The following is a 144,179-nucleotide window of genomic DNA, read 5'->3' as shown; positions in this document are numbered from 1 at the left end:
CTCTCCCTCTCTCTCTCATTTATTACTTGCAAAATCGAAGATTTTTCAAGTGTAATGGTTGGTCTTGTGTGTTATTCTGTCTGTCTGGTTGTCTGTCAATCGCCTACAGGTCACAATTTTGAACCGATCTTTACGAAACTTCACCAGATGGTAGAGTTAGTCATAAGGAAGAAGCCTATTGATTTTGAGGTCAAAGGTCATCTTCAGGTCAAATTGAAGACCCGAGTAGAATAAGTACTTGTCACAAAATAACACTCTTCAAAATTATCACAGATATGGATTGTTACCATACTGTAAATGGAGTTGCTGTTCTAACTCACTTTGCCCAAAAATGTGACAAGTATTTCTTCCACTCATGGCTTCAATTTCTAAAATTGCCATATTTCATCAGATTGACTTGAAAATTGAACAGCATTTGCATATTGAGTCACTAAATAGGGAAACAAACTTTTTTAGGTCAAACGTTCAAAGGTCAACTCATGGTCAAACAACTTCCAAAATCATCAATTTTCATATATATATATATATATATGTCTCTCTCTCTCTCTCTCTCTCTCTCTGTCTCTATCTCTGTCTCTGTCTCTCTCTCTCACATATATCACTGTTATCAAGGGTGATCCGTTTAATAATTTTACATTTTCATGCCTTATGTACACATGATAAGTACCTGCACTCCATATCAAGGGTGCTGTAGTAACCCCCCAACTTTTCGGGAAATATACTTAATGTCCAGCAGCTGATGCAAGCAGACGGGATGCTCGGCTTGATGTTCATCTGAGCAACGGCATATTTTGTGATGCAACACCCCACCTGAGAAACTCCAATCCAACGTATTGCCTGTCTTTGATCCGTTCCTTATTTTCTCCATGTTGGCAGGCAGGGATACAGCTAGGGCCTGATAGTACACCATCCCAATGAAAATCTGGCATAAGGTAGACTAGTTTCTGAAGAGTTGGAGGGGATTTTCCAAATAACTAGAGATATAAATATACGTGAACAAATATTTATGCTTGGGAGACAATTGTACGATGAAGCAAATGTCTGTCTTCAATGGGTATTCTAATGTGACACCATTATATAGTCTCATGGTTGTTGTTGCATAGGCCCAGACAGTTCTTTCGAACAGGCCCACACCCCCCCCCCCCCCCCCCCCCAGCATAAATATGGCTGATTGATCACCGAGGAGCGATTCGGAGACCCCCCACATCTAAGATGGTGTACCATCTAAGATTATCTTGCACACTGGTTGTAATACTTTGTGGCTTAATTTTATTGCTTCCCTTTTGCAAATGGGGCATCATTTCTGTGTCATTGATTGATTGAAAATTTATTTATTTATTTATTTTCAGGGATAAGAATCCTGGTCCAACTTCAGAGAAGGGAAATGGTGAGTGTTACTTTGCTTGCATTAAATTCATGAATTGCCAAAGCTTTTCTCAAGGATAGGATTGTTCTAAAAGTTACAAGATTTCATTAGGTTGCTGCTTGCAAACACTGGGGGGCATTGATGATTATTAAAAGATCCCATGGTGTCTTTCACTAAGAGTCGGTGAGTTATCGCCAGCACCCTGAACAAACTCAAAATCCCTGCCAGTCGGACGTGGCCAGCCAGTTCCAGAAATACTTGGGCCAGAAACGTTCCTCCTGCCGATGCCGCAAGGTGTGAATAATCATGGCCGTCAAGGAAGAAGAAGAAGAAGAAGAAGAAAGTTGGCCACTTCTGAAAGAGAGGTGGAACATAGTCAATGCATTAGCTCTGACACCATTGACCTGAATGTTTTGGCAAGAACTGTGGGTCCTTACTTTAGTTTATTTCAAACACTTCAAAACTCCAAAATTAAAAAAATTCGACCCCAGTCAGAAAAAGGCTCCACATTTTCGGGAACAATTCGTCACAGACATAACTAGAATGGCACTCGGAAGAGCGCATAGCTTCTCCAGGCTGAACAGTTTACGTTTTATATCCCACTGATAGGTCGGATCTGGATCCGGACCAGAAACAAAATAGAATCGGTCTGTTTTTGTCACCGACCCAACTCATCCACAACTTTTTGAGATTTCATGCCATATATAGTTTTTGGCTCCATCTCTCATATCAATTGGTGAAGTCACTAAATTAATTTTTCAAACACGGATCCAGATTCGGACCTTCAGCAAAATCGAATTGATTTGTCCTTGTCACACACCCAACCTGTCTGTCCACCAAGTTTTGTCCGAATCCGTCCATAACATTTTGATACATCATGCTATACAGTATATCATCATGCTATACAGTATACCATAACATATATACATCATGCTATTTTTTTTTATTTTTTTTAATGCTATACAGTATATCTGTTTTAGCCCCATCACTCAACGGTGAAGAATGAATGAATGAATGATCGTTTTAAGGCCATTTTCCCCGCTGGAGCGGGGGTTAGCCTTGCGGGCCCCATGACAATCATGACAATCGGTTAAAAATTCATGGATCCGGATCTTCACCAAAATCAAATCATTTCATACTTGTCCCACACAGAACCTGTCCACCAAATTTCGTCCAAATTCGTCGACGACTTTTTGAGATATCCTCTTCACAGACAGAGAAGCAGACAAACAGACAGGGGTGAAAACATAACCTCTGTCCACCTTCGGTGGAGGAGGTAATAACAGTAAACGAGTTAGTACTGTCCATCCAATGAGTTGTTCTTTTTCTGTTGTGCTCTTCCAGTCACCACCATTTTTTTTCCTACCACATCAAAGATTCGCTGATGATCTTTATCGACAGGAATCCAATAAATGTTATATTGACTCATATTTGACCATCTGTATATATGTTAAAAAATGGATTCTAAATTATTTTTTGAAAAATAGTTGAGAATTGTGACTTGCATTATTGACGAAATTTTAACAACTAGGGCATGCCCGTACTATATCTATATCTAAAATTATATCCCCCCCCCTCTATTTACATGAAATGGTTTGGTCCAAAGCGAACGGCTTGCGAGTACGGTGACAATCCCCCCCCTCTATTTACATGAAATGGTTTGGTCCAAAGCGAACGGCTTGCGGAGTTTGGTAAAGAAATCGCCATAGCGTGCACAAACGCGCAGGAAAGCGAAAGAATCGCAAATTAGTTTTAATTAGTTTTAAAACATAGTTTAACGCCAACATAGCGGCAACATAGTTTGCCAACGTGAAATAAATGAATACGCTCTCAAATGTGCCGTCCGAGGCAGAGTCTGTTCGCCACGTTCGGCACACGTGATAACTCGCTGCTCTCTGATTGGTTGAATCGTTTTTTGGACATAGCTCGGTAACTACTTGTCCGATTAATATGAAACCTTGAAAAGGCACATCCTCGGGTCCCCAGCAATATACCTGGCAAGTTTCAAGTATATCGGACCGGTAGTTGTCGAGAAACAGCGGTCGCATACACACACACACACAGAGATTACTGGAATTATAGATAGATGAGTTACATGTGCATTGACTACTTACGGATGACGTCATGGATGGCTTATCTTGGATTTGAGTTTGTGGAAATGTATTGGCCTTTTAGTGCGTGGAGACCTGTGAGCATGGGTGATGGCCTGCTATAGCTACCTAATGCAATGGTGGCACAGTTTGGTTTCTGAAATATTTGTTGTTTTTTGACCAAATTGCAGGTGGACCACAAGGAAATCCCTAAAGCCAACTCTGAGGGGCAAGATAAAAATGAACTGAAAAAGGCCCAGCAGTCTTCAAACAAGACGACTGCTGCGTCAAAAAGAGGTAAGTGGATATTCTGGATGATTGTGAAAGGTTAACACTTTACTGAATGAGATATTCTCACGTTCCACTGCAGATGGCAGTAATTTGAAATTTGTTCAACATGCTGGTGACGACTCGAGTCCTGTTTGGGAAAGATACCATGGAGTCTTTAATGTCCGACAGCTCATGCTAAACATACAGGAGATTGTGCACTCTGGGTCTAACATCCTCTCCCCCTATCCTCCCTCAAACCAACGCTGACCTCCACATATTGCACGACAATGGTTTAAACCGATTTTTTAAATTTACTTATTTAAAGTTCATAATGCAAATCTGCATTAGTTCTCACGTTTCATTCACATTATTTTGGCTGCATGGATAAAGCCTTGGCCATTCATGTTTTACCCTTTACCCTCCCATAACCTCCATGGCATGCGACTTTCTTGCAGAGATATCAATCAGTTATTCGCATTTAAAACCGAACACGTTTCTGGGAGATGTTTGGTGTTCAAGGGGAGATAAAGGAGAGATGCAAGAATGTTATTGTTGTGCGAAATGCATGGACAAACTAGAACGACACCCGCGAGAAAGCATACCTCTGCCAGGCTGAACACGAACAGTTTACGCTTTGTATCCCACTGATAATAGGCCAGATCTGGATCCAGACCTGAACCAAAATCGAATTGCTTGAACTTGTCACCAAACCAACTCATCCACCAAGTTTTGTCATAATCCATCCACAGCTTTTTGAAATATCATGCTGTATATGGTTTTTGGCCCTATCATTCAATGGTGCAGAATCACTTGAAAATTAAATAATTCTCTCATCCGAATCCGGATTCGGATCTTCACCAAAATCGAATCGATTTGTCCTTTGTCACACACCTAACCTCTCCACCAAATGACGTCCCAATCTGTCCATAACCTTTTGAGATATCGTGCTATGTATTGGTTTTAGCCCGATCACACAATGGTGAAGAATCGCTTAAAAAAATTATAGTATCCAGATGCGGATTCGAATCTTCACCAAAATTGAATTACTTCTTTCTTATCACATACCCAACATGTCCACCAAGTTTCATCCGAATCCATATACAACTTTTTGAGATAGTGTGTTGTATATCTTTTTTGTCCTATTTCTCAATGGTGAAGTCTTTAAAAATTCCTAGATCCAGAGCCGAATGCTATGCTTTGGTGGGGGAGCAAGGGGAGATTGGTGGAGGGTGGTAGGGAAAGTTGGTTGCGGGAGGCATGGGGGTGGGATGGTGGAGAGTGGCAGGCGGGTTTATGGGGGAGCGAAGGGTGGTGGGTTCGAGCAAGTGGTGAAATGTAGGCGGGGGGTGGGGGGGGGAGATCGTGGTGGAGGAGGGAGGTTATGGTGGAGGCAGGATGGTGGTGAGGATGGACAAGGCAGGTTATGGTGGAGGTGAGATGGTGGTGAGAGAATGGTGGAGGCAGGTTATAGTGGAGGTGGGATGGTGGATTGGTGGTGAGAGGATGGAGGAGGCAGGTTATAGTGGAGGAGGGATGGTGGTGAGAGGATGGTGGAGGCAGGTTATGGTGGAGGCGGGATGGTGGTGAGGATGGAGGAGGCAGGTTATGGTGGAGGCGGGATGGTGGTGAGAGGATGGTGGAGGCAGGTTATAGTGGAGGCGGGATGGTGGTGAGAGGATGGAGGCAGGTTATAGTGGTGAGAGGATGGTGGAGGCAGGATGGTGGTGAGAGGATGGTGGAGGCAGGTTATAGTGGAGGCGGGATGGTGGTGAGAGGATGGTGGAGGCGGGATGGTTGTGAGAGGATGGTGGAGGCAGATTATGGTGGAGGCGGGATGTTGGTGAGGATGGAGGAAGCAGGTTATGGTCGAAGCGGGATGGTGGTGAGAGGATGGTGGAGGCAGGTTATAGTGGAGGTTGGGATGGTGGTGAGAGGATGGTGGAGGCAGGTTAGAGTGGATGCTGTGTGGTGGAGGGGGGATGGTGGAGGGGGGGGGGTGGTAGTGAGAGGATCGAGGTGAGAGGATGGAGGAGGCAGGTTATGATGGAGGCGGGAGGTTATTATGGAGGAGGCAGGTTATTGTGGAGGTGGGATGGTGGTGAGAGGATGGTGGATGGGGGATGGTGGTATAATGGAGCACGTGTGGCTGTGGATGTATTTTCTTTTTCTTCTTCATGTATTTACTAACTATCTTTATTGGGGTGTGTTTGTTCCATTACTAATCAGCTTGCTATCGCTTGCCAAGCCAGCTGTTCCTTGTCAACTGTTTCGTTGTCTGAGTGCCTGATTGAGTGCTTAAGCCACTCGACGAGGCTCCACAAGCTGATTGGTAATCACAAACCCGGGTTTCTTGGCTAAGTATATTATTTGGTCAACTTATCTCGATTCTTGAAGAGATGAACATATAAAATGGGTCGTGATGTCCAGATGTCTGTCCGTCCATCCATCCGTTAAATGTTTGCTATTTGTGCCACTCCTGCCTTATCACCCAGCTGATTGTTCTGAAACTTGACACATGAATACAGGCAGTAGACCACACAACCGCTCAGGCTTCAATTTTTGGATTCCAGTTCATAGGGGGGCCCCGGGTGGAGGGGGGGGGGGGTGGGGGGGAATGGAAATACGTCCCAAACTTTGGATCCTTACTCGTCCCTTATTTACCAAGCGATTGCTCTGAAACCCGATACAACCCTTCTACTCGATGGTCCGCAGCATCATCTGGCCTTGGATTGTTTCCATTTCGTTTCAGTTCACCTGCCAAGGAAATAACCCCCGCTCTTGCAGGGAAAATGGCCTTAAAATGCCTGTTGTTGTTGTTGTTGTTGCCAAGGAATGTGGGGGAGGGAGGGGGGGCTCCCAGGGGGACCCCCCAAATTAGCAGTGGTCTGAACTACAACCTCAAGAGACTATCAGCCCACTCAGAGCTATTGTATATTATATTTGGTGTACTGTAGTAGAATGCTTTCACATTTTCTATTGTGTGCTTGTGGCTGTCTCCAGATGATGAAAGGAAGATGGAAGGCATGGAATTTCTCAAGATATGAAGGATTTGTGCTTTTATGTGTGTTGTTTTCGATTCTTTGTAAAGAATGTTAACAGAGTAAGTATATTAAATTAACGTGACGTCGACAGAAACAACTACACCATTATGAGTGCATGCATTGTTATTGTTGCTCGTGCATGAACTTGTTGACCATATCAGGAGTGATCCATGAACCAACCTATTATGGATCACGGACTGTGTTAATCATACAGCTAATCCCAAGCAGGAGATTTGGCTTTGGTGGTGGTATACAATGGTCTGTTGTTATTGAAAGATGGAATGGGATCTTTAATATCCACAATGAAAATACAGAAAGCTTAACATCCACATTCAAACAAAGCCTTGATCTGAGATGCATTCCTTGCTGGAGCTGGACAGGAAGATCTATTTCGTTGCCGGAGGCATTGTGTTTTTGGGTTGTCCGTCTGGCTGTCCATCCATCCGCCCGTTTGTCCGTCCATGAAAGGTTTTAGTTTCCGCAATAACTTAAGAACGGCTGAAAGGATCTAAGTCAAAGTTGGTACAAGTATGTATAATGAGGTAAAGATAAACGGATTACATTTTGGGGTCAACAGGTCAAACGTCAGAGGTCCCTTTGAGTAAAAATTCTGTTACCGAGCTAACTTGTGAACCAGTGATAGAATTTTGACCCAAACTTAGTATAAGTAGATATTATGATGCAAAGATGAACTGATTAGATTTTCGCATCAAAGGTCAGAGGTCATGTCAGATAAAAATGTGATACTTGAGAACAGCTGAAGGGATTTAAATCAAACCTGGTACGAATATGTATAATGATGTAATAATGTGGGCGGAGGCATATTGGGCAACGTTGTGACGTCGAAGAGTGTTGTTCTAGTTAGTTGTTCTAGTTCACCTGGCCGAGTTAAGCACTCCAAGTCTCTACTTAGTTATCAATCTGTTATTCGTTCAATCTTAAATTTTTTTTATAACAACATCTGCTTAAATATTTTCTTGTGTTCATTCCTCTAATCTCATTTGCAGATATTTGAGGAGGATGGATTGGTATTGGCCCGGATCAATGCTGCAGGATTTACACCATCTTCCATTGAAATGCAGGTCATTGCTGGCGCTCTGCTGGTGACCTACAATAAAAAGATTGTCAACGTACGTACATGGCTAGAAAAGAGAGTGGGAAAGTTTAAGGCTGAGTAACACCATTATTGCTTGGAAATGAAAGATAGTGTGACTTTACTGTTGAACCTTTATAATCCTCATTTTTAGCTCACCTGGAACAAAGTTTAGGGGAGCTTATGTGATGGCGCGTCGTCTGTCCGTCAGTCCGTCAGTCAGCACTTGAAACTTCTTCTCTGAAACCGCTGATGGGTTTGCGACCAAATTTGGCACAAATTAAATTTGTTGTTTGTGACTAAAATTTGTTCACGGCATTAAAAAAAATCGGGGTCTAAGGGGGTCTACCGGGGGTCAAAGTGGACCCAGGTTTGACCCCCAAAATAGGTATTTTCTTTCTTCTCAGAAACGACACACACTATTTCGATGAAACTTCACCACAACATTCATCACCCGTGATGTACCAAAGTCTGTTCTCGGCATTTAAAAAAATCTGCCCCTTTGGGGATCTATGGTGGGGGGGAAGTGCCCCCCAATATATGTATTTGCTTTCTTCTCAGAAACTACACACACTATTTCCATGAAACTTCACCGCAACATTCATCACCCGTGATGTACCAAAGTCTGTTCTCGGCATTAAAAAAATCTGCCCCTTTGGGGATCTATGGGGGGGTGGGGGAAGTGCCCCCCAAAATAGGTATTTGCTTTCTTCTCAGAAACTACACACACTATTTCGATGAAACTTCACCCCAACATTCATCACCCGTGATGTACCAAAGTCTGTTCTCGGCATTAAAAAAAATCGTGGTCTAAGGGGGTCTACCGGGGGTCAAAGTGGACCCAGCTTTGACCCCCAAAATAAGTATTTTCTTTCTTCTCAGAGACTACACACTATTTCGATGAAACTTCACCGCAACATTCATCACCCATGATGTACCAAAGTCTGTTCTCGGCATTTAAAAAAATCGGGGTCAAAGGGGGTCTTACCGGGGGTCAAAGTGGACCCAGGTTTGACACCCAAAATAGGTATTTTCTTTCTTCTCAGAAACTGCACATGCAATTCTGATAACTTGACCACAACCTTAATCACCCGTGATGTACCAAAGTTTGTTCTCGGCATTAAAAAAATCTGCCCCTTTGGGGATCTACGGGGGGGGGGTGCCCCCCAAAATAGGTATTTGCCTTCTTCTCAGAAACTACACATGCAATTCTGATGAAACTTGACCACAACCTTAATCACCCGTGTTGTACAAAAGTTTGTTCCTGGAATTTAAAAAATCGGGGTCTAAGGTGGTCTATGGGGAGCTTGCCCCCCAAAATAGGTATTTGATTTTTTTCTCATAACTGGCACACACACAATTTTGATGAAAATTCACCACAACCTTCATCATCCATGATGTAGCAATATTTGTTCAAGGCGTTGGAAAAATTGGGGTCTGAGGAGCTACACCGGGTGGGGTGGGGGGGGGGGGGGCAAAATAGGTGTTTGTTTGTTTAAAATCTTATGATTGTGTTAGTATGATTCTGCATGCTGCCCTGTCTTCTAGCAACCATTGAAATGGGTTTAAAATACACTTAGTCGGTGCAGTATACTGTTTATTCTACCAAGTGTGCGCCAGGAGTATTGCCCCTATGTTTATTCAAATCAAGATGCTGACGGCATCAGCCCACGGGTCCTATAATCCTGTTCTTCCGCTCTTTCACTCCCTCTCTCTGTTCTCTTCACCCTCTCTTTTGCTCAAGGTCATCTGCCACCTGCTTGGAAATCAGCCAACATCACCGCTTTGCACAAAAAAGGTGAAAAAACAGATCCTAGCAACTACAGACCAATCAGCCTTCTCCCAATTATCAGCAAAGTCATGGATTCCATCATTGCTTCAGATATGAAATCTTTCCTCTTCTCCAATGGCTTGATCTCTGATCATCAATTTGGTTTCAGACCTGGTCACTCTACTCTGGACATGCTGCTTCTGCTTTCTCAACAATGGATGGAGGTCCTCAATGCCAAACAGGAAATTAGAGCTGTCACCCTTGACATATGACGTGCCTTCAATACGGTCTGGCACCCCGCTCTGCTCACCAAACTCTCCTCCTTTGGTATCCATGGAAATCTCCACGCATAGCTGGCGGACTTCCTCTCCAGTCATAGTCAACGTGTGGCCCTGAATGGTTTTCTCTCATCTCCTCTTCCTGTTCAGGCTGGAGTTCCCCAAGGCAATGTTCTGGGCCCTGTGCTTTTTCTGGTCTTCATCAATGATCTCTCTGACTCTCTTGAAAATCCTCTCTATCTCTTTGCTGATGACTCTATTCTCTGTCGCTCCATTCCTCATCCCTCAGATCGGCAGTCTGCAGCCTCCTCGCTCTCTGCAGGCCTGGACAAAATCACAGATTGGGCAAACAAAGTGGAACATGTCTTTCAATCCTGACAAATCTCACACTCTTACTATGTCTCTCCGAAAAGACCGACTGGACAACCCTCCCATCCACTTTCTGAATAATCCTCTCCAAGAAGTTCTGTCACTCAAGCTTTTGGGTCTCACTATCTGCCATGATCTTTCCTGGGAAAACCACATTTCAAATCTGGCCTCCAAAGCCAGTCGCCAACTGGGCATCCTCCGTCGTGCGAAGTCCTTCCTTGGCACACCTGAGCTCATCACCACATATAAGGCTTTCATCCGCAGCTCAATGGAATACTGCTCTCCCCTCTGGCCTGGTGCTCCTGCCTCACACCTAGCTCGTCTTCACGCTGTTGAAACCAAAGCGTTCAGAATCATTGGACTCCCCCTCGATGAAGCTAACTCCAAGGGCCTCTCACTCACTCACCGCAGGCAGGTTGGTGGTCTTTCCGTCTTCTCCCGACTCCTCTCTGGCCTTGCCCCCCCCCCAGCTCTCTCTGGGCTCTGTCCCCCAACTATTCCTACAGGTCGTACAAGATCTGTCTGCAACCTTCTTATGGTTAAACTGCCAAAATCAAGACTCTCTGCTCACCTTCACTCCATCATTCCTCTTTTCTCCTGCCTCTGGAACAAACTCCCTCACTCTCTTCAATCCCATTCCACCCTCCAGGTCTTTAAAACAGCTGTTCACCACCATCTCTTATCTTCCCCCATCCAAAACCTTGATCTTTTCTACCCCCGCTAATTTCACCCCAGATCTACTTTGAAATACCAACTTCTTTCCTGGAAATCCTTGCAGTGTCCTTGTATTTTATACTTCTCCCACCCCCCACCCCCCTTCCCACACCTCCTCCCCCCAAGCCCTCTCCCTCTCACAGATCTCCCTGCTCCCAAATGTTGTGTTTGTGTGCTTCCCCTTCTCTCCCCATCTTGTCTTCCGCTCCCTCTTTATATATATTTTGTTTGTCTGGTTGATTTGTTTGTGAAATAAATGTTAACTCTTTCATGAGCCTCGATTCAGTATACAAAACAGAAAGATATTTTAAAAAAAATCCACGATTGTCAATGTCAAGATGCCTTTATTGTCGACATTGTAAAAACATGGATAAATTTATTCTTTTTTTTAGTAATAAAAATTTTTGATTAGGTTTTAGATGTGGTGTGCCAGTTCATCCCAGAAGAGGCCACCTAACAGGTTTGAGTAGTGCCAATTATAAAGTACTAGCAGAAGTACCCGGCGTTGCCGGGGGAGGGGAGGTTGTGGGGGGGAGAGGCAGGAGAGGAAGGGGGTTCATCACCTTTTCGTTGAATATATGCTGGTGAATGTGGCGTTCATCACGTTCTGAGTTAAGTGCGATGCCTTTCAGGAAGAAGAGGAAGCCATACTACTAACTTCGCACACTTCCGGAATTGTTTGATCTATTTGTGTTCAAATGTCTGGTGATTGTTTTGTATTTATTTTTGCGAATGTATACTTGTATATAACTGTCATTAATTAAAAAGCCTTGGGCATTATCGAGCGATTTTATTTTTATATTATTATTTATTAATTTTTTTAATCCAAAAAAACGAACTTTTTTTTTTCATAATATATATATATATATATGTGTATATATATTTGCCTAAAACACTCCCAGGCACTCACTGATGAACCTCTGAACGTTTGACGAAGATCCGCTCAGCCATCTCTGAGAAAAATGGCGACACAGACACGCACACACACAGACCAACAGCTCTCTTTATATCTAGTGGATACATCCCCATTGCAATGAAGCTTGGTGGTGGCCTAACGATTAAGGTGGCTGGCTTAAGGTCTTGAATTCGAGCCCCTGAAATAACACCAGGTGGGTTGCCTTAGCCTGCCTTCCTTCCGAGGTTGGCAAAATTAGTGCAGTACCAGCTTACTGGTAACAGAGGCAATGCATCAGCGGCACAGCACAGCTTTTTCTAGAAAAAAAAAACTGATGCAACCAGCTGCCACAGTCTGCATCAGAAACAACAAAAACCATTGTAACAACTGATTTTGGCATTGATTTGTGTAATTCCTTTGGTATGTGTTTTTACTACAGGGCTTGTTTCAGAGTACATATAGCTTTGAGCAACGCATCACCCTTCCCCCTGATGTGATGTTGGAGGACATCTCTGCAATGGAAATCAATGGTATGCTCCCACCCCACCATTTCTATTTTCTTTCTTATCATCATGATAACAAAAATATAACTTTTATGCTTCCCAATTTGAAATGCAATGAATTCCACATAAGCCTCTTTGGTACAGAATAAACTGCTGTTGCACAATAACATAATTCATTCATGACCTTTTATAAGTTCATTTTGGAAATAAAATTGCAATGACTATAGCATGTGCTTGGAAAGAGATTGAGCAAAAAATGTTGGTTAAACCAAGGTGAGATGTTTTGGTAGTGGACAAAAAATGGAAACACCTGGGTAAATGAGGGACACCAGGCAATGGCTTCCACGCAGGTGTGGCCCGTGTGTTAGTGAAGCAAATAACATCAAAGCATGCTTAGGGTCATTTATAAAAATGCTGCGCAGGCCTGGTTGCCTATAATTATGGCTAGCATGGCTGCAAGAGGAGATGCCCCACCCCATTCCCGCATCCACAGAGCACGTGTGGTCGCCCAATGGTTTGATGATCATGACACTTATGTTATCCATATGTCATGGCCTTCTCAGTCACCAGATCAGAACCCAATCGAGCATTTATGGGATATTCTGGAACGATGCCTGATTCAGCGTTTTCCACCTCCATCAATCAGGTTTGAGTTGATTTACGTTCTTGTGGAAGAACGGTGCCGCAATCCTCCTGCAGAATTCCAGACGCTGGTGGAATCTATGCTATGATGCATACAGGTCGTACTGGCCGCATGTGGTGACCCAACGCCCTATTAAGTGACTTTACATTGGTGTTTCCTTTTTTATATCCCCTACCTGTATATTTGGCCTAAAAAAGGACTATTAAGAAGTCTGGTGGCTCCATTATAGTTTGAGTTGGGCTTTCGCAAGTTTGACTGAATGCCAAATATTAATGAGACTTTGTTGATGACAGAGCTTTACCTGCACCAATGACGTTTTGTGGTGCAGATGGACAATGGATTTTATCAACTAAAATATGAATATAGAGTAGCGATTTGGCAAAGAAGTTATAGCTGATGTTTTAATTGTTAGCATTTTGTCAAAAAAAAGTATTATCAGAATCAACTTTTGGTTGATAAACTCTATTGTTTATCGCATCTGCCGATACAGACCGACACTATGAAATAAATCTAAAGGTGATTTCCCTTACAAGGGCCTTCAATGCTTGGCAAGCTATGGTGGTTTGTCCATGCTCTTAACCATTTAAATGCTGTGCGTCAAGCAAGGAAGCAGCACGTACCATTTTTGAAATCTTTCATATGACTCGACCGGGGATAGAACCACCATGTGTCCAGACTCAGAGTGGCCCCTCTAACCACTAGGCCGCGTTAGCCTTCAGATACTATGATTCTGTGAGATGAATTTTTACTTTTGTAACGTCTTTCTAATGACCAGTGAGGTCACCCGTGGGAATACCATGGGCATGGAGGTGTATCGTTGCGATCGGTGCAGCCGTTTTTGCGGTACCCGGGACAATAACGTTAAGTGGGAGTCCAAACCTGAAAATGCTGGAGACCAAAGCTGAAATTGGAAAAACAATATAGCCTATTTTACTCCAGGGGGTCCCAGGATTACCCACCCAAAATTTCGTTGTGATCGGTTCAGCCGTTTTTGCGATACCTGGGAACGGACGGACGGACAGACAGATGGACGGACATTTGGTGAGTTATAGGAAGATTCTGATAAATCTTGGTTCTCCAACGCTCCCCTGACTAGAACCTGCAGAAACCTCTCGGACCCCATCCGAAACCAATTTGCCGATAAATTACTACTCCGCTCTAAGGGGCCTGGGTTATGATACGTGAAGACTGAAGAGATTGTGTTCCTGAAATGCTCTTTCTGTATAGGCCTGAGATTGATGTAAATTTAATTTAAATAACAAAACTAATTTCGTAAGTGTCGTGTTTGTGTAACATAGAGTAACATAACAGTTTGTGTAACAATGATCGTAACATAGAGATTGTGCTCTTGTATCTGCATTCCATTCACTGTTTTGTTTCTCTCAAAGGAATGTTGACCATCATCGCAGAAAGGTCTTCCCATTTTAGAGAGAGGAACTTTACAAATGAAGTTCCAACCGATGATGTCAAGGTAAGTGACAGATGGGAGCAACGTTTGCTGATACGTGACAACAGGGACAATAATGTACATAATTAATAGAGACAATTTTACTTCCCCATTACCTGGTCCATTTTGTTCAAGTTTCTTCACTTACCTATCTGCTCTTTTCTTATCCCTCCGTTGAAAAAGTCGGCATTCGATTTTTCCGTCCAACTGTCCGTGCGTCTGTCCGTCCGTCTGTGATAGGTTTTTCTTACCGTGGTAACTTAAGACCGGCTGAAGGGAACCAAGTCAAACTTGGTACAAGTATGTAAAATGATGCAAGGACGAACTGATTAGATTATGGGGCCAATAGGTCAAAGGTGAGATATCCCGTTAGGTAAAAATTCTGTTACCGAGCTAACTTGTTTACCAGTGACGGAATTTTGCCCAAACTTGGTATAATTATATATTATGAGACAAAGATGAATTGTTTGGATTTCGGCATCAAAGGTCAGAGGTCAGGTAAAACTGTAATATTTGAGAACAGCTGAAGAGATTATAATCAAACTTGATACAAGTATGTATTATGACGTAATAATTTGGGCGGATGCATAGCGGTCGACGTCCCGACATCAAAGAGTGCCGTTATAGTTTCTTCCACACTGGCGGATCCAGGGGGGAGGGGGGTGCACCCCCCCCCCCCCCATTCAGATTTTCGATAATAAATGATAAGCTATGAATATCCTGGAACGGCCCTCGTGTCCAGATTATTTTGAATAAGGAACGTTCCAGGCAGCTTACAAGCTGTGTGTGTGTGTGTGTGTGTGTGTGTGTGTGTGTGTGTGTGTGTGTGTGTGTGTGTGTGTGTGTGTGTGTGTGTGTGTGTGTGTGTGTGTGTGTGTGTGTGTGTGTGTGTGTGTGTGTGTGTGTGCGTCTCCTCCATAACTCCAAATCCATGAAACCTAGCAGCCCAAAACTTTGCATGCATACTTATCAAACTCCAAGGGAGTGCATGAATGAAAACTGGGTGGTTTGGTGTGTTTAAACACCCTTTTTGAAGATAATGAACGGACTTATTTAATTAACACAAAACAGGCTTTATCCTTGGATAGTCCGCTATCCCTTGCAGCGGTCTTGTGATTTTTCGGCCTGCTCATAAACGCTTTACCTTGGAACAGGCCACAATGATTTTTGCACGATTACATGCCAAAAATTTATGTTTTCACTTTCACCACACATCATCGAATGTCTGATCTTCATACCTACAAATTGCTGCATACATAGCTATTGTAGGTGCTATAGTTTTCAAATTAGGTTCTCGGCGATTTTATGCATTATATGATGTGATTTTCCACAATGGCCTCTCAGGAACGAATTCAAGTTCGTGTGTAATCAAAGTTCTGATTTGGATTTCGGCATCCCAGATGTGGGATGTTGTGGGATAATCGTTGTGGACCCAGATGGAATTAAAGGAAGATGGAAGAGATATATGGAAATACTGTTGAATGCAGAGAATGAATGGGATGGCAACATAAAGAGTAACCCAGTTTTAGGACCGGCAGAGAAGATAACTGAGAAGGAAGTTGAGGAAGCGATAAAAGCAATGAAGAGTAGAAAAGCGGGAGGGCCGACGGGAGTTGTGGGAGATATGTTGAAGGCAGCAGGAAGTTGGGGTGTGAAGAGAATGACAGAGATCTGTAATCTGGTGGTGAAAGAAGGTCGCATTCCAGTGGAATGGGAACTGAGTACCCTCATCCCTCTATACAAGGGGAAAGGTGACCCTCTGGACTGTGGCTTGTATCGAGCGATAAAGTTATTGGAGCATGGAATGAAGGTATTGGAAAGGGTGTTGGAGAGGAGGATAAGGAAGAAAGTGAAGATTGACGAAATGCAGTTTGGATTTATGCCAGGAAGAGGAACGACAGATGCGCTTTTTATTGTGAGGCAGTTGCAGGAGAAGTACATGGAGAAGAGGAAGAAGTTATTTCTTGGGTTTGTTGATCTGGAGAAAGCATTCGATAGGGTTCCACGTGAAGTAGTGACATGGGCATTGAGGAAGTTAGGAGTGGAGGAATGGATGATCAGAGTAATGATGGCAATCTACAAAAGAGCGCGCACAGCTGTAAGGACGAAAGACGGGAACAGTGGTGAGTTTGAGGTGAAGGTGAGAGTGCATCAGGGGTCGGTACTAAGTCCACCACTATTTGTAGCTGTGATGGAGGTGCTGGCTCGGAACGTAACGGAGGGTTTACTATGGGAGTTGTTGTATGCAGATGATCTGGTGTTGATTGCAGAAAGTATGGATGGACTGAAGGAGAAGATGAACAAGTGGAAGGAATGTATGGAGACGAAAGGTCTGAAGGTGAATATCGGAAAAACAAAGGTGATGGTAAATGGTAAAGCATGTGGTGAGGTGGAAAGAACTGGGAAGTGGCCATGTGCTATGTGCAGGAAGGGTGTCTGAGTGAACTCAATTCAATGTACAATGTGCGCTGAGTGGGTTCATCAAAAATGTAGTGGTTTGAGAGGGTCATTAACCAGTGTGGCAGCTACATTCAAGTGTAAGGTGTGCACAGAGGGAGCTGCAAATGGAGGAAATGTTGAGTTGGATCTTGGAGATGGCATGAAGCTGGAAGGTGTGAAAACATTTTGTTACTTTGGAGACATGCTGAATGGAGAAGGTGGATCAGATGCGGCAACGGTTGCTGAAGTGAGATGTGCATGGAAGAAGTTTCGGGAACTGAGTGGCGTGCTGATGAGGAGGGGAATGGCGTTGAAGCTGAAGGGAAAGGTGTATGCTGCATGTGTGAGAAGTGTTATGATTTATGGGACTGAGACATAGGTAATGAACGTAGAGCAGCAACGAAGGCTGGAAAGGGTGGAAATGCGAATGGTTCGGTGGATGTGTGGAGTATCGTTGAGAGAGAGGAAGACAAATGATGAATTGCGAAAGATGATGGGAATAGAGCCTGTGATTGATGCTGTGAAGAGAAACAGTTTGAGATGGGTTGAACATGTGTTGAGGAAGTATGAAAGTGACTGGTTGAGAAGAGTGATGGAAATGAATGTGGAAGGAAGTACAGGACGGGGAAGACTGAGAAAGACTTGGCTGAAGATGGTCGAAGAAGAAATGCGGGCAAGGGGGTTAACAAGGGGAGATGCAGAAAATAGGGCAAAATGGAGATAATTGTCATGGGGACCGCAAGGCTAACCCCCGCTCTTGCAGGGAAAATGGCCTTTAAAATGCCTGTTGTTGTTGTTGTTGTACAATCGAAGTTCTGAGATTTATAAAAGAGAGCAGGAAAACCTAGCGGCCCCAAACTTTGCATGCATACACCTGGACCTCCAACCGATTGCAAGGATGAAAACTGGGTGTTTGGGTGTGTTATAACATCCTTTTCGAAGATTATTAACGAGGTGCTCATAATAAGAAAACCCGATGTGGTGGATTACCAATATGACGGCCCACCATCTTTGGTCAGCCCATTCCACCTCACTGCGTTCTTAAGCCGCCATTTTGTTTCGGCCTACTCAAACTTGCCTTGCCTTGGAATTGGAAATACGATCGATTATTATTTATCATTACATAATTGAAGCATGTCATCAAAATCTGGATTCTGATATGAGGATTGGGTGCTGTAGACTAAATAATGTCCAAACCTGGAGTGAAGTCTGACAACATTTACCACGTCTCGCGATTGGTGAATGCTATTCAGGCTGATTTTGCAAGCCATGGTGTTACAGTAGACAGAGCTCCCTTTTTGTTTTTAGTCACAAGGCCGGGGAAGTTTGGGTGTGTTTTAACACCCTTTTTTGAATTTGTCTGCTCAGTGGTTTCCACATGATTTGCTGCTTGAAATCGATCTGTTTTTAAAATTCCTCGGCCATTTCAACCAGAAGCAATCAACTTGCCAAGCCAGCCGTTCCTTATCACCCATTTCGTTGGAGTGCTTAAGCTGTTTCACGAGGGCTCTTAATTCAATTAGTCACAAAGCCGGGGAGGTTTGGGTGTGTTATAACACCCTTTTTTGAATTGGTCTGCTCTCATTGGTTTCCACATTTTGCTGATTTGCTGCTTGAAATCGATCTGTTTTTAAAATTCCTCGGACATGTCAACCAGAAGCAATCAGCTTGCTATCGCTTGCCAAGCTAGCCGTTCCTTATCACCCATTTTGTTGGAGTGCTTGCTTAAGACTTAAGCCACTTGGCTTCCATGGTGATACGGCAGCTCGGTACTCCATGGGGACATCCCAGGATTTAGGAAGGTTAAATAAATTGGAGGATTAAAAGCAGAGGGACCGAGAGGTATGGGGTATGCCGAGAGGTATGCACATTCGCTCTAAACTGTCTAGCCAGGGCCATGACCTTGTGATTATTTTAGATATGGGGCTGTACAGGAAATCCCCATGTAGACATAGACATAACAACCAAGAAACCCACACACACCTTCATTCAACTATTTTCTTTAAGAGCATCTTCTTGATAAGGTTCTTCAAGTGAGTTGCAATTCTATCCTTTTTTGCAGATTTATGAGGAAAAAGATGTTTTTGTTGCTCGCATCAAAATGCCTGGATACACTGAATCCTCCATCAAGATGATGCACAAACCGGGCTCACTTGTCGTGAGTGCACATCGGGTCATGTCAAACGTACGTATCTGGTTTGGCTAATATGTCTAAACAGCAAGTTGAGGTACATGTTGATCAGAAAACCATACAATTGTTGTTACCCCGCACGCACGTGTAATTGCATTTGTCCGTGTCTTTGTGGACATTTGTAATTCCTTCTAGCGGTGACTTCTTTCTGCTGTATATGAAAGATAAATTTTGCGAGAGGAACATGAATTATACAAACTGCACTGTCATTGCATCAGCTGTTTTAAACACTACTAACCACTATTGCATTTGGATGGTGCTTTCTTCCAGAGGCTGCGGGAAAGCAAGAACAATGTGAATTATTTCATTCTTCTCCCTCCTGAAATCGAAACGTAAGATGTGCCTTTTATCGTTATTAACGGTTTGCTTCTGTCTCAGCATTTTCTAGCACCAGCCTCTCATTAATTATGAGCACTGGTTGGTTAACACATAAGCTATTTAATCTTGGCACTGACTTTGTAATGTAAGGAATTGTACACAAACCTCTTTATTATAGAATCAACTGGCATTCAACACAGGAACCTGCTTCTTATTTCCGAACTTGAATAACTTTCAAGAAAAATGTAGAGAGTAATGGAAACACAAGGTGGTACAGTAGAGGGAGCACCATGTTGCCTGGAGTTCACCCAGTTGAAACCAGGAAGGACGAGAGAAGCAACGGTGCTCCCCTGGAAGTACATGAACATGGAAATGTTTTCATATCTGCTCATATACATCCACATAACACCAGATCGTGCCAATTGCAATTCAAGAATGAGCAGACCACCAATGATGATTGTGTGGCAGTCCTGGCACTCGTACAGAAGTCAGTGCTTTTGGCTTGTAGCTGGAAACGGTCGTTGTGAATTGGGTACAAAATGGCCAGAGCTGCAATATAGGGCTGAAGATGTCTGTGGATGACAAATGAAACGACCCGAGGCAAAGTCTGCTTTCTCTTGTGTGGTTCAAAATCGATAGGGTTTTACTCAGTACTATTTGTTACTTTGCTGTCTATATCAAGACTCGCTTGGATTTTGAGAGTGGAAGAACCACCTTTAGAGGCCATTTTTCCCCACAGAGCGGGGGTTGGCCTTTTTCGGGCACCATGGTCCCCTTTTTGAAGCGATGTTTTATGGCCGGATGCCCTTCCTGCTGCCAACCCTGTTATAGTCACCTCTTGCGACACACAGGGAATTACCAGTGAACTGGTACTCAATTTGCCGACCTCGGAAGGATGACAGGCTGAGTCAACCCCCCCCCCCCCCCCGGTGTTATTTCAGCGATCGACCGGGATTCGAACCCAGGATCCTAGGATCCCAAGCTGGCACCCTAACCGCTAAGCCAACACCAGGCGTTGGATTTTGAGAGTGGGAAGGGAGCATTCATTTATTAGAGGGAGTATCAGTGAGGTTTCTAGGTCTGGCTCATTACTTCTGCCACTGAAGGTCGATGGGGGTTATGTTTTCATCCCTGTCTGTTTGTTACTTGACGGAAAAGATTCCGGCAAGTATGTTGATCGGTTGGTTTGTCTGTTTGTCTCTCTGTCTGTTTGTCTGTGCGCAGCACTACGTCTACAGTCTACACCATTGCACGTAGAATCACCAAACTTTACACACATATTTGTCTTGCCCTGAAATAGACTGTGCCCAATTGATGATGTCATCGGTCACGTGGTTCGGCCGCCATATTGGAAAAACCGAAAAACTTTGCACCTCTCTATCTCCGAAAGTGCTGAATAGAAAAAATTGAGACATGGCTCACTGTAAAGAACTCTCCATGGGGAATAAATATGTTAATGATGATGTCATAGGTGCGTCCATTATGACGTCATAATTCGACAAGTACAAAACTTCATCCGATCAAGATGAAATTTCTTGAGCATAATCTAGGAATAAATTAGTTTAGATAATGATGACAAAATAGATGATACAACATGCATTTTAAGGCCATGTTCCCTGCTAGAGCGGGGGTTAGCCTTGCGGTCCCCATGACAATCTTCTCCATTTTGCCCTATTTTCTGCATCTCTCCTTGCTAACCCCCTTGCCCGCATTTCTTCTTCCACCATCTTTAGCCAAGTCTTTCTCGGTCTTCCCCGTCCTCTACTTCCTTCTACATTAACTTCCATCACTCTTCTCAACCAGTCACTTTCATCCTTCCTCAATACATGACCAAACCATCTCAACCTGTTCCTCTTCACAGCATCAATCACAGGCAATATTCCCATCATCTTTCGCAATTCATCATTTGTCTTCCTCTCTCTCAACGATACTCCGCACATCCATCGAACCATTCGCATTTCCACCCTTTCCAGCCTTCGTTGCTGCTCTACGTTCATTACCCATGTCTCGCTCCCATAAATCATAACACTTCTCACACATGCAGCATACACCTTTCCCTTCAGCTTCAGCGACACTCTCCTCCTCATCAGCACGCCACTCAGTTCCCGAAACTTCTTCCATGCACATCTCACTCGAGCAACCGTTGCCGAGTCTGATCCACCTTCTCCATTCAGCATGTCTCCGAGGTAGCAAAATGTTTTCACACCTTCCAGCTTCACGCCGTCTCCACGATCCAACTCAACATTTCCTCCATCTGCAGCTCCCTCTGTGCACACCTTACATTTGAATGAAGCTGCCACACTGGTTAATGACCCTCTCAGACCACTACATTTTTGATGAACCCACTCAGCACACATTGTACATTGAATGGAGTTCACTCCGACACCCTTCCTGCACACAGCACACGGCCACTTCCCAGTTCTTTCCACCTCACCACATGCTTTACCACTTGCCATCACCTTTGTCTTTCCGATATTCACCTTCAGACCTTTTGTCTCCATACATTCCTTCCACTTGTTCATCTTTTCCTTCAGTCCATCCATACTTTCCGCAATCAACACCAGATCATCTGCATACAACAACTCCCACGGTAAACCCTCCTTTACGGTCTGAGCCAGCACCTCCATCACAGCTACAAATAGTAGTGGACTTAGTACCGACCCCTGATGCACTCCCACCTTCACCTCAAACTCACCACTGTTCCCGTCCTTCGTCCTTACAGCTGTGCGTGCTCTTTTGTACATTGCCATCACTACTCTGATCAACCATTCCTCCACTCCTAACTTCCTCAATGCCCATGTCAATACTTTGCGTGGAACCCTATCGAATGCTTTCTCCAGATCAACAAACCCAAAAAACAACTTCTTCCTCTTATCCATGTACTTCTCCTGCAACTGCCTCACAATGAAAAGCGCATCTGTCGTTCCTCTTCCTGGCATAAATCCAAACTGCATTTCGTTGATCTTCATTTTCTTCCTTATCCTCCTCTCCAACACCCTTTCCAATACCTTCAATTCCATGCTCCAATAACTTTATCGCTCGGTACGAGCCACACTCCAGAGGGTCACCTTTCCCCTTGTATAGAGGGACGAGGGTACTCAGTTCCCAATCCACTGGAATGCGGCCTTCTTTCACCACCAGATTACAGATCTCTGTCATTCTCTTCACACCCCAACTTCCTGCTGCCTTCAACATATCTCCTACAACTCCCGTCGGCCCTGCCGCTTTTCCACTCTTCATTGCTTTTATCGCTTCCTCAACTTCCTTCTCAGTTATCTTCTCTGCCGGTCCTAAAACTGGGTTACTCTCTATGTTGCCATCCCATTCATTCTCTGTATTCAACAGCATTTCCATATATCTTTTCCATCTTCCTTTAATTCCATCTGGGTCGACAACGATTTGTCCCACTTCATCCTTCAAGCAACTCACCCCTATCACATCACACCTCTCTTTCGCTATGTGCTTTGCAATCCTGAATACTGCTTTCTGACCCACTTCCGAATCCAAGCGTTCTCCGAACATTTTCCTACATGCCTCCTGCGCCTTTGCTACCTCTTTCTTTGCAGCCTTCCTGGCTGCCTTATGACTTTCATGCTCTGCTGTTTCTGCTCCCGTACCCTTCGCCTTCTGCCACTCTTTGAACTTCTTCCTCTTCTCGTCAATCCTCTTTCCAACCTCAACATCCCACCACCATGTTTCCGAGTGCCTCGGTGGTCCTTTTGTCCATCCACATACCTCACCAACGGCTCCCAACAGACTAGCTTTCATTGACATCCAACCACTTTCAAGCTCAACCACATCATCCTCTACCCTACTCAGCTTCTCTTTTAATGCCTCCCTTACTGTCACCTCTTTCAACCTCCACACCTTCATTCTCGGTTGGTACTTCACCCGCCGAGCTCTTCTCGCACCTTTCACCCTTATGTCGCAGACAACCAAGTGGTGCTGTGAAACAGCCTCCTCCCCCGGGATCACCTTTGTGTCCCGGAGGTGCCCCCTATCTCGCCGACGCACCATCAGGTAGTCAACGGTTGTCGTCGACCCACCTGACGTGTATGTAACAAGCTTATTGTCCTCTTTCTGGAACTGAGTATTACAAATCAACAAATCAGCTCCATCAGCAAACTCCAAAATCCTTTCACCTTCTCCATTTCTCACACCATATCCGTAACCCCCATGAACTCCCTCAAAACCATCCATACTCCTTCCCACATGTCCATTCAGGTCTCCTCCCCACCACAACAACTTCCTCATCTTTCACGTTTTCCATCAGCTTCTCTATCGCACACCAGAACTTGTCCTTCTCTTCATCGCTTCGACCAACCTGCAGAGCATATCCCGAGATGACGTTCACCAAGAGCTTTCCAATCATCATTTTCACCATCATCAACCTATCACTCACTCTAGTCACACTCACCACACTGTCTACAAACTCCTCAGAAAACAGGACACCAACACCATTCACGCCCTCCGGGCACCCTTGCCACACAAACTTGTATTTCTGTCCCTGCCTACCCTTCACCATTCTCACACCACTTCCCTTCCATCTCGTCTCTTGCACACAACATATGTCCACTCTTCTTCTGACCAATACTTCCACCACTTCACCTGATCTCCCTGTCATTGTCCCCACATTCCATGTCCCAAACCTCAGAAACCGATCTCCACTTCGGGCTGCACCCTGCCCATATGTACTTGTGATTGTCATGGTTCTCTTTTTGAGGCAATGTTTTTATGGCCGGATGCCCTTCCTGACGCCAACCCTCTTAGTCGTCTCTTACGACACGCAGGGATACGGTGTACCTATTCTGACCAGGGTACACACTGGGAAACGTTTAAAACATGTAAATTCTGGGGGGGGGGGGGGGGGGGGGCGTCAGCATCACGGCTGCGGTTTAAACATATTCCAACAATATCCAAACAGAACGATGAAAAAACAATCCGGGAAAAGTCTCCAAGCGAGAACGTGGATTTGAGAAAGAAGGAGCAGAGGCGGAAGAAAACGAGATACAGGGGGCGGGGCACAAGCCGAGACGAGGAGGAGAGCGAACAAGCACGTGTCCGGGAGGAGAGGAAGAATCAATATATAATTCTTTGTCTCAGGAGGTGAGGTGAGGGGGAGAAAACAAAATAAAAGAAACAAGCAATACAGCGAAGGAAATAACCCAAACCGACAAAACACCGACGGGGGGAGGGAAGCCCCAAGTCACCAGGCCGCGCACGAGGTACGACTCAGAAAACGATTAACTACACACAAGTTTGCACGAACCACAAACCAGCACCAACTAGAAACACACAATAACACGTACACAGCAAAATAACCAGTGGAAATTTGACAAAGACAAGAATGGGAAAACACTCAAACTTCGATGTCGTGGAGAGCTCGAAGCACGCCTCACTCGCCCTAGGAACCGGAAGCTCCTCCGGAACCGGAAGCTCCACAAACCAGCACCAAATTGATCCACGAGTCACAATTAGTGTTGTGCAAAGGTCCTCACAACATTGGAGACGAAGGATGTCTTTACGGGCAAGATGATAGTAAACAAATAATGATGACGTCATCGGTCACGTGGTTCTGCCGCCATATTTGTCCAAAATGGCCGATAAAAAAGTATATTCCGGCAAGTCCTTGGTCTCTGACCGATTTTTCATTTGTCTGTCTGTCTGTGTACAAGATATCTCAAAAAGTTGTGGACAGATTCAGACGAAACTTGGTGGAGAGGTTTCGTCAGACAGACCTTCGAGGAGAGGTTTCATTCCTCTTTTCTCCCGCCTCTGGAACAAACTCCCTCACTCTCTTCAATCCCACTCCACCCTCCAGGTCTTTAAAACAGCTGTTCACCACCATCTCTTATCTTCCCCCATCCAAAACCTTGATCTTTTCTATCCCCGCTAATTTCACCCCAATTCCACTTTTTTGAAATACCAACTTCTGTCCTGGAAGTCCTTGGTGTCCTTGTGTTTTATACTTCTACCACCCCCCCCCCCTTCCCACGCCTCCTCCCCCCAAGCCCTCTCCCTCCCACACATCTCCCTGCTCTTCAATGTTGTGTGCTCTCAAGTGTTTGTGTGCTTCCCCTTCTCTTGTCTTCCGCTCCCTCTTTTTATATATTTTGTTTGTCTGGTTGATTTGTTTGTGAAGTAAATGTCAGCTCTTTCACGAGCCTCGATTCAGTATACAAAAAAAAAAGTCTGTGACAAGGAAGAAGTGATTCGATTGTGGTGAAGATCTGAATCTGGATTCGGATACGATAATTATTTAATTTTTAAGTGATTCTTCACCATTGAGAGATTGGGCGAAAAGCGATATATAACATGATATTTTAAAAAAGTTATGGACGAGTTCTGGGTAAACTTGGTGGAGGAGTTGGTTTGGCGACAAGAACAAGCCGATTCGATTTTGGTTCAGGTCCGATTCCCGATCCGGCCTATCAGTGGGATACAAAACATAAACTGTTCAGCCTGGCGGAGGTATGCGGTCTACCTAGTGCCGTTCTAGTTTAATCTGGAGTACTATTGAGGTCTTAATTATAAGTGCAGACTAGGTACACCCAACAGTTTTTTTTTCCTCGTGTGGGTTTCCATGCAAGCCCTCAGAAAAGGCTCATCTGCTTTTACTTTTATTGGATGATTGTGTTCTGTCTGTGTTGCAATAACTAACCATTTATATTTTGTCTTTTAGATACAGTGACTGTAGTGGCTGAATGTTTTCGTGTTGAGAAATAAACTGCGGCTCCTGTCTCTCAAGTTTCAACACAGGTAGTCAAGGCAGCCAACATACTGAAAATCAAGTCCACAGGAAAGGAAGGGGTCAACATCTAAGGTTAATAATAACATGAAATTGTACACTGCACTACAAACTGTATTGTACTATAAACTTGTTACATTGTCCATGTGTGCAATTGATCCAGATGATTTATTCTGCTATTCCTAATTGTACACAAAACGATAAATGCAAAATTTACAAGCCTTTTTGATTGCTGTGCAAAGCTGTGTGCATGTGATGTAATTTTTAAAATGCCTGAGAATGAATGATGTAGACAGTACATGTAAGTGTGGACAAACACCTCCTCAGGAATGGTTGCAGCTAACTTTAGGAGTATCGACATTGAAGGTATAAAATCATGTTTTCGTTAAAATAGACATGAAATATTATGGTTAAATTGGACAACTTAGCCGAACTGCTCCGAAGGCCAGCCCAGCATCCGAGTTGAGCCAGTAGGCCATCATGCAGCATATGGACTTGACATCAACCATGACCTTTCCTGGGCCAACCACATGGCAAAGCTGCCCTCTAAAACCAGCCGCAGACAGTGCATCTTCCGTCGATCCAAGTGTTTCCTTGGAAAATCAGAGCTGCTCACACCCTATAAGGCTTTTTTTTTCATAGATCATTGGAATGATGCTCTCTGCTATGGCCTGGCACTCCAGCATCACTTCTATCTCTCCTGAATGCTGGAGAATCTAGAGTTCTCACAATTATTGGAATCTCCCATGATTAGGCCGAAGAACAAGGTCTGTTGTTTTCACATTGCAGGAAGATCAGCGGTCTCTGTTTTTTTTTATTGTCTTTTCTCCAACATTGCTCCCTCTTCTCTCTGTCGTCCGACCCTCCTCAGCAACTACTGAATGCACATGTTCTTCCGTTATCCATCTGGTTAAATTTCCAAAATCCTGGCTGACTGCGTGACTTAATTCCTTTGTTTCTCACTTCTCCTGTCTATGGGACTGTCTTCCTGAGATCTTCCTTTCCCACTCTTTCAGTGTTTTCTCCCTTCCCTCTCTTTTTTTCTCCTTTCCTCTTTGTTTATCCCCTTGCCGGTTGTGCCCAATTTTTGCCCCACTGCCAATTTAACCTTGCTCTTTTATGAGCCTTGCTCTTGTCGAGAAAAATCAAATTGCTGTTTTCTTGCGACGAGCTGAGTTTCCACTCTTCCGTAGAATGACTTGCTAAAATAAATAAATAACAGGGAATCCAGGAGGTGATGAACCTTGCACAGATTAGAACAATGTCAGACCAGACTGAATAAAATCTTCTGCATTAACATCTGTAGAACTCTATGTATGGAACTCTCTTTTTTTTTCTTTTTTTTTTTTGAAAAAAAAAAAAAGATTCAACTTAAATCTTCAACTTCTATTTTATATAAAATGTAATATCACGTATATTACAAATACATTTGTGCAAAATAATTGTTTGTATTATGATTTTTGTAAACCATGACAACACAGCAACTCAGGTACAGTCATCTATCTATATATCAACATATCTGGGCAGTGTCTGTGTTGTCACTGAACTACTCCCTCAAACTTTTGTTTCCATGGTTGTGAAGTGTTTTTTAATAACGTGGTGGTTCGGTGTTTTGAATTACATGGTGCTGAGGTGTTTTAAATTATGTGGTGGTGAGATGTTTTGTATTACTTGGTGGTGAGGTATTTTGAATTACTTGGTGGTGAGGTGTTTTGAATTACATGGTGCTGAGGTGTTTTAAATTATGTGGTGGTGAGATGTTTTGTATTACTTGGTGGTGAGGTGTTTTGAATTACATGGTGCTGAGGTGTTTTAAATTATGTGGTGGTGAGATGTTTTGTATTACTTGGTGGTGAGGTGTTTTGAATTACGTGGTGGTGAGGTGTTTTAAATTATGTGGTATTGAGGTGTTTTCAATTACTTGGTGAGGTGTTTTAAATTATGTGGTGGTGAGGTGTTTTGAATTACATGGTGATGAGGTGTTTTGAATTATGTGGTGGTGAGGTGTTTTGAATCACGTGGTGGTGAGGTGTTTTGAATTACATGGTGGTGAGGTGTTTTGAATCACATGGTGGTGAGGTGTTTTGAATCACGTGGTGGTGAGGGGTTTTGAATCACGTGGTGGTGAGGTGTTTTGAATTACGTGGTGGTGGTGTTTTGAATTACGTGGTGGTGAGGTGTTTTAAATTACGTGGTGGTGAGCGTCCGCTGTTTCTGCATTTGGACGCATTTCGCTTCCTCCCTTCTGGTTAACAATGTAGACTGGAAACTGAATACCTGTGCATGTGTAAGCATCTGCCGTTTTATGAGAGTGTTACAGCTCATTGTTGTATGTGAGAGAGAGAACCAGCTTACAGGTTTCCACCTTGTCCACCATCCCTCCAAAGCACATTGAATGTAAAAAGATGAAGATGTGCCAAGAAGTGCACCGGGAGCATGTACCTGAAACTGGACCTGTTTCAAGTACACCTGCATAATAACGACATTCAAGATTCTGGCAGAAGAGGAGCAGCCGTCTCTTTCCCAAGGGGTACAATGTCTCTCGAGAGTGTGTGTGTGTGTGTGTGTGTGTGTGTGTGTGTGTGTGTGTGTGTGTGTGTGTGTGTGTGTGTGTGTGTGTGTGTGTGTGTGTGTGTGTGTGTGTGTGAGATTATATATACACCACCAATACATACATATACACATGCATGCACATATACATGCACATACATACATACATAAACACGCACACAAACATCTCGTTTTTTCATTTCTGTTCCTCACAATTCTCTCTTATTCACAGACACACACATACATACATACATGCACACACACACACACACACACACACACACACACACACATACATACATACATACATACATACATACACACACACATATATATACACACACACACACATATACACACACACACATATACACACACACACATATCTATACCATTACCCAGCATAAGGCCAATATTGCACAAGTAAGTATGGCATCAATGTATTTGTATTGCCTCCGGAAAATCCGCTGGTTGTAGTTGTGTGACCTTGTTCCGTGCCACGTTGTGTTGTGTTGATTTAGTAATCCGTGCCACGTTTGATCTGTTATTTAAATGGATCTCGGGCCACCAAACGCCGGATATAAACTGTCACACCTTTGAATCTGCATTGACCCCAGGACGTGCTGCTATGGTGTGGAGCTCGGCAATCTGGATCTTCGCTTTCTTGCTGATTACAGGTACGGACAAATTGTGCATGAATGTGTCATAAATGTCATAAACTTCTTGGGATTACATTTGATGGCAATTTCCTTGATATACTAAATATAGATAAGATTGAAATGCAACATCTCTCAAATTTTATGACGTTGAGATAGACGGCTGACTTAAGATCCTCGGGTCTTGAGTTGAAGCCTCTGTCGAGCCGTTGAACTAACACCAGGTGTGTCGACTCAGCCTGTCATCCTTCCGAGGTCGGCAAAATGAGTACCAGCTAGCTGGGAAGGAGGCATTGCATCAGCGAAACGGCAGCGCCCCCAGAAAATGATGCAGCCAAGCAGCCACAGGATGCAGACGAATAATTAAAATAAATAAGATTATATTTGAGACTAGAAAGGCACTCGGTAGAGAGCTTACCTCCACCAGGCTGAACAATTTATGGTTTGTATCCCACTGAATGGCCGGATCTGGATTCGGACCCGAATCAAAATCGAATCGGCTTGTTCTTGTCACCTGACCAACTCGTCCACCAAGTTTATTCTTAACTCGCCCATAACTTTTAAAAATATCATGTTATATATCGCTTTTCATCTGATCTCTCAATGGTGAAGAATCGCTTAAAAATTTAACGATTCTCGTATTTGAATCCATATTTATATCTTCGCCAAAATCTAATCGATTCTTTCTTGTCACACAGACACACACACAACTTGTTCACCAAGTTTCGTCCAAATCAGTCCACAACTTTTTGAGATATCCTGCTATGTATCGTTTTTGGCCCTATCTCCCAATGGTGATGAATCACTTAAGAAATTTTACGAGCCGGATCCGGATCTGGATCTTCACCAAAATAGAATCGATTCTTCCTTGTCACACACACAACCGGTTCACCAATTTCGTCCAACTCCGTCCATAACTTTTTGAGATATCCTGCTATGTATCGTTTTTGGCCTGATCTCCCAATGGTGAAGAATCACATAAAAATATTTCAATCTCGTATCAGGATATTCGTACTCGAATTTTCACCAAAATCTAACCAATTCGTCCTTGTCACACACCCAACCTCTCCACCAAGTTTCATCTTTTATGTTATCTCTTGTGAGTTATGAAAAAACTGGTAGGTGGATGAGTTGGTTCGGGGACAAGAAGAAGGCGATTCCATTTTGGTTCAGGCCCAGATCCAGATGCAGCCTATCAGTGGGATACAAAACGTTAACAGTTCATCCTGACAGGGGTATGCACTCCACCCTGGGCTGCTCTAGCTTCCTGTTAGTTTATCCCTTGCTGCCTAGGCCCATTTGTTGCCCCGATACCCCACTGGTAGTTCAACCTTGCTCTTCCACGACACTTGTTTTTGTCGAGAAAAACAATTTAGCAACAGCTCTCAATTCTTAAGAAGTCTTAAGACTTAAGAAGATTCTTAATTAATTAAATCCTTAAGGAAACTTCCAAACGAAACATATTTCACCTTGTCTATATATATGAAAATATATCACCTTCTCACATGGACATTTTCATCAATATATGAACCTCTATGTTTACCCGATGCTTTCAGCCATGACCACCAGAAAAAAAGCAACAATTAACATTGTAATGCAAATCAGCACCCAAAATGGATTTAACCTTTTCATGATCTTTCATATGACACATAACTTTAACAACACAATAATCCAGCATGATCCCAATGCTGAACACTTGGAAAAGGAAGGCTGCGTTTTCCTGGTGTTTATGTTCTGCCCCATTAGCATCAAAATCACATTTCTCAAAACGCACAAGGAGCAAGTGAGGTCAAGTCCACAAATATTTTTGAATGGCATCTGCGGATGTGCTTTGTTGATTGTATATGGTCGGAATCATGATTTTCATTGAGGTTTGTGTGCACACTTGATCATATCCTGAGTCGCTCTCAAACTATTGATTCTTTGACAGTCAAGCAATGTTTGAACAGTTGTGCTATGACAGTCCAGGTGTTGTCATAATCCAGGGTCACAGTCGGATTGTTTGCAGACCAGCTTTCATTTAGTTCAGGGCAAAACGCACAATGGGGGCCCTCTATTTTTATTCAAGAATTAAAGACTTGACCATTCAAGAGATAGGAATCACAGTAAAATTGTTTGCATACCAGTTATCAAAATGTCTTATGGGAATCCGAGCGGAAAATATTCCATTATGAGAAGTTATAAGTTTAAAGGTCTTTAAGAGATTTACAGTGCATTCAGAAAGTATGCAGACCCCTTCACTTTTTCACATTTTGTTCTGTTGCAGCCTTATGCTGAAATCGTTTAAATTAATTTTTTCCCTCATCAATCTACACTCAATGAAAGTGACTGGTTGAGAAGAGTGATGGAAATGAATGTGGAAGGAAGTAGAGGACGGAGAAGACGGAGAAAGACTTGGCTAAAGATGGTGGAAGAAGAAATGCGGGCAAGGGGGTTAACAAGGGGAGATGCAGAAAATAGGGCAAAATGGAGAAGATTGTCATGGGGACCGCAAGGCTAACCCCCGCTCTTGCAGGGAAAATGGCCTTTAAAATGCCTGTTGTTGTATAATCAAAGTTCTGAGATTTATAAAAGAGAGCAGGAAAACCTAGCGGCCCCAAACTTTGCATGCATATACACCTGGACCTCCAACCGATTGCAAGGATGAAAACTGGGTGTTTGGGTGTGTTATAACTTATAAGTTAAAATATATTTAAAAAATAACCACCTTTAGAGGCCATTTTTCCCCGCAAAGCAGGGGTTGGCCTTTTTCGGGAACCGTGGTTGTTGTTGTTTTTTGGTCCCCTTTTTGAAGCAATGTTTTACAGCTGGATGCCCTTCCTGACGCCAACCCTTTTTGCCGCCTTTAACGACAAACAGGGAATTACCAGTGAACTGGTACTCAATTAGCCGACCTCGGAAGGATGACAGGCTGAGTCAACCCCCCTGGCGTTAATTCAGCGATTGACCGGGATTCGAACCCAGGATCCTAAACCGGCACCCTAGCCGCTAGCCCAACACCAGGGTTGGTGTTGTTATAAGTTATAACATCCTTTTCGAAGATTATTAACGAGGTGCTCATAATAAGAAAACCCGATGTGGTGGATTACCAATATGACGGCCCACCATCTTTGGTCAGCCCACTGCACCTCACTGCGTTCTTAAGCCGCCATTTTGTTTCGGCCTACTCAAACTTGCCTTGCCTTGGAAATACGATCGATTATTATTTATCATTACATAATTGAAGCATGTCATCAAAATCTGGATTCTGATATGAGGATTGGGTGCTGTAGACTAAATAATGTCCAAACCTGGAGTGAAGTCTGACAACATTTACCACGTCTCGCGATTGGTGAATGCTATTCAGGCTGATTTTGCAAGCCATGGTGTTACAGTAGACAGAGCTCCCTTTTTGTTTTTAGTCACAAGGCCGGGGAAGTTTGGGTGTGTTTTAACACCCTTTTTTGAATTTGTCTGCTCAGTGGTTTCCACATGATTTGCTGCTTGAAATCGATCTGTTTTTAAAATTCCTCGACCATTTCAACCAGAAGCAATCAACTTGCCAAGCCAGCCGTTCCTTATCACCCATTTCGTTGGAGTGCTTAAGCCGGTTCACGAGGGCTCTTAATTCAATTAGTCACAAAGCCGGGGAGGTTTGGGTGTGTTATAACACCCTTTTTTGAATTGGTCTGCTCTCATTGGTTTCCACATTTTGCTGATTTGCTGCTTGAAATCGATCTGTTTTTAAAATTCCTCGGACATTTCAACCAGAAGCAATCAGCTTGCTATCGCTTGCCAAGCTAGCCGTTCCTTATCACCCATTTTGTTGGAGTGCTTGCTTAAGTACTTAAGCCACTTGGCTTCCATGGTGATACGGCAGCTCGGTACTCCATGGGGACATCCCAGGATTTAGGAAGGTTAAATAAATTGGAGGATTAAAAGCAGAGGGACCGAGAGGTATGGGGTATGCCGAGAGGTATGCACATTCGCTTTAAACTGTCTAGCCAGGGCCATGACCTTGTGATTATTTTAGATATGGGGCTGTACAGGAAATCCCCATGTAGACATAGACATAACAACCAAGAAACCCACACACACCTTCATTCAACTATTTTCTTTAAGAGCATCTTCTTGATAAGGTTCTTCAAGTGAGTTGCAATTCTATCCTTTTTTGCAGATTTATGAGGAAAAAGATGTTTTTGTTGCTCGCATCAAAATGCCTGGATACACTGAATCCTCCATCAAGATGATGCACAAACCGGGCTCACTTGTCGTGAGTGCACATCGGGTCATGTCAAACGTACGTATCTGGTTTGGCTAATATGTCTAAACAGCAAGTTGAGGTACATGTTGATCAGAAAACCATACAATTGTTACCCCGCACGCACGTGTAATTGCATTTGTCCGTGTCTTTGTGGACATTTGTAATTCCTTCTAGCGGTGACTTCTTTCTGCTGTATATGAAAGATAAATTTTGCGAGAGGAACATGAATTATACAAACTGCACTGTCATTGCATCAGCTGTTTTAAACACTACTAACCACTATTGCATTTGGATGGTGCTTTCTTACAGAGGCTGCGGGAAAGCAAGAACAATGTGAATTATTTCATTCTTCTCCCTCCTGAAATCGAAACGTAAGACGTGCCTTTTATCGTTATGAACGGTTTGCTTCTGTCTCAGCATTTTCTAGCACCAGCCTCTCATTAATTATGAGCACTGGTTGGTTAACACATAAGCTATTTAATCTTGGCACTGACTTTGTAATGTAAGGAATTGTACACAAACCTCTTTATTATAGAATCAACTGGCATTCAACACAGGAACCTGCTTCTTATTTCCGAACTTGAATAACTTTCAAGAAAAATGTAGAGAGTAATGGAAACACAAGGTGGTACAGTAGAGGGAGCACCATGTTGCCTGGAGTTCACCCAGTTGAAACCAGGAAGGACGAGAGAAGCAACGGTGCTCCCCTGGAAGTACATGAACATGGAAATGTTTTCATATCTGCTCATATACATCCACATAACACCAGATCGTGCCAATTGCAATTCAAGAATGAGCAGACCACCAATGATGATTGTGTGGCAGTCCTGGCACTCGTACAGAAGTCAGTGCTTTTGGCTTGTAGCTGGAAACGGTCGTTGTGAATTGGGTACAAAATGGCCAGAGCTGCAATATAGGGCTGAAGATGTCTGTGGATGACAAATGAAACGACCCGAGGCAAAGTCTGCTTTCTCTTGTGTGGTTCAAAATCGATAGGGTTTTACTCAGTACTATTTGTTACTTTGCTGTCTATATCAAGACTCGCTCGGATTTTGAGAGTGGAAGAACCACCTTTAGAGGCCATTTTTCCCCACAGAGCGGGGGTTGGCCTTTTTCGGGCACCATGGTCCCCTTTTTGAAGCGATGTTTTATGGCCGGATGCCCTTCCTGCTGCCAACCCTGTTATAGTCACCTCTTGCGACACACAGGGAATTACCAGTGAACTGGTACTCAATTTGCCGACCTCGGAAGGATGACAGGCTGAGTCAACCCCCCCCCCCCCCCCCCCCCGGTGTTATTTCAGCGATCGACCGGGATTCGAACCCAAGATCCTAGGATCCCAAGCTGGCACCCAAACCGCTAAGCCAACACCAGGCGTTGGATTTTGAGAGTGGGAAGGGAGCATTCATTTATTAGAGGGAGTATCAGTGAGGTTTCTAGGTCTGGCTCATTACTTCTGCCACTGAAGGTCGATGGGGGTTATGTTTTCATCCCTGTCTGTTTGTTACTTGACGGAAAAGATTCCGGCAAGTATGTTGATCGGTTGGTTTGTCTGTTTGTCTCTCTGTCTGTTTGTCTGTGCGCAGCACTACGTCTACAGTCTACACCATTGCACGTAGAATCACCAAACTTTACACACATATTTGTCTTGCCCTGAAATAGACTGTGCCCAATTGATGATGTCATCGGTCACGTGGTTCGGCCGCCATATTGGAAAAACCGAAAAACTTTGCACCTCTCTATCTCCGAAAGTGCTGAATAGAAAGAATTGAGACATGGCTCACTGTAAAGAACTCTCCATGGGGAATAAATATGTTAATGATGATGTCATAGGTGCGTCCATTATGACGTCATAATTCGACAAGTACAAAACTTCATCCGATCAAGATGAAATTTCTTGAGCATAATCTAGGAATAAATTAGTTTCGATAATGATGACAAAATAGATGATAGTAAACAAATAATGATGACGTCATCGGTCACGTGGTTCTGCCGCCATATTTGTCCAAAATGGCCGATAAAAAAGTATATTCCGGCAAGTCCTTGGTCTCTGACCGATTTTTCATTTGTCTGTCTGTCTGTGTACAAGATATCTCAAAAAGTTGTGGACAGATTCAGACGAAACTTGGTGGAGAGGTTTCGTCAGACAGACCTTCGAGGAGAGGTTTCATTCCTCTTTTCTCCCGCCTCTGGAACAAACTCCCTCACTCTCTTCAATCCCACTCCACCCTCCTGGTCTTTAAAACAGCTGTTCACCACCATCTCTTATCTTCCCCCATCCAAAACCTTGATCTTTTCTATCCCCGCTAATTTCACCCCAATTCCACTTTTTTGAAATACCAACTTCTGTCCTGGAAGTCCTTGGTGTCCTTGTGTTTTATACTTCTCCCACCCCCCCCCCCCCTTCCCACGCCTCCTCCCCCCACCCCTCTCCCTCCCACACATCTCCCTGCTCTTAAATGTTGTGTGCTCTCAAGTGTTTGTGTGCTTCCCCTTCTCTTGTCTTCCGCTCCCTCTTTTTATATATTTTGTTTGTCTGGTTGATTTGTTTGTGAAGTAAATGTCAGCTCTTTCACGAGCCTCGATTCAGTATACAAAAAAAAAGTCTGTGACAAGGAAGAAGTGATTCGATTGTGGTGAAGATCTGAATCTGGATTCGGATACGATAATTATTTAATTTTTAAGTGATTCTTCACCATTGAGAGATTGGGCGAAAAGCGATATATAACATGATATTTAAAAAAAGTTATGGAAGAGTTCTGGGTAAACTTGGTGGAGGAGTTGGTTTGGCGACAAGAACAAGCCGATTCGATTTTGGTTCAGGTCCGATTCCCGATCCGGCCTATCAGTGGGATACAAAACATAAACTGTTCAGCCTGGCGGAGGTATGCGGTCTACCTAGTGCCGTTCTAGTTTAATCTGGAGTACTATTGAGGTCTTAATTATAAGTGCAGACTAGGTACACCCAACAGTTTTTTTTTTCCTCGTGTGGGTTTCCATGCAAGCCCTCAGAAAAGGCTCATCTGCTTTTACTTTTATTGGATGATTGTGTTCTGTCTGTGTTGCAATAACTAACCATTTATATTTTGTCTTTTAGATACAGTGACTGTAGTGGCTGAATGTTTTCGTGTTGAGAAATAAACTGCGGCTCCTGTCTCTCAAGTTTCAACACAGGTAGTCAAGGCAGCCAACATACTGAAAATCAAGTCCACAGGAAAGGAAGGGGTCAACATCTAAGGTTAATAATAACATGAAATTGTACACTGCACTACAAACTGTATTGTACTATAAACTTGTTACATTGTCCATGTGTGCAATTGATCCAGATGATTTATTCTGCTATTCCTAATTGTACACAAAACGATAAATGCAAAATTTACAAGCCTTTTTGATTGCTGTGCAAAGCTGTGTGCATGTGATGTAATTTTTAAAATGCCTGAGAATGAATGATGTAGACAGTACATGTAAGTGTGGACAAACACCTCCTCAGGAATGGTTGCAGCTAACTTTAGGAGTATCGACATTGAAGGTATAAAATCATGTTTTCGTTAAAATAGACATGAAATATTATGGTTAAATTGGACAACTTAGCCGAACTGCTCCGAAGGCCACCCCAGCATCCGAGTTGAGCCAGTAGGCCATCATGCAGCATATGGACTTGACATCAACCATGACCTTTCCTGGGCCAACCACATGGCAAAGCTGCCCTCTAAAACCAGCCGCAGACAGTGCATCTTCCGTCGATCCAAGTGTTTAATAATAATAATAATAATGCATTTATTTTATATAGCGCTTTTCAGGAAGCCCAAAGACGCTTTGACAGAGTGCAAAACATAACGCATAGCAAAACATAAAGACAATTGCAAAAAAAGAAGAATCAATAGGGAAATATTCAAAGCACAAAGGAGGGAGAAGGAGAGGAGATAGTCAGGGGTTAGATGCTGTGGGTTAAATGTTGAATGCAGTGTTGAACAGGTGGGTCTTGAGTGATGTTTTGAATGTGGTGAGTGAGGAGGAGTCTCTGATGGTGTGAGGTAGCGAGTTCCAGAGGGTGGGAGCAGCGATGGAGAAGGCCCTGTCCCCCCAGGATCTAAATTTGGTCCGGATGGGGGGGGTCAGGAGGTTGGTACCAGCAGAGCGGAGGTTGCGGGTGGGAGTGTGTCTGGAGAGGAGGTCAGCCAGGTAGGATGGGGCCAGGTTATGGAGGGCTTTGTAGGTCAAGAGGAGGATTTTGTACTGGATTCTCTGGGAGATGGGGAGCCAGTGAAGCTTGTAAAGGACGGGGGTGATGTGGTCACGGGTCCGGGAATGGGTGAGTAGACGGGCAGCGGAGTTCTGAATGTATTGGAGTTTATTGGTGATTGTTGAGGGTGAACCATAAAGGAGGCTATTGCAGTAGTCCAGACGGGAAGTGATGAAGGCGTGGATGAGGGTTTCTGCAGCCACAGAGGAGAGGGATGGACGGAGACGGGCGATGTTTTTCAGGTGGAAGTAGGCTGTCTTTGTGATCTGTTTAGTGTATTTGTCGAAGGAGAGGGTTTGGTCAAAGATGATGCCAAGATTCCGGATGTGAGGGGAGGTGGACACTGGGAAACCGTCGATGTTGAGGGCAAAGTTATGGGTGGACTTGGTGAGCGTTTTTGGGCCAATGATGATTATTTCAGATTTATCACAGTTAAGTTTGAGGAAGTTGATTTGAAGCCAGGATTTTATTTCAGTGATGCAGTTTGTCAGGATAGAGTGGGTGGCGGTGGAGATGGACTTGGTGGAGATGAAAAGCTGGATGTCATCGGCGAAGCAGTGGAATTGGAGACCATGACGGCGGATTAAGTGACCGAGGGGGGACAGGTAAAGGATAAAGAGGAGGGGGCCAAGAACTGAACCTTGGGGGACACCTTGGGGGAGGGGAGCAGTGGGGGATTTGCAGTTATTGATGGAGATGAACTGACGTCTGTCAGAGAGGTATGATTTAATCCAAGAGAGGGCAGTGCCGGTAATGTTAAAGGTGGTTTCAAGTCGGGTGAGGAGGATGGTGTGATCGATGGTGTCAAAGGCAGCGCTGAGGTCGAGGAGGATGAGAATGTTGAGGTTGCCAGCATCAGAGGAGAGGAGAAGGTCGTTGGTGATTTTGAGGAGAGCAGTTTCAGTACTGTGGTTGGACCGGAATCCGGATTGGAATGTTTCATACAGGTTATTGGCAGAGAGGTGATGCTTGAGTTGAGTGGCTACAGCGCGTTCCAAAACCTTTGACAGAAAGGGTAGGTTGGAGATGGGTCTGAAGTTATTTAGGGTGTCAGGGTTTAGTCCAGGTTTTTTCAGAATGGGGGTAACAGCAGCAATTTTGAGGGATGGTGGGACGATGCCTGTAGACAGGGAGGAGTTTATTGTTGCAATGATAAGTGGAGAAAGAGCAGGAAGGGAGGCCTTGACAAAGCTGGAGGGGATGGGGTCAAGAGTGCAGGTGGCAGTTTTCATTCCGATGAGGAGTTCAGAGAGGTCAGTAGGGGAGACTGGGGAGAATTGAGACAGGGGATGGCAGGATAAGGGGGGGCAGGTGGTTTGAGGGGGAGCGGGTGCGGCGGTGGTCAAGCTGTTGTAGATGTTTTCAATTTTGCGTTGGAAGAATGAAAGGAAGGAGATGCAGTTGTCTATTGTGAATGACTGGGTGGTGGTGTTCAGGGGGCTGAGGAGTTTGTTTATTGTAGAGAAGAGTGCTTTTGGGTTTCCGGAGCCAGAGTGGATAATTTGAGAGTAGTAGGCGGAGCGGGCGCGGGAGAGGGCATCTTTATAGTGTTGTATGTGGTCCTTGTAGGCCTGGGAGTGAACTGTGAGACCTGTTTTATTGCGGAGTCTTTCAAGTTGGCGAGCACGAGTTTTCATTAGGCGGAGCTCAGGGGTAAACCAGGGAGCAGAATGGGTGAAAGAAACTGTTTTGGTTTTTATAGGCGCAATTTGGTCAAGGCAGGAAGAGAGAGTGTGGTTGTAGTAGTCAGTGAGGTCAGAAGGGGTGTGGAGGTCAACGAAGGGAGAAGTGGACATTTTTTCAGAGAGGGTCGATGAGAATGAGGCAGGTGAAAAAGCGTTTAGCTTACGGAAGTTGATAGTGCGATAATGCCTTGGTGCTGGGGTGGGGATGTTGATGGTCAGAGTGATGGCTAGGTGGTCAGAGAGAGTGAGGTCGGAGCCAGAGAGATGGTGCAAAATTAGTCCAGTAGAGCAGACAAGGTCCAAAATGTGACCACGGTTATGGGTAGGAAAGTTGACATGTTGAGTGAGGTTAAAGCAGGTGAGTAAATCAGTGAAGTCAGTGGTTAGCGTGGAGTCAGTGGAGTCCATGTGGATATTGAAATCACCAAGGAGGAGGATTGAGGGGGAGAGGGAACATAGCTGGGTCAGAAAGTAGGAGAAGTCAGACAGGAATGATGGGTGTGGTTTGGGAGGGCGGTAGACAACAGCCATGACTGACTGTGTGTGACCAGAGAGTTTAAAAGCCAGGTGTTCAAATGATGGAGCAGATGAGATGGAGATGAGGTTGGTCTTGATGTCTTGTCGGTGAATAACGGCAATTCCACCACCTCGGCCCTCCGAGCGTGGTTTATTGATGTAAGAATATCCATTGGGTGTGGTGAGGTTGAGCGTGTAGTAAATCAGAACCTCAGAATTACGTGTTTCCTTGGAAAATCAGAGCTGCTCACACCCGATAAGGCTTTTTTTTCATAGATCATTGGAATGATGCTCTCTGCTATGGCCTGGCACTCCAGCATCACTTCTATCTCTCCTGAATGCTGGAGAATCTAGAGTTCTCACAATTATTGGAATCTCCCATGATTAGGCCGAAGGACAAGGTCTGTTGTTTTCACATTGCAGGAAGATCAGCGGTCTCTGTTTTTTTTTATTGTCTTTTCTCCAACATTGCTCCCTCTTCTCTCTGTCGTCCGACCCTCCTCAGCAACTACTGAATGCACATGTTCTTCCGTTATCCATCTGGTTAAATTTCCAAAATCCTGGCTGACTGCGTGACTTAATTCCTTTGTTTCTCACTTCTCCTGTCTATGGGACTGTCTTCCTGAGATCTTCCTTTCCCACTCTTTCAGTGTTTTCTCCCTTCCCTCTCTTTTTTTCTCCTTTCCTCTTTGTTTATCCCCTTGCCGGTTGTGCCCAATTTTTGCCCCACTGCCAATTTAACCTTGCTCTTTTATGAGCCTTGCTCTTGTTGAGAAAAATCAAATTGCTGTTTTCTTGCGACGAGCTGAGTTTCCACTCTTCCGTAGAATGACTTGCTAAAATAAATAAATAACAGGGAATCCAGGAGGTGATGAACCTTGCACAGATTAGAACAATGTCAGACCAGACTGAATAAAATCTTCTGCATTAACATCTGTAGAACTCTATGTATGGAACTCTCTTTTTTTTTCTTTTTTTTTGAAAAAAAAAAAAAGATTCAACTTAAATCTTCAACTTCTATTTTATATAAAATGTAATATCACGTATATTACAAATACATTTGTGCAAAATAATTGTTTGTATTATGATTTTTGTAAACCATGACAACACAGCAACTCAGGTACAGTCATCTATCTATATATCAACATATCTGGGCAGTGTCTGTGTTGTCACTGAACTACTCCCTCAAACTTTTGTTTCCATGGTTGTGAAGTGTTTTTTAATAACGTGGTGGTTAGGTGTTTTGAATTACTTGGTGGTGAGGTGTTTTGAATTACATGGTGCTGAGGTGTTTTAAATTATGTGGTGGTGAGATGTTTTGTATTACTTGGTGGTGAGGTGTTTTGAATTACATGGTGCTGAGGTGTTTTAAATTATGTGGTGGTGAGATGTTTTGTATTACTTGGTGGTGAGGTGTTTTGAATTACATGGTGCTGAGGTGTTTTAAATTATGTGGTGGTGAGATGTTTTGTATTACTTGGTGGTGAGGTGTTTTGAATTACGTGGTGGTGAGGTGTTTTAAATTACGTGGTGGTGAGGTGTTTTGAATTACATGGTGATGAGGTGTTTTGAATTATGTGGTGGTGAGGTGTTTTGAATCACGTGGTGGTGAGGTGTTTTGAATTACATGGTGGTGAGGTGTTTTGAATCACATGGTGGTGAGGTGTTTTGAATCACGTGGTGGTGAGGGGTTTTGAATCACGTGGTGGTGAGGTGTTTTGAATTACGTGGTGGTGGTGTTTTGAATTACGTGGTGGTGAGGTGTTTTAAATTACGTGGTGGTGAGCGTCCGCTGTTTCTGCATTTGGACGCATTTCGCTTCCTCCCTTCTGGTTAACAATGTAGACTGGAAACTGAATACCTGTGCATGTGTAAGCATCTGCCGTTTTATGAGAGTGTTACAGCTCATTGTTGTATGTGAGAGAGAGAACCAGCTTCCAGGTTTCCACCTTGTCCACCATCCCTCCAAAGCACATTGAATGTAAAAAGATGAAGATGTGCCAAGAAGTGCACCGGGAGCATGTACCTGAAACTGGACCTGTTTCAAGTACACCTGCATAATAACGACATTCAAGATTCTGGCAGAAGAGGAGCAGCCGTCTCTTTCCCAAGGGGTACAATGTCTCTCGAGAGTGTGTGTGTGTGTGTGTGTGTGTGTGTGTGTGTGTGTGTGTGTGTGTGTGTGTGTGTGTGTGTGTGTGTGTGTGTGTGTGTGTGTGTGTGTGTGTGTGTGTGAGATTATATATACACCACCAATACATACATATACACATGCATGCACATATACATGCACATACATACATACATACATACATACATACATAAACACGCACACAAACATCTCGTTTTTTCATTTCTGTTCCTCACAATTCTCTCTTATTCACAGACACACACATACATACATACATGCACACACACACACACACACACACACACACACACACACACACACACACACACACACATACATACATACATACATACATACATACATACATACACACACACATATATATACACACACACACACATAAACACACACACACATATACACACACACATATATCTATACCATTACCCAGCATAAGGCCAATATTGCACAAGTAAGTATGGCATCAATGTATTTGTATTGCCTCCGGAAAATCCGCTGGTTGTAGTTGTGTGACCTTGCTCCGTGCCACGTTGTGTTGTGTTGATTTAGTAATCCGTGCCACGTTTGATCTGTTATTTAAATGGATCTCGGGCCACCAAACGCCGGATATAAACTGTCACACCTTTGAATCTGCATTGACCCCAGGACGTGCTGCTATGGTGTGGAGCTCGGCAATCTGGATCTTCGCTTTCTTGCTGATTACAGGTACGGACAAATTGTGCATGAATGTGTCATAAATGTCATAAACTTCTTGGGATTACATTTGATGGCAATTTCCTTGATATACTAAATATAGATAAGATTGAAATGCAACATCTCTCAAATTTTATGACGTTGAGATAGACGGCTGACTTAAGATCCTCGGGTCTTGAGTTGAAGCCTCTGTCGAGCCGTTGAACTAACACCAGGTGTGTCGACTCAGCCTGTCATCCTTCCGAGGTCGGCAAAATGAGTACCAGCTAGCTGGGAAGGAGGCATTGCATCAGCGAAACGGCAGCGCCCCCAGAAAATGATGCAGCCAAGCAGCCACAGGATGCAGACGAATAATTAAAATAAATAAGATTATATTTGAGACTAGAAAGGCACTCGGTAGAGAGCTTACCTCCACCAGGCTGAACAATTTATGGTTTGTATCCCACTGAATGGCCGGATCTGGATTCGGACCCGAATCAAAATCGAATCGGCTTGTTCTTGTCACCTGACCAACTCGTCCACCAAGTTTATTCTTAACTCGCCCATAACTTTTAAAAATATCATGTTATATATCGCTTTTCATCTGATCTCTCAATGGTGAAGAATCGCTTAAAAATTTAACGATTCTCGTATTTGAATCCATATTTATATCTTCGCCAAAATCTAATCGATTCTTTCTTGTCACACAGACACACACACAACTTGTTCACCAAGTTTCGTCCAAATCAGTCCACAACTTTTTGAGATATCCTGCTATGTATCGTTTTTGGCCCTATCTCCCAATGGTGATGAATCGCTTAAGAAATTTTACGAGCCGGATCCGGATCTGGATCTTCACCAAAATAGAATCGATTCTTCCTTGTCACACACACAACCGGTTCACCAATTTCGTCCAACTCCGTCCATAACTTTTTGAGATATCCTGCTATGTATCGTTTTTGGCCTGATCTCCCAATGGTGAAGAATCACATAAAAATATTTAAATCTCGTATCAGGATATTCGTACTCGAATTTTCACCAAAATCTAACCAATTCGTCCTTGTCACACACCCAACCTCTCCACCAAGTTTCATCTTTTATGTTATCTCTTGTGAGTTATGAAAAAACTGGTAGGTGGATGAGTTGGTTCGGGGACAAGAAGAAGGCGATTCCATTTTGGTTCAGGCCCAGATCCAGATGCAGCCTATCAGTGGGATACAAAACGTTAACAGTTCATCCTGACAGGGGTATGCACTCCACCCTGGGCTGCTCTAGCTTCCTGTTAGTTTATCCCTTGCTGCCTAAGCCCATTTGTTGCCCCGATACCCCACTGGTAGTTCAACCTTGCTCTTCCACGACACTTGTTTTTGTCGAGAAAAACAATTTAGCAACAGCTCTCAATTCTTAAGAAGTCTTAAGACTTAAGAAGATTCTTAATTAATTAAATCCTTAAGGAAACTTCCAAACGAAACATATTTCACCTTGTCTATATATATGAAAATATATCACCTTCTCACATGGACATTTTCATCAATATATGAACCTCTATGTTTACCCGATGCTTTCAGCCATGACCACCAGAAAAAAAGCAACAATTAACATTGTAATGCAAATCAGTACCCAAAATGGATCTAACCTTTTCATGATCTTTCATATGACACATAACTTTAACAACACAATAATCCAGCATGATCCCAATGCTGAACACTTGGAAAAAGGAAGGCTGCGTTTTCCTGGTGTTTATGTTCTGCCCCATTAGCATCAAAATCACATTTCTCAAAACGCACAAGGAGCAAGTGAGGTCAAGTCCACAAATATTTTTGAATGGCATCTGCGGATGTGCTTTGTTGATTGTATATGGTCGGGATCATGATTTTCATTGAGGTTTGTGTGCACACGTGATCATATCCTGAGTCGCTCTCAAACTATTGATTCTTTGACAGTCAAGCAATGTTTGAACAGTTGTGCTATGACAGTCCAGGTGTTGTCATAATCCAGGGTCACAGTCGGATTGTTTGCAGACCATCTTTCATTTAGTTCAGGGCAAAACGCACAATGGAGGCCCTCTATATTTTTTATTCAAGAATTAAAGACGACCATTCAAGAGATAGGAATCACAGTAAAATTGTTTGCATACCGGTTATCAAAATGTCTCATGGGAATCCGAGCGGAAAATATTCCATTATGAGAAGTTATAAGTTTAAAGGTCTTTAAGAGATTTACAGTGCATTCAGAAAGTATTCAGACCCCTTAACTTTTTCACATTTTGTTATGTTGCAGCCTTATGCTGCAATCATTTAAATTCATTTTTTCCGTCATCAATCTACACTCAATACCCCATAATGACAAAGAGAAAACAGGATTTTAGAAAGTTTTGCAAATTTATTAATAAGAAAAAACTGAAATATCACATTGACATAAGTATTCATACCCTTTGCTATGACACTTGAAATTTAGCTCAGGTGCCTCCCATTTCTCACGATCATCTTTGAGATGTTTCTACACCTTGAATGGAGTCCACCTGTGGTAAATTCAATTGATTGTACATGGTTTGGAAAGGCACACACCTGTCTATATAAGGTCTCACAGCTGACAATGCATATCAGAGCAAAAACCAAGCCATGAGGTCGAAGGAACTGCCTGCAAAGCTCAGAGACAGGATTGTGTCGAGGCACAGATCTGGGAGGCCTACAAAAAAATCTCTGCTGCATTGAACATTCCCAAGAACACAGTGGCCTCCATAATTCTTAAATGGAAGAAGTTTGGAACAACCAGGACTCTTCCTAGAGCTGGCCGCCCGGCCAAACTGAGCAATCGGGGGAGAAGGGCCTTGGTAAGAGAGGTGACCAAGAACCGGATGGTCACTGGCTGAGCTCCTGAGATCCTGTGTGGGGATGGGAGAAACTTCCAGAAGGACAACCATCACTGCAACACTCCACCGATCTGGGCTATATGGCAGAGTGGCCAGACGGAAGCCAAACAGTTCAATCTTGGTTTCATCAGACCACAGAATATTGTTTCTCACAGTCTGAGAGTCCTTTAGGTGCTTTTTTGCAAACTCCAAGCGGGCTTTCATGTGTCTTTCACTGAGGAGATGCTTCCGTCTGGTAATAGAGGTAATAACTAAGAGGTAATAATAAGAGGTAAGAGGTAATAACTTTTACTTCAGAGGTAATAATCAAGAGAACGAATGAACGGGGGAGGGGCGGGGGGGTGGGTGGGGGAGTGGAAGGTTTTAGACTGGCCAAGCCATTCTCCTGATGTAAATTCTATGGAACGTGCATTTCACTTGCTGAAGAGGAGACCCCTCTCAAAGCAACAACTGAAAATGGCTGCAGTAAAGGCTTGGCAAAGCATTGTTTAGGAAGATACCAAGAGTTTGGCAACATCGATGGGTCACAGGCTCGATACCAAACACTAACTATTATACTACTTTAATTTACTTTAAGTTCATCTGTTCCAATACTTAGTTATGCTTACCTAAAATGGGGGGAGGGTGGGGGGGGGAGCTGAACATAAAAAGTGCTGTTTGAGGGCAGGGGGGCTGAACATAAAAAGTGCTATTGTTCTACAATGCTAAAACACGTACAAAGTGCCGAAAACACTATAGGAAGTCGACACTCCCTTTCAAAATTTTCACCTTTTGTTGCCTTATCACTTGGAATTAAAATGCATTAAATCAGACTTTTCCTCCTTTATTTTCACATCGTAACGCACAACTTCCAAGTAAAAAACAAATTCTACAAATTTCAGACAATTAATAAAAAATACAAAACTAGAATATCTTGGATAAGTGTTCACCCCCCTTATAATAGCAATTGTAAATTATCTCAGGTGTAACCAATCACCTTCAAAATCACACACCAAGGTAATTGGCCTCCACCTGTGTTAAATTGTAGTGATTCTGATTATTACAGAATTTAATCAGTTGTTGCTGTAGGTTTCCTCTGCTGGGTAATACATTCACAGCAAAGACTCAACCATGAGCACCAAGGAGCTTTTGAAAGACCTCCAGGATAAAGTTGTGGAAAGGCACAGATCAGGGGATGGGTATAAAAATAATTCAAAGGTCTTGAATATCCCTTGGAGCGCAGTCAAGACAATCATTAAGAAGTGGAAGGTGTATGGTACCACGAAGACCCTGCAGAGATCAGGCCATCCCTCCCAACTGGATGACCAAGCAAGGAGGAGACTGATCACAGAGGCCACCAAGAGGCTAGTAGCAACTTTGAAAGATCTACAGGCCTTTATGGCAAAGACTAGTCACTGTGTGCATGTGACAACAATATCCCAAGCACTTCACAAGTCTGGCCTGCATGGTAGGGTGGCAAGAAGGAAGCCATTACTCAAAAAAGCTCACCTTGAGTCCCGTTTGAGGTATGCAAAAAACCACTCTGGAACTTCTGAAGCCTAATAGCAAAAAGTTTTGTGGTCTGACGAAACCAAGATGGAACTTTTTGGCCGAAATGCAAAACATTACATTTGGTGCAAACCCAACACAGCACATCACCCAAAGAACACCATCCCTACTGTAAAGCATAGTCATGGCAGCATCATGTTATGGGGATGTTTCTCATCCGCAGGGACTGGATGGATGGAGCAAATGGAGCAAATGGATGGAGCAAAATACAGAAGAATCCTCGAGGAAAACAAGCTTCCCTCTGCAAGAAAGCTTAAATTGGGATGGAAGTTTACCTTTCAGCATGACGATGACCCAAAGCACACATCCAATGCCACACTGTAGTGGCTAATGAACAAAAACATAAATGTCCTTGAGTGGCCCAGTCAGAGCCCTGGCCAAACATAAAGACCAGTGCTTAAGTGATAAACATAAAGACCAGTAAAAAGTTGATCTGCATGCAGACTGTGTGGTCTGCAGCCCTTAGCCCTTTGATTGTAAAGCTGTTAAGCTTCCCTCCAAACTGGTGAGATCTTTCTTTTTGTAAATGTATGAACAATATTTATCAACCATTTGAGAACACCTTAATCATGTCATAATCCTGTATGTACCATCAACGATGAACTATATGAAGTCTAAAGTATGGTAAAACGATTGTAAAGTTTAATTTGTATATCTATGCCAGTATCATCTGAGCACTATGTGAACTATCACCCTGATGTATATGTGTGCAACAAACAGTGTGCCCATCCCTGGATGCCGAAGCAATGGGTACCACCCTGGAGAGATTGATTGAGCACCTGATGTCCAATTACAAGAAGAATGTGATTCCTGCTCCAGAAAATGAATCGTTGAGGATCAATTTAACCGTCGCACTTTGGGACGTCACAAACGCTGTACGTGAGTCTTCTCAGAAGCCAGCTGTTTGTGCATTTTTGTTGGTATTGTTGTTTTAACATAATGTCCTCTTTTTGATTTACAGTAGTTGGACCTGCTTGGTCTGGCATGTCCATCTAAAACAATTTTTTTTAGATTTGGCTACATTGTCATGCCTTGCGCTGGCAGGATGGCATTTGCTTTACTACTCTTTGGTATTCGCCATTCAAGATTCCCATCAATGTGCTGTTATCCATATTAAGCTAATATAATCAATTTGTTACAGGTTATGCTCCTCATAACGATATGCCATATTTTCTTTGTTTCAGGAACTGAAGTATCAGAGAATTGGGGTTGTTTTCCATCTCCTCCAGGTGAGTTTGTTTAATTCTTTCACGATGCCATCATGTTTCTGTTTTTTTATTGAGACTTATCGAGCCGTTCTCCCATAAAACGTAGGCCGTAAGTTTTATTACTTACGGCCTTAACTTAACTGTTTATTACTTACGGCCTTAAACTTAAACTATTAAGTTTTAGGAAGTAATTTTGGGAGAGGAAATGCAACATGTGAGCCGGGTTATTTATCAGCAATGGCACTGAGTGCAACCATTTTCACGCAAAAAGCCACTGAGTGTGATCACTCTTTTTCGATTGAAAACACGAATGTGTTTTAATTGCAAAATTTACAAAGCCCTTTTAAATGGTGTGTAAAAACTGCGTTTATGTGACTATTTTAGAGATTTGAGTACATGTAGGTGAGCACAAGTACATCTTTGGGAACAGGAGTGGCTAACTTGGACATACGTATTCAACGTTCAAGGTATAAAGAAACCTATGGTTAAATTAGACATAAAGATGTGATTAGGCCAAAAAGCCTGTGCAATCCTGCTACCACTCATATACCCCTCTGTAGGTAACTGTTCAATTTGATTTAGATTAGACAACTTTGCTGAAATGTGCCGAAGGACAGCCGCTCGTCGAGCCTGTGCTCTTGAGGTGCTTTGCGAATGTTATCTTGAAAAACAATTTCCTGAGAGACAACCATGTTTGGGTGAAAACACATTTCACCCAAACAAACACATTTCACATTTCCGGGTGAAATGAGACAACCATGTTTCAATATCATTATGTTAGGGGTTGGGTGAGGTAGTAGATAGAGCTTTTAACTGCAGAGTGTCACAAACCAGCCAAATGTATTGTGGCGGACGTCGTCTCCAGATACGTCCAAGTAAAGGGGATGGAACGTTTTAAAGAACCACAATAGTCAGTAGCCCAGAACTTCCAGTGGGATCCTTCGCCCATTGTTGTGTTACCTTTCAAAGAAGACCGGAAACGAGCGAGTACCATGCCAGCAATCATGCAGCAGATCTTAATTAGTTGGCTGAGCGGGACCAGTTGTTGCATACCCGCTTCTAGTGATCGATGAGCCCAATTAAATTTGTCCAATCACCCACAGCTACCCTACATCACCATCAAAATAGCCAGAATAAATCGGGACACGACATGGTTTCAAGCATGTATTATAACAAGACGCGTATTTACAAGACGCGTATTATAACAAGACGCGTATAACAAGACGCGTAAATGCGTATTTACAAAACAGATTTCACAAGCAAGTATATACAGGAAAATTCACAAGCACACATACATTCCCCTTATCCCCTAATGACCCACGCCCTCGGATCCTTGTCAGTCACTTATTGGTTCATGAGTTATCAAACAGAGTGTCCACTATATTCGTCATGGGTGTGTGTCTGTGTGTCTGTCTGTCCGCAGCATAACTACCCGATGATATCATCCGATCTTGATGAAACTTGGGTGGGAGGTTGATATCATGATCTCGTTGTGTCCTGCCTAGAGTGGGCGTATTGCGCCCATTGTGGGCGGAGCCACGCCCGAAAAAGATGTCTTTTTAGGGGGTAATCGAGTTCAAGCTACATCTTCTCTGAGGGAGTTGGTGGAATCTGACAGGGGTTTCGGTATTTGGTTAGGCCAATGTCATGTGTCTAGCCCCACGGAGCTCAATTTTTCATTTTTGCCCCAAGGTCAAGGTCACAAGGTCACTAAATTTTGAAAAGTCTATTTTTGATGGTTTTATTACATTGTTCGCTTCCTGATAGGGTGAATTGTCATACATGATCTTATATTATCACATACATCATGAAATAAAAGTTTTCCAACAAATTTCAGAATCTCCGACGTTTGACCTTTGAATGTCACAAAGGTCAAATTTTCAAAGTTGTGGGAATCGAACCAAATTTTCGGTATTGTGTAGCTAAATAACCTCATAACGCAGTGCATTGGGGCCCTTTGTAAATAGGCATGTACACTGCATGTCGAGGGCCGACACCTGCTATGTGGGCCCCCAACCCCCCAGTCCGGGCCTGTTTCGGTTATAGTCCGTCCTTTGTCATTGAATACCGCTCGCTCGTGAACCATCGTCGTCTCCTGACTTGTCGACTTTACATTAACATGGCGCCAAACATGCATCCAGTGGGAAAATAAAGAACAGTGAGAGTAAGGTGAGGGGAGAGAAGAGAAAGAAGAAGATGGGGTTGTGTGCCATGCCCCTGCACACCTTGCACTAGCAGTGTTGAGCTAGGGCTGCCCAATGGTTCTGTCTCAGATGGTCTCATTCCCGGAACCCTCTCGCTCCACTCTGGAGCCCTCCTCCACGCCACCAATGTGCCACTGTCTCTATGCGCCCAGCGATGGACCGTCCGCGGCACAAACTCGATGCTGGTGTTTGACGGGAAATTCTGGAGGTGGGCAAGGTGAAGTGCGGCTAGTGATGCAACCAAACGGCATGAGTGTAACGACTGGGACTCAATGTGAAGGTGCACAAGGGCGAGAGGTTTAGGATGTGTATGTGTGAATGATGAAGAAAGGTGCGAGAATGAAAGGAAAGGTGAATAAAAGAATGAAAGGTGGTAAAGGAGAAGAGCAAGAACTAGAAAGCAAGTGAAAGGGAAGATAGAGAGAAAACCCATGAAGAAGCCGCAATAATTTCTCAGACTCAATAAACTCTTCAAGACAGTGTGTGTGTGAAAAGAAGCTCTTGTGTGCCCGGGCGTCCTACCTTTTATGGGATTTTCCTCGCTCAGGCTCCCACCATGTCGATGGGATGAGTCGTGGTGGGTGGGGGCCTCCCTTCTCACCTGATTGGCATGTCAAAGCCCTGACCTCTGGTGGCATCTTGGGATTGGTCCCAATTTTTGGTGCGCTGTCCAGCTTAATTATGATGGATGGAGCCATAGCCATATTAATTATGATTGGAGGCCGATGGTCTAGACCCGATACTCACCAAACTGGTTAGAGGCTGTTTTTACGCTTGTGAGAAGGGTTGGAAGCAGAGGGCACGACCTAAGCGCTGTTTTCAGTGGAGAAAGTGTTTGTGTGCTGTAAGATATTAAAATGGCTGTAGCAAAAAAAAAAAATGTAAAATAGAAAAACAACAGATATGGGACTTCCAACGGCACACTCGCAACACATATCTACTTACATGAATACAGTATGGTACATTTAAAAGCTAAACAGGATACTATGACATAACTAGGTCCATTCTATGTGGGGATGTTTGTCTCTCCCTGTGGTCCAAAACCGCAACAGTATATGTAGATTCTGTTAGTTCTGAGAATGAGCGATTTGGTAAAGTTGATCTGCATGCAGACTCATACACTCACACATGCACACAGACACTCGCTCATTAATACAGAACGATTACAATATCCCTGGTGTTGGGCTAGTGGCTAGGGTGCCGGCTAAGGATCCTAGGATCCTGGGTTCGAATCCCGGTCAATCGCTGAATTAACGCCAGGGGGGTTGACTCAGCCTGTCATCCTTCCGAGGTCGGCAAATTGAGTACCAGTTCACTGGTAATTCCCTGCTTGTCGTTAAAGGCGGCAAAAAGGGTTGGCGTCAGGAAGGGCATCCGGCCGTAAAACATTGCTTCAAAAAGGGGACCGAAAAACAACAACAACCACAGTTCCCGAAAAAGGCCAACCCCCGCTTGCGGGGAAAAATGGCCTCTAAAGGTGGTTTTTTTTTGTTTGTTTTTTATTACAATAGCTTCTCCCATATATTGGGGAAGGGACGAGACGAGACACACGCAAAGCTACATATGGGTCCACCTCTGGAGGAAATAGGCTTTTTCCTCGTGTCGCATCTGTAATACTTATTTTACTCTCACTTATCATACATCTCACTTACCATACCCATACATCTTACCATACTTGCCATACATACGAAGGACGGGAACAGTGGTGAGTTTGAGGTGAAGGTGGGAGTGCATCAGGGGTCGGTACTAAGTCCACAACTATTTGTAGCTGTGATGGAGGTGCTGGCTCGGAACGTAAAGGAGGGTTTGCCGTGGGAGTTGTTGTATGCAGATGATTTGGTGTTGATTGCAGAAAGTATGGATGGACTGAAGGAGAAGATGAACAAGTGGAAGGAATGTATGGAGACAAAAGGTCTGAAGGTGAATATCAGAAAGACGAAGGTGATGGCAAGTGGTAAAGCATGTGGTGAGGTGGAAAGAACTGGGAAGTGGCCGTGTGCTGTGTGCAGGAAGGGTGTCGGAGTGAACTCCATTCAATGTACAATGTGCCCTGAGTGGGTTCATCAAAAATGTAGTGGTTTGAGAGGGTCATTAACCAGTGTGGCAGCTACATTCAAGTGTAAGGTGTGCACAGAGGGAGCTGCAGGTGGAGGAAATGTTGAGTTGGATCTTGGAGATGGCATGAAGCTGGAAAGTGTGAAAACATTTTGCTACCTAGGAGACATGCTGAATGGAGAAGGTGGATCAGACTCGGCAACGGTTGCTCGAGTGAGATGTGCATGGAAGAAGTTTCGGGAACTGAGTGTAGTGCTGACGAGGAGGGGAGTGTCATTGAAGCTGAAGGGAAAGGTGTATGCTGCATGTGTGAGAAGTTTTATGATTTATGGGAGCGAGACATGGGTAATGAAGTAGAGCAGCAACGAAGGCTGGAGAGGGTGGAAATGCGAATGGTTCGGTGGATGTGTGGAGTATCGTTGAGAGAGAGGAAGACAAATGATGAATTGCGAAAGATGATGGGAATAGAGCCTGTGATGGATACTGTGAAGAGAAACAGGTTGAGATGGTTTGGTCATATGTTGAGGAAGGATGAAATTGACTGGTTGAGAAGAGTGATGGAAATGAATGTAGAAGGAAGTAGAGGACGGGGAAGACCGATAAAGACTTTGCTAAAGATGGTGGACGAAGAAATGCGGGCAAGGGGGTTAAACAAGGAGAGATGCAGAAAATAGGGCAAAATGGAGAAGATTGTCATGAGGACCGCAAGGCTAACCCCCGCTCTAGCAGGGAAAATGGCCTTAAAATGCATGTTGTTGTTGTTGTTACCATACATCCAAGTTGTTCAGAATCTGAATTCAGGTAAAAAAAAAACATGATAATGTACTGTACTCCTCTGCCAGCTTTTTGTGCCCATTTTTTATTTGTGTGAGGAGGGCTTACATGTACAAAGATTCTCACTTTTGTCCTTTGCCGTTCTAAGCAATGGAATGACCCACGACTGTCTTGGAATCAAGGGGTGTTTGGTCTTGACGGGATTGCTCTGCCTATCTCTGACCTGTGGATTCCAGACCTCCTCATAACTGAGAAGTACGTGTGTGTTTCCTTTATGAACAGAATGTTATGTTGCCAGGTACAAATTCTGTGAATGCAACCAGTACGGTCGCTACAATTGCTGCTCATTGGACCGTGTTTCTCTGCTATAGTAGTACCTTTAAGATTGTTGTGGGCACTTAAACGGTTATGGTGATTTACAATTTGTCCAACACATTTCATGACAACTTCAACAAAGAAAACCAAAATTTTCACTTTTATCTTATCTTGTGTTCTTATATCCTTTATCTTATACTATAATAAATAGGGGTTGTGTGGCTGTCGCTATGTCGCCTTTCTTCACTCTTCGATTGGTCGCAGCACTGATGAATTGTGTCTTTTTGCATCTAGGTGGTGTGGCATCTTTATCACACGCTTTACTCGCATCATGACTCATTGTATTCTTCTAAATTCTTCCATCTTCGACAGCAGTGATTAGAATATTGGTGATTACTCTATTGATCGCCGTGCTATCCTTTTTCGCCAGCCAGCAACGGTACCTCTAGGACTAGATGGTGCTGCATCTTTATCACACGCTTCCCACACCTCATGCCTCATCATATTCACCTCGATTCTTCCATCGTTGCCAGTGGTGATTACAATATTGATTACAAATCATCTTCCTTTATGTTATGTTGGAGATGAAATAGGATTTCATAGTTTATCGTGCTGCCAAATAAATCCACCCCTGAATGAAATAGGCCTAAATATATTTTTTGGCATATTTCCTCCAGAGGATGCTTTGGGTCTGGGAATTTGGCAGTTCAAACAATGGCAGAGTCATAACAAAGACTTTTTTTATACAGGGGCAAGACACATGAAAGAGTAAGTACACTGAACTAATCAGGATGTAACAGGACAAAATTAACAGGAGAGAAAGGGGGATACCATCAGCACAGTTGAAGTACAAGATAGAGGGAGACTTGGACAAAGAATAGGGGGGGGGCAGGAAAGGATCCATGGGGTGGACAAGATTGATACCGTAAAATGGGGTGAATAGGGACAGCAAGGTGAATAGGGACACAAACTGAAAAAAGTTCAGAAACTTTTTTCGCTGAAAATTGATAACCATGCTGATTTGTTGATATTTGGGTTGAAAGTGTTTTTTCCTCTCTGGTCTTTTCGATTACTGGTCATTTGGTCATTTTCGAAATGGTCATTTGGTCATTTCGAAATGGTCATTTCAAATGGTCAAAAACCAGAAAAATCTGGTCATTTTCGAAATTTTCGATTTCGATAACCTCTTTCCTCTGGTCTGGCCGCCCAAAAAAATTCCTCTCTGGTCGTAGTCAACGTGTGGCCCTGAATGGGTTTCTCTCATCTCCTCTTCCTGTTCAGGCTGGAGTTCCCCAAGGTAGTGTTCTGGGCCCTGTGCTTTTTCTGGTCTTCATCAATGATCTCTCTGACTCTCTTGAAAATCCTCTCTATCTCTTTGCTGACGACTCTACTCTCTGTCGCTCCATTCCTCATCCCTCAGATCGGCAGTCTGCAGCCTCCTCACTCTCTGCAGACCTGGACAAAATCACAGACTGGTCAAACAAGTGGAACATGTCTTTCAATCCTGACAAATCTCACACTCTTACAATGTCTCTCCGAAAGGACCGACTGGACAACCCTCCCATCTACATTCTCAACAATCCTCTCCAAGAAGTTCTGTCGCTCAAGCTTTTGGGTCTCACTATCTGCCATGATCTTTCTTGGGAAAACCACATTTCCAAGCTGGCCTCCAAAGCCAGTCGCCGACTGGGCATCCTCCGTCGTGCGAAGTCCTTCCTTGGCACACCTGAGCTCCTCACCACATACAAGGCTTTCATCCGCAGCTCAATGGAATACTGTTCCCCCCTCTGGGCTGGTGCTCCTGCCTCACACCTTGCTCGACTTCACGCTGTTGAGGCCAAAGCTTTCAGAGTCATTGGAATCTCCTGCGATGTAGTCAACACCGAGGGCCTTTCACTCACTCACCGCAGGCAGGTTGGTGGTCTTTCTGTCTTCTACCGACTCCTCTCCGGCCTTGCTCCCCCAGCTCTCTCTGTGCTCTGTCCCCCCAATATTCCTTCAGGTCGCACAAGATATGCCTGCAACCCTCTTATGGTTAAACTGCCAAAGTCTAGGCTCTCTGCTCACCTTCACTCTTTCATTCCCCTTTTCTCCCGCCTCTGGAACAAACTCCCCCACTCCCTTCAATCCCACTCCTCCCTCCAGGTCTTTAAAACAGCTGTTCACCACCATCTCTTATCTTCCCCCATCGAAAACCTTGATCTTTTCTACCCCCGGTAATTCACCCCAGAGTCCTTGCAGTGTTCATATGTTTTATTCCTCTCCCACCTCCCCCCAAGTCCTCCCGATGTCCCTGCTCTCAAATGTTGTGTTTGTGTCCTTCCCCCTCTTCCCCCTCTCTTTTGTGTCCTTCCCCCTCTCTCCCCATCTTGTCCTCCGCTCCCCTTGTTTTTTGTGTTTTGTGTGTCGGTTTGTCTTTTTGTGTGATTAATGTTAGCTCTTTCACGAGCCTCGATCTTGTATACAAAAAAAAAAAAAAAAAAAAAAAAAAGTGTTCTCTTGTTTTAAAAAAAAAGCAACTTATAGTCCCTATTAACCCCATATATGGGTTAAATAGGAATAAATAGGATTTTTATGGCTGTCCCTATCCACCCCGTTTTACGGGTGAATAGGGACAGTCACTAATACAAAAAAATAATAATCAAGAAATAGGGACAGTTTGGAGAAGCTTTTTATCCCATGTTTTTTTCATTGGCACCGTGGTTTATATTATGGGTGCATATTATGTGCATCCATCTCAGCTATCAATTTAGCAATAAGTTGGAAACTCAGGATTGTTTCTTGATTGTTTCAGGATTGTTACTAGTACCCACCTTGTTTGAAATTCCAACTTCTTTCCTGGAAGTCCTGGCAGTGTCCATATGTTTTATACCTCTCCCACCCCCCCTACCCATGCCCCCCCCCCCCCCAAAGCCCTCTCCCTCCCACAGATCTCTCGATGTCTCTCGGTCCCTGCTCTCAAATGTTGTGTTTGTGTCCTTCCCCCTCTCTCCCCATCTTGTCTACCGCTCCCGATGCTATATGTATTATGTGTCAGTTTGTCTTTCTGTGTGATTAATGTTAGCTCTTTCACGAGCCTCGATCTTGTATACAAAAAAAACCAATTTATAGCTAAATTCACCTTGCTCGTGTGGAAGCAAAATTAATTTGCGTACGTAATTCGTGTAAATCAAGTGGATTTGCCTGAGCCTCGACCTTGCCATTGCAAACACTTAAACTTAATGAATACATATATTAATCAGTGTTAACTGCATTCTATGGAAATATAACAATTCTTTAGGCTCGCGTTGGAGGCAGGCATTCAGCTTGAACTGTGATGCCAGCTAGTTTTATAGCCGCGTAGCCAAGTAAGCTTGATTAGAGAATAGGAAGGATATAGTCGCTTGTCAGCTTGATATTGTATAAATAGTATACTTTTTATGTGATACGACTTTTCGTACGATACCTATATACACATATATATTAAAAAGATTTAAAATATAGAACTTGTAACAATGATGTGTGACACTCACTGATTTGAACTTTTGCAACCTTGTTTTTTTGCAGCAGGAAGATTGAGAAGCAAAGCAGATTTCTTCAGGCACGCGACAGCATGTTTTATCTCAAGGAGCAGTAGGCTCTGTTTATTTTGTAAGATGTTTGAATCTGTTTTCTCATGACTTGACATTTTTGGCCGAGAGAGGTGAAGATAACGAGGGAAAAGCTGATCCAAGAAATGGAAGAATCACGCAATGCTTATCTCTTTGAACCTTATTTGACCTTTCCTTTCATCTCTGACCATAAATAGCCGTACTGCAGCAAGATTGGGGAGGCACTTGGTTCATTTTGTATGCTTGAATGTGGAGTACTGACCCAACATGGTGATTTGATTTTATTCGTGTATGTGTTACTCTGTTGATTATCAGTGAATTGAGGACTCCCATGTGTCATTAAAATCAGCTATTGTCTTCTGAAACGAGGTTGGACCTTAATTATTGAGTCTTGTCAAATCATTCAAGGCTAAATTAATTTTTTTAAATCCCTATTACTATTCAAGTTTAGGTTTGGGAGACATCAGAAACACTTCCTGAATTTGTGTGAAGACTGTCCAGAAATGAGCGATCTATTCATGGCGTACACGGGAAAAGGGGGAGAGGTATGGAGGGGGTCAAGGTGGGCCCATTGGTGCATTGGACCAATTTTTCATTGGTCTAATCAATGTGCTTGGGCCATGGCAGGTGGGGGGGATTATACTGTTCGATATTATTATTCACAAATGATACTACTATTATTATTGTTGTTTTCATTATTATTATTAATTAATATATGCTTAGTTACAATGTTATCATTATTTTTGTTATTTATTTTGTAATAATAATGCCATGCCGTGTAAGGACCTATTAAGCTGCTCTATACACCTTAACGTGGTGTGCTGTTCAAAACATGGGAATTCTTCCTGATTGCTTGTAATTCATGAGCCTAATCAACTCAGGAGATCATCTCGATCATTTTGGTGTATCACACTTGACATCAGAAAGCTCCAGTAGAACTCCACAAAAACATGCCTCTCACACACACACACACACACACACACACACACACACACACACACACACACACACACACAACTTGTCCATTTATAGGAGATATACATGGTGCAAAGAGGGAGAAATTTGGGGATGTGGCGAGACAAGATTGTGGACATACAATGAATGTATTTTTTAAAATGAATGATCGTTTTAAGGCCCTGTTTTCTATGCTACAGCAGGGGTTAGCCTTGCGGACTCCATGACCTCATGGTTCCCTTTTTGAGGCAATGTTTTTATGGCCGGATGCCCTTCCTGACGCCAACCCTTAGTCGCCTCTTACGATGCGCAGGGATACGGTGTACCTATTCTAAATCGGGGTACATGCCAGGATCATTCATCCCAGCAGGCTGGTACTCAATTTGCCGACCTCGGAAGGATGACAGGCTGAGTCAACCCCCCTGGCGTTAATTCAGCGATCGACCGGGATTCAAACTCAGGATCCTATGATCCCAAGCCGGCACCCTAACCGCTAAGTGGACATACAATTAATGTATCAACATTTTTGTAATATTCTACCTGGATTATTTTTCTAATTTTGAGTGTTTATTTCATTCAAATGCCGATGTTGGTATTTAAAAAGGTACAAAGTTTATATTAAGCAGGTAAATAATTAACCGTAGTAACTTAACCCACCAGTTTGATGAACTTTTATCTGACGCACCCATTCGTGTCAAACTTATTAACTGCTATATACATCCCTTGCTACTTAACTAAAGACGCAATGGTTGTGCAGCGCTCTGGTATCTCTCCATCTCTTCTCACATCAATACTACACATCTTCCTAGTTCAGGCATTTACCTGGGTGGAGGAGAGGGGATGGCGGCAAAATGAGAGGCGGTAGGAGGAAACGGGGTTGGAGAGGGTGCAGGATTTGCAAATTGCCTTCGTAACAAATAGATGAGCAACGGAAACAAAAATAAGCATTTGTATCGTAATCATACAGAGGGCACTGTTGAAATTCTTCCTGAAATCATAAAGTGATTTTTTTGCATCAAAGAAACTCGAGATATGATTGAATGCAAATCATGGTCATCACTGTAGACGGGCACATATCATGGTATAGTGTACACAAGTCCCATCAGACTGATCAGACAACTGATTGGCCTACAAGTTGGCAGTCAAATCTGACCTGCAGGAGGTTAGACTCATCCCTTTCATAATCACTATCAGAATGATGATCATGCTCCATGCTGCAGAGCATTGGTGCTGCCGAAGCAGTTACTTGGCTCGATCCTCATCGGGTCGCAATTCCGGCGCAGGAAGTTAGGACAGGAATTGAGGTTCACTAACTGCCATGAGAAGCAAGAAGCTGCTGTTTTAGGTACTAACCCGTCTTTTGCTCCAATGAAGGGTTAATGCCTAAAATGTCAGCTTTTCCTTGCTTCTGTGGAAGTGTAAATTTATCTATGAACAGTAATTTTATGAGCCTCAATCTGTCAAAATAGTGTGTTTAGAACGTACTTATCTTGTGTTCAAATTTTTTTATGACTTCCATCAAGCAGTTAAAAGTTGTCTTCAGTCGGCAAATTATCTCTGACATTGGGTAGAATGTTTTTTTAAATATCACCATTACAACAGCGAGAAATTTAAACTATTTACCGTGATACATATAAGTTTATACATTTTTTATATACTACACAATATATCCATATATTCTATATAATATTTCTTTATGACTAAGAGTGATATGGTGCTTTGAAATATGGTGTTGGATCCGGTCTTCCCAAATGACTAACTTTTACATGCAGGTAGTCGCAGGTAGGTCGGATCCATGTGTGCCATCCACCCTGCCAAATTCCAAATTTATCCCATGGGGCCAAACAATTTCCCCAAATTTCCTTTTACCTGCTACACTGGCAAGCATGTTGATCTGCCTCCTATGGTGACCTTTACACCACTACACTTGGCTTCGACAGCTCCGCCGCTTTACCGTGCGAGAGCTATCGGGTAAGCTGAGCAGCTGAAATGCCAACATGACCTACGAGTATCCACAAGGGTGCGACCCACCATCCATCCTTCGGCCCCCTGTGAGGACCACGGCTCCACTATCCCAAGCTGGCCAATGTGGTGAGCACCAGCTGCCAACTCTGCCATTCCCTAGTCCTCGGACCTGGGGGCCATGGTCGCAGTGCGTGGCATCCCCATCATGTCCCCTGCACCTCCTCATCCCCCAGTCCGCCTAATTGCAGCCCCCAGTGCCCAGCCACATGTGACCTCGCCCAAGGTCTAGTGGGCAGTCGTGTTCCACCAGGAGACTCAATCCCAGAAGACACTGGTCACACACCTTATATATAAAAAATAACCACCTTTAGAGGCCATTTTTCCCCGCAAAGCGGGGGTTGGCGTTTTTTGGGAACCGTGGTTGTCGTTGTTTTTTCGTCCCCTTTTTGAAGCAATGTTTTACGGCCGGATGCCCTTCCTGACGCCAACCCTTTTTGCCACCTTTAACGACAAACAGGGAATTACCAGTGAACTGGTACTCAATTAGCCGACCTCGGAAGGATGACAGGCTGAGTCAACCTCCCTGGCGTTAATTCAGCGATCGACCGGGATTCGAACCCAGGATCCGAAGCCGGCACCCTAGCCGCTAGCCCAACACCAGGGTTCGGTCCGGCTAGGGTCTAGCGGCTAGGGTCCGGCACCCTAGCCGCTAGCCCAACACTAGCCCACACCTTGACCACCCCTAACACCACATTGAACCCCAGACTGCGCAAAACTCCATTCCTACAACCCGCGGCCCAATATTGGTGCCATCATCACACTAACCAGTTGAAGGCTGTGTCCTGCTTACCTATCAATTTTCTCCCAGCCTCCAACTCTTTGGTCTAACACATTTGTATCAATCATGGTGTCACTTGCCCCTGTGTCCACGACAGCTTCACAAAATTCTCTCTCAATTTTGCATCTAACCCTCAAATTATCCATGCCAATATTTCCACCATTCACTATTTCCACCAAAGAAGGGTGCTTCTCCATACACTTGTCAGCCGAGCATGGCCCCGTATGCTCGGCTCGTTCTAATTTCACTATTTATTTATCCCAGGGCTCTCTTCCCAAGCCGAGAGTCCACAAATCACAGCGGAACATCTGCGGAAGATCATGTGCTTATCATCGTGTTCCACAGATGCTCCATTGGTTGTCCGGTGGGCTATATCCATCCCTGTTCATGCGGATCGACCCGCGTCCATAGACCAGCATAGCATGGCAGGTCATCACAGAGTCTCAGCAAGAGGCTGCCAGGCCACATGCCCAGCCGGTCACCACACCAGGCCCTTATCCATGGTGCTGCCACCAAAACGCGGCCTTCAACACCTCCCCCCTAGTGGTCCTCATGGTGCACCCTGCGAGGTACCCACGAGTGGCCACCTCAGACCCCTGGAGGTCTCAACCCCCTCAAGGATCCGGCGACCCTGCGGGCCTGAGACACTCGCTTGGGTGGTGCCCCGATGGACCAGGGATGCTACACTCCACCAGACCCCACGTGGGGCCCGGGTCGTACCACGACACCCGCAGTCTGACCCCACGTCCAAATCCGTATCAAAAAGTTGGTGTCCCACTCCTGACACCGGTTGTCGTGTCCCAGGGGTTAAGACCCCAAGAGGACAAATGGCCGAAACAAGCTTCACTCTGAGGAGTAAACCCAACTTGGCGGTAGTGACACACGCAGGAAGGTTCCAAGTCTTACCTGATTGGAAACACACGCAGGAGTTAATCCGAACCCACAAAGACGGGACAGCAAAATCTACAATAAAAGAAAGGTAAGATTCGACAAATGATTTAATGAAAATAAATGCAAATAACAAGAAAAAGAGCAATCAGAGATGGCAAACCCTCGCCAGGATGTATTTTCAGTGGGTTTTAAGGCTTTTGTGTTAAAACAAATAAGGCGACCGAACCACGTGACATCATTATTATTTTTTTCTCCACCAGTTTATGCCGACATGACGCTCAAGAAATTTCATCTTGATCGGATGAAGTTTTGTACTTGTCGAATTATGACAACATAATGGAGGCACCGATGACATCATTAACATATTTTATTCCCCATGGAGAGTTCTTTACAATGAGCCATGTCTCAATTTTTTCTATTTTTTTTTTTTTTTTTTTTTTTTTTTTTTGTATACTGCATCGAGGCTCGTGAAAGAGCTAACATTTACTTCACAAACAAATCAACCAGACAAACAAAATATATATAAAGAGGGAGCGGAAAACAAGATGGGGAGAGAAGGGGAAGCACACAAACACAACATTTGAGAGAAGGGAGAGGGCTTGGGGGGAGGAGGCGTGGGAAGGGGGGGGGGGGTGGGAGAAGTATAAAACACAAGGACACCAAGGACTTCCAGGACAGAAGTTGGTATTTCAAAAAGTGGAATTGGGGTGAAATTATCAAGGATAGAAAAGATCAAGGTTTTGGATGGGGGAAGATAAGAGATGGTGGTGAACAGCTGTTTTAAAGACCTGGACGGTGGAATGGGATGGAAGAGAGTGAGGGAGTTTGTTCCAGAGGCGGGAGAAAAGAGGAATGAAGGAGTGAAGGTGAGCAGAGAGTCTTGGTTTTGGCAGTTTGACCATAAGAGGGTTGCAGGCAGATCTTGGGCGACCTGTAGGAATATTTGCGGGACAGAGCCCAGAGAGAGCTGGGGGGGCAAGGCCAGAGAGGAGTCAGTAGAAGACGGAAAGACCACCAACCTGCCTGCGGTGAGTGAGTGAGAGGCCCTTGGAGTTAGCTTCATCGCGGGAGATTCCAATGATTCTGAATGCTTTGGTTTCAACAGTGTGAAGACGAGCTAGGTGTGAGGCAGGACGACCAGCCCAGAGGGGAGAGCAGTATTCCATTGAGCTGCGGATGAAAGCCTTGTATGTGGTGAGGAGCTCAGGTGTGCCAAGGAAGGACTTCGCACGACGGAGGATGCCCAGTCGGCGACTGGCTTTGGAGGCCAGATTTGAAATGTGGTTTTCCCAGGAAAGATCATGGCAGATAGTGAGACCCAAAAGCTTGAGTGACAGAACTTCTTGGAGAGGATTATTCAGAAAGTGGATGGGAGGGTTGTCCAGTCGGTCTTTTCGGAGAGACATCGTAAGAGTGTGAGATTTGTCAGGATTGAAAGACATGTTCCACTTGTTTGCCCAGTCTTTGATTTTGTCCAGGTCTGCAGAGAGTGAGGAGGCTGCAGACTGCCGATCTGAGGGATGAAGAATGGAGCGACAGAGAGTAGAGTCATCAGCAAAGAGATACAGAGGATTTTCAAGAGAGTCAGAGAGATCATTGATGAAGACCAGAAAAAGCACAGGGCCCAGAACACTGCCTTGTGGAACTCCAGCCTGAACAGGAAGAGGAGATGAGAGAAACCCATTCAGGGCCACACGTTGACTACGACTAGAGAGGAAGTCCGCCAGCCATGCGTGGAGATTTCCATGGATACCAAAAGAGGAGAGTTTGGTGAGCAGAGCGGGGTGCCAGACCGTATCGAAGGCACATGATATGGCAAGGGAGACTGCTCTAATTTCCTGTTTGGCATTGAGGACCTCCATCCATTGTTGAGAAAGCAGAAGCAGCATGTCCAGAGTAGAGTGTCCAGGTCTGAAACCAAATTGATGATCAGAGATCAAGCCATTGGAGAAGAGGAAAGATTTCATATCTGAAGCAATGATGGATTCCATGACTTTGCTGATAATTGGGAGAAGGCTGATTGGTCTGTAGTTGCTGGGATCTGTTTTTGCACCTTTTTTGTGCAAAGCGGTGATGTTGGCAGATTTCCAAGCAGATGGAAGATGACCTTGAGCAAAAGAGAGGGTGAAGAGAATAGAGAGAGGGAGTGAAAGAGCGGAAGAAAAGGATTTTAGGACCCGTGGGCTGATGCCGTCAGGTCCAGTTGCAGAATCCGAGTCGAGGGTTGACAGAAACTTTTCCACCTTGTCAGGAGGAAAGGACACAGAGTCCAGGAGCAGCTGGGTATGACTGGGTATGGTGGGTACAGAGAGGGATGGGTTTGGGACACAATATTTCGAGGCAAACACAGAGTTGAGGCATTCAGCTTTTTCATGTGCGGTGTCAGCCGTGTGGCCATTTGAGGTGAGGGAGGGGATGGAGGGGGAACAAACACCAGAAACAGATTTGACCAGACGCCACCAGGATTTGGAAGAAGGAGACAGATAAGAGAGTTCGGTCCTGAGAACGGAGAGATATTGTTTCCTGGCTCTCCTGAGGGTGGACACACACTTGTTTCGGGCTTTGTGAAAGGAAATGAGATTTCCTTCCGTTGGATTTGCTTTCCAGGAGACGAAAGCAAGTTGTTTCTGGGCAATAGCCTCACCACAAGATTCCGTGTACCATGGACGGGAGGAAGGGTATGACAACAGAAGACGAGATGGGATAAATCTGTGCATGAGAGAGAGCAGTTTGTTTTGGAAGAATTCCCAGGAAGAATTTATGTCAGAGGCAGTAGAGATGGGAGACCAGTCCAGATGATTGATGGCTGCTTGAAGACCGTGCCAGTTGGCCTGAGTGAAATGCCAGACTCGTCGACGCTGAGGAGGCTCTCTGAGAATGGTCAGAGAGATGTCCACTTTAACAAGCACATGATCAGAAGAGCCGATTGGAGCAGAAGAAGAGCAGCAGACATTTTCAGGGAAGTTAGTCATAACCAAGTCCAGAAGAGAAGATGCTCCGTTGACTGAAATCCGGGTCGGGAAATTGACAGATTGTGTCAGTCCCAGTGAGTCACAGAAGTCCTTTGCTGAAGAGCCATGGCTGGTGAGAGAGGTACCCACACCCAGCCAACTGGCATGGTGACAGTTGAAATCACCACATATGAGGAAGAGAGAGTTGGGATGGGTAGATAGAAGTTGGTCCATATTCTCAGACAGCGAGATGTAGATGGAGTCATCACTGTTTGGTGGACGGTACAACACACATATGAACAAAAGGTGGGAGCGAAGGGGAAGCCGTAGCCAAAGGTATTCCTGGGGGTGAGGTGGAGAGATGGCAGTGCAGGGCGAGTGAGGAAGAGAGTTTTTTATAAAGATAGCAACCCCACCTCCAGGACGAGGCTCAGGTCTATCATACCGGAGGAGGGAGTAACCTGGGAGAGATACCAAGGAATCAGAGACATCATGAAGGAGGAAAGTTTCTGTTAAGCAGATCACCTCTGGTTTGTCAGAAGCAACCTGTATGGAGAGATCAGACAAGCTTGAGCGAAGGCCCTGGATGTTTGAGGTCCATACTGTTAAGGAAGAGGAAGGGGGAGCATCGGATACAGAACAGGGGGGGGGAGCGGTAGGGTAAGGGTAAGATGTAGGGTAAGATGTGGAAGAGAAGGAAGAGGAGGAAGAGGTAGGGAGAGCTGTTGAAGGTGTGTCGGAGATTACAGAATAGCTTGGAGAAAGGGAAGAATGGGGCAGACAAAAGGTTTGATGGTGATTGGGAGAGGCGCAGTGAGGTGTTATTTGACGAGGGGGAAGAGCGAGGCAGAAGGTTAAGGGAGATGAAGGTAAGGGATTAATGAATAGATTTGAATATTTGAAGGAATGATTTGAAGGAATGAATAGATTTGGTGAGCAAGTCGAAAGCATCCTTTAATAGAAGAAGAAGAAAAAGGTGTTATAGAATATGACAGAGTACAGGTCTTCAGGGGACAGATGAGACATTTTTTAACAACGTGATCACGTGATCACAAACAACGTGGTCGAAGAACGAACGAACAAATAAGAACGAATAAACGAATAAGAACAGAAGGAAAAAAAATATTTTTTTTTTTTTTTTTTAGATTTTAAAACAAGGAAGTATGGGGTGAAAAGACCGTGAAAAACAGAGACCGGAAAGTAATTGCAGCGCGATCGGAGAACCGCTGAGACAAAAACAAAGCCTCAAGCCAAGGTCGGACACGGTAGCCTAGTACTACACTTAGGCCTCAGAATACGCGATATGAAAGACCGACGATTCTGTACACAGGTATGAAAAACCAACACCAAGAATACTATTAAAGACACCCCAATAGGTACATACACCGAGAGAAAGATACAGTTTCGACAAAAACACAATTGTGAAAAGTTACTTAACTTCGAAAGCGAGCGCGCATGGACAGCTTTGAAGAGACGAGACCTCCAATCTTGCGCATGCGCAGTTCGAGGTGCGCATGCGCATGTTCAAGTGCTTTCAGCGCTTTCCAAGATATAGAGGTGCAAATTTTTTCGATTTTTCCAAGATGGCAGCCAAACCACGTGACCTATGACGTCATAAGTATCATTAAGAAAAATTATACAGGTGGAGTTGCACCTATGGTGAAAATTTCCTGTCAATCGGACCAACGGTTGCAAAGAAAATCATATTTATTCTGTGCGGACAAACAAACAGACAAACAAAAGGACTTAAGTGGAATACCCTCTCTGGCGTGGGTAATGAAATGTGAGGTAAAAACTAAAGTTCCTAATTGAGGCGTCTCTACTCAGACATATACAAACAAGGGGAAAACGAAAGTAAAAGAAAATTAATAGCCGGCGAAGCCGGTGTTGTGAATGAACGTGTACGTATTATGTTGAAAAGCCAGATTTTTCTGGATCCTTTGAGAATTTCGAAGCTTTGACGCACCAAATCGCTCCATGGAGGCCGCCATCTTGCGGATGCGGAAGTGTGCACAAAAAATTGCGAAAAAGTTCAACAGGAGTTTGTTTCACCTGTCTTTGTTTGATTCACAATCTTATGCACCTCTAATTTATAATTAAAATACTTTAAGACCAACCTCGTTCCCCGGGCCCGCACGGGCCCTGGTTATCTTCAACGAAAATCGTCACCAAACACCGGAACCAATGAGATTCGAGCATTTGAAAAAATATTTCAAAAAAGCTTATTACGCGTTTCGGGGGCTGAAAACGGCGTCAAATATTCTAACATTGACGAAGAATTATTTTTTAGAAATCTCGCGGCCGTAGGGGATAGTTTTTCACGGCCGGAAATATCTGAAGTTGAGACGGAATTCACCGAATTAATCAAGAAGGAAATTTTAATCTCATCCAGAATGCAAATGGTGTCATTTTAGGTCTGAATTTTACCAAGTCTTACCAACTACCTAACCTACTGATGCCATAGTGATGGGTAAAATAGTGGCAAGAGGCTTTGGCTTCGCCGGCTCATGCAGTAGGGTCATATTAATCCTTTGGTAATCGGCTGGCACTCAGCTTTGTGTCCCCAAATGGCTGGTAAGGCTTGCTGGTCGCTCGTTGCCTCCAAACCATCGCGCGGGAAACTCACAAAATAGCGCAGAGTGGTGCTCCTGGACGTCCAGAAGAAACAAGACGCGGATCCAGTCCACCGCCGAGGTCGATCCTGTGCTTTGTAGTTCCGACTGTGCCAAACCACCGTTTCCCAAACCGCCGTTTCTCACCAGCCCTTTCCCAAGAGCGCACACGAACAAAAGACCACACGCCCACGACCAAACCGGAACAAGGAGGAGGAAATGCGACTGCCCACACCAGGACCAGAAGAGCAAGATGGTGCGACAGCTTCTCTTTTCATCCAGGTCTCGAATCTTCCACGCTGAGGTCACACTCTCTCCAATCACCAAGCTGCACTCAATCATCCCATCGCGCCTCCATCAATCATGAGGGCCGGGGCTTGGCCTCCTCTTTAGTAGTTATCGGGGGGCGGAGTCCAATGTCTTTCGGGAATGTTTGGATGACGTCGAAGGCCGGGAGGTGGGATTTATGTACCGATTGGCAAATGCTGCCCTTCGGCTCTGGCGGCGTGGTGAGCGAATGAGTCCATTTTTATAGTTGTTGTTGTAATGGTGGCCCTTTTTGATGCAATAATATCGAAGGGAAAAATCAGTGGGCAATTACACACTGGGGTTTATCCTTAAGCCCTACCTAATTAGCATAGCTCCACCCCTCGTATGGAGACACATATACGCTCTTACCCGGAGATTCAACACTACTTAGATACATCGAGGTGGGTTAATCTTCTTCTTCGTGACACTCGGAGCTTGCTAATTTATACGATTCTACCTCAGCCAAGGTATTTCATTCATACCCCATCTTACTATAATTCACCAAATGTCCGTCCGTCTGTCTGTATGTCTGTCTGTCCGTTCGAAGGTACCGCAAAAACGGCTGAACGGATCGCAACGACATTTTGGGTGGGTAATCCTGGGATCTCCTGGAGTAAAATAGGGTATATTGTTTTTCCAATTTCAGCTTTGGCCTCCAGCATTTTCAGGTTTGGACTCCCGCATAACGTTATTTTCCCGGGTGCCGCACAAACGGCTGCACCGATTGCTGCACAGCTGCACCAATCAGCTACACCGATCGGACTCAGTGACCTCGGACAAAGACCTTTTATAAGGACATGGGTTGAATCCCTGCTTGAAAGAATGCCAAACCCCTCCCCGCCATCACGGTCGTCTCTCCAACTCAATCCCACGAGATATGTGGACAGGACGACCCAAAACCAATTATCTTCTTTTTGATTCGTATGTAAACATCATTAAAAGTAAATAATGACCTCGGCCAAAGTTCAAACGACGTGGGTTTAATCTCTACATGAGAGAATTCCACATAGCTATTTGGGCGGTGTATACGCGAACAGATCGCTGTCTCCATCTATCTCGCCAAGGCCGTAACACCTATCGGCTCAAAATCCTTTTAGCTGTTGACTTGGTAGTTTTTACAATGAAGGAAACATTAACAATGTTGTTAAAATATTTTGTGATTAATTTGTGATTGGAGTTATGTTGTTTAGAATGAAAAAAGAGATATCGAGTTCAGGTAAATGACGACATGCCGCGATGGTTTCTACCTTCTAAACGTGAACTTTGCGGATCGCCATATGCAGATTCGCCACAGACCCACGATCGATGTTTCTATACGTAAACATATCCGTTTGTTTGCGAACGGGTACGTTTTCTTGGAAGTGCTTCACGAACTTGCTGTCCATGTCTGACGTGCGACTGAAGGTGCTACAGGAATGTGGAATTTATTGGTTTCATGCTTTAGCATTCACCGTATCTGCATTGCCTGTTTGCTTCCGGCCTCCCACCTGTGCGTCGCACGGGTATCTCACCAGTAAACATGATAGTATGTTAACCCCCATTGGAAGTTATTGTTCCTGCTGTTTTTAAGGATGTCATTTTCCAAGTTTTCTGACAAGTGGCAAGTTCAAATTACCCACGGAATGCCGAGCACTTGGCATGGAGTTTCAGTTGTGCAGTGCGAATTGCGTTATATTGAAACTTTATCGTGATTCGTCGTCATTGCCCACGTTGTGAAATCATATCACACATAACATCGATGTGCTCACGTGCATAGTAAGATGTAATGAATGTTGCCGGCCCAGTGGCCCACACACATAAAGGGCGGAACATGCTGGAGTGGGCTCAGATAACTATCAGCAATGGGAATGTTTCGGTTGACGTGTCGTTCTGTTGTCTGACAGGTTTTTTATCAACCATGTTTACTTACTATGTTAATTAAATATATGATCTGCTGTCGTACGACTTTGACCAATCGGTTTCGTGATATTAATACACAGAGACCAAAGGAAACCAAGACGCAGGAGGAGGCCACTCGGCCCATCAATGGCCCATCAATGGCGCGTGTCATCTCCACATTTCCCACAACCCAGGCAGACTCAGGAGGAGGTAAGAGGTTTCAACCCTTTCTGGTGAAACTCCCAAAATCCAGAATCGCTGCCCACCTCCACTCATTCGTTCCTCTTTTTCCCCGCTTGTGGAAACAACTTCCACATTTCCTGCAATCTCATTTCTCCTTCCATATTTACAAGACAGCAGCTGTTCACCACCATCTCAGATCACATCATCACCATTCCCTCACTTATTTCCCTCACTCCCTCATTCCCTCACTCACTTATTTCCAATTTTTTTTCCTTCCTGAGTGTTTGCTTCTGTATCCCTCTTGTCCACCCTGTGCGTCCTCCCTTGTCCCTGATTCTTCCAAACATGACACACCCCTGATCTGTCCAAGTCCTCCTCTATTTTGTCCCTCAACCCTGCTGTTGCTGTGTTTCTGATATGCCGGATCTGGATTCGGACCTGAACCAACATCTAAAAGACGTGTTCTTATCACCTAATCATCTCATCCACCATGTTTTGTCATAACTCGTAGAACAACTTTTTGAGATATCGTGCATATTTGAGATATTTGAGAAATCTTTTTTGACCCCATCTCTCAACGGTGAAAAATCACTTTTAAAATTACATTCTAGTTTCTGGATCCGGATCCAGATCTTCACCAAAATTGAATCAATTCTTCCTCGTCACACACCCAACCGGCCCGCCAGGTTTCATCCAAATACCTTCATAAATTTTTGAGAGGGATGAAAACATATCCTCCGTCCATCTGTTAGAGTAGGTAAAAGGATAGTACCGTATATAAATTATTATTTTCCTAATTTCATGTTCCACATTATCAATTTATTGGACACAAAATTAAATGCACAAAATGCATTTATACACATTTCTCCAAATCTCACCCCATGACCGCATGTAACAAAATGACTATGACTTGCTTCAACTCCCCCTTCACTGCACTCATGAATGGATATAGTTATTTGGGTGTAAGCAGAAAAAGAAGAGGAAGAGGAAGCTGGAATGCACGCATAGCGCCAGGTGTGCACAGAGAAGATTTGTAGTTGAGCCTGAGCGAGGGCGTGGTCAAAAAGATACAAAGAGGAGGAGGAGGAAGAAGAAGAGTACTTTGTTACTGATAAAGTTATACTGTGCGTAAAGACCAGAGTAAAATCTCAAGTGCAGAAAACGCGTACTAGAAGTGAACAAGCTGCAAGATGAGAGCAAAATGAATCGAGCTGTGAAAGTGGAATTGAGAGGGACAACAGTTTATGTCTTGCGGACGGGAAAACCTTGGCATGCCTGCCATTCTTGCTGCCTTGCGGGTGGCGCGCCGCTGCTGATGTGCTTGCTGCTTATGCTGGGGTCTCCAGGCTCTACCGGCAGGGAGCAAGACACTTGCGGCTTTTGTGGACCACAGGTCGGTTCTTTTAGAGTGCAATGTGGTTATCCAGTGTACTCTTATTAACCTGTTACAAAGCCTCATGGTGTGCTGACGTTGAGATAATGCTGATCATGGAGGACCTTTTACGTGAATAACATGCAGGGCAAACACATGGTTGACATCAGTGGAGTTTAACAATAATTACAATAACATTTGTACACAACAAATACACAATTATAGTATAAGGGATTTGAAGAGGAGTTCAGAGCATCCTGGGCCATTATTGGTTCAGATTGGAACACCCAACGGACAACCAATTTTGTTGTTTTAATATGACAATTTTTGACATTTTTGTCATTTCGTTGACAATATGACAACCAATTTTGTTGTTTTAATATGACAATTTTTGACATTTTTGTCATTTCGTTGACAATATGACAACCAATTTTGTTGTTTTAATATGACAATTTTTGACATTTTTGTCATTTCGTTGACAATATGACAACCAATTTTGTTGTTTTAATATAACAATTTTTGACATTTTTTTTTTCATTTAGTTCACAATATATCAACCAATTTTGTTGTTTTTAATATAACAATTTTTACAATTTTTTTTTTCATTTGGTTGACAATATATCAACCAATTTTGTTGTTTTTAATATGACAATTTTCTTGTGCTCGTATAAGTTACTTGATTACCAATGAGCCTTCACCATCATTGTTATTGCTCTCATGGTCACCAATTATTTGAGGCTCAAATGAAGCACATGGTTTTTAAGTGCAAGATGTGTTGACAATTGATAACCAGTCTTAAGGGCAGCTGAAGATTATTGCATCACATCAATCATTGGGATATTTTATCATGTATGTACCGTACTGAAGTGGTGGCATCTCAAACTTACATAATAAATAGATACTCTGAAGTGATCATTTCCATATTACATTTGTAAAAGGTGGAATATTACATTGCACTGGATATATATATATATATATATATATATATATATATATATATATATATACACTGGTGATAAGTAAGTGATGTTTGCGATTTATTTGTAACAATTAAACATATCGTTTGATGACCTGGTATGTTTGTATTATGATCATACTTTGTGATCTGGGGTGGTCCACAATATTTATTTTTTTTTGAAATGTCATGTTCTCACCCTCCAGAACTGTTTATTTCACTGCTGGTGAAATAAAAATGAAATTGAATAATATTTATGGGTAGCTCATGGTCATCAAAGTTTCCCCATATGGTCTTACACTAACGTCTTACAATACCATCGACACTGAAACAGTTTCTGATTGTCGCATACTTTTACAGGAATTTTAAGTTGAGCTATGAATACTGTTACAGACGCGGTGGTGGATGTTGGTTCACCGAGCGGTTTGGTATGACCGCGCCTGCACGTTTACCCGATTATACTCGAACGTTGCCGAGTCGCGCTACGCTGAATCAATGAAGGAAAAGGACACAACGGCTGGGACTAAAATGACACGACACCAAGGGTTCAGTTCTCAAGACCTCCGGAGGAGGTTATATTAGGGCGGAAGGTTAGATTACAGGAATGAGAGGGACAGCATAGAAAGACAGGCACTTAGACACACTTATCTTATTCCCTGACAGACGACAGATAAACAGGACAAAACTGACTCACACGGGGATTGATGGCAAGGAAAGGCAGAATCGATGGCTCCAGGTGCACCTGGGCTCAGGGCAGGATCGACCCGGTCCGGTCTAGAGATGCGGGGAGGTCGCAGCGCTCGGATGTGGTGATTGTCTTCTCAAGCTGGGGGCGCATCTCACGTCACATCCGGTAAGTCGCCGCGTATATCCGGCGGGGAGTGACACGCCCTCGGCTCGTTAGCTCCGCCCCAGATGGAATCGGCCCGTTGCTTCTCATTGGGTGCGTGCGGGGGGGTTACCGGCTCCGCCCTTGACGAGGGGCCGACAGGCAGCCCCTTCTTGGTAACCCCGTCGGCGCACATGGGTAATGGCGGCTAACCGAGCCGGAGTGAGGACGCACACTCCCCGCACGCCGCGCCGCGCCCCTCTGTTGTTGTAGTTGTTGTTGTGGTTGTAGTTGTTGTTGTTGTTTGGGGAAGAAGAGGGGAGGAGGTATGGGAAGGTCCTAAACTCACTACTGGTGCCATATAATCACATTCTGGTGCAACGAAGAGTCAGAATTAATGGAAACGAGTCCTTAACTGACATAGACTAAGAATAACTAGCAAGATGTCCGAAAGTTGTCTACGTGAGATGCGGTGGACCTGGGCACGACATTTAATGGGGGAAAAGGGGGAAGGTCGGTTCTACAGAGTGTTATTTACAGGCAATGGGACTAGGGAATGGGGGATTGGGGATAGTTGGGGAGTATTGGGGAAATAGGGGAATATTTACAAGCGGATATGGAGGCCAAATGCCATATTCGCAACATTGCACCCTTCTCTACCCTCGGGGCGTCCCGACCCGATAAATTTTTACCTACTTTAGTGTGGCACGCAGATGTAGTTCCCTCTACTATTAACTCTACCCTGAGTGCGACAGTTTTACAGATATTCACAAATGAGTAAATATGTCCCCCTGCGACGTTGCACCCTTCTCCTCACAGAAACACACCCACAGGATAACCGAATCCGGAAAGAATTCGCAAACTAAACATACAGCCGGTAGGGAGCATTATTTACACGACTACGCTGCTATTTACACTACGATCCAGGACCTGTTTCTGGAGGAACACATGCAGATGTTATGCATAGAGAGAGCACGCATGCCAGCATCGATACACCAACCCACGAGTGCTCTGTGGCCTACGGCCTTTAATAATGTGCAGAGCACCCCTTCCAAGCATCAAAAGCACCACCCCATCACACAGTGAGCACCATCCGGTGCACCAATAAAATGTTTAGTGATCATTGTGTGGTGTCGCAGCCGGCCGATGTTCTGCCGCTGGTCTTGCCTTCGTGTGGTGCACTTGGCCTTCTTACTTCCTTAGAAAAATAAAGAAAGGCGCCAACCGCGTCCATTTCTTTATTGTGGCCGTCAGGGGGCCAACTGTTAGTGGTTCAGCTTGTATGACATAGGTGCCACGTTGACCCATAGGTCCATCCATGGGTGGTGCTTGGCCGCATAAGAACTGCGGTCCATGGTGGGTGGCCACAAACATTGCGGTCCATATGGTGTATCGATCCAGGCAGCAAGCAGCGAAAGTGCAGGCCCACAACTGCGAAGCCAGCACCTCTCTCTCCTCTCTCTCTACCCCAAAGCCAGATCCTCGGAGGTGGGAGACAAAAGAAGCAGACAAGTGAGTAAGGTGGTAAGGGCGCAAAAGTGCACGCAATGCAAGGTAATGCACACTGGGGGCACATGGGAACCAGGTGAGACAGGTACGTTCCTACCGTACGCCCCCCCCCCCACCAGGTAACCTACATGGCCCCTCCCTTACCCCTTACTGTATCCACAAAACACAACACTACCCATAAACATCTACTTTACAAATCAACAAACGTCCCTACTGTCTTCCCCGTTCCTCCCATAAACCAAATTCGTCTTCTCTCCCTCCTAACCAATCAAATTTGCCATTTTCAACTCTCATCAAAATTTGCCATCTCCAACTGAACATCACAATTTGCCATTACCAATTCATCATCAGTCCCTCCTAGGGAGGGAGAGATGGAATCACCCCAATGTCTCATCCACGTCGTGATGCGTCTCACAAATCCAACAGCAGTCCTTACTTCCTGCAACACAAAACAAAGAAAACACAGGTGTGGAGTCATCATCATCACCACAGGTAAGTGGCTGCGTATGGTGCGACAGGTTCATCAATCCTAACTATTTCCTAAATGACTTTAACAACTTTACACTACCCGGGGTCTTTCTCCGGCCAAACCATTGGCCCTCTTACACTATGGGTTCTAAAAACCAATTCCCATTGGCCAAACTGTGGTGCTTTTCAATTTGGGGTCTCACTCCCCCGATTCATCTCCCGGTGCCCTCGCACAATTTCTGGGCCGCGACGTGTAACTCTCCCAGCAGGTCTACCCACCTGCACACCTCCACCACTGCAGTTGCCTCCGAGCTTACCTGCTCCTTACCCTAACCTAACTACCTGGGGAAGGCCCTCTGGCGCTCTCCCCACTCGGTGCCCTCTCTGGCACCGGGCTGCCCGATCCACACCCGGGATCCTCAGGCACCCACTCACAACTACCGGCTCCCAGAGCCCACCTGCGGCCTCACCTGGCCGACATCCTCACAGTGGTGGAGTGCCCAACCAACTACACACACTAACAGGCTACACGCCCAGCCATTTCCACAACACTAATGCACCCATCCACAACACCATTCTGCAACCGCACCACAAATGCCAATATCCAACCACAATTTACCTATACCCTCTACCTAACACTTACACTACCCGCCCCGGGTACTCGTGAAAGGGGTCCACTCTTCCCCCATCCACACCTTCGCACCATGCACACCACTCCGTACCACTTACTCCAACTCTCTCCACACACCAGTACCTTCACACCTGTGCTCTCACACCTGGTGCCACCTGCACCCTTCTCTCCCCAAGCGCATTCGCGCTGATCCACACACTCACTACTCATACACTGCTCCACACACCTGTCCAGTTGCACACCTGTGCAATCACACCTGTTCAATTCTCACACACACGGCATCATCTCAGCTAACTACTCCCTTCTGAAACTTGCGCTTCCCAGTCGTCCCTTTAAACTATTGCGCTCCCTCGTCATTATCATCCATACTAATCTACCTGCGTCCCCACTACAGGTATCAGTCACTATCTAAACCTTAACGTCACCTAATGTCATCTTCGCTAGATCCCTATCAATATAACCTAACCCACCCGGGCTAGTTTTCACTGCCATCAACCCCATAAGCTATTGCTCCTTTGCCCCCACTTTAGTGAGGGATGACAGGGTTGCCATCCCACCACATCGGGCATCTCCCCCTACCAATTTGGCACATCAAATTTCAACAAATTAAAAATTTGCCAATCACTACTCATCATCTGCCAATCACTACTGCCAATCCCTTGCCAATCATCAAATTTTGTTTTTCTCTAATTTCGGGGCCAAAACACTAACCTCATCACCCAGTCTACTCACTAATGCCTCTCGGTGCGCCAATTCCCGTCCAAAGCCCAGCTTCGTAAAGCCAAGCCATGAATGCGGGTTGTTCTGTGCCAGCGGCTGGATACGTCCCGCATTCGGTGCAGGGAAGGAGGTTTACCCGGGCCGAGATCCCACGCACCATCTCGGCACGGAGCCATCCCATGGCTCGATCTCGACCTGCCGGAATGCCTCAACAAAAAGTGGTCGCCATGACGACCCTTTCTATCGGGCTGCCCGCTCCGCCTAGTGGAGCACGGACGCGGCCGTTCCACGCGAGGCCCAGCACGCACCGAGGGCCCGCTTCGGCTAAAAGTCGACCTAACCTCTAACCTGGTTAACGTCGATGCTTCACCTGGACGCTTACACCCCGCAGCCCGTTCCTTGCTCACACATCCAGCCGTGCCCATGCTCCTCGTACCTTTCCTTACACACCCAGGTACCCTCATTCCACTCACAGCCTTGGTCACACACCTGACCACCGAACACCTTGGCACACATTCGTCACCCGCACACCTCACCAACACACCTCTTCGCGCCCCCTCCTCGGTCACCTCCTCTGTGACAATCACAGGTGTGCTCTCATTCGCACACCCAACCACGTGCCTCACCACCAACTCCAGCGTGCATTCCCACTCACGCTCTACCATTCCAGGTGTGCATCCTTCCATCCCAGGTGTACATCCTCGCTCACCTGTCACAACCAACTCACTCTCCTTGTCACTCTCACTACTCTCACCTCCATTCTTGACAACGCACTCACCCTTACTCTTGACAGCGCACTCTTTCCCCCTGCACCTGTCCGTCACACACCTTTCTCGCGCACACTCTCCCGTCACACCCTCTGTAACACTCACCACACCGCGCTTCCACGTGCTCCCTCGCACACGCGCTACGACCGACTCACTCTCGCCAGCACACTCACTCCTTGGCACGCACTTTTTCCTCACACACCCCAGAGTCGGACTTTCTTGCACACCTCCTTTTTCGCACACCAGACCTGTCGCACACTTCACCAACGGCCTCTCACGAACACCCGGGTCCATCTCGACCCCCAAGCTTCTTAAATCCCCTGGCGCATCATACGCACGACCATATTGGTCACCACTTACACCGGGTCCACTTCCTCTTCGCTTCTCCTCCATCACCTGCGAATCCCTCATCCGGTTAATGAGCACATCATCACGATCCAAACACAGACTTTGGACCAATTCTTTTATCTCCTCTTTTATCTCTTTCTTATCCCCTCTCCGTCGCTTCTTAATTTCGCTCATCCCTTCTTCCACTTCTTCTAGTTTCTGCTTCACCTCTTTTATTCCCCGGTACGTCTCCTCCAGCTCGTCCTCCAAGGCTACCTTGACCGTTTCCATGTGCGTCCTCACCTGCCGGTCCTTCGTCTCCATTACCTCTATCACCTCGTCCAGCCTCGTTGTCAGTCCCTCACATACCATCTGACATTCCCTCTTCGTCGCTACCAAGTCATCTTTTAGTTCTTTCTGTGTCGCTTTTAAACCTCCTAATACCGCAGTGTTCCTTTGAACCTGCTCCACTAACTCCGTCTGTCCCACCGTCAGCTGCTCCACCTCCTGCGTCAGGTCCTCTATGCCCCCTTGTAACTTTACAGTCCCCTCTCTCACCTCCTTCTCCATGTGCTCCTTACAGTGCCTCACCTCCTCGCGCACTCCTCCGACCTCCTCACTCACTCCTCTTCTGATCTCCTCTCCCATCACTTGCATCTCCTGCCCAGATGCCACCCTCATCTGCTCCATTTCCTCCCTGTGAGCATCCAGTTTGGTTTCTACCCCCAATCTGACCCCCTCTATCTGCTGCCCCATTTGGTTAACTTCCCTTTCCGCTTGGTCCCTCATGTCCCTCAATTTGCCTTCCATCCTGTTTTCTAACCCCTCTAACCCATTTTTCACTCCCTCTATCTGATTCTCCTGGGCAGCCATTCTATTTTCTACCCCCTCTAACCCCTTTTGCATCCCTTCCATTTGATTCTCTTGAGCGGCCATTCTGTTTTCTACCCCCATTAACCCATTTCTCACCTCTTTTATCCCGTTGTCTAACCCCTCAAATTTGTCGTCTAATTTCCCAAATTTCTTGTCTAATCCCTTAAAATTATTGTCTAACCCCTCACCGGTACCCCTCGCTTCGTCCCTCATTACCCCTATTTGGTTTCCCATTATCCCCATTTGGTTTCCCATTATCCCCATTTGGTTTCCCATTCGCTCACTCTGAGCCCTCATTTCCTCCCTCATTTCCTCGCTATTCTGGGCCATAAGGGCCTTCATTTGTATAAAAAAAAGGTTCAAATCCACCAGGGGCGCTGCCACGGTCGCGGGCGCGGTGACCAGCGAGGCGCCATTTTGCGCTCCCGCAATGTCGGGCACAACGACGCTATTTTGTGCGTCTGCTACCCTCGCTGCTTCGCTCTCCTCCTGTCCCTCAATTTGGTCCTGGACTGACCCTGCCTCACTCTCCCCTACCGGACCCCAGCTGTCTTGATCCGCCATAGCGCGACTTTCAAAATTCGGGTTTTTATTTTCGTAAAACAAATTCAAATTTCACCGTTATAATTTCGAGCGGGAAACGCGCTCCGGGTCGAATTCTACCTCTCCAACACCAATTGTTACCCTAGTGGTACAATTGGTGTTCCAAAATTTGGGCCTAATAAATTTAGTCCCGGGTCCGAATTCCACTCCTCGACACCAATTGTTACGGACACGACTTTGATGTTAGGGTGGGCCGAGCGGAATGGCCGCCGTGTCCGCACAAGTTACCCGATTATACTCGAACGTTGCCGAGTCGCGCTATGCTGAATCAATGAAGGAAAAGGACACAACGGCTGGGACTAAAATGACACGACACCAAGGGTTCAGTTCTCAAGACCTCCGGAGGAGGTTATATTAGGGCGGAAGGTTAGATTACAGGAATGAGAGGGACAGCATAGAAAGACAGGCACTTAGACACACTTATCTTATTCCCTGACAGACGACAGATAAACAGGACAAAACTGACTCACACGGGGATTGATGGCAAGGAAAGGCAGAATCGATGGCTCCAGGTGCACCTGGGCTCAGGGCAGGATCGACCCGGTCCGGTCTAGAGATGCGGGGAGGTCGCAGCGCTCGGATGTGGTGATTGTCTTCTCAAGCTGGGGGCGCATCTCACGTCACATCCGGTAAGTCGCCGCGTATATCCGGCGGGGAGTGACACGCCCTCGGCTCGTTAGCTCCGTCCCAGATGGAATCGGCCCGTTGCTTCTCATTGGGTGCGTGCGGGGGGGTTACCGGCTCCGCCCTTGACGAGGGGCCGACAGGCAGCCCCTTCTTGGTAACCCCGTCGGCGCACATGGGTAATGGCGGCTAACCGAGCCGGAGTGAGGACGCACACTCCCCGCACGCCGCGCCGCGCCCCTCTGTTGTTGTAGTTGTTGTTGTGGTTGTAGTTGTTGTTGTTGTTTGGGGAAGAAGAGGGGAGGAGGTATGGGAAGGTCCTAAACTCACTACTGGTGCCATATAATCACATTCTGGTGCAACGAAGAGTCAGAATTAATGGAAACGAGTCCTTAACTGACATAGACTAAGAATAACTAGCAAGATGTCCGAAAGTTGTCTACGTGAGATGCGGTGGACCTGGGCACGACATTTAATGGGGGAAAAAGGGGAAGGTCGGTTCTACAGAGTGTTATTTACAGGCAATGGGACTAGGGACTAGGGAATGGGGGATTGGGGATAGTTGGGGAGTATTGGGGAAATAGGGGAATATTTACAAGCGGATATGGAGGCCAAATGCCATATTCGCAACAATACCCTGCATGCCTTTTGATGTTTTATGAAGGAAAATATGTTTTGAGGGGTCTATGCAGTATGCATTGTACCCTGTAGAGTAGGCTGGCCGGAGCATGTGTGTTCATTGAACAAGGACTGGGCACCGAACTGCTATTTCTTGCTCGTCGCCACCACATACTTGAAATTGTGATTGGAGCAGTGTTTGTGAGCTGCATGGGGCCCTCCTCTGGACCAGAGATCTTAATCTTCAAACGATTCCAGGCTCGCTGGGAATTTCTGGATCAGGATAACTTTGATAATGCAACCACAGATGAATTGGTTAGTGAATCCCTTTCTGATATCAAGGATGATGTTCTGCTTTTCGTTGGGAGTCAACTTGCTGAAATCCAGCCAAGAGATGATTATCGGGAATCATTGGAACTGTGTGTAATCTTTCTGGGTGGAGTTCCTGCAAAAGGAGTCCGGTTCATGGCCCCAGGACCCATGCACCACGCCCGTTGGATGTCAAAGGTCATCTATAGCCTGAAGGTTTGGATGTTCAGAATTCAGTTCAAACTCACTCGCAAAGAGCAGAAAGGACTGAGAGACATTGCCATCTTCACCATCCGTATTTACATCAGAGCATGGATGACAGCTCCTCTTGCGGCTTCTGCCACAAACAGTGATTTGCTTCTTCTAAAATCTCTGGTGCAGTACAAAGATGTAAACCAAGCAATTTCGAAGGCAGCAGCCATGAAACTAGCAGGTGGTACTTATCAGAGGACCTGATTGGTCTTGCATTTTTTGACAAGAATGTGCCTGCAGCAGTGAAACAACAAATGATCCTCGCACTGGAGAATGAAGGACAAGAAGATCCGCCGAAGCGCATCCAAGTTGATCTGGGAAATATTCAGGAAAGTGGTTTGGAAGACTGTTACACAGAAATCCCACATGCTTTTTGAAAAGATGGACCTTTCTGACAGTTTTGTGGAAGCAGACCCAGAGACTTGGGAAGACCGAGACGATTTTAAAGCAGCGTGTGAGACTTACAATACCATGGACCATGAAAGTGGTAAATGACCATGCGGAACGAGGAGTTGCACTAATTCAGGAGTTCAGTGGACTGCTGACACATGATGAAGATCAACTTCAGTTCCTGCTGCGGGTTGTGCAGGAACACAGGAAAACATTCCTTGACAACAACAAGAAGACCCTAACTGGAAAAGACTGAATAACCAGCTGGTAGATGTGTTTAGAATTTGTATACGTACTGTATGTGTAATTTGTGTATTGCGTTTTATACCAATTTCACCTGTATAGTGTATAGACTATATATACTGAAATTTCAAGTTAGTTGAGCTACCTCTAAATATTAAAATAGATCCCTAAAACTTCACATAGTGTTTTTATGACCAAAGGATCAATTATATGGATGGTGAGAACATTAAAAAGTTGTTTCAATTTTTTTCTCATATTATTCTGGACCACCCAATTGTGCATCCATCCATCCGTACCCTTCCATTCCAACCAATAGTTGGACAGTTCGCTTGACCCCATCCACAATTTTTACTTGAAAAAAAATCATGTAGTTGCCATACTGGGGCTTACTGCTTTGCAAAATCAGACATATTCAGAGCTGTCATATTCATAATTGCCATGACCTCCCTATAAGTTTTCCCTTTATTGTGAAATGACCAAAGTGACAGTAAAAGGATGTCGATTGGCATCACGGGCCTTGTGAAGACAGGCTTCAGCAATCGAGGCAGCAGTATGTTGCCTATAGACCACCCAAAATCTACATGGCATTCTCTGAAGCAGAGCTTCAACCCATGTCATTATATCTTTTCCGCATATCTCGCAGGATTGTGAGTTGGACAAGCGACAATGACGGGTACAGGTGACTGCTTATGGTCACGTCATGATCCATTCTGTTCTAGCTCCTCCACGAGCCACGACTTCGTATACAAAAAGTCATAGACACAACACTATACCTGCCGCACTTTAATGTTTTTTTTACATTTTATTCTTCTAATGACACAAATAGACTGTTCAAAGGTCAGTGTGCTATCTCTGCACCATCCTGTAAGACAAATGATCCATTTTTACCCCGCAAACATTAAGCGAAAGGTGGGGTTAAGCAATTGGTTTTAGTGTTTGTTTTGACAGTATCTCTGTCTACAAACGTCAGTTTATGATTGAAGAACAACTAAATTTCAACGCTATATTTCAACAAAAATTTCAATTCAAAATTAAAATTCAAAATTTCAACTTCAAAATTCAAAAAACAATTCAAAATTTTAACTAAACGCTATATTTCAAACACGATCGCAACATAAATCGGGGAAATGAACCTGTAGTTTAGCAGTATATGGGCTCTCATTTTGTCATTTGCCACACGTGCAGAGAGAGGAGTGAGATAAATTAAAAATACTTTGGCAGTCAAACAAAATTAAAAATCATTCCAAACAGGAAACTTAATGTTTTTAAGGACATCATAAAGGACACAAACATTAGGCACTAATAACTAATGGAATGTGTTAAATAAGGCGATGTAAAAGAAGCTGCATCAACGGCGGTAAAATTCCCAAAAAATTCTACAACCTTTAAAATCGTTATTTTATTTCAATTAAGTTATATACGTAAACACTGTAGAGCACAAGCAATCGCCTTCTTGGCACTTTCAAAAACCTTCCGTTTAGCGGTACTGTGCTATTTTGTTGTTGTTGTGGTTGTATAAATAGAGAGGGGAAACATGAACCAACAACAGAGTTGAAGGCCAAGATAAAGGGAGACTCGGACAAACAATAGGTGTCGACTCGGACAAAAAAGAGAACATAATAATGTTTAGAATTTTTTTTTGCTGCAACAATAAAAAGGGTAGTAGATTATTCACTTTACAGACAAAACACGTCAACTTGTGAGTGGGAGTGAACTGGGGAAAAGGAACGCTCCATCTCAAGAAACCCAAGAACTGTGACAAGTCACTGTGACAAATTAGGGAATGGGTTAGTCGAGAAGACAAATTATGGGAAATAGTAACTATGTTTAATGTACGCAAGTGCAACAAGAATCACAATAAGACATTCTCATGCCTAATGTCAATACATATCGATATTGTTCAGCAAGTCCACACTACAATTCATTGTAATAATAATACATTTATTTTATATAGCGCTTTTCAAGAAGCCCAAAGGCGCTTTGACAGAGTACAAAAAACAAGTGCAAAAAGACAAAAATCAATAGGTAAATAATCAAAGCAAAAGGAGGGAGAAGGAGAAGAGATAGTCGGGGGTTAAATGCTGTGGGTTAAATGTTGAATGCAGTGTTGAACAGGTGGGTCTTCAGTGATGTTTTGAATGTGGTGAGTGAGGAGGAGTCTCTGATGGTGTGAGGTAGTGAGTTCCAGAGGGTGGGAGCAGCGATGGAGAAGGCCCTGTCCCCCCCAGGATCTGAATTTGGTCCGGATGGGGGGGGGGGGTCAGGAGGTTGGTACCAGCAGAGCGGAGGTTGCGGGTGGGAGTGTGTCTGGAGAGGAGGTCAGTCAGTTAGGATGGGGCCAGGTTATGGAGGGCTTTGTAGGTCAAGAGGAGGATTTTGTACTGGATTTGTACGTACATTGTACGATCAAAAAACATCGTCTTGTTGGTAAATAGGCTAACCGACGAGCACTATGGTGAAATGTGGCGTTTTTGAAATTTATAGATCATATTAAACATGAAATAATATTAAATTTACCATAATTTTTAATTTACCCTCTTGCAGGGCCTCCCTCTGGACCATTATTGTGTTTCATATGGAAAATTCTAGAACCTAGATGATACTTCACCAAATTCCAACTCAGGTGTTGGTGTCTGTTAACACTACTTCTTTTGACTTGTAATTTATCTCCCGACGAATATAACCAAAAACATTACTTGCATTACTTATGCCTGATGCAGTTTACTCCTGTCTGCTTACCCCCATATAGATTACTACACCCAGATCCTTCTCCTGTGTGACGCATTAGGATTACCCCTTGTATGATGTCGTCACTATTTTCATTATTCTTACCCATCCACAGCTCCTCACATTTATTGATGTTAAACTGCATCTGCCAATCTTTTGCCCAATCTATGAAAGTATGTAGACCCTCCTGAATCTGATCACCCGCCTCACTTCCCTCTCTGCTATATTAAAGCGCGGCGTTACGCGCGCTGCTTGCGAGCAAGGAGGAAGCGGACAAGCGGTAACTTATAAGCGTCTTTATTTCAGGAGCTCACTGTAACACTGCCGCGCTCCGGGCTGCGCGCCCGGTGTATATCATGAGGCCACGCCTACCCCTCGGGCGTGGCCACCGCCCACTTGGTGCGCGGAATGATGTCACCACGCCAGTGGGCTTTTGTGTCCGCCACACGCGCCCCCCCAGAATTCCCGCGCACCTGGAGGGCCAGTTTGCGGGGCAGACGAATGACCCGGCCGAAGCGCCCCCTGGCGATCGGCGGCGTCCGGGGTGCAGGGATGCCAGGTGGGATGCCCCTGGCTGCCCCTGGGATGGGTGCAGGACCGGGGGGCGGCGTGGCGGCGGGGCTGGGCGGTGCCGGGGGTCCGCCCGCAGGGGAGCGGCCCCGACGTGGGGGTCGGGCCACTGGCGGTGGATGGTCCACGTCGAGGTGGGCCGGCTTGAGGCGGTCTACCGAAACGCGGTCAGGAGTACCGCCGATGTCCAGGGTGAAGTGCTTCGCCCCGGTCTCCAGCACGCGGAAAGGCCCATCGTACGGGGGCCGCAGTGGTGTCCGGTGGGCATCGTGGCGGACAAAGACGTACTCCGCCGTGCGAAGCTCCGGGGCGACGTGCGTCGGTGGGTGCCCGTGGCATGCCGTTGGCACCGGGGCGAACCTCTGGGCGGTCTCTTGCAGAGCGGAGCGCTGCTGTGCCACGGACCATGGTGCCGTGGAGTCGGGGAGGAACTCGCCCGGCACCCGCAGCGGTTGCCCGAAGACCAACTCCGCCGCGGATGCGCGCAGGTCTTCCTTGGGCGCCGTCCGGAGGCCCAGCAGGACCCAGGGGAGCCTGTCGACCCAGCCGCCGTCGCGGAGGGTGGCCCGGAGCGCGGCCTTCAATGAGCGGTGAAATCGCTCACACAGGCCGTTAGCCTGGGGGAGGTAGGCCGTGGTTCGGTGCAGCCGGACCCCGAGCCCCTGCGCGACCGCCCCCCAGAGCTCCGAGGTGAACTGGGGGCCGCGGTCGGACGAGATGTCTGAGGGGGCGCCAAACCGGGCGACCCAGGTGGCGATGAAAGCCTGCGCGACATCGGCCGCCGTTGTCGACGCCAAGGGCACGGCCTCCGGCCACCGGGTGGTGCGGTCCACCATGGTGAGGACGTAGGTGAAACCCCGCGAGGGGGGCAGAGGTCCCACTAGGTCCACGTGGACGTGGTCAAACCGGCGTTCCGGCACCGTGAACGGGGCCAACGGGGCCTGGGTGTGCCGGTGCACCTTGGCGCGCTGGCACGCGAGGCACGTCCTGGCCCAGCCGCGGACGGCCTTCCGGAGGCCATGCCAGACGAACTTGTCGGCGATCAGCCTTTGGGAGGCCCTCGCGCCCGGGTGGGACAGGCCGTGGATGGCGTCAAACACCTGGCGCTGCCAGCCCGCGGGCACGATGGGGCGAGGACGCCCGAGGGAGACGTCGCACAAGAGGGCCGTGCCCGCGCCGTCGAACGCCACCTCGGTGACGCGGAGGCCCGTGACGGCGGTCCGCAAGGCCTGGACGTCGGGGTCAGCGGCCTGGTCCGCTGCCATCCGGGCATAGTCGATGCCGAGGTGGACTGCGTGGGCGACGGCCCGGGAAAGGCAATCCGCCACCGGGTTGTCCTTCCCCGCGACGTGCTGGATGTCCGTCGTGTACTCGGACACGGCCGAGAGGTGACGCTGCTGCCGGGCCGACCACGGCTCGGTGACCTTGCCCATCGCGAAGATCAGCGGCTTGTGGTCGACGAAGGCAGTGAACGCACGGCCCTCGAGCAGATGGCGGAAGTGCCTGACCGCCAAGTGAAGCCCGAGCAACTTGCGGTCGAAGGTACTGTAATGGCGTTCGGGCGGGCGAAGCTGCCGGCTAAAGAACGCCAGCGGTTGCCAAGCTCCACGCACCCATTGCTCGTGCACCGCGCCCACCGCGTAGTCCGAGGCATCGGTGGTGAGGGCGATCGGTGCATCGGGCGCCGGGTGCGCGAGCATGGTGGCGTTAGCCAAGGCGAGCTTCGCGCCCGTGAACGCCGTGTCCATCTGCTCGGTCCAGGTAACGTCGCCTTTGCCCGGCTTACCTCGGAGAGCTTCGTGCAGGGGGCGCAGGAGCTGGGCGATACGGGGCAGGAACCGATGGTAAAAGTTCACCATGCCCAGGAACTCCTGCAGCCCTCTGATCGTGCGGGGGCGCGGAAACCCCTTCACCGCCTCCACCTTGGCCGGCAGGGGGACGGCTCCGTGCCTGGTGACACGGTGCCCCAGAAAATCGATTATGGTGGCGCCGAACCGGCACTTTGCGGGGTTCACAATCAGGCCATGCTGGCCCAGGCGTTCGAGGAGCATGCGGAGGTGGCGTAGGTGCTCTTCGCGGGACGCGCTGGCGACGCGGATATCGTCCAGGTAGACGTAGACAAAATCCAAGTCACGCAGGACGCTGTCCATCAGTCGCTGGAATGCCTGAGCCGCATTCTTCAGACCAAAGGGCATGCGCAGGAACTCGAAGAGTCCGAATGGCGTGATGACCACCGTCTTCGGGACGTCCTCCGGCCTGACGGGGACCTGATGGTAGCCGCGTATGAGGTCCACCTTCGAGAAGAAGGACATGCCCGCCAAACGGGCGGAAAAGTCCTGAATGTGGGGGACGGGGTAGCGGTCGGGAGTCGTGGCGTCATTGAGACGGCGATAGTCCCCGCACGGTCGCCATCCCCCGCCGGGCTTCGGCACGATGTGCAGCGGCGACGCCCAAGCGCTCTCTGAGCGCCGAACGATGCCGAGTCGCTCCAGGGTAGCGAACTCAGCTTTTGCCACCGCCAGCTTCGTCGGCTCGAGGCGGCGTGCCCGGGCGTAGACCGGTGGCCCGACGGTGGGGATGTGATGGGCCACCCCGTGCTTGACGGCCCCCGCCGAGAAGGTGGGCCGCGTGAGGGCCGGGAAGCCGGCGAGGAGGCGGGTGAATGCGTCCGCTGCCGGAAGCGTACAGACCAACGTGGCCGGAACCGAACCGTTCGGCAAGCCGCTTGGCAAGCCGCTCGTTGAGCTGGGCAACGCACAAGCGAGCGAGCTGAACGTCTCGGCCTGGACAAGACGTCTGCGCTTGACGTCGACCAGGAGCCCATTAGCGCACAGGAAGTCCGCGCCAAGCAGTGCCATGGGCACGTCGGCGGTGACGAACGTCCATCGGAAAACCTGCCCTCCGAACCGCAGAGAGAGGCAGCGTTTTCCGTACGTACGGATGGGCGTCCCGTTCGTGGCAAGCAGCGCGGGGCCCCCACCCGCGGCGTGCTTGTCTGACGTGCCGGCGGGAACGACACTCACCTGCGCTCCCGTGTCGCACAGGTAACGGCGCCCGGAGAAGGTGTCCGTTATGAACAGCAGGCTGCTCGAACGGCCGGCGCTCATCGCCAGTATTGAGCGCCAGCCCGGGCGTTTCCTGACCTGTTGAAGGAGCATGGCGGATGACACTGCCGAGCTTCATGGCCGAACTTGGCGTGGAACCAGCACCAGGTGGTGGAGCTGGAGGAGTGCGGCTGGCTCCGCCAGGCCAGTGGAGTTGGCGGGTTTCCCCGCGGTGGCGGTTTTCGCCGCGGCGGTGGGCGGGGCGTGGCGGCGGTCACGAGGTGCGTATCAGCATGCTGCGTATGCTGTATAAGCTGATGCTGTGGATCAGCAGCATCAGCAGCAGCATCAGCAGCATCAGCCACGAGGGCCGTGATGGCCTCGCCGACTCTCGCCCGCGTGTCCGAAGCGGCAAAGTACTTGTCCGCCTCGGCTGCCAATGCTCGGGGTTCCGTTAGCCCGGTCCCGGCCAACGCGAGGCGAACCTGCGCTGGAAGTTGGCGACGGAAAAGCACCCGGAATAGAGAACCGGGGGCTTCGTCGCCCAACAGTGACAGCATATGGTCCATTCGGACCGACGGGCGCGTGTCACCGAGCTCGGGGAGATCCAGGAGGCGGTCGACCCGTGCGTCGTCCGTGAGGCCGAACTTGGCTAGGAGTAGCCGCTTGAGTGCCTCGTACTTGTGGCCGTCTGGTGGGTGGCGAAGGACGGACACAACTCGAGCGGCCGTGCCGGGCCCGAGGGAGGCGACGACGTGGCAATAGCGCGTGTCATCACCGGTGAGGCGCCGAAGCTGAAATTGGGCTTCGGCCTGGACGAACCAGACTTCGGCCTGAGCCTCCCAAAATTCGGGAAGTTTGATGAAGTTGGCCATGGCAATGGCGTCGCGTGTGGAAGGATCGCTCCGGCAGATCCAACGTCGAGGGGGTCACCAGTAAAGCGCGGCGTTACGCGCGCTGCTTGCGAGCAAGGAGGAAGCGGACAAGCGGTAACTTATAAGCGTCTTTATTTCAGGAGCTCACTGTAACACTGGCGCGCTCCGGGCTGCGCGCCCGGTGTATATCATGAGGCCACGCCTACCCCTCGGGCGTGGCCACCGCCCACTTGGTGCGCGGAATGATGTCACCACGCCAGTGGGCTTTTGTGTCCGCCACAATATACCTTACCTCCAAGCTTTGTATAATCATCAAATTTTGAAAACGGACTCTTAACCCCACTATTCACATAACTAATGTAAATCAATCCACTACTTACATCCTCCCAGCAAGACATCCTCCCACTCACAACCACTCTTTGCTTCCCACCACTAATCCAGTTTCCAATTTAGCTCGCTATCTGACCAGCAACTCCCCAAGCCCTCACCTTAACTAACAGCCTCCCATGTGGTACCTTATCAAATACATTTTGAAAGTCTAGATACGCTCTGCCCATTGCACTTCCCTCATCCAATCATAAACTGCTTTGTTAGAACTCTAATAAATTTGTTAAACATTACCTCCTTTTAGTAAACCCCTAGTAGTGACTTCCTTTATTTCATTCAAATATATTTAAATGATTCCCCATCCGATCCCTAATTAACCTCTCCAATATTTTCCCCGCAACTGTAGTTAAACTACCAGGTTTATAGCTGTTAGTTCCCACATTATTATCTGTAAACTTTCCTAAATAACGGTATTAATAACATTTGCTACTCTACAATCCTCTGGCACCTGTCCTGATTCCAATGAGCTGTTGTGATATCAGATAACATCTGCTGTGCCACCTCACTCAACACTCATCGATGCGTATTATCTGGGCGCGGAGTGTGATGGTCCCTTTCCTTTCATAGCTGCTCATTTACTTCCTCGACTCCTACCAGGATCTCCTCTAAAAGTCCGTCCTCACCTCCTTGATAGATACTCACAGTTATTGGTAAATCACCTGACAGTTATTGTGTAAATAGTAAAGCAAACAGGTTTAATAAGCCTACCATCTCAGTTTCACCACTAACCTATGTTCCTGTGCTGTTCCTCAATGAACCCACACTTGTCTTAACCTGTTCTTTGCCCCCTTGTGTATCTAAGGAATGCTTTGTTATTATGTTTAATATTATTCACCATATCCTTCTCATATTCTCTTTTGGCTGGCTTCGCTATTTTCTTAACTTGCTTCTGTTTACACCTGTACTTATACGCATCTGGCTCCAGTCCTGTTATTTTGCACCTGATACATGCGCTCTGCTTATCCTTAAAAGCACCTCATACTTCCCTGCTCACCTACCCTGGTCTTTTTTCTGCCTCTGGGTTTACATTTCATTGGAATGTACTAACTCTGTACAGTGCACATTTACTCCTTGAAGGTTTCCCATTTCTCTGATTCCGATTGTCCTCTTGTTAGCGTCTCTCAATAGACAGACATCACCTCGTTCTCTCCTCACATCTTCAAGCTTTGCCTTCCTGAACTCTAACTCTTAACAGAATTCTTACACATACTGTGTCATGGCCCCTGATCCAAAATGCTCCCCTATTCCAGTTCTTCCACCATATTGGGATCGTTACTTCAAAAGGATGTCAAACACTGTATTCCCCCTCTTGGGTCTAACTACAAACTGGATTAAAAAGCAATCCTGGACTCTATCTAGGAAATCCTCATCTGCTCTGCTCTTTCCCTGTTCCTGGACCCAATGTATCCCTGGCAAGTTAAAATACCCCATGATCAATACTCTTCCCTTACCACATGCCTTTCTGAATTCATGAACCCTTATTTCCTGCTCTTCCCTCGCACCAGGATCTCTGTAAAAGCAACCTTCAAGTATCAAACTGTCCTTCCAATGTCCAATCTCTGTCCAATGTATGGTTACATCCAATCATCCCTTTCTCGATACAATAGTCTTTTAGCCAGATTGTTCCACCTTCTCCTATTTTCTCTTTTCAATCACATCTATACATCATGGAGCCTTCTATTCCTGTCCTCATTAAACCATGTCTCGCTTATTGCAACTATATCATATTTCTCACTATCTACCTTGGATTCAGGCTCTTCCATCTTATTATATAAACTCCTGGCAATAGTATAGGATGTTTTTTTTTTACTTTTCCTTTCCTGTAATTAAATTTTGCTACCTTGCTTAACAATTATGTCATCAGTTGCAGTTCCTTCCTTGAAAGCCTATCCACATTCCAAAAGCTTAAAAAGGCCTTAATTCTGTCCTCAATATGGGACTTTTGAAATGATGTACGAATGCTAACTAGGCCTGTTGTGTGCGTCCTTGGTTGTTATCTCCATATGAGGGTTTCAGAAGGTGGAACGTTGTCCTCCCAAGTCTCGTAATACCTTCTCAAAGGTCCCAAAGCACCCAGGTCCACCTTCACATGTGTGTGTGACACACACACACACACACACATACACACACACACGAGGAGCTTGCGGATCTAAGGCCAACACTCTCAAGACGATGCCCTATGGCAGATTGCGTCTCCAACGGACTACCTGGAACCCTGGACATCGAGGGAAGAGATTTGGAGAGTGTGAAAAGTGGTGTGGCTGGAGATTGAGGCTCGATATGTTGTGGAGAGGTGGGTCATCGTGGGTTGCCCACGGCTTTGAGGCCTACAGCTTGCGGCACTGAGCAGCTGCTCACATCTCCAAAGGTCCGTCTGAAGACCTGAATGATTCTTGTGCCGAGATGCTTACGGCGGATGTCAATGGTTTTGTTTGGGTTGTAGAGGGAAGAATGGGGTAAGCCCAGACCAATATGAGGCTGCTCTGATCCTGATCAAGATGTTGGACGGCCTGCAAACTGACTCACGGAGAGAGAAACACTTGCTAGGATGGTGGTGGTGGGAGTCTGGGAGAGACAAATAGTGTGTTGAAAGTGAAAAGAAAAAAAATCTCGAAAACAAGGATTCAGACCCCTTAAAGGCAAAGCTCTGTGTCTGTACAGCCATGCCATGCAACCAGAATGTGCGCTGATAAAAAGAAATGACTGTACTTCCTCAAATTGAGCAAAACATCATATCAGAGTAAGGCAGAGGTCAGCACTGAGGAGATAAGCTGTAAAGGTGCTACCTATCCCACAACCACCATAGTTAAAGCTCTAGATGGGGAGGCTGCAGCTGCAGCTTGGAGGAAAAAAAACATCCTTTCTTGCAAACTGCATTCCATGCATGGAGCTTGGGGATGAAAGGGAATGGAAAAATATTATTGGACCAACTAAAGTGAATGAAATTGGCTGGCAGGATCGAGATATCCCATCTTACTATAATTCACCAAATGTCCGTCTGCCCGTCTGTCCGTCTGTTCCCAGGTATCGCAAAAACGGCGGAACCGATCGCAACGAAATTTTGGGTGGGTAATTCTGGGACCCCTGGAGTAAAATAGGCTATATTGTTTTTCCAATTTCAGCTTTGGTCTCCAGCATTTTCAGGTTTGGACTCCCGCATAACGTTATTGTCCTGGGTACCGCAAAAATGGCTGCACCGATCGCAACGATTTCCTGGAACCCATGCAGTAAAATCCTACGATAATTCACCAAAAGAACATGCCATGAAAAATAAAAACGGCTGAACAGTATTTCATGAACATTTCATTGCGGAATTGAGGAAAATCCTGATGATTTACGAACCCGCCGCGAATGCGAAAGTGGACGGATTACGGCAATGAGCGGGTTTGATAATATCCCAATACAACCGTCATTTAAAACAGTATTTTGTTATAGTATAAATTGCTGATTGGAATTGAGTGAATACAATTACGATTTTAAATTCGTAATTGTGTTCACCCAACCGTACGGAACTTCACATCAGGATTTAAATATTTGTTTATGTCACGAATGTTGTTAAAAGTTTATTTTTTATATTAATGTTATTTAATTTGTGATTGGAGTTATGCTGTTTGGAATGAAAAAAGAGATATCGAGTTCAAGTGAATGACGAAATGCCGTGACGGTTTCTACTTTATAAACGTGAAATTCGCGGATCGCTCTATGCAGATTCGCCATTGACTGGGTATGGAACAAACGATTCCGTTTGTTTGCGACTGGGTACGTTTTTCATGGAAGTCTTTCACGAACTTGCTGTCCATGTCTGACGTGCGACTGAAGGTGCTACAGGAATGTGGAATGTATTGGTTTCATGCTTTAGCATTCGCCGTTTCTGCATTGTCTTTGCTTCTGGCCTCCCACCCGTGCCTAGCACGCGTACCTCACTAGTTCTATAAATTTTAAAGAGTGGTGTTGATGATATACAATATTTAACTAAATATACAATATAAGTAATCAAATGCATGTGGAGACAATTATAGAGGAATGTGTGCACTTCAAGTAACTCTGAATTAGCATCTTGGGGAGATTTTGTTATAAAGGGATGTTGCACTTTACTGGCAATCATCAAAATGTCCCTAAATCATAATGCCAGAGCATGACAATTACATTGGAGCCGTACTATAGATCCATTTGTGAAGGTGCGATAGTATAGAAGGAAAACAGAATGTCAGGTTGGTTGTTTGCCGTCTTCCTAAATTCAAGAACTATCCATCAGACCTGGAGGATATCGGTGTTGTGTGATGGATTTTGTTGTGGAATAATCGTTTTATGACTTCCTGCATTTAGTAGAAGTTTCCTGTGGTCCAGTATTCTTCACAGACTGATTTTCTTTTCCTTTGTCTGTACCTTACCGCTACCACCATCTTCCAGCAGGGCCTGCAGTGTTCCATTTCGGACAGTAAGTACCCAGCACACCTGTTATTCCACTGTCACTTTACTTCTTTAATCCATCACTGTAAATTCCCACTTTTTCAAAATTCACTCACGGATGTTCGTTGCATTACACCCTATTTGATTCATGCGCATGACATTATGAGGAATAAATAATGCATTTAACGTTGAACTGGCTAGTTTGGGATCCGTTACGGGCCTGGCTGTAAACTGTCGGATTGATGCTGGAGTAGGAGGGCATTTTTTTTGTATAAATTGCTGAGGCTCGTGTAAGAGCTAGTGTTAGTACTCTGAACGGATCAGGACAAAACAGGACAAAAGGAATAATTGAGAGTGCGGGATGCACCAACAACAGAGTTGAAGGCCAAGATGGAGGCAGACTTGCCCAAATAATGTGTGGGGAGGTATGGGGGCAGGAAAGGATGCACGGGGTGGACAAGATGGATACACAAGGAAACTCTCAGGAGGGAAAAATGGAAATCTTGAAGGAGGAGGGAATTGGGGTGGGGGTTAACGAGGGTATAAGAGATCATGGTTTTGGATTGGTGACAATCTGAGATGGTGGTGAACAGCTGTCTTGGCTGTCTTGGAGTCCGGGAGGGAAGAATGAGATTGATGGGAATGTGGAAGTTGGTTCCACGGGTGGGGAAAAAGAGGAACAAAGGAGTGGAGGTGAGCAGTGATCCTGGATTTAGTTACTTTCACTGGAAGGGGGTTAATGGTGGACCATGTGTGCCCTACAGAAACCTGGAGGGGGACAAAACGTGGAAAGAGCAGAGGGTGCAAGACTCGAAAGGAGGCGAAATAAAACAGAGACCATCGACTTGTCTGTGATGGAGAAGTGATAGACCCATAGAGTCAGCTTCATTGTGGGTGATTCCAATAACCTTGAAGGCCTTGGTTTCCACGGCGTCATTCTGAGCAGGATCTGAGGCAGGGAAGCCAGCTCAGAGGGGAGAGCAGTACTCAATCAAGCTGGGAATGAAGCCCTTGTAGGTGGATAGGAGTTCAGGTGTGCCAAGGAAGGACTTTGTACGACGGAGGATGCCAACTTTGAAATGTGGTTTGCCCAAGAAAGATCATGACTGATAGTGCGACCCAGACATTTGAATGACTGAACCTCCTCAAGAGGATTGTTAAGAAAGTAGATGGGGTGGAGGGTTGCCAAACAGTTCTTTCGGAGGGAGATAGTGAGAGTGTGACATTTGTCAGGATTGAAAGACATGTTCCAAGTATTTGCATGACCATCTAGTGATTTTATCAAGGTGTGAAGAGAAGGAAGAAGCTGCATTCTACCTATCTGAAGGATGAGGAATATCATGGTAGAGAGTGGAATCATCAACAAATATATAATGGGGATTTTCCAGAGAGTTAGAGAGATCATTGATGAAGATCAGGAATAGGACTGGACCCAGAACACTGCCTTGGGGCACTCCAGCCTTGACAGGGAAAGGGTATGAAAGGATTCAGTTGAGAGCGACACATTGGCTACGAGAATAGACGAAGTCAGGCAGCCATGTGTGGAGTTGACCAAAGGCAGAGAGTTTGGAGAGTAAGGTGGGATGCCTGATGCCAGACTGTATCCAAAGCATGAGATGTGTCCACAGTGATTGCCCTGATCTCATGTCTGATGTTGAGGCTCTGCATCCATTGTTGGGAGAGTATAAGCAGCATGTCCAAGGTTGAGTGACCTGGTCTGAAACCAAATTGATGATCTGACATCAACTCACGGTTGTTGAAAAGATGATCTGAGAAAAGGAAGGAATTCATATCAACTGTGATGATGCATTCCCTGACCTCGCTGATGATTGAAAGTAAGCCAATAGGTCTGTAGTTAATGGGATCCAGGAGAGGGTATTGCATTTGGGTCCATTTGTTTGTCTGTCTGTTTAATACTTACAAAAATTGAAGATTTTTCAAGTATATTGGTCGGTCGTGTGCGTTATTACTTGCCGGAAAAATTTTTCCGGCAAGTATGTTGATCTGTTCGTTTGTTACTTGCCGGAAAAGATTCCGGCAAGTATGTTGATCTGTTCGTTTGTTACTTGCCGGAAATTTTTTTCCGGCAAGTATGTTGATCTGTTCGTTTGTTACTTGCCGGAAAAATTTTCCGGCAAGTATGTTGATCTGTTCGTTTGTTTGTCTGTCTGTCTGTTTGTCTGTCTGTTTGTCTGTCTGTTTGTCTGTTTGCAGCACTGCGTCTACACCGTTGCACGGAGAATCGCCAAACTTTGCACACATAATGGTCTTGCCCTCTAATATACTGTGCCTCAATGATGACGTCATCGGTGACGTGGTTCGGCCGCCATCTTGGAAAAACCGAATAAATTTGCACCTCTATATCTCCGAAAGTACTGAACAGAAAAAATTGAGACATGGCTCATTGTAAAGAACTCTCCATGGGGAATAAAATATGTTAATGATGACGTCATATGTCACGTGGTCGGCCGCCATCTTGGAAAAACGGCAAAAATTTGCACCACTATATCTCCAAAAGTGCTGAACAGAAAAAATTGAGACATGGCTCATTGTAAAGAACTCTCCATGGGGCATAAAATATGTTAATGATGACGTCATCAGTCACGTGGTCGGCCGCCATCTTGGAAAAACCGAAAAACTTAGCACCTCCATATCTCCGAAAGTGCTGAATAGAAAAAATTGAGACATGGCTCATTGTAAAGAACTCTCCATGGGGAATAAAATATGTTAATGATGATGTCATTGGTCACGTGGATCGGCCGCCATCTTGGAAAAACCGAAAACCTCTGCACCTCCACATCTCCAAAAGTGCTGAATAGAAAAAATTGAGACATGGCTCATTGTAAAGAACTCTCCATGGGGAATAAAATATGTTAATGATGACGTCATCGGTCACGTGGTTCGGCCGCCATATTTGTCCTAAATGGCCGATAAAAAAGTACATTCCGGCAAGTCCTCGGTCTCTGACCGATTTTTCATCTGTTTGTCTGTTTGTCTGTTTGCAGCACTACGTCTACACCGTTGCACGTAGAATCACCAAACTTTGCACACGTATTTGTCTTGCCCTCTAATATACTGTGCCCAAATGATGACGTCATCGGTCACGTGGTTCAGCCGCCATCTTGGAAAAACGGCAAAACTTTGCTCCACTATATCTCCAAAAGTGCTGAACAGAGAAAATTGAGACATGGCTCATTGTAAAGAACTCTCCATGGGGAATAAAATGTGTTAATGATGACGTCATATGTCACGTGGTCGGCCGCCATCTTGGAAAAACGGCAAAACTTTGCTCCACTATATCTCCAAAAGTGCTGAACAGAAAAAATTGAGACATGGCTCATTGTAAAGAACTCTCCATGGGGAATAAAATATGTTAATGATGACGTCATCGGTCACGTGGTTCGGCCGCCATATTTGTCCTAAATGGCCGATAAAAAGTACATTCCGGCAAGTCCTCGGTCTCTGACCGATTTTTCATCTGTCTGTCTGTCTGTCTGTCTGTCTGTCTGTTTGTCTGTTTGCAGCACTGCGTCTACACCGTTGCACGTAGAATCGCCAAACTTTGCACAAATATTGGTCTTGCCCTGTAATAGACTGTGCCCAATTGATGACGTCATCAGTGACGTGGTTTGGCCGCCATCTTGGAAAAACCGAAAAACTTTGCACCTCTATATCTCCGAAAGTACTGAAAAGAAAAAATTGAGACATGGCTCATTGTAAAGAACTCTCCATGGGGAATAAAATATGTAAATGATGATGTCATCAGTCACGTGGTTCGGTCGCCATCTTGGAAAAACGGCAAAACGTTGCGCCACTATATCTCCAAAAGTGCTGAACAGAAAAAATTGAGACCTGGCTCATTGTAAAGAACTCTCCATGGGGAATAAAATATGTTAATGATGACGTCATATGTCACGTGGTCGGCCGCCATCTTGGAAAAACCGAAAAACTTTGCACCTCCATATCTCCGAAAGTACGCAACAGAAAAAATTGAGACATGGCTCATTGTAAAGAACTCTCCATGGGGAATAAAATATGTTAATGATGACGTCATCAGTCACGTGGTTCGGCCGCCATCTTGGAAAAACCGAAAAAATTTGTGCCACTATATCTCCGAAAGTACTGAACAGAAAAAATTGAGACATGGCTCATTGTAAAGAACCCTCCATGGGGAATAAAATATGTTAATGATGACGTCATCGGTCACGTGGTTCGGCCGCCATATTTGTCCTAAATGGCCGATAAAAAAGTACATTCCGGCAAGTCCTCGGTCTCTGACCGATTTTTCATTACTTGCCGGAAAAGATTCCGGCAAGTATGTTGATCTGTTCGTTTGTTACTTGCCGGAAAAATTTTCCGGCAAGTATGTTGATCTGTTCGTTTGTTTGTCTGTCTGTCTGTCTGTCTGTCTGTTTGTCTGTCTGTTTGCAGCACTGCGTCTACACCGTTGCACGTAGAATCGCCAAACTTTGCACACATATTGGTCTTGCCCTGGAATAGACTGTGCCCAATTGATGACGTCATCGGTGACGTGGTTCGGCCGCCATCTTGGAAAAACCGAAAAACTTTGCACCTCTATATCTCCGAAAGTACTGAACAGAAAAAATTGAGACATGGCTCATTGTAAAGAACTCTCCATGGGGAATAAAATATGTAAATGATGACGTCATCAGTCACGTGGTTCGGTCGCCATCTTGGAAAAACGGCAAAACGTTGCGCCACTATATCTCCAAACGTGCTGAACAGAAAAAATTGAGACATGGCTCATTGTAAAGAACTCTCCATGGGGAATAAAATATGTTAATGATGACGTCATATGTCACGTGGTTGGCCGCCATCTTGGAAAAACGGCAAAACTTTGCACCACTATATCTCCAAAAGTGCTGAACAGAAAAAATTGAGACATGGCTCATTGTAAAGAACTCTCCATGGGGAATAAAATATGTTAATGATGACGTCATCAGTCACGTGGTCGGCCGCCATCTTGGAAAAACGGCAAAACTTTGCACCACGAAATCTCCAAAAGTCCTGAACAGAAAAAATTGAGACATGGCTCATTGTAAAGAACTCTCCATGGGGAATAAAATATGTTAACGATGATGTCACATGTCACGTGGTCGGCCGCCATCTTGGAAAAACCGAAAAACTCTGCACCTCCACATCTCCAAACGTCCTGAATAGAAAAAATTGAGACATGACTCATTGTAAAGAACTCTCCATGGGGAATAAAATATGTTAATGATGATGTCATAGGTTCCTCCATTATGACGTCATAATTCGCCAAGTACAAAACTTCATCCGATCAAGATGAAATTTCTTGAGCATCATCAAGGAATAAATTAGTTTAGAAAACAAGTAATGATGACTTCATCGGTCACGTGGTTTGGCCGCCATATTTGTCCTAAATGGCCGATAAAAAAGTACATTCCGGCAAGTCCTCGGTCTCTGATTTGTCTGTCTGTCTGTCTGTTTGTCTGTCTGTCTGTCTGTTTGCAGCACTGCGTCTACACCGTTACACGTAGAATCGCCAAACTTTGCACACATATTGGTCTTGCCCTGGAATAGACTGTGCCCAATTGATGACGTCATCGGTGACGTGGTTCGGCCGCCATCTTGGAAAAACCGAAAAACGTTGCACCTCTATATCTCCGAAAGTGCTGAACAGAAAAAATTGAGACATGGCTCATTGTAAAGACCTCTCCATGGGGAATAAAATATGTTAATGATGATGCCATCGGTCACGTGGTTCGGCCGCCATCTTGGAAAAACGGCAAAAACTTTGCACCACTATATCTCCAAAAGTGCTGAACAGAAAAAATTGAGACATGGCTCATTGTAAAAAAACTCTCCATGGGGAATAAAATATGTTAATGATGTCATATGTCACGTGGTCGGCCGCCATCTTGGAAAAACGGCAAAACTTTGCACCACTATATCTCCAAAAGTGCTGAACAGAAAAAATTGAGACATGGCTCATTGTAAAGACCTCTCCATGGGGAATAAAATATGTTAATGATGATGCCATCGGTCACGTGGTTCGGCCGCCATCTTGGAAAAACGGCAAAACTTTGCACCACTATATCTCCAAAAGTGCTGAACAGAAAAAATTGAGACATGGCTCATTGTAAAGACCTCTCCATGGGGAATAAAATTTGTTAATGATGACATCATATGTCACGTGGTTCGGCCGCCATCTTGGAAAAACCGAAACCTCCACATCTCCGAAAGTGCTGAATAGAAAAAATTGAGACATGGCTCATTGAAAAGAACTCTCCATGGGGAATAAAATATGTTAATGATGACGTCATCGGTCACGTGGTTCGGCCGCCATATTTGTCCGAAATGGCCAACAAAAAAGTACATTCCGGCAAGTCCTCGGTCTCTGACCGATTTTTCATTTGTCTGTCTGTCTGTTTGTCTGTCTGTTTGTCTGTCTGTTTGTCTGTTTGCAGCACTGCGTCTACACCGTTGCACGGAGAATCGCCAAACTTTGCACACATAATGGTCTTGCCCTCTAATATACTGTGCCTCAATGATGACGTCATCGGTGACGTGGTTCGGCCGCCATCTTGGAAAAACCGAATAAATTTGCACCTCTATATCTCCGAAAGTACTGAACAGAAAAAATTGAGACATGGCTCATTGGAAAGAACTCTCCATGCGGAATAAAATATGTAAATGATGACGTCATCAGTCACGTGGTTCGGTCGCCATCTTGGAAAAATGGGAAAACTTTGCACCACTATATCTCCAAAAGTGCAGAATGGAAAAAATTGCGACATGGCTCATTGTAAAGAACTCTCAATGGGGAATAAAATATGTTAATGATGACGTCATATGTCACGTGGTTCGGCCGCCATCTTGGAAAAACCGAAAAATTGTGCACCTCCATATCTCTGAAAGTGCTGAATAGAAAAAATTGAGACATGGCTCATTGTAAAGAACTCTCCATGGGGAATAAAATATGTTAATGATGACATCATAGGTCACGTGGTTCGGCTGCCATCTTGGAAAAACCGAAAAACGTAGCACCTCCATATCTCCAAAAGTGCTGAATAGAAAAAGTTGAGACATGGCTCTTTGTAAAGAACTCTCCATGGGGAATAATATATGTTAATGATGACGTCATCTATCACGTGGTTCGGACGCCATATTTGTCTTAAATGGCCGATAAAAGAGTACATTCCGGCAAGTCCTCGGTCTCTGACCGATTTTTCATTTGTCTGTTTGTCTGTTTGTCTGTTTGTCTGTTTGTCTGTTTGCAGCACTACGTCTACACCGTTGCACGTAGAATCACCGAACTTTGCACACGTATTTGTCTTGCCCTCTAATATACTGTGCCCAAATGATGACGTCATCGGTCACGTGGTTCGGCCGCCATCTTGGAAAAAACGAAAATTTTTGCACCTCCATATCTCCGAAAGTCCTGAACAGAAAAAATTGAGACATGGCTCATTGTAAAGAACTCACCATGGGGAATAAAATATGTTAATGATGACGTCATCGTTCACGTGATTCGGCCGCCATCTTGGAAAATCCGAAAAACTTTGCACCTCCATATCTCCGAAAGTGCTGAATAGAAAAAATTGAGACATGGCTCATTGTAAAGAACTCTCCATGGGGAATAAAATATGTTAATGATGACGTCATATGTCACGTGGTCGGCCGCCATCTTGGAAAAACGGCAAAACTTTGCACCACTATATCTCCAAAAGTGCTGAACAGAAAAAATTGAGACATGGCTCATTGGAAAGAACTCTCCATGGGGAATAAAATATGTTAATGATGACGTCATATGTCACGTGGTTCGGCCGCCATCTTGGAAAAAAATTGCACCTCCATATCTCTGAAAGTGCTGAATATAAAAAATTGAGACATGGCTCATTGAAAAGAACTCTCCATGGGGAATAAAATAAGTTACTGATGACGTCATCTATCACGTGTTTCGGCCACCATATTTGTCCTAAATGGCCGATAAAAAAGTACATTCCGGCAAGTCCTCGGTCTCTGACCGATTTTTCATCTGTCTGTTTGTCTGTTTGTCTGTCTGTCTGTTTGCAGCACTGCGTCTACACCGTTGCACGTAGAATCGCCAAACTTTGCACACATATTGGTCTTGCCCTGGAATAGACTGTGCCCAATTGATGACGTCATCGGTGACGTGGTTCGGCCGCCATCTTGGAAAAACCGAAAAACTTTGCACCTCTATATCTCCGAAAGTACTGAACAGAAAAAATTGAGACATGGCTCATTGTAAAGAACTCTCCATGGCGAATAAAATACGTAAATGATGACGTCGTCAGTCACGTGGTTCTGGCGCCATCTTGGAAAAACCGAAAAACGTTGCGCCACTATATCTCCAAAAGTGCTGAACAGAAAAAATTGAGACTTGGCTCATTGTAAAGAACTCTCCATGGGGAATAAAATATGTTAATGATGACGTCATATGTCACGTGGTCGGCCGCCATCTTGGAAAAACGGCAAAAAATTTCACCACTATATCTCCAAAAGTGCTGAACAGAAAAAATTGAGACATGGCTCATTGTAAAGAACTCTACATGGGGAATAAAATATGTTAATGATGACGTCATCAGTCACGTGGTCGGCCGCCATCTTGGAAAAACCGAAAAACTCTGCACCTCCACATCTCCAAAAGTCCTGAACAGAAAAAATTGAGACATGGCTCATTGTAAAGAACTCTCCATGGGGAATAAAATGTGTTAATGATGACGTCATCGGTCACGTGGTTCGGCCGCCATATTTGTCCTAAATGGCCGATAAAAAAGTACATTCCGGCAAGTCCTCGGTCTCTGACCGATTTTTCATTCTGTCTGTTTGTCTGTCGCCAACAAGTCACAATTTGAAACCGATCTTCACAAAACTTCACCAAATGGTGGAGTTGGCCACAAGCAAGAAGCCTATTGATTTTGAGTTCAAAAGGTCAACATGGGCCAAAGGTCAATAACTTAGGTGCAATTTCTAATATCCTCAATTTTCATCCGATTGATTTGAAATTTGAAGAGGATTTGCATATCAGGTCACTCAATTCAACCAACAATTATTGAGGTCAACATAGTCCAAAAGGTCAACATAGGCCAAATTTCTAACATTGTCAATTTTCATCGAATTGACTTGAAATTTGAAGAGGACTTGCATATCTGGTCACTGAATTCAAACACCAATTATTGTTGAGGTCAACATAGGAGAAAAGGTCTACATAGGCCAAAGGTCAACAACTTATTTTAGGGATTTCACCAGTATTGTACTGTGCACATCATATTTCTGGTTTATCTATTTTTCTGTTTGTCCGCACAACATGAGTATGTGTATTTAGATCCCTTGAGACTGCTAAGACTCTGCAGACCTTATATACCCTCAAGACATGATATACCCAATTACACCCTTTAGAACACCTAAGAGCCTTATACTCCTCTCTACCTTTTAGACCTTTACACCTTTCAGACCTTTTAATATCCTGTAGACCCCTTTGACCTTTAGACCCTTTTCAACATTTTAAGACCTTTAGATGCCTTCATACAATTCCAACCATTTTGACCTTAATTTGCACCCTTTAGACCACTTCTACCTTTTAAGACCCTCTAGAAACTTTCGACCCATTAAAGCCATTTAGGCTTTTCGATCTTCAGACTTTTCAGACCATTTGACCTTTACACATTTACAACTAGACCATTTAGAACTTTCATTTCCAATCAACAACCTTTCATTTAGTACATCCTTCCATTTATTTACCACACAAAATACACCACACAAAACAATGGAAGATGACCGAGGGCAAATGACAGTGTGAAATGGTTAGAGAGAGGATGTGAAAAAACCGGGGAGAGCAGCATTTTAGGACCCGTGAGTTGATGCCATCCGGTCCAGTTGCAGAGTCAGAGTCGAGGGTTGCCAGAAACTTTTCCACGTTCTTAGGTCTTAGGAGTCCAGGCAGTTGGGTGTGACAGGGAAGGATGGGTACTGAGAGTGAGTGATTGGGGACACAAGATTTGGAAGCAAATACAGATAATTGAGGCATTCAGCCTTCTCATGAGTGGAGTCAGTTGTGATGCCATTTGAAGAGATGGAAGGGATGGAAGGGTACGCTTACTGCAGAGACAGACTTAACAAGGTGCCATCAGGTTTTAGAGGAGGAAGACGAGTTTGAAATTTCATTCATGAGGCTGGACAGATGTTGTTTTCTGGCTCTCCTGAGCGTGGAGAAACGTGTTGCAGACCTTTTGGAATGCACTGAGATTGCCTTCAATTGGATTCATCCTTACAGCAAGTTGTTTCAGAGCAACTGTCTCATCACAGGATTCAGTGTACCATTGGTGGTAAGAGGGGTAGGATAAGTAAAGACGAGATGAGATTAATCTGTGTATAAGAGACAGCAGGTTTCTGTGGAAGAATTCCAAGGCTGAGTTAATATCAGAGACAGTAGATATAGGAGACCAGTCCTGAAGAGAGATGGCTCCTGGAAGTCCCTGCAAACCTGCTTGAGTGAACTGATACGCTCGCTGTGGTTGAGGCAGATATCTGAGAATAGCCAGAGATGTTGATTTTCATCAGCATATGATTAGATGAACCAGTTGGAGCAAAGGAAGAGCAGGAGACATTTGCGGGAAAGTTAGTCATCCACAAGTCCAGAAGGGAGCATTTTCCATTGGGAGAACTTTGGGTTGAAAAGTCCACAGATCAAGTCATTCCCATGCAGTCACAGATATCCATTGCTGAAGTGTCATGGCTGGTGAGAGACGTACCAACACCCAGGCAAGTTGCATGGTGGCAATTGAAATCACCACATATGACGGAGAGAGAGAGAGAGTTGGCGTGAGTGGTTAAAAGTTTATCCATGATATCTGAGAGAGATTTAGATGGAATCTTCACTGTTAAGAAGGTGGTACAACACAAAGATGAACAAGATGTCGAAGCGTAGGGGAAGTCACAGCCAGAGATACTTCTGGCAAATGGGAGGTGTAAGATCAGTACATGCACAGTGAGAAATTCCTTTCCTGATGTAAAGTTAAACTCCACTGCCAGGGTGAAGTTCAGGCCTATCAAATCAGAGGAGACAATAACTGGAGGGAGATACTCAGGAATCAGGGACGTCCTGTGGGAAAAAGGATTCTGTTAAACAGATGATGTCTGGTTTATCAGCAGTGCATGGATTGAGAGATGTCAGGCTAGAGCAGAGATGTTGATATTTGAGGTCCACACAATTAGAGATAGGGAGGACAAGGCATTGGGAGGATGCAAGATGGCGGAGCTTTGAAAGGGCAAGGTGAGGCTTTGGGGGTGGGGTGAGGGGAAGGTTTGAGTGTGAGGGATGTGGGGGAAGGTTTGTGTGTGGGGTGCTGGATGAACGTTTGAGTGTGTGGAGTACGGGGGAAGGTTTGAGTGTGTGGAGTACGGGGGAAGGTTTGAGAGGGTGGGTGAGGAGCGATGCAGAAAGGGAGGACATGAAGCTTTGAGAGAGTGGAGTGGGGCTCTGATTCCAGATTCTAGATTCTGATTCCAGATTCCCAACTTTGACAAATAGAGATAAAGATCATGGGATGGGAGATAAGATCCCTTGTTGAATGCACGGAAAAGTCTGCGCTGTACGTGTGGGGAGATGATTGATGGGCCAAGCGCCGAGTGGACAAACACCTCTGAAAAATAACCCTTGTGAAGAAGAAGAAGATACATATTGTGGTGTATAAGGAAAACACGTGTCGCATTTATGAAGGAGATACAAGGGTTGAAATGCATTTTCAATTTAATTTAAATGCGAGAAAGAAGCATTTATATTTAATGTACATTCAGTTCAGAGATATTGAGAAAAGAGAGGGGTGGGAAAAAAATGTAGAACCAGGAAACAGAAGGTAATTTAAGTAGAAATGAGAATCGTTATGGAGTGAAAAGGAAGGTTTTTTGGGTTTTTTTTGGTTTTTTTTGAAGCGAGGAAAGGAAATATGATAATATTGGTGGGAAAGAATGATGTACAAAATAATCTACCAGTATAAAAAATACTTCTTTCTTGCAATTCATAACAAAAAAATTAAAATGAACGGTTCTGGTATTGCATTGTATTTGACATAACATCCCACAATGTCAGTTGTGCAACTTTCCAACCTCCTTCTCTTCTGCTTTTCCCATCTGAACACCGAAGACGACTGTGACCGACCTCTGCCGTTCATCAAGGTTCCACCTGGCACGGCTACAGACCTCCATGTGGAGATCACGGCTAGCGAGGGGAAGCTGTGGCTTCAGGTTCACTGGTCATTGCCCATGGATGCAAGTGTGCATGCAATCACCCACATCCTCCTTGAGGTGTTGTATTCAGACCTGGAGCTTCACTGTGTATTGTTTACGTTGGCGCATCCGCTGCCCAGCCAGCGTGCGCCCGACGGTGGAAAAGTAAGACATAATACCAGCACCTCAAGACCTAACTAACAGACTTTATTAGTCACCGGAGGGGCTATAGGTTTGCTCTCCGTCTGTCTGTCTGTCCGTCCGTCTGTCCATCTCACCTGTGGTTTTCCAGATTTTTTTTCCCCATACCCTCTAACATATGACAACTTAGAGAACAAGATTGAGTTTCAGGGCATTTTGCCAATTTTCCACGGAGTTATGCCCTTTTTGGACATTTTGAACAATTTGTCCGACTGTATGTGGCTCACAATTGCTGAGTGCTTGGACCAACACCATTCATTTGGGACTGGTAGTATAGGGGACATGTATTGTAAAGCAATTCTCACCATGTGCTTGTTAAATATAATACTTTCATCCAGTACTTGTGATGATTGCACTCAGTGGTTGTTTGAAGTCATAGCTCCAAGTGACACCACCTCCCCATCTTCCTGATCCCGATGTTTAACGGACGCTTCCTGTATCCTGAACAAATGTATTTGTTTGTGGAGTAGTATTTGCAGAATAGACACGAAAATGTATTTATTCTTGTCTTCAAACAGCATATTTTTTGTTAGAAGTGAAAAAGTATATCAGTTTTAAACTTCCTGAGATCGAGTTCACAACATGATGGTTGTAGTTTGGAAGATCCATATTCATAAATGAAGTCGCCACAACACTGTAGTATAGTTGCGGAGCAGGTAAGGCTCACATCCGAAGTTTCAACCACTGAGTGGTCTTCATCTGGGATTGTGCGGCCATTGGACACTGTTCCTGCACAGTCAGGATGAAGACCACTCGGTAGTAGAAACTTCGGACCTGAGCTTTGCCTTACCGATTAAATGCACCGATGATTTTTTTTTTTCACCCAAATATTGTTGACGTGCTTGTGCAGTGGCGATTTTCATATGATTGTATCTCTGTGGAGCCACAAGACCTGGTGGTAATCAATGTATACACTGTGCCTCTTGGAACTCCACCACTCTCCACTCATTTTCAAGTGCAAGGTGAGAATCCCTGCAAACTACCATACCTTGTACTTTGTTACAACAGTATAGACACTCCAAAAACTTTCCCTTCCTTGGAAAATCCTTCATTATCTGATCGCCTCGACCTCCTCCTTTCCCCCCCCCCCCCATACATCCCTTTCTAGACTGCCATGAAGAGACCATGACTCGGCTAGCTCCTCAACATTGCCAAGGTCGGTCGACCTGCCATCATTCTCCTTACAATACACATAATGCAAAACAAGGTTTAAACAAATTGGAAATATACCATACCTGTAGAAAGTCTACACCCCCTTTCAAAATTTCCCCTTTTTTGTCTTATAGCTTGGAATTAAAATCCATCAAAGCAGGCTTTTTCCATCTTTATATACACATCGTAACTCAACTTCCAAGTGAAAAACAAATTCTACAAATTTCAGAAAATTAATGAAACATACAAAACTAGAATATCTTGGTTGGATAAGTGTCCACCCCCCTGAGTTAATACTTGGTGGCAGCACCTTTGACAGCAAATACAGCTGTGAGTCTGTTGGGATAGGTGTCTACCAACTTTGCACACCTTCATTGGGCAATATTTGCCCATTCTTCTGCGCAAAACTGTTCAAGCTCAGTCAAGTTGTGTGAGGAGTGTTGATGGACAGGAATCTTCAAGTGATGCCACAAATTTTCGATTGGATTTTGGTCAGAGCTCTAATTGGGCCACTCAAGGACATTTGTCTTTCTGTTCCTTATCCACTCCAGTGTAGCTTTGGCTGTGTGCTTCGGGTCGTTGTCATGCTGAAAGGTGAACTTCCATCTCAATTTCATTTTTCTTGCAGAGGGCAGCAGGTTTTCCTCTCGGATTTTTCGGTATTTTGTTCCATCCATTCTCTCTTCCACCCTGACAAGTGCCCCAGTCCCTGCTGATGAAAAACATCCCCATAACATGATGCTGCCACCACCATGCTTTAAAGTAGGGATGGTGTTCTTTGGGTGATGTGCTGTGTTGGCTTTGTGCCAAATGTAACGTTTTTCCATTTCGGCAAAAACGTTCCATCTTGGTTTCCTCAGCCCACAAAACTTTTTGCACATGGCTTCAGAATCTCCGGAGTGGTTTTTTTGCAAACCTCAACCGGGACTCAAGGTGGGCTTTTTTTTTTAGTAATGGCTTCCTTCTTGCCACACTACCATACAGGCCAAACTTATGGAGTGCTTGGAATATTGTTGTCACATGCGCACAGTGAAAATATTTGCCACAAAGGCCTGTAGATCTTTCAAAGTTGCTACTAGCCTCTTGGTGGCCTCTGTGATCAATGTCCTCCTTGCTTGGTCATCCAGTTGGGAGGGATGGCCTGATATAGGCAGGGTCCTGGTGGTACCATACACCTTCCACTTCTTAATGATTGTCTTGACTGCACTCCAATGGATATTTAAGGCCTTTGGAATATTTTATACCCATCCCCTGATCTGTGCCTTTCCACAACTTTATCCTGGAGGTCTTTCAAAAGCTCCTTGGTGCTCATGGTTGAGTCTTTGCTGTGAAATGCATTACCCAGCAGAGGAAACCTCCAGCAACAGCTGATTTTATCCTGAAATAATCAAAATCACTGCAATTTAACACAAGTGGAGGCCAATTGACTCGGTGTGTCATTTTAAAGGTGATTGGTTACACCTGACCTAATTTAGTATCGCTATATATAAGGGGGGTGACCACTTATCCAACCAAGATATTCTAGTTTTGTGTTTTTAATTAATTTTCTGGAATGTGTAGAATTTATTTTTCACATGGAAGTTGTGGGTTATGATATGTAAATAAAGGTGGGAAAAGGTTGATTTAATGCATTTTAATTCCAGGCTACAAAGCAAGCAAAGGTGAAAAATTTGAAAGGTGGTGTAGACTTTCTATATGCACTGTATGTACAGTATGGGCAGACAGGTTTGAAAGTAGGAGAAAAAAAGACTTCTATTCAAAGTTCACTTTCCGTCAAAATTATGTTCAGCTTAATTCCATGGGATATGTATGGGTTTGGTATCATTGTCATCGTCATAGTGTCTTTCGGTTGCTAATATTATACTCATGTGGTCGCAAGTTCTACATGAGTACGCAGTATACTTTTTGTCAGAATTTATGATATTCATCCTTGAAATGCCGGGTTACAAGTATTTCTGCTTCTCCATTTCAACTATTGGGGCCCTGCTGCCGACATCAGGATTTTTGGCACTGAGGTTTACTCCTCAAGGTTTTGACTATACTTCGTCTGACCCCTACCCTCTGACCTGCCTGATTTGGTTAGACCGGTCCAGTGTAGCTCATTGGGTCATCGGGGCATGCGGGTCGCTCCACGATCTTCAACGTGATAGTCAATTGGTTTCGGTATGAACTACACTAATGCTCGCATCTCGTGTTATGGCAAAACATGAAAGCATCAAACTGAGTACTTGTCTGGATTGAATGAATCTTGCACAAATTAAATAAAGACGAATATATCTGAAGGGATGATGCAGAGGTGTAAAGAGTTACAGTGCCTTCAGAAAGTATTCACACCCTTTGACTTGTTCACATTTTGTGTGTTACAGACTGAATATAAAATGGGTTAAATTGAGATTTTTATCACTGATCTACACATAATACCCCATCATGTCAAAGTGGAATTTTGTTTTTAGAATTTTTTACAAAATAATTAAAAATGAAATCTGAAATGTCTTGAGTCAATAAGTATTCGATCCTTTGCTATGAAACACCAAATTGATCTCAGGTGCATCCATTTTCCTTTCATCATCCTTGAGATGTCTCTACAACTTGATTGGATTCCACCTGTGGTCAATTCACTTGATTGGACATGATTTAGAAAGAAACACACCTTTCTATATCCCACAGTTGACGGTGAATGTCAGAGAAGAAATTCTACCATGAAATCCAAGAACTGTCCGTAGAACTCCGAGATAGAATTGTGAGGAGGACTACGTATATATATGGGGAATATATGGGAATAGGGAATACGTGTATATATATGGAGAATATATGGGAATAGGGAATACGTATATATATGGGAAAAAAAAAATATGGGGAAGGGTGTAGAGCAATTTTTGAGTGTTGAAAGTTCCCAAGAGCACAGTGAGCTCCATCATAAGGAAATGGAAAGAATATGGAACTACCCAGACTCTTCCTAGAGTTGGCTGTCTGACCAAACTGATCAACCGGGCAAGAAGGACCTTGGTCTGGCAGGTGACAAGAACCCAATGACCACTCTGAAAGAAACTGCAGAGTTCCTTGGCTGAGATGGGAGAACCTGCTGGAAGGACAACAGTCTCTGAAGCACTTCACAAATTTCGGCTTTATTGGAGAGTGGCAATATGGAAGCCACACTTGGAGAAAAAGGCACATGGACAGCACAGCTGGAGTTTGCAAAAAGACTTGTGAAAGACTGAGATTATGAGACAAAACTTCCGTGGTCTTACGAGAACAAAATTGAACTCTTTGGCCTGAATCCAAAGCGCTACGTCTGGCGGAAACCGAGCACAACTCATCGCCCATCTAACACCATCCTTACCATGAAGCATGGTGGTGGCAGCATCATGCTATGGGGGACTTGTAGGGACTGGGAGACTTGTAATGACAGAGGGATCAATGAACGGAGTTAAATGCAGGCAAATCCTTCAGGAGAACCTGCATCAGAGTGCAAAAGACCTTGGACTGCGGTGGAGATTTACATTCCAACAGGACAATGACCCCAAGCACACAGCCAAAGCAACACTGGAATGGCTTCAGAACAAGAAGGTGAAAGTCCTTGAGTGAACCAGCCAAATCCCAGACCTGAATCCCATTGAGAATCTGTGGAAAGACTTGAAGATTGCTGTTCTCAAACGCTCCACATCCAACTTGACAGCAACACTGGAATGGCTTCAGAACAAGAAGGTGAAAGTCCTTGAGTGAACCAGCCAAATCCCAGACCTGAATCCCATTGAGAATCTGTGGAAAGACTTGAAGATTGCTGTTCTCAAACGCTCCACATCCAACTTGACAGAGCTTGAGCAAATCTGCAACGAAGAATGGGAGAAACTCCCCAAATCCAGATGTGCAAAGCTGATCCAGACACACCCAAGAAGACTCGAAGCTGTTATCGCTGTCAAATGCGCTTCTACGGAGTATTGACTCAGGGGGTTGAATACTTACGTAAATTAGATATTTATGTATTTATTTTTTATTTTTTTTGTAATAAAATTCAAAAATAAAATCCACATTAATATAATGCGGTATCATGTGTAGATCAGTGAAAAAAATGTCAAATTCATCCATTTTAAATTCAGGCTGTAACACAACAAAATGTGAAAAAAGTCAAGGGGTGTGAATACTTTATGAAGGCACTGTACACAAAGGCACCTTTTAACTTGAACGTCGTCCAGGTGTATGTTGAAACCTTTTGCTGTAGTTTAATTCAATAAATATTTTGATAGGCTGGTGCATGGTTTGCTCATATACCTTTGAGCTGTTTTTGGGGTTGTAATGTTTGTCATCAAACATATCATGGCTGTACCTGCACAATCACAATGTTCTGAACCCCTTAAAGTCTTTACAAAGCACTGACATTGCCAAACATGATGCCATTGTTGATACGTGTTTATCGAGCTGTGTGTGGGTGACAATGGTCTGATTGAAATACTTTTTCACTCTGAAACCAAAACCCCAGGCCCCCATCTGTCAGTAATCTCACATGTGGCTGAAGACGGAGAGGTGCTTATCGACTATAACAGCTCGTTCCTGTCCGAGCGCCATGCCGCCTTCCCTTGCCTTTTTCGTGGCTCCGCCTGCTTAACTCAACGGTCGGTGCCGCACGATCTTGTCATGGCTACTGGGTCTTCAGGGCAATTTCACCTGCGTGGCCTCCCTGCATTGCCCTGCCTCTGTGTTCAGGTCTGATCTCGTTCTCTTTTGGGGTTTTTTTTTAGTGCAAAGGTCAAGGCTGGGGGAAGAGCAGAGACAGATATATCAATTCAGTCACAATAAAGCAGAGGGAAGAAAGTGGAAAAGCGGTTGAGATAAAATTGCAATGGATAGACAGCCAGGGGAGAAAATGGTGATACAGACACACAAGGAGCCTGATGGAGCAGCATGAAACATGTTGACATGGGACACAAACATACACATGGTAATCTCATGTTTCCCATATCTATATGATAATGTATTTGCCAAAATCCTCCCCCCCCTCCCCCCCATCCTGCATATATATACATATGTCGAGGTAAGCCTAAATATAGGAAACAAAGAAAGGTATTGTCTGGTTGATTAGAAAATGTAACAAACTAAGGCTGCGGAGATTGTTTTTGTACGCAGCCTGTGGCTGCTTGGTTGCATCATTGTCCCCCGTCACACCGTGGAGCGAAAGGGGGACTATGGTTTTCCCCTCCGTCCGTGTGTGCGTCCGTTCGTCCGTGCGTGTGTGCGGACGTGCGTGCGTGCGTAAGCGAAGGACCGAATTCTAATTTGGTGTGTGGGTGCAACCCACGTCAAAATCCAAGATGGCCGCCGCCATGTATGTCTGACGCCATGTCTGAACCTTGTGAGCGGAATATGTTGAAAAATAAGCGAAGTACCAACTTCTAATCTGGTGTGTGGGTGGATCGAGGCATAAGGAAGAAGGCTATTGAAAATTGGGTCGCCACGTCAAAATCCAAGATGGCCGCCACCATATATATATATATATATATGTCTGAATCTTGTGAGCGAAATATGTTGAAAAATAAACGAACTACTAACTTCTAATCTGGTGTGTGAGTGTATCTAGGCATAAGGAAGAACCCTATTGAAAATTGGGTCATCACGTCAAAATCCAAGATGGCCGCCGCCATCTATGTCTGAACCTTGTGAGCAGAATATCTTGAAAAATAAGCGAAGTACCAACTTATAATCTGGTGTGTGGGTGTATCTAGGCATAAGGAAGAACGCTATTGACAATTGGGTCGCCACGTCAAAATCCAAGATGGCCGCCGTGCGTCTTCCACTTTGTCAACTCACATCACTTCACCGATGGGGGACCGAGGCGTAACGCTTGTTTTCTTGGGGGGGTGTGGCTGTGCCGCTGATGCAGCGCCCGTTACCAGTAAGCTGGTATTCATTTTGCCGACCTCAGAAGGTTGACAGCCTGAGTCAATCAACATGTTGTTAATTATAATGGCACGGCAGAGGGGCTTGAACTGAGGACCCTAAGATCTCAAGCCATGCATCTTAACCGTTAAACCAACACCAAGATTCTTTGGGAGAGATGAAGTGAAAGAGCAGATGGGCAAGACCAGATGTGAAACGGGAGAGAACTACAAAACTATCAACCTGTCTTTGGTGGAATAGAAGCATTCCCTGTGCATTTCTTGCTTCTTGCTAAAGAGATACCAACTACCCTTCGGGGGTTAGATCCCACAACCTCCAGGGATGCAAGATGACATGCCGCACAAACCAGCCCACTGAGGATTCATGACAGTGGACGTTCATCACTGATAACGCGCAAGGAAGGACTTGATAACGTAATAGTTATGAGAAAAAAATTCCAAGGTGACACCTAGCCCTGGAATGTGACCATAACAAATTGTAAAGCCCATGACAGGTGAAAGCAGACTGTAAGGTGAACGAGAACCAAGGACTGCACAGCTGTGAGATGTTCTTGATCAGAGAAAATTACAGGTTTGTCATAAAATCTTTCGGTGGAGAAATAATTAGAACAAGTACACATACATTCAAAGTACACCGCCCCATGCCAAATAATTAAATATGCTGCAGCGCGGCATTGCCGGGGCGTCTCCGGCGCCCGGCAATACCGCAGTGCAGCTCATTGAGGCTGCATTGGGAGGGAGAGGTGTACACTAATTGATTGATTAATTGTATAATTAAAATCAATAAAAGATTATCACAAAATATTTTCATAATCAATTGGCTAATCGCATAACTAAACCACTAGTGCTTCATCCGAAGATGTATCTTTTAGAAATTTAATTAAATAAGTCATTTATAAAAAATTAAATAATTAATTGATTACTCAATAAATAATTAATCGATTAATCAATAAATAATTAATAGATGAAATGATTAATCAATAAATCAAAAATATCCTTGATAGCCACATCACTTGGTCACTCATGTCCAAATATTAGCTTCCCAGCTCAAAAGGTGCCTGAGATATTGGCCAAATGAGAAAGAAAATAAATAAATGATTAATAATGAAAATAAATAAATAATAATCATAAAAAAATTAAATTATTAATCAATTTGGTCAGAGAACACATAAACTACCACTATTTCATCAGAATCTGTAACCTTAAAAAAAAAAAAAATTTTGTCATTAATCGAATAATTAAATAATTAATCGATTAATTGATTAATTAATCAATCAAAAATATCCTTTGCAGCCAAATCACCTGGTCATTGGCATGTCCAAATATCAGCTTCCTAACTCAAAAGGTGCCTGAGTTAATGGTCAGAAGAGAAAGGAAATTTGATTAATTAAATAAGTACTTAATTAATCGCTAATAATTAAATAACTCCTCAATTTATTGATTAATCAAAAAAAAAAATTCAGTTTTTGACAAAGGACTTGCTCACTATTGTGCCTAAATTTCAGCTTCCTAGCTCAAAGGATGGCTGAGATATCGCCCGGACAAACAAGAAAGAAAACAAGAAAGAAAACAAACAAGTACACATACATTCAAAGTACACCGCCCCATGCCAAATAATTAAATATGCTGCAGCGCGGCATTGCCGAGCCCCCTTCGGTGCCCGGCAATGACGATTTGCAATGCCTGGAGATGGCATAGGAAAGGAGCGGTGTACAATATGAGGATTTGTAGCATCGCAATTCATACATCAGGTGGTTGAGAAAGTCCGTATCCTTTACAGACGAAGCATACAAGGAGGCAGCTGCAACCTGCATTTCACCAACTAAAGGAACTTTGCGACAAAGGGTAAAATCATCTGTGAAATAGATGAAATCATCAATAGCATGTCCTCGGACATCCATGCAGAGCAATCTTCTCATGTCTTGGAAAACATCTTACAGCCAGTCAAGGATATTTTGCCTTTTGCATGAGGTTGTCATTGAACGGACTTCATGAGCAGGTCTGCATAACAGACAGGAAACACTTAGGGCAGCCCAGACTTACCTGTACTTTACCTACGCTGCAGAATATGGGTTCTAGTCCTTATCATAGCTAAGGTATGATATCAATTGGGTTTCAATATTGTTTAAAGGCTAACCAAAAGTTCACTTTAATTTATGCTCAAATAAAGGTGGAATATGCAGGCCTAAACTTGCATTATAATGTAGAAATACGATGTTTGGGAAGACGCACCAGCATAACAGACTTGCAGGGTAAAACACGCACACACACCTGACTGGTAGGAAATGTCTCCTGCAGGTATTCCCAGTTGACGTTTCACACCGAAGGGCACAAGTCTGTCCTTTCTTTCGAAAACGTAAGCTTTTTGAAGTTTTTATTTTGGATTGTATGAATAGACATATGATGACCGAGCACTGCAGGACTTGAGCATTGTATCATTTGATCCAAATAATAAACATTCTGAAAAATCATAAAAGGGATGCGGAATCGTAAAACACAGCATTAAGTGAATGGTCATCACGCAGACTCTTCATCTTGAAAACACTTTCTTAATTGAATTGGAAAGTTGATGTTACATTCTCGCTCCACTATTTCTTCATCCGTTCAATTTCATTTCCTGTCAATTTTTTGTTAACGAAGAACCATTAAATTAGGAGGTCCCAACAGCTCGAGTACAGAAAGCTATTTCATAGATACATCATCATCATCCTGCATAGATACATCATCATCCTGCATCGATACATCATCATCATCCTGCATAGATACATCATCATCCTGCATAGATACATCATCATCCTGCATCCTGCATAGATACATCATCATCATCCTGCATAGATACATCATCATCCTGCATAGATACATCATCATCCTGCATCGATACATCATCATCATCATCCTGCATAGATACATCATCATCATCATCCTGCATAGATACATCATCATCCTGCATAGATACATCATCATCATCATCCTGCATAGATACATCATCATCCTGCATAGACACATCATCATCCTACATAGATACATCATCATCCTACATAGATACATCATCATCCTGCATAGATACATCATCATCCTGCATAGATACATCATCATCATCATCCTGCATAGACACATCATCATCCTGCATCGATACATCATCATCATCCTGCATAGATACATCATCATCCTGCATAGATACATCATCATCATCATCCTGCATAGATACATCATCATCATCATCCTGCATAGATACATCATCATCATCCTGCATAGATACATCATCATCCTGCATAGATACATCATCATCCTGCATAGATACATCATCATCATCATCATCCTGCATAGATACATCATCATCCTGCATAGACACATCATCATCCTGCATAGATACATCATCATCATCCTGCATAGATACATCATCATCCTGCATAGATACATCATCATCCTGCATAGATACATCATCATCATCATCCTGCATAGACACATCATCATCCTGCATCGATACATCATCATCATCCTGCATAGATACATCATCATCCTGCATAGATACATCATCATCCTGCATAGATACATCATCATCATCATCCTGCATAGATACATCATCATCATCCTGCATATATACATCATCGTCCTGCATAGATACATCATCATCATCCTGCACAGATACATCATCATCATCATCCTGCATAGATACATCATCATCATCCTGCATAGATACATCATCATCCTGCATAGATACATCATCATCATCATCCTGCATAGATACATCATCATCATCATCCTGCATAGATACATCATCATCCTGCATAGATACATCATCATCATCCTGCATAGATACATCATCATCATCCTGCATAGATACATCATCATCATCATCCTGCATATATACATCATCGTCCTGCATAGATACATCATCATCATCATCCTGCATAGATACATCATCATCATCATCCTGCATAGATACATCATCATCCTGCATAGATACATCATCATCATCATCCTGCATAGATACATCATCATCCTGCATAGATACATCATCATCATCCTGCATAGATACATCATCATCATCATCCTGCATAGATACATCATCATCGTCATCCTGCATATATACATCATCGTCCTGCATAGATACATCATCATCATCATCCTGCATAGATACATCATCATCATCATCATCCTGCATAGATACATCATCATCCTGCATAGATACATCATCATCATCATCCTGCATAGACACATCATCATCCTGCATCGATACATCATCATCATCATCATCCTGCATAGATACATCATCATCCTGCATAGATACATCATCATCCTGCATAGATACATCATCATCCTGCATAGATACATCATCATCCTGCATAGATACATCATCATCCTGCATAGATACCTCATCATCCTGCATAGATACATCATCATCCTGCATAGATACATCATCATCCTGCATAGATACATCATCATCCTGCATAGATACATCATCATCCTGCATAGATACATCATCATCCTGCATAGATACATCATCATCCTGCATAGATACATCATCATCCACCTGCATCCTCAGTCATATTCTTGGTACATTGAACCTTTTTCATTTTAAATGACCCTTCTCTACCATCAGCCGGAAGTGAGCTCTGGTACGGATGTTCGGGATATTGAGCATATTACCAGAACCAAAGAGGGTTTCACAATATAGAGAGGGAGGGTTGGGAGATCCTGCCCTATATTTCCTACCTGGGTGTCCTTACTCAACTCGGTCTCTCCATGGTAGATTTAAAACAAAAATCTCTTTTGAGACTCTTCATCTGGGAAATGCACATTTGATTGTTGTGCAAGTTCACTTTCCTGGTTTCATTAATCATCATTTGCATCAGTATTACCAGGTACTGGAAAGTGAATGTATTACCTGTGCAGTACCTCCTACACATTCACCACCGCTGTTTTTTTCATGAACACCCATCTTTACTGATCTAGTTGTCACAGAAAACCTGAAATTTGACCACACCACCATAGTCCACGGACCAAATCCTTTTTTCTGTACAATTTCTTTCTTCATGGTAACGATTAAGCATGCTTCCTGTCATGAGACCGGATGTGCGGAACATTCCTGGTGCTCCAAGTGAATACTTTGGGTGCAGATAATTTGATATAAATTTGGTGCAGTGGAACTTCTTACATGCATCTTTCCTTTGTGCTATTTCAGGCTGGATGCAAGTTGAGGGGAACGTGCAGGTGCTTCCTGGAATCATTACAGTGCAGATCAGGGTGCTGCCACAACAGTGCTTGATGAGGCTCTGGTTGTGCCTCTGGGTGTTGGAACATGGTGAGGCAGGCAGGCCTGTCTCTGACACTCAGAAGGAGGCACTGATTGGGGTGAGAATGATGTACAATCAACAGACCTCATGAGTTATCTTACGATTCTTCCTCTTCATTTGCTAATGAGACTCATTTGCCGTTGGAATCTTCTCCCATTGTAGAACTGGACATTGGAGTATTCTCTGAACGAAGCACTGGTCCAGGAAGCTGCGCAAAATACTTTGTGTGTGAAGGTGTGTGAGAGGACCATCAGAGGGATCCTCAATTATTTATTTTTTGTTATTCATCGTTATGCAAACCATTATTCACAAATATTGTTCCTCATACAATCTGCTTCATTCAAACAGCACAGGACTCATTTCAAATACATTCATTAGAAAACAAGACCGAAAGTCTAACAGCGGCGTCGCCGGGCTTGTAAAATATTATAAACCACAAACACGTATGATTAGCTTTTTAAACAGTCGCTAATGCTGTTTATAACATTAAACAAAGAAATTTGAAGGAATCCCGACATCCGTGAGGAAAGTTTTACGTACAGAACTGAGCGAAGATCTACTGTATATACCTCACAAGGGTTGGACGTGTGCAACATTTACCAAGCAGCTAGCTAGCGCTTGCCAAGCCAGCCGTTCCTTAACGGTTTTGAAGGGAGTGCTTGCTCGAATGCTTAAACGGCGATCTCTCCACAAGAACCTTGGTAAATAAACAAGAAGACGTCATGCGGAGCACGATACTTGCAAAATCCGCCCCCCATCCCCAAGAAAAAAATTCCATTGATAGAGCAATTTGTCCATTTCATCAATATTAAAATTGACAATCTTGATCAAAGATCGGGTCAATAGGAAGAAAAGTGACGATTTTTCAGATGAAAATTTATGATTTTGGAAGGTTGACCTTGAGTTGACCTTTGACCTTTTGACCTCAAAAATAGTTAGTTTCCCTATTTAGTGAATCAATGTGCAAATGCTGTTCAATTTTCAAGTCAATAGGATGAAAATTGAGGATTTTTGAAACTTGGCCCATGTTGACCTTTTGGCCTATGTTGACCTCACAAATACTTGGTGGTTGAATTCAGTGACCAGATATGCAAGCCCTCTTCAAATTTCAAGTCAATTGGATGAAAATTGAGGATTTTTAAATCTTGGCCCATGTTGACCTTTTGGCCTATGTTGACCTCAAAAATACTGGCTGATTGAATTCTGTGACCAGATATGCAAGTCCTCTTCAAATCTCAAGTCAATCGGATGAAAATTGAGGATTTTAGAAATTTAGCAAAGTTGGTGACCTTTGGCCTATGTTGACCTTTTGACCTTTTGACCCCAAAAATAACAGGCTTCTCGCTTTTGACAAACTCTACCATTTGGTGAAGTTTCGTGAAGATCGGTTAAAAATTGTGACCTGTAGGCCAGTGACAAACAAACAGATGAAAAATCGGTCAGAGACCGAGGACTTGCCGGAATATACTTTTTTTATCGGCCATTTTGGACAAATATGGCGGCCGAACCACGTGACCGATGACGTCATCATTATTTGTTTACTATCATCTATTTTGTCATCATTATCTAAACTAATTTATTCCTAGATTATGCTCAATAAATTTCATCTTGATCGGATGAAGCTTTGTACTTGTCGAATTATGACGTCATAATGGACGCACCTATGACGTCATAATGGACGCACCTATGACATCATCATCAACATATTTTATTCCCCATGGAGAGTTCTTTACAATGAGTCATGTCTCAATTTTTTCTATTCATCACTTTCGGAGATATCGAGGTGCAATTTTTTTCTGTTTTTTCCAAGATGGCGGCCGAACCACGTGACCGATTACGTCATCAATTGGGCACAGTCTATTCCAGGGCAAGACAAATATGTGTGTAAAGTTTGGCGATTCTACGTGCAACGGTGGAGACGTAGTACTGCAAACAGACAGACATATGAAAAATCGGTCAGAGACCGAGGACTTGCCGGAATGTATTTTTTTATCGGCCATTTTGGACAAATATGGCGGTTGAACCACGTGACCAATGATGTCATCATTATTTATTTTCTAAACTAATTTATTCCTTGATGATGCTCAAGAAATTTCATCTTGATCGGTTGAAATTTTGTACTTGTCAAATTATGACATCATAATGGAGGAACCTATGACATCATCATTAACATATTTTATTCCCCATGGAGAGTTCTTTACAATGAGCCATGTCTCAATTTTTTATATTCAGCACTTTCGGAGATATAGAGGTGCAAAGTTCTTCGGTTTTCCCAAGATGGCGGCCGGACCACGTGACCGGTGACGTCATCATTAACGTATTTTATTCCCCATGGAGATTTCTTTACAATGAGCCATATCTCAATTTTTTCTATTCAGCACTTTTGGAGATATAGAGATGCTAAGTTTTTCGTTTTTTCCAACATGGCGGCCGAACCACGTGACTGATGACGTTATCAATTGGGCACAGTCTATTCCAGGGCAAGACCAATATGTGTGTAAAGCTTGGCGATTCTACGTGCAACGGTGTAGATGTAGTGCTGTAAACAGACAAACAGACAGACAGACAGATGAAAAATCGGTCAGAGACTGAGGACTTGCCGGAATGTACTTTTTTATCAGCCATTTAGAACAAATATGGCGGCTGAACCACGTGATAGATGACGTCATCATTAACATATTTTATTCCCCATGGAGAGATCTTTACAATGAGCCATGTCTCAATTTTTTCCATTCTGCACTTTTGGAGATATAGTGGTGCAAAGTTTTGCCGTTTTTCCAAGATGGCGGCCGACCACGTGACTGATGACGTCATCATTAACATGTTTTATTCCCCATGGAGAGTTCTTTACAATGAGCCATGTCTCAATTTTTTCTGTTCAGTGCTTTCGGAGATATAGTGGTGCAAAGTTTTGCCGTTTTTCCAAGATGGCGGCCGACCACGTGACATATGACGTCATCATTAACATATTTTATTCGCCATGGAGAGTTCTTTACAATGAGCCATGTCTCAATATTTTCTGTTCAGCACTTTTGGAGATATCGTGGTGCAAAATTTTGCCGTTTTTCCAAGATGGCGGCCGACCACGTGACTGATGACGTCATCATTAACATATTTTATTCCCCATGGAGAGTTCTTTACAATGAGCCATGTCTCAATTTTTTCTGTTCAGCACTTTTGGAGATATAGTGGTGCAAAGTTTTGCCGTTTTTCCAAGATGGCGGCCGACCACGTGACATATGACGTCATCATTAACATATTTTATTCCCCATGGAGAGTTCTTTACAATGAGCCATGTCTCAATTTTTTCTGTTCAGCACTTTTGGAGATATAGTGGCGCAACGTTTTGCCGTTTTTCCAAGATGGCGACCGAACCACGTGACTGATGACGTCATCATTTACATATTTTATTCCCCATGGAGAGTTCTTTACAATGAGCCATGTCTCAATTTTTTCTGTTCAGTACTTTCGGAGATATAGAGGAGCAAAATTTTTCGGTTTTTCCAAGATGGCGGCCGAACCACGTCACCGATGACGTCATCAATTGGGCACAGTCTATTCCAGGGCAAGACCAATATGTGTGCAAAGTTTGGCGATTCTACGTGCAACGGTGTAGATGCAGTGCTGCAAACAGACAGACAGACAGACAGACAGACAGACAGACAAACAGACAGACAGACAAATGAACAGATCAACATACTTGCCGGAATCTTTTCCGGCAAGTAACAAACGAACAGATCAACATACTTGCCGGAATCTTTTCCGGCAAGTAATAAAAAAATCGGTCAGAGACCGAGGACTTGCCGAAATTTACTTTTTTATCGGCCATTTAGAACAAATATGGCGGTTAAACCACGTAACCGATGACGTCATCATTAACATATTTTATTCCCCATGGAGAATTCTTTACAGTGAGCCATGTCTCAATTTTTTATATTCAGCACTTTTGGAGATATGGAGGTGCTAATTTTTTCGGTTTTTCCAAGATGGCGGCCGAACCACGTGACCTATGTCGTAATCATTACCATATTTTACTCTCCATGGAGAGTTCTTTACAATGAGCCATGTCTCAATTTTTTCTATTCAGCACTTTCGGAGATATGTAGGTGCAAAGTTTTTCGGTTTTTCAAAGATTGCGGCCGAACCACGTGACTGATGACGTCATCATTAACATATTTTATTCCCCACGGAGAGTTCTTTACAATGAGCCATGTCTCAATTTTTTCTATTCAGCACTTTCGGAAATATGGAGGTGCAAAGTTTTTCGGTTTTTCAAAGATGGCAGCGGAACCACGCGACTGATGACGTCATCATTAACATATTTTATTCCCCATGGAGAGTTCTTTACAATGAGCCATGTCTCAATTTTCTGTTCAGCACTTTCAGAGATATGGAGGCGCAAAGTTTTTCGGTTTTTCCAAAATGGCGGCCGAACCACGTGACCGATGACGTCATCAATTGGGCAAAGTCTTTCCAGGGCAAGACAAATACGTGTGCAAAGTTTGGCGATTCTACGTGCAACGGTGTAGACGTCATATTTACTGTACTATTATTATTACTAGTACCGACTGCAAAGCCGCAATGAGCCGGCGAAGCCAAAGCCTCTTGCCACTATTTTACCCATCACTATGGCATCAGTAGGCTAGGTAGTTGGTAGTAGGTAGGTGTAGTAGGTACCGTACGTACCTGGTAAGACTTGGTAAAAGAGAAGAGCAGACAGTCCTCCCCAATGGCAATACCTGCATACAATACAATAAATGTCACAAGAAGCTTAAGGAAGTAACTATACGATGTGCTAGCTTAAGGCCTATTTTAAGAAATTTTAACTGTGCTTAACATACGTTTTCACAGTATGTGTGTCGTCTTCTAACTTAAGTCGCTGTCAGGTGTCAGGACTGGTTCTCTCCGGGCACTGCGGCTTCCTCCACCAGAAGAAGTTAGCTTGCAGTGATTAATTCGGTGAATTCCGTCTCAACTTCGGATATTTCCGGCCGTGAAAAACTATCCGTATTTCTAAACTAAATATGTAAACCGCTTATACCGTATTTCTGGCCGTGAAAAACTATCCCATATGGCCGCGAGATTTCTAAAAAATAATTCTTCGTCAATGTTAGAATAATTTTCACCCTCCGAAACGCGTAATAAGCTTTAAAAAAATATTTTTTCAAATGCTCGAATCTCATTGGTTCTGGTGTTTGATGACGATTTTCGTTGAAGATAACGAGGTTGGTCTTAACGTATTTTAATTACTAATTAGAGGTGCATTAGATTGTGAATCAAAGAACTACGGGTGAAACAAACTCCTATTGAACTCTTTCGCAATTGTTTTATGCAAACTTCTGCATCCGGTCGATGGCGGCCTCCATTGAGTGATTTCATTTTAGAAATATTTTTGCAAATGCTCGACTTTCATTGGGTCTGGTGTTTGGTGACGCGTTTCGTTGAAGATAACCAGGCCCGTGCGGGCCGATGTTGGTCTTAAAGTATTTTAATAATACATTGGAGGTGCATAAGATTGTGAATCAAACAATGACGGGTGAAAGAAACTCCTAATGAACGTTTTAAATTTGTTATGCATACTTCCGCATCCGCAAGATGGCGGCCTCCACTGCGCTTCGGAAATCTCGAGCCAAGGCATAATCAGGTTTTCAACATAATACGTACGCGTTCATTGACAACACCGGCTTCGCCGGCTATTATTATTATTATTATTATTATTATTATTATTACGAAAACGATACTACTGAAACAATACACCACTGTATTAAGAAACCTGGGCTTTATTTGTCCAAAGCGGTCGGAAGATGAGTCATAAACTCATAACGCCTAAGGCCTATAGTACTGTACAATATTGTTGGAAGAGACGTAACGTCTATGCTTTCGACATTTGATGTTCATTTTAACAATCGGTTTGTTTGTGTTTCACACTGAATGAAAAACGTTAAGGTAGAGCATGGCGACTGTGATATATGACAGGTTCGACGATATGTTCGGCATGACCGACATATAAATCAAAATTGCGGAGTGTGAAGAGTCAGCCACCGTACGCCGTAATGACATCAGATGTGATCGCATCACCATGTCATGTGACCATATCCTCAGCTCTGATTGGTATACGTTTGAGGGGACATACATACGGATGGACAAACTTCTGGACGGCTTCACCCGATGGACTACACCGTAAAAAATAACTATTTTGGACAAAGATTGACTCCATGCAATTATTAGGATCAAATATTGTTTTGTCCAATTTGTTGTCATGAAAAATAGTAATATTGTCCAGCAACTGACATTGATAGGATTAAGGAGCCATTGCTGTTACTGTGTATAGCGCTACATACAGGGTGCTGCTCAATGGTGCAACACTTGTATCGGATGCGGGTTTCTACAATTCCACCGTTTTACTCCAAATTCAGGTTTGGAGTGATGGAAGGTTCCTCATGGAAGACAAGGTGTTTTGTCCTCCAGGTGAGTGTGAGTTAATTAAGGTGTGGCGTGTTAGCTCACCCACCAAACTTTATGCAGATTAACGAACAGTAAAACTAGAAATCGGTCAGAGACCGAGGACTTGCCGGAATGTACTTTTTTTCAGGGGTGTTGGTTAGAAGGGAATCGGATCATGTTTGACAGAGTTATTAGTAAAAAAAAACAATTTTTGACCTTGAGTTTGACCTTTCAAGGTCACTCAAGGTCAAAGGGCATGGTGCCAAATGAAATGTCGTATGTGACTTCCAATATGTCAGTAACAGTAAGTGTATGCATATCTCTTGTACTTTTAGAGTTATAGTGGTTTGAAATATTTTTTAAATGAAAACTCGACCCCCCAGATTTCACGTTTTGGGTGACCTTGACCTTGAGCTTGACCTTGGGCCTAGAGAGTTAAAAATTGGGCACAGTCTATTCCAGGGCACGGTAAATATCTGTGTAAAGTATGGCGATGCTATGTGCAACGATGTAGACGTAGTACTGCGCACAAACAGACAGACAAACCAACCAACCAACATACTTGCCGGAATCTTTTTCCAGCAAGTAATAAACCTGTGAAATGCTTTTGGTAAATGTAAAGTAAATTGGGTAAGGAATGATCATTGATACTTATTGATGGATACCTTACATGGATGAAGAGGTATTCGTACAGTTTTAATTAGTAAAACCATGTGAATTAATCAGGACTGTTCATGACATCACTAATCTTCCATCAAATCCATATTGATTCCCTTATTTGCCCTCTCCCTTGGTATCTCTATTTTGGAATTCCGCTCCACCTGATAATCAAAGTTTCCAGTCTGTCTTCAAATCTTCACACAAGGGGTTATAATCAACAGGGGGTTGAGGAAGGTTTGCCAACTGCTAACGATCACAGGTAGCAAAGTAAAGGTAATGTTTCAGGTGTTAACTCTCCGTCGGAGCAAGGGTTATCTTTTGCTCAGATGATGGGTTTAACTCGAAAACTTAAAACGTAGACTGTTTTTTTTGGAGCACGCTACACATTATGTCAGTCCAAATTAAACGTTCCCATTGCAATAACATTTGGCAATTCAGGAATGCATTCTGGAATCCCTTACTCCTGCAGGAAAGTGGAGTGGAGTTGCAGATGCAGTGCTCGGTGGTGGAGTTGCTCTGTTCTTCCTGGTCCTGCTTCTGCTCTTGGTGAGATGTATGTATCTCCATCAGCAGGCATTATGCATTGTACGCACAATCACGACTGTATTGTCACTAACGATTCGACAAATCACAGAACCACATGAACAAGAAGCCAATTCTAAGACGGTTCTTTTCTTTCTGAACTGTCACCGCATTTGTACAAGGTTTGTCACAACCATAACAACCATATCACAAACATCTATGGACCGATTTCATTCATACTTGGCAGTGGACCACACATCATGGCACACACGTGCTCCTCACTTAATTTTGTGGTCCGATTAAAGATGGCCGACTGATAGACTGGCGGCCATTTTAGTTGTAAAAAGCCCTGGTATTGAACACGTCCTCAACCATTTCTCAGAGATGCATTTACTGATCTTATTCAAACTTGGCACACCGATACAACAAATGATGGGTTACATATGCACGTCATTTTTTTCGAGATCAGATCCAATATGGATGACTGGCGGCCATTTTGTTACTTTCACGTGTCCCCAACCCTTTCTCGAACACGCATGGACCCATTTTGTTCAAACTTGGCACAAAGGCAATCTATGAGAGTACACATACGCAGAAGCTTTTGTTTTGTAATCCGACCAAAAATGGTCGACTGGCGGTCTTTCAGTAGAGCAAAACTCGGTCTTTTTCTCCTTCTTTATCAATACATTCACCCTCGACTTGTTAAAATACTTTCACAGAAAATAAAGTTTTAAAACATCAGGGTGTCTTTTTCGTTCGCAAGCAGCTGTTGCTATGGCTTTCCAAGCCAGTCGTTCCGTATGAACCGCTTTGCAAGCTGCTCGGCAAGCGCAGCAAGTGATTAAGTCCCTGTTTAACGTCCATTCGAGGGAACACATCGATTCCTCTCCCTTCCTGTGTTACACCAGGATGACAGTTTCTAGCTGGGCCGAGATTTGTACCTGTGATAGACAGCCCAGAGGTGAGTGTGCATACCTCGGCCCTCCTGCCAGCCCCATTTGTAATCGCACGACGCACAGACGTATATTTTATCATGATCAAACATTCATGACACATGATCTCTTTGTAACCCAAAACAACAACATATATGAATGCATTGCAGCTATCAAGTGGCAAATAACACAACCAGCAGAATAAAAACGCCAAATTCACGATATCACTAGAAATGTAAATAGATAATAAATATATGTGTTTCCTGTTTCAGACCTGGAGTCGAGTAGAGCAGTGGATACAGGTGGGCAAGGTAAAAATGAACAAATGCATTCCACAGTACGCGTCTCACGACTGTTGTTAATTGTACATGTTGAATTTCCCCACAAGACTTAAACAATTTAACTTTCCATTTTCTGGCACCGCAGGTAATATAACTCAGCACCACCTGCATATGATGGATGAAAATATGTTGCAATTTTTGAACCAACATTTACCTTCCTTCCAAAATGCTTCAGGCGCGACCCTTCTCCCGTCTCCCTTTATTCCATTTTCCCCTCCCAGCCTTTTCTCCTTTTTTCTCTTACTCCCAACCCCTTCCCATAATCTCCCCTCTCCTTTCCTACTGCTATCATCCCTCCTTTTCTCAATTTGATCTCTCCACTGCCCCAGTGCATATCGAACTCGAACGGCACTCGGTAGAGAGCATACCTCCGCCAGGCTGAACAGTTTACCTTTTGTATCCCACCGATTGGCCAGATCTGGATTTGGACCTGAACCAAAATCTAATTGGCTTGTTTATGTCACCTAACCAAGCTGTCCACGAAGTTTTGTGAAAAGTTGTCCATAACCTTTTGAGATATCCTGATATATATCGGTTTTAGCGCTATCACTCAATCATGAAAAATCACTTTAAAATTCCTCCAACTCGGATCAGGATTCAAAGATAAACAAAACTGTACAAATCCCTCCTTATCACACACCCAGCCACTGCACATCAAGTTTCATCCGAATTCATCTACAACTTTTTGAGATATCCTGCTATATATCGTGTTTTGCCCCATCCCCTCCGATGGTGAAGAATCACTTTAAACATTCTCGGATCTGGATCTTCACCAAAATCTCATCATTTCGTCCTTGTCCCATACCCAATCTCTCCACCAAATTTCGTCCAAATCCATCCACAACTTTTTGAGATATCCTGCTATATATCGTGTTTTGCCCCATCTCCTCCGATGGTGAAGAATCACGTTAAACATTCTCGGATCCGGATCTTCACCAAAATCTCATCATTTCGTCCTTGTCCCATACCCAATCTCTCCACCAAATTTCGTCCAAATCCATCCACAACTTTTTGATATGTCCTTTTCACAAACAGAAACATAGACAGGGGTAAAAATATAACCTCCATCCACCTTTGGTGGAGGTAATAAACAAAAATATGACACGTTTGATCTCAGCTGTGTTTATCGTTACAAGCAAGTTGTTGCCAAAAAGCGTCAGTTTGTCCGCACAATCATTAGGAATGCGATCTGGGATTAAAGAATTGCAAGACAGACATCTTGTTATTTTCATGTCAAGCCAGTTTTGGACGAGGGACACTTGGATTAGATTATTATTAACAGGTAGTAGAACAGGTGCAAAACAACCTTTACATCTGAGGATTTATTGAACATTGGCAGCCATTAATCATATTGTGATGGACGTCGCCTCTGGATAACTCTGATAGGTCGGCTTTCCTTCAAGAGACCATGATTTCCAGTCGTCCCAGTGCTTCCCGCTTCCGCTTCTCGTACAGCCGCGGCTCGGGAATTCCCCCGAGAGCCAGTGACGTCACTCACGGCACGTATTTAACGAGTCTCTTGGCGGGACGCCCGGATGAAGACCTTGAGGCGAATGGTCCAGCGACACAGCTAGCGGATGTGGGCGGGTGAAGGTGAAGGTGCACTGGAGCAGAATTGAAGTGAATTAAATTCGATTGAATCGATTCGTCCTTGTCAGACACCCAACCTGTCCACCAAGTTTCGCTCAAATCCATCCATAACTTTTTGAGATATCCTGCTATGTATCGTTTTTGGCCCCATCTCCCAATGGTGCAGAATTAATTAGAAATTAAATAATTCTCATATCCGAATCCATATTCAGATCTTCACCAAAATCGAATCGAATCGTCCTTGTCAGACACCCAAGCTGTACACCAAGTTTCGTCCGAATCCCTCAACTGTTTGAGATATCCTGCTATATATAAATTTTGGCCCTGTCTCCCAATGGTGAAGAATTAATTAGAAATTAAATAATTCTCATATCCGAATCCACATTCAGATCTTCACCAAAATCGAATCGAATCGTCCTTGTCAGACACCCAACCTGTCCACCAAGTTTCGTCCAAATCCATGCACAACTGTTTGAGATATCCTGCTATATATCGTTTTTGGCCCCATCTCTCAATGGTGAAGAATTAATTAGAAATTAAATAATTCTCATATCCGAATCCATATTCAGATCTTCACCAAAATCGAATCGAATCGTCCTTGTCAGACACCCAACCTGTACACCAGGTTTCGTCCAAATCCATGCACAACTTTTTGAGATATCCTGCTATGTATCATTTTTGGCCATATATCCCAATGGTGAAGAATCATTTAAAAATTATTCTAGCCGGATCCGAATCCGGATCTTCACCAAAATCTAATCATTTTGTCGTTGTCACATCCGCTACATCTCTACCAAATTTCGTCCGAATCCCTCCACAACTTTTTGAGATATCCTGCAATGTATCGTTTTTGGCCATATCTCCCAATGGTGAAGCATCATTTAAAAATTATTCTAGCCGGATCCGAAGCCGGATCTTCACCAAAATCTAATCATTTTGTCGTTGTCACATCTGCTACATCTCTGCCAAATTTCGTCCGAATCCGTCCACAACTTTTTGAGATATCCTGCTATGTATCGTTTTTGGCCATATATCCCAATGGTGAAGAATCATTTAAAAATTATTCTAGCCGGATCCGAATCCGAATCCGGATCTTCACCAAAATCTAAACATTTTGTCGTTGTCACATCCGCTACATCTCTGCCAAATTTCGTCCGAATCCCTCCACAACATTTTTGAGATATCCTGCAATGTATCGTTTTTGGCCATATCTCCCAATGGTGAAGCATCATTTAAAAATTATTCTAGCCGGATCCGAATCCGGATCTTCACCAAAATCTAATCATTTTGTCGTTGTCACATCCGCTACATCTCTGCCAAATTTCGTCCGAATCCCTCCACAACTTTTTGAGATATCTTGCGATGTATCGTTTTTGGCCATATCTCCCAATGGTGAAGAATCACTTAAAAAATTATTCTAGCCGGATCCGAATCCGGATCTTCACCAAAATCTAATAATTTCGTCCATGTCACATACGCTACATCTCTGCCAAATTTCGTCCGAATCCGTCCACAACTTTGAGATATCCTGTTCACAAACGGACAGACATTGGTGAAAACATAACCTCCATCCACCTTTGGTGGCGGAAGCAATAAAAACGTTTAAAAATCTTCTCCAGAACCGCTTAACACATCAATGCGAAACTTCATCTGATCGACGAGCCATGTGAAATATAGTTTGAAATCATTGACCGAATTTAGCATTCATGTGCACAAAAGTAGTTGTTAAATATCGTTGTTGTTTCGTCCGCATCCTGCGGCTGCTGGTTGCATCATTTACTAGAAGCACGGCTGTGTTGGTGATGCAGTGCCCCCATTACCAGTAACCTGGTACTCATTTTGCCGACCTTGAAAGGATGACAGGCCGAGTCAACTCACCTGTTGTTATTCAACACCATGACAGGCGCTGAAACTCAAGACCCTAAGATCTTAAAGCAGCCACCTTAACCGTTAAGCCAACGTCAGGGTTGTAAATATCCTAATAATCAATCAATGATCAATAAAGCTGCAGACAATGGCAATGTATGTGGCATAATAGGGTGCATGGAAGATGTGGGTATTATGGGACATAATAGTAATGTTCAGTAAACGATGGTATTTTTTTGTTCAGAATGAGCGCACAAGGCAGGACTTTACAAGACGATCTACCACGTGTCGTTCTAGTTCTCCCTTTTTGTCTGCTAATGTCCAAGCTGTATCTCAGGATCCCGCTGGGACTTTCAGAATGAAATTTTGCAGTAATTATGGAATTTAAAGTATGCGGAGTTGACATTTTTTTTGATCTTGACCGAATTTTAAGGTCATGTCCTAATTATAGACATTTTAACATGTTTGACCATAACTCAACTAAGGTTCGTCTGATCGGAATGAAATTTCCCTCTCTAGATAGCCCAAAGCAAGCCGCATGTATGCTTAGTTTACATCATACCTGTCAGAATTGAAGGTTAAGGTCTAATGGCGGTTTGAAAAAAATTAATAACACGATTTTTGTCATCGCTCAATTTTGCCAATGCGGAACTTTTTTTGGATACAAGATGGAGGCTCGTGTAAGAGCTAGCATTAATTACACAAAAAAAAACTGACACACAAAACATATAATAAGGGGAGCGGTAGACAAGATGGGGATGGAAGCACACAAACACAACATTTGAGAGCAGGGACATCGAGAGATCTGTGGGAGGGAGAGGGCTTGGGGGGGAAGAGGCGTGGGAAGTAGGAGAAGAAGAAGAAGGGAGGGGGACAGAAGTATAAAACACATGGACACTGCAAGGACTTCCAGGAAAGAAGTCGGTATTTCAAAAAGGTGGATCTGGGGTGAATAAATTGTGATTGTGACCAATCAAATGATTGTGACCAATTGGGATTGTGACCAAAATTGTGACCAATCACAATCAAAAAAATGGTTGTGACCTAATGAACAAAAAACACCTTTTCGTTCATAACTTGAATATTTTTTTCCGATTTTTATGATGATGTATTATGGATAGATTGTAGTCGGGGACACATTTTCTTAATCTACATTCTATCCCTAAATGTTGACGGTCAGATGGTCGACCAAAAAAGAATATGGCCATCATTGGATCACGGGGCCGGGGGAGGCGTACCTTGGTGATCGGAGATATCTAGTTTAGAATTGATCCTATAAAAACGGCGTTTAATGTTGTGGTCAAAGTAGAATCAATAGATCGTGAAGTCTGTGGTTTTAGATGGCAACTAAAGGAAAAGACACTCAACAACAATAGCCACCAAATCAATTACCCAAATGGAGTCCTTTTCAGACAGAGGTTGAGGTTGATGGAAGAAATGAAAGCTGAATCATGGGAAATTAACACACAGGCCTCCAGAGGGTAAACGTAGTGGGGAAGAAGCAAACATAGTATGACACACACACACACACACACACACACACACACACACACACACACACACACACACACACAAAATTAGCAACAATGGTACAAATTTAGAAACCGAGATGAAAAGAACCGTTGGTCAAAACATAAGCAATATCACATGGCTGCTGGTTGCATCATTTCTGGGAAAGGTGGGAGGCTTCACTGCAGATGCAAGCCCCCTATAGCTTTGGGCAGAACTTTGACCATCGTTTTGGTGATAACTCATCCACACTAGGTCAAAAATACCATGGGATCTTTAACGTCTACCAGCTATTGCTAATAGGTGAGTTCCCAGCTGAAAGTCCTTCAAAGTGACGACACACACATTGATGCAATGGCCTACCTGTGAAACACCAAGGTTGCAGTTTATAGTCGGGTTGAGAAACAAACCTCGACTAGACAGCTCAGGAGTGACTATGCTACATCAGATGTCCTGCCAGATCCCTAATAACAAAAATGAAAAAGGAAAAATTAGTCATGTCAAATGAGCTGATACCTTGAAGGACTGTGGAGGGGGAGGAGAATGGGTGGAATTAGGAAGACAACAGATCCTGATGTGGAAGAAAAATATATCTGTGATTAAATATATATATATATATATATATGTATAAAATGAGTATTTAAAAAAAAGGTGAACACCCACTGAAAGGTTGGCAGCATCCATAGATTAATGCCCATCCGCTTCTTCTTCTTCTTCTTCTTCTTCATTTTTCAGGACTATTGCTGATCCTGCATGCAGCTGATAGCCTCCCAATGTGCAAGGAGGTGTTGTCTTTGGCATCACGACTCACCGAGCACCTAGACCGAACACCTCTGTTGGACCTGTGGGACCATCGCGGGATGGCAACCCTCGGACTGCACGGCTGGTTGCTTCACCATCGGGCCGCTCTAGATCGGGTCGGAGGCTGGGTCATCCTCGTGATGTCACCTGCTGCAGTGACCAAGCTACGCAGAGACCGTTGTGAAAGCCAGAGCAGCAATGCTACGGCACAACCCGACAGTAAGTTACATAATGTAAGGAAAATGGTTTGTGAAGGAAGGTTCAACGGATCCTCTCCAGCTGGGAACTTGAAACATCGGGACAATACCTCTGGCGCTCACCTGGTAGAATGTTTTAAACGAATTCCAATGATTGCTAGAAGACAGAGCAGCATGAAGAATCATACATACACAATCATAACACTTTAAACAGTTAAACAAAAAAATACCGATTTTGGGGGGGCAACACCCCCCCCCCCGCCCCCCAAATACCTCCTCAGATCCCAATTTTTCTAATGCCTTGAACAAACATTGGTACATCATGGGTGATGAAGGGTGTGGTCAAGTTTCATCGAAATTGCATGTGTAGTTTCTGAGAAGAAAGCAAATACCTATTTTGGGGGGCACCCAAAACCTATTTTGACTGCTGAGACCCCTTCGACCTTTGAAGACCCTTTGAGATCCTTAAGGCTGCAAAGACAATATGATCATGATAATAAAGCAAATAAATAATGATCTTGATAAGAGAAGTAGAGGGTGCAGCCTATTTCCCCTACTTTATTCTCTAAGAGGGTGGAACACGTTTGGTCAGATGTTTGATGATCACATAAAAGAGAGAAATGGAAATGTGTAAATAAATGCAAAGCACACCTTCTGTTTGTAAGCAGAAATCGATAAAACAATGCAATATTTGTTTATACATATGATTAAATCTATACAACATTGATTGGAGTATATGCTAACCGCCATGTGAAGTGAGGCCTAATTATATTCCACCTATCTGCCAACACAGAGGAGACCAACACCAGCCTTCAGAAGACCGTTTGAAGTAGTTTTCCATTCTGGAGTATTAGATCACCTTAATAACATCACGTTGAGCACAAATCCTGGTTATCTTCATAAACTCAAAAAAAATAAAAAGAATAATAATAAACTCGAACCTGACATATCTGTGTTTTCCTTGTGTTTTCCTTTTGCTTTCCTTGAGTGAATGTAAATCTTCCTCTTCATTCCATGTTGCTCATCTCATGAAAACCGTCAGTGTTCTCAGTGGCTGTACCTTCCATCATGCGCGACCAGCTGGACGACGCATGGTCGGGTCGCTACGTGCTCGTGTTCCCACCAAATACAAGAAACTGCCAAGACTTACCTACTGCTCTCCATGGACGCCCAGTCTTCTCCCTCTGGCAGGACTTTGATGCTCTCTGCAAACACCTGAGCGCACGGTCCAAGACCGAGCTGTGTGTAACAGGTCGCAAGAGACTAAAGTCCATTTGGCTATAATACGTGCAATTGACAATACATCACCTTTACAGCACTTTGCATACCACTCAGTACCTCAGAAAGTTCATATTTTATCTATATATAAAAGTCTGTCTGTCTGTCTATCTGCCACGCCCTTTCCGCCATGACGTCATGATGGCAGTCTGTCTAGAGCTAGGATAGGCCTTTACAGCAGTGTATTATTTATGAGCCATGACTCAATGAGGTGTATTATTTCAGAACAAACTTCTGATAATTGGCAACAAGCCGTACCTAATTAGCCTACATTTCCTAATTATTGTGCCAATTATTGGAGTAAAACTATATTCCCTTCATCATGACTTAACCTGTGTTGTTCTCAATAAACAAAATGATTCTGGAATATAAATAAGCCATATTACTGTAATGTAACATATACATGTGTTACGTGCTCCTACCCGACCCCATGGTCACGGTGTACCTCCGAGCCCCGAGAGGAGTCACGGCAGAAAAATGTGTTATTCTGTATGTCAAAGATCAATGGAGAAGCCACCCCAATTGTTACTCACAAACAAATATTGTATTAAGATCACACAAGAATAACAGTACAACAATAATAGTATTCAATAGTACAATCAATATGTCCTATGATGGTACCATCAGTTCTGTAATATAGAACTCACTGTGCTCCAAGTGAGTGAAACACGAACATCTCCAATGTCTCTTATTCCCGGCTTCAAGCCCAAAGTTGATTCGCTCCAGCGATCGCCAGAACGATGTCCAATCGAGACCAGAATCCCGTGCGGATGGCAAGTACAGTCACACAGCCCAAAGCTGCACAAAGGCACCGTCAAGGCGACTGGGAAATCACACCCTCGGGTATGGACTTTCACGGCTCACAGTCGGCGAACCGCAAATTAATCTTCAAGCCACGGTGAACACACACACGCCAGATATGTCTGAAAGTGGTGAAAACGGCTGACGAAGCAAAGACCTTGCTCGACGTGCGAAGCGCATGGGTCGAAATGGCCAACGACACATTCTTGAGACGTAACGGCCCGGCGATAATTCTCCTCGGAATCCACCGCCAAAAACCTGACACGCAGGTTGATCGGTCACATCGATGACAACTCTGTCGCAGGGACCCCTTTCCCGGGAAACCCGAGAGTTCACTAGTGACTCTTGCTCGCCAACGTTCGCTCCAAACCGCAAGTAGCTCGGCTCCTTGTCCGACTCACTCGCTCCGCCCTTTTTTCTCTCTTTTTCCTCTTTGTCACCCGGTTCCCAATCCGGTTTCCTGTTTCTTTTAACCTTAACTTTTTTACCTTTTGAAAACAGTCCATGAACAATAAACCTTTTGAAAACAATAATAGTACATGGAATCAGAAATATTTACAGTGGATGCAAACCACCACAACGGAAGTGACGAATCCGTAAGACTCCCCCCCCCTCAAGAAAGAAAGTTTGAACATAGTGAAAACTTTCTTTGTGGGCAAAACTCTCCCAACAAACAAAAGTAAACTCACACCCAAATCATCAATTCCCGTGAGCAACGATAATCAATATTTCCCAAAAATAAAGCAACAAAACTTCAAACAACCTACAGAGATTTCCAAAGTTGGTTCACTCTGGACAAAGCATCAGCAACGACATTGTCCCTGCCCTTTACATGCTCAATTTCCAAGTTGAACTTCTGCAAAGCCAAACTCCATCTCATCAACCTCTGATTTTTATTTTTCATTTTTTGAATGAAGGTTAAGGGGTTGTGATCAAAAATCCAAAGTCAAGCAAATCTATAGCACTTTTTTAGGGAGGCCGAGCTGAGAGCCAGGTTTCATGGTGGTTGGGTGGTGAGGCCTGGAAGTATTCACTACATGGACGCCTTTAGGAACGTGGAGTTCACGGTTAATCCATGTAGGAATCTTGGCTCGGCTGCTCCGCAGCATTCAGTGTTTCAAACTCTTCCTAACTTTCATAATAATCACGGTTGGAGCGCTTGTCGCTGTAGTCACGTGAATAGCGGTCTCCTTCTCGGCCACTACCCTGGTAATCATCCTTTTGGGAGCTGCCGTAACTCTGGGAGCCTCCATAGTAATCTCGACTGCGGCCACCACCAAAACTACTACTCCCACCCCGGGAGCCATAGCCACCCCTGAAACTACCCCCTCGTTTTCCTCCTCAGTAGCCCCCTCGAAGCCCATGGCCTGCCTTCTCTACTATTAAGGTCCGACCATCCAAATCCTTGCCATTCAATTCATTTTCTGCATCTTTGGCATCCTTTGTGTTTTCAAACGTGACAAAGCCAAACCCTCTTGACTTTTACGTCTCCCTGTCTTTTATCAGCCGCACTTCCAAGAGTGGTCCATATTGGCCGAAGACAGAGTCCAGAACAACTTCCCTTGTTTTGAAATTCAGTCCACCTACAAAGAGCTTGCCAACATTGCCTCCATTCATGACTCGTGTGTGCTGACACTTAGTTTCAGGGTACTTGACAAGACGTGCCTGTGCAAAGCGTGACGTCAGTACCTTCTCCTTCTCTTCAGAGCGCTTCCTACCCATAGCACGAGTCGCGGTACAGGATGGAAAGATACCCGGAATCTCCTTCTCTAACTGTGCAGTGCTATTTTCCATACTATGATTTTCAACAAACATCGGGTTACCAGAAACTTGACCACCGGCCAAATCATTCCCGATAACAAAAGATATTCCCTCTACAGGAAGAGTGGCTTGTAAACCTACGGTGACCGGTCCTGACACCAAATCAGACTTCAAATGGATGACATGAAGTAGAGCTTTAACATAGCCACCAACTCCCTGTAAAAGAACACTAACACCAGTTGCCGTCTTCTCTGACAATGGCAAAATGCCTTCAAGCATCAAAGATTGATGTGCTCCTGTGTCCCTCAATACCCTAACAGGTCTCTGGTTAGTCAAGTCTCCATCCAGTGACACAAACCCCTCTGAAATAAAAGGTTTTTAACCCTCTTGAACAAGATCGTTCTGTGATGCCGTAACTTTGACATGGGAACCTTCACAAGGCACTGTCCTCCAAGGACGATTTCTCGAATTTGCCAATGCATTCGGAGTTGTACTAGTCTGACTCCACTCCTGATTTTTCCTTTTCAGGGCATAACATTGGGACATCAAGTGTCTAGGTTTCTTGCAAAAAGCGCAAGTAGGCCCGGAGGAAAAACTCGTGGTCTGCCTCGAGCCCCCCGGAAGATAAGTCTGTCTTGGAACTGCAGTCTTCTGATCCCTAAAAGTCGCGGTATCAGATTTGTCCCCCTAGTCATCTCTAGGCCGCCTCCATGAATATTTGTTCTCCGCACCTGATTTACCATAACTCCCCTGGCTAACTCTAGGCGGGAAGTTAAGTTTGTGGAACCCCATCCTGTGTGTCAAAGCATAGTCATCTGCCACGGTTGCTGCCTCATACAACTCTGGTACCTTCTTTTCCTCCAGATGTACTTTAATGTCCTCGTGGACACATTGTTTGAATTCCTCCACCAAGATCAATTGTCGCAACAGTTCGAAGTCTTTCCCAATCCCCTTCGAATCACACCACCGATCAAACATGGTTTCCTTCATTCTGGCAAACTCCACATGGGTCTCACTCTCCATCTTCCTGGCATTCTGGAATTTTTGCCGGTAAGCTTCAGGGACCAATTCATCGGCTTTGAGAATGGCTTTCTTCACTTTCTCATAATCTGCACATTGGTCAATCGGTAAAGCCGAATAGATATCTTGAGCTTTACCCACCAAAACACTTTGCACTAACATAGTCCAGGACCCCACAGGCCATTTTAGCATTTGAGCCACTTTCTAAAAGTGTAAAAAAAACTTGGCTACCGCCTTTTCATTGAAGGGTGGAACCAGACTCACATGCCTACCAACATCCCAGGTGTTCTGACTAGTTGTCGAACCAGCCGGCATGGATGCTACCTCTCCCCGTTCTCCCATTAATTCCAACTCCTTGAGTTTAACTTCCTTCTGATACTCCATGTCACGTTCCTTTAACTCCCTTTCGGCTCTCCTTTCCTCTGCTCTTTCCCCTCCTCTTCTTTCTTCTTCAGCTCTCCTTCCCTCTGCTCTTCTCTCCTCTGCTTTCCTTTCCTCTGCTTTTACCCTTTCCTCTGCTTTCCTTTCCTCTGCTTTTACCCTTTCCTCTGCTTTCCTTTCCTCTGCTTTTACCCTTTCCTGGCTCTACAGTTGCATCTCCATTTTCCGGAGCTCCACATTTTCTTTTTCCTCGGGTAACCAATCCAAGGCTACCTCTGTCCATGTTCCTTGTGCCACCAGAGATTCTACCACCAATGTCTGCATCTCTGCTTTCTTCATATTAACTCGGACCTCCAAGTTAAAATGTCTGGCCAATATCAAGAGTTCCGATTTTTTTAACGCTTGGAACTGTGCCTCATTAGGGGACGCCGCAAACTGTTCTGCGTCAAACACCATGGTGACTATCAGTTAACACCTGTTAACCTTCACACAAAAATTTTTTCCATTTTTTTGGAAATCATTGGGAATGTTAGAAAAAATTCCAAATTTGGGAATTTTAGGAATGTTAGGGAATTCTATCCCGGACGAATTTTAGCAGGGAATTTAATCCCGGACGAGGATCCCCATTTTGAGCCCCCGAACCAATTGGACGAGCCCCCAATTTCTGTTACGTGCTCCTCCCCGACCCCCTGGTCACGGTGTACCTCCGAGCCCCGAGAGGAGTCACGGCACAAAAATGTGTTATTCTGTATGTCAAAGATCAATGGAGAAGCCACCCCAATTGTTACTCACAAACAAATATTGTATTAAGATCACACAAGAATAACAGTACAACAATAATAGTATTCAATAGTACAATCAATATGTCCTATGATGGTACCATCAGTTTTGTAATATAGAACTCACTGTGCGCCAAGTGAGTGAAACACTAACATCCCCAATGTCTCTTATTCCCGGCTTCAAGCCCAAAGTTGATTCGCTCCAGCGATCGCCAGAACGATGTCCAATCGAGACCAGAATCCCGTGCGGATGGCAAGTGCAGTCACACAGCCCAAAGCTGCACAAAGGCGCCCTCAAGGCGACTGGGAAATCACACCCTCGGGTGTGGACTTTCACGGCTCACAGTCGGCGAACCGCAAATTAATCTTCAAGCCACGGTGCACACACACATGCCAGATACGTCTGAAAGCGATGAAAATGGCTGACGAAGCAAAGACCTTGCTCGACGCGCGAAGCGCTCAGGTCAAAATGGCCGACAACACATTCTTGAGACGTAACGGCACGGCGATAATTCTCCTCGGAATCCACCGCCAAAAACCTGACACGCAGGTTGATCGGTCTCAGCGATGACAACTCTGTCGCAGGGACCCCTTTCCCTGGAAACCCGAGAGTTCGCTAGTGACTCTTGCTGGCCAACGTTCGCTCCAAACCGCAAGTAGCTCGGCTCCTTGTCCGACTCACTCGCTCCACCCTTTTTTCTCTCTTCTTCCTCTTCGTCACCCGGTTCCCGATCCGGTTTCCTGTTTCTTTTAACCTTAACTTTTTTACCATTTGAAAACAGTCCATGAACAATAAACCTTTTGAAAACAATAATAGTACATGGAATCAGAAATATTTACAGTGGATGCAAACCACCACAACGGAAGTGACGAATCCGCAACACATGTCATGTTGTTCAAGTACTGTAACGCTCGTATCCATCTAAACTGTAAAGTATTTGAAGGTTTTAAAAGCAGTGCATATGGAAGACACTGTACACCACTATGTAGTTTGTTTTGTTTGCAGGTTTGTATTCATAAAATGTGAATAATTCAAAGCTTTCGCTGATCAGCGATGTAGTTATCATTTTTTTTAAAAAGAAACTTTCGTATCAAAGTGCATACCAAATTATTTTCACTTTGAACCATTTTTATTGTGCACAAAACGTGGTGTGCTTTACCATAATTTAACATTGTTTTTGGGACAATATTCAAAACTTTGGATTACGTGCTGATTTAATGTTCAACAATAAATTCAATCTGACATTTAAATATTTAACAATTGAGCACCTGAGACGAAAAGAGAGATACACCAGATATGATTTAATTATTGTTAATAAAAAAATGATCAAAAGATCAAGTTGTCATTTAGAATCCCATTCAACTCCCAATGATCAGTAATATATTCGAAAAATAAATAAATAAATATCTACCCTATAAAACACAATCTGTGTGTCTGTCCCCCTTCATAAGGCGAGGTTTTAAAGACTTTGAGTAATGTTTTAAGAGGGATTTCAGTGGGGGTTTAAGGGGCAATATTTGAACAAGACTGTTGCCATCGGTTAAAAGACTGAGGACCCAGAAGACCCCAAAGACCCAATGGACCCCAAACACTCAAAATACCCAAATACCCTAAATACACTGTAGACTGTTAAAGACACAAAAGATAATGAAGACCTAGAAGACCCCAATGACCCAGAAGACCCAATGGACCCCAAAGACCCATAAGACCCAGAATACCCCGAGGATCCAAAAGACCCAAACAACCCCAAGGACCCAAATGACCCCCCAAGGACTCTGAAGATCCAAAATACCCCGAAGACCCAAAACACCAAAAAGACCCAATGAACCCCAAACACACAAAATACACTGAAGACCCAAAAGACTGAGAAGACCCAATGGACCCCAAAGACCCAAAATTTTGGTAAGACCAAAAAGACCTCAAGGACCCAGAAGACCCAATAGACTCCAAACACCCAAAATACCCGAAGACCCAAAATACCTTATATACTGTTAAAGACACAAAAGATAATGAAGACATAGAAGACCCCCAGGACCCAGAAGACCCCAAGGACTTTGAAGACCGAAAATACCCCGAAGACCCAAAATACCCCAAAGACCCAAAAGACGCACAAGACCCTGAAGACCCAGAGGATCCAAAAGACCCAAACAACCCCAAGGACCCAAATGACAAAGAGGACCCAAAAGATCCCAATGACTCAGAAGACCCCCAAGGACTTTGAAAACCCAAAATACCCCAAAGACCCAAAATACCCCAAAGACCCAAAATACCCCAAAGACCCAAAAGACTGAAAAGACTCAAAAGACTGAAAAGACCCAAAAGACTGAAAAGACCCAATGGACCCCAAAGACCCTGAATACCATGATGATCCAAAAGACCCAAACAACCCCAAGGACCCAAATGACAAAGAGGACCCAAAAGACCCCAATGACTCAGAAGACCCCCAAGGACTCAGAAGACCCCCAAGGACTCTGAAGATCCAAAATACCCTGAATACCAAAAAGACCCAATGGACCCCAAACACCCAAAATACCCAAAATATGCTGAAGACCTTGGAAACATTACTTTAGTGCATGTTATTTGGCCCTGGGCATGGATGTAGGATAGCCCAGTTACCTTCACAGGGACTCAGTTATCTATCCTCTAAATGAGTTTGAGATGCATGAAAGTTCGTGTTTTGTTCATCAAATGAAGGGAGCAAGACATCTCTGTACGTATTGGCTCAGATGAGCTTTCCACAGGACTTTGCACGATGAAGGTGGTATAGGATAGAGCTCAATGGAGATGACATCAAAGTGGGGATAGGCAATCACAGGAGCAGTGAGGAAGACAGGTTTGGAGATCAGAGAAGCACCTGTCATATTTTTAGCCTTACATTCCCTGTAGTCAGGGCCCTTAGGGATATTTTGGGGCCGTTTGGTTCAAATTCTTCCAAAAGCACCAAATTTGGCCCAGATGTTGCCCATGCCATACTCTTTCGATTTTTGACGGGCGCCAATACGGGCGCCCCCCCCCCCCCCGGGGGGCCCATATTGGCGAAATACTAAATGGCCGCCACAGTTAATTAGAGGAAAATCAGTTAAATAACCAAAAGGGTTGGAATCATGTACGATACCACTTTTCAGGGGTTTTCGAGGTCGAGGAATCCAATTATGATGTTATTTTGATGATTCGAGGTCAAGGTCAACCCTCAAGGTCATCTTAAAGGTCATTTTTGAGTCAAACATGTCGGTTTTTGAGTTTTTTGTCAAGATTTACATGAGGTTCACCATTTTATGTTTCTGGGTTGGGTAATCAAACTCTGACCTTATTTTTGACAATTAGAGGAAATATTTACATGTCTATTTCCTCATTTTCAGGCATATGCAGTTCATCAGTCTAATTACAAAGGTACGGGTTTTGATGTTTTATGAACTGTATGCCATATCCTTGTGTTTAATTTTTGTGCTTTTCTTTTTTTTCAGATAATGCCGTGTCTGTGAGTGTCGACATTCCCAGCTGCAACGGTGGTGCCTGATGCCATTCGGACCTCACGTCTACTCGTGTGAACTATGTCTTCTACCGAAAGTATGAATTGGGAACTCTGTTGTCTTTGTCAATTGGACAAACCTCATGAAGCCTTGCAAACCCCTAAAGAGGAGGGACTTGAATCTCTTGAGAGAGATCTGAAAGACTTTAATGCTATTAGTGCCGATACTCGTCCTCCTGGTATCAATATCACAATTATTCAGCTGAATGATGGCTCAGGTATTGCAGAATCTCTTAAATCACATAAGGCTAAGTATCACAAAACCTGCAGGAGTTATTGTAGTAGTTCTCGGGTAAAACGGGCGAGAGAGAACCTAAAGAAAGAAGCCGGTCCTCAGAATAGTGCAAAAAAACAGATCATCCAGCGAATTCTATCCTTTGGACAATGCCATGAGCTGTGTGATATGTGAGGATGAGGAGGTTAACCTCCACAAGGTAGTCACCGATGTTAACCTCCACAAGGTAGTCACCGATGTTGTAGATGCCAACCTAAAGCGTTGGGCAAAGACCAACGGAAACTTTCAATTACTTGGTAGACTGGTTGCTGTAGCGGATGATGCACATGCAGCTGACACCTATTACCACCATCAGTGTTGTGTACGTTTGAGAGACTCTGCTCGCGCTGCCGAGCGACGAGAATCGGTGGGTCCCGTACCTCCACCCTTTGATCCCATCATCTGTGCTCAAATCGTAGCCCTGATCGAAAATGCAGACACCACCTCATTCAAGCTCTCAGAGCTACGCGAGATATATCAAAAGCTTATCAGTGACCAAGGTCGCCCATGCCGAGATAAAAAGAGCCACACTCAACTCGATTCAAGGAGCACCTTCTTGACCTCTTACCTGAATGGGGTGAGTTTTCAAAAGGGAATGAAGGCAGAAAGGATGCTTATATATCGCACAAAGTCAAGGTTGCTGATGAGCTGGCAAAGACGTATAGGTCTCAAATTGAGCAAAAGGATGCGCTTATTTTCATGCGAGCGGCCGTGATGATGCACAAGTTCTGTTTACAGAGCCAGGAGCCTTTCGACGGATCCTTCCCCCCTAACTGCCTCACAGCTCGTCTGCGAGGAGATGAGAAGTTTCTTCAATGTTGTGCTCCGGGGTCCGTCGGCCCTTCATGGGCGTGAGAAAATTGGTGGCGATGCCAATTTGGATGCCCGGGAGAAAATCGCATGCAACATCTCCCAGTTGCTCATCTACAACACTTTCAAGACCTTTCATCCCCATCTACTGCTCATCATGAGGAAGGACACTGTTTGCAAGTCAGGTTTCAGAAGGATATACTATCATTTGTTCAGGTGATAGAGCAACTGGGCAACCCCTTCCTTGCAACAAGCCAGGAGCTTGTTGCACTGGATACACAAAACGTCATGGAACAGACCGTCGCTACCTCTATGTCTCAAATCTGTGAAGCTGGCAAAGCCCTTCATGCAGCATATGTCTTAGA

General features: G+C 44.3%; 3 protein-coding genes across 3 annotated transcripts in view; all 3 read left to right on the top strand.

Moving 5' to 3' along the window:
• Nucleotides 1-6,819, top strand: part of LOC137415108 (uncharacterized) — a 76,271-nt gene extending 69,452 nt beyond the window's left edge. Inside the window, exons 19-21 of the mRNA XM_078766039.1 lie at nucleotides 1,350-1,387; nucleotides 3,648-3,753; nucleotides 6,727-6,819. Coding sequence (XP_078622165.1) covers nucleotides 1,350-1,387; nucleotides 3,648-3,670 — 61 coding nt within the window. The 3' untranslated portion in view covers nucleotides 3,671-3,753; nucleotides 6,727-6,819. The remainder of the gene's footprint in view (nucleotides 1-1,349; nucleotides 1,388-3,647; nucleotides 3,754-6,726) is intronic.
• A 22,281-nt stretch (nucleotides 6,820-29,100) lies between these two features.
• LOC137413362 (5-hydroxytryptamine receptor 3B-like) lies at nucleotides 29,101-57,824 on the top strand. Its single transcript, XM_078766040.1, has 10 exons — nucleotides 29,101-29,403; nucleotides 33,539-33,661; nucleotides 33,935-33,996; nucleotides 36,723-36,863; nucleotides 42,041-42,183; nucleotides 42,867-42,926; nucleotides 48,058-48,188; nucleotides 48,498-48,542; nucleotides 53,703-53,809; nucleotides 57,416-57,824. Exons 5-10 carry the CDS (start codon nucleotides 42,090-42,092, stop codon nucleotides 57,483-57,485), a joined length of 507 nt encoding a protein of 168 aa, XP_078622166.1. The 5' UTR covers nucleotides 29,101-29,403; nucleotides 33,539-33,661; nucleotides 33,935-33,996; nucleotides 36,723-36,863; nucleotides 42,041-42,089; the 3' UTR covers nucleotides 57,486-57,824.
• A 13,350-nt stretch (nucleotides 57,825-71,174) lies between these two features.
• On the top strand, nucleotides 71,175-143,252 carry LOC137417359 (interleukin-17 receptor C). The gene is made up of 15 exons (XM_078766273.1): nucleotides 71,175-71,433; nucleotides 93,547-93,571; nucleotides 105,695-105,942; nucleotides 106,829-106,940; nucleotides 107,087-107,134; nucleotides 111,608-111,831; nucleotides 115,320-115,377; nucleotides 118,207-118,376; nucleotides 118,481-118,552; nucleotides 124,735-124,806; nucleotides 125,861-125,975; nucleotides 127,149-127,187; nucleotides 132,918-133,202; nucleotides 134,223-134,421; nucleotides 142,666-143,252. The coding sequence occupies exons 1-15, from the start codon at nucleotides 71,242-71,244 to the stop codon at nucleotides 142,667-142,669; spliced, it is 1,863 nt and encodes a 620-aa protein (XP_078622399.1). The 5' UTR covers nucleotides 71,175-71,241; the 3' UTR covers nucleotides 142,670-143,252.
• The last annotated feature ends 927 nt before the right edge of the window (nucleotides 143,253-144,179 follow it).

The sequence above is a fragment of the Myxine glutinosa genome, chromosome 12 (genome assembly GCF_964187855.1).
Source record: "Myxine glutinosa chromosome 12, kmMyxGlut1.1, whole genome shotgun sequence".
NCBI lineage: Eukaryota > Metazoa > Chordata > Myxini > Myxiniformes > Myxinidae > Myxine > Myxine glutinosa.
Note: the sequence above shows the minus strand (reverse complement) of the source record. Positions and strands in the feature narration are given on the sequence as shown.

Bases quoted from the DNA above. Each gene is read 5' to 3' on its own strand.
- LOC137417359 (XM_078766273.1), top strand. From the start codon at position 71,242: ATGAATCGAGCTGTGAAAGTGGAATTGAGAGGGACAACAGTTTATGTC. The intron at 111,832-115,319 runs GTCTGATCTCGT...TGTCTCCTGCAG, and splicing joins TGCCCTGCCTCTGTGTTCAG to GTATTCCCAGTTGACGTTTC. The intron at 125,976-127,148 runs GTATGTATCTCC...TTCCTGTTTCAG, and splicing joins GCTTCTGCTCTTGGTGAGAT to ACCTGGAGTCGAGTAGAGCA.
- LOC137413362 (XM_078766040.1), top strand. From the start codon at position 42,090: ATGTACCTGAAACTGGACCTGTTTCAAGTACACCTGCATAATAACGAC. The intron at 42,927-48,057 runs GTACGGACAAAT...TGGATGCCGAAG, and splicing joins CGCTTTCTTGCTGATTACAG to CAATGGGTACCACCCTGGAG. The intron at 48,189-48,497 runs GTACGTGAGTCT...TCTTTGTTTCAG, and splicing joins TTTGGGACGTCACAAACGCT to GAACTGAAGTATCAGAGAAT.